The sequence below is a fragment of the Dendrobates tinctorius genome, unplaced genomic scaffold (assembly GCF_039654945.1).
Source record: "Dendrobates tinctorius isolate UK_male_01 unplaced genomic scaffold, ASM3965494v1 ptg000020l, whole genome shotgun sequence".
Taxonomy (NCBI): domain Eukaryota; kingdom Metazoa; phylum Chordata; class Amphibia; order Anura; family Dendrobatidae; genus Dendrobates; species Dendrobates tinctorius.
Genome location: NW_027361688.1, coordinates 16195152 through 16339330, shown reverse-complemented (window position 1 = coordinate 16339330; position 144179 = coordinate 16195152). Strand labels below are relative to the sequence as shown.

The window sequence follows — 144179 nt, the reverse complement described above, 5'->3', positions numbered from 1 at the left end:
CTTTGGTGCCTGCTCATCTTCTCCTCCATTCCCCCTGAAGTGGTTTGAGTAGTCATCACACTTTTAGGATTCTCTCTTGCTGGTGGCAAGAGTGGGCGGTCATGTGAGCACAAGAATGATATTTTTATACTTCTGGTCACATTCCGACTAGACGTGTCTACCATTGCTCAATTCATTTTTATTGAGCGAGGCCACACATATCTAGTTGGCATGTGACCGTGTGTATGAAAATTGCATACTTGCGGTTTTGTGACCTCCCACTCTCACCGCTAGCAGCAGAGAATCCTAACAGTGTGCAGTGCGCACTGTGAGAATTCAGAAGTCTGCAGTCACATAGAATGGCTGCAGACTCATCACAAACTTGGACAACTCCTTTAGGCTGAGTTCACACGTGGCGTTTTTTTCGCGTTTCCGCGGCGGTTTTAATGGCGCGATTTTGCCGCGAAAACAGGAAAAATAAGCATCCCATGCATTCCTATGGGATTCCGCAATGCTGTGCTAATGCTGCGGTTTTTACCGCGGTGGAATCGCTTCACGGTAAAAACCGCAGCATGCTCATTAATTTCGCAGAATCGCGGCGATCCCGCACCCATAGGAATGCATTGTTCTGCTTACTTTCCGCATGTGGCTGTGCACACCATGCGAAAAGTAAGCAGAACATTTGCGGATGGTACCCACGGTCCGGAGGAGAGGAGACTGTCCTCCGGGCTTTGGGTACCATATCCCTGTAAAAAATAGAATTTAAAATAAAAAATATTGTTATTCTCACCTTCCGGCATCCCGCGGAGCCTTCCCACCTCTCTCCACACTCCCGGTCTCAGTAAGCCTTTGCGAGTGATGACGTCCGTTCTCGCGGGATCGCAAAGTCTCGCGGTCATTTGCGCGACGTCATCGCGAATGACCGCGAGACGTCACGATCCTGCGAGAACGGATGTCATCGTGGTAATTCTCGCAAAGGATTACTGGGAGCGTGGAGAGAGGCGGGAAGGCTGCGTGGGACGTCGGAAGGTGAGAATAACAAATTTTTTTTTTTCCACTATTGAGGCCGCATAGGCGGCCTCAATAGTAAAAAGTTGGTCACACTCGTCAAACACTGTTTGACGAGTGTGACCAACCTGTCAATCAGTTCTCCAAGCGATGCTCCAGATCGCTTGGAAAACGCTAGCAATTCTGCAAGCTAATTACGCTTGCAAAATGCTAGTTTTTCTGCGGGAAAATCGCGGGAATTTAAAATGCGATTTTCCCGCGGAATGGAATTCTGGAATTCTCGCGGTAATTTCCGCGAGAGTTCCGTTACTTGTGAACCCAGCCTTAAAGGGAACCTGTCAGGTCCCCTATGCCCTCCAACCCACCAGCATTCACTTATTTATGAGTAAATTCTCTCCCTAACCATCCCTGCGTCTGCTGCCAACCCCCCACCTCGATCACCATACTGTGCCCTCAAATTCCCCCTCATTTGCTCAACATACTATGTCCACATACACTCCCCCACCTTGCTCCCCATACTGTGTCTGGATACATTCCCCCTCCCTCTCTCCCCATACTGTGTAGTCACATTTCTTCCCCAGTTCCGCTAATTACAATAATTCTTCATTGTATTCAGCTTCATTGGAGCATTTGCCACACCAAATGTATGCCGCCAATGCAGTGCTGAGGAGCGATGTGAGCAGTGTGATCACATGACCTGGCCATGCTCCTGATGTCGCCCTGACTCTGCAGTTGCAGGTGGTCAGGGCTTCAATTGTACTCTAGCCTCAAAGACGTGAGTACAATTGATCTCTGGGAGCCGGCACGCTGCACCTTCTCTGAGCTGGCGAGCAGCTTGACAGCCAGCTCATAGAATATCTGACTCCCACTATGGATGTAAGCAAAATGCAGCCACTGAGGAGACACCATGATGACGGCTTTATACCACTCTGACTTTCGGCATTGTGCTTGGTGATGTAAGGCTGCACGCAGCTACTCGGCCATGAAGCTCCCGGCGGGGGTGCAGTGTTTATGCTGATGTTATAACCAGAGGAGGTTATGGAATCTGCAGTTTTGGAGTCAGCAGAGCGTTGGTGACTTTTTTGCACTCTGCTTCTCAGCACTCGGCCTCCCGCTCTGTAATGTTACGGGGGTCTCCACTTCGTGGCTGCGTTGTTGTGATTCCTTCCACTTCTCAATAATATCATTCACAGGTGATGGGGGAAGATTTAGGAGGGAAGAAATGTCAGGAGCGGAGTTGTTATCCTCCTATTACAGAACTACACTGGTATCCATAATGAAGAACAAGTGACATCTCATCCCATCCTAGTTCCCTAAATAAACTTTGTCACCTCACGTAGTCTATTCCCACCGCTCGCATTCACTGAATTCCATCCTGGCTGCTAACTTTTTCTTATTTCCTTTGACGTCATCTCATGAAATACACGACTTTGCCAAGTGTTTATAAGCAATATTAACCAGTAAAATTCAATCAAACAAATCGGATTTTTCCTGTATTGATGAGTTTTCTCTTAAATCAATTATGAAATCCATTTTCAGCGCCTTGCAAAAGTAATCAACACCCTCCTCCTGAAATATGTTCAAATATATCTAGTATAAACATAAGTAATAATAAATTTTATTTCTATAGCGCCGACATATTCCGCAGCACTTCACATTTCAGAGGGGATTTGTACAGACAATAGACATTACAGCATAACAATAATCACATAAATCATAACAGATACCAAGAGGAATGAGGGCCCTGCTCGCCAGCTTACAGTCTATGAGGAAAAAAGGGAGACACGAAAGGTGGGTGGTAACAGTTGCCCTGATTGTATGGACCAGCCATAATGTTAAGTGTGTAACAGTACAGACGCAGAGGGCTAATGGATGCATAAAGCATGTGGGAACATGATGCGGGGAACCTGGTTATGGTAAAAACTTTAGGCTGTATCACACAGGGATAGATTAGGTTAATGTGTTGAGGCGGTAGGCCAGTCTGAATAAATGAGTTTTCAGGGCACGCTTAAAATTGTGGGGATTGAGGACTTCTCGTATTGACCTGGGAAGTGCATTACAAAGAATTGTCGCAGCATGTGTATAGTCTTGGAGACGGGAGTGGGAGGTTCTGATTATTGTGGATGCTAACCTCAGGTCATCAGCAGAACGGAGGGCGCGGTAGGGTGGTATACTGAAACAAGGGAGGAGATGTAGGGTGGTGCTGAGCCATGAAGAGCTTTGTGGGTGAGGGTAATAAGTTTGCACTGGATTCTGGAGTGGATGGGTAGCCAGTGTAATGACTGCCACAAGTTAGAGGCATCGGTGTAACGATTGGTGAGGAATATGATCCTGGCAGCAGCATTCAAGCCAGATTGGTAAGAGGGAGACCGATTAGAAGAGAGTTACAATAGTCGAGACGAGAATGAATAAGAGAAACAGAGTTTTTGCGGAGTCAAAAGTAAGAAAAGGTCGAATTCTAGAAATGTTTTTGAGGTGCAGATAACAAGAGCGAGCCAGTGATCGAATGTGGGGGGCAAAGGAAAGCTCGGAGTCAAGTATGACCCCAAGACAGCGGGCATGTTGCTGGGGAGTAATAGTGGAACCACACACAGAAATGGCAGTGTCGGGTATAGGTACATTAGTAGCAGGAGGAAACACAAGGAGTTCAGTCTTTGACAGGTTCAGTTTCAGATATAGTGAGGACATAATGTTAGACACAGCGTTTAGACAATCGCCGGTGTTTTCTAGAAAGGCTGGCGTGATGTCAGGAGAAGAAGCGTATAATTGGTTGTCGTCAGCATAGAGATGGTACTGGAAACCAAATCTACTGATTGTTTGACCAATAGGGGCAGTGTACAAAGAGAAGAGGAGGGGGCCTAGAACCAATCCTTGAGGAACCCCAACAGTAAGGGGAAGATGAGAGGAGGAGGAACTAGCAAAAGGTACAGTAAAGGAGCGGTCAGAGAGATAGGAGGAGAACCATGAGAGAACGGTGTCCTTGAGGCCAATGGAACGGAGCATAGTGAGGAGGAGCTGATGATCCACAGTGTCGAATGCTGCAGAGAGATCCAAGAGAATTAGCATGGAGTAATGACCATTTGATTTAGCTGTTAGTAGATCATTAGAGACTTTAGTGAGGGCAGTTTCAGTAGAGTGTAAAGAGCGGAAACCAGATTGGAGAGGGTCAAGAACAGAGTTATCAAAGAGATAGCGGATAAGACGGGAGTGGACCAGGCGTTCCAGGAGTTTAGAGATGAAGGGAAGATTAGAGACAGGTCTATAGTTAGCGGCACAGTTTTGGTCGAGGGATGGTTTTTTAAGTAGTGGATGTATGATGGCATGCTTAAATGAGGAGGGAAAAATACCAGAAGAGAGAGAGAGGTTAAATATTTTAGTTAGGTGAGGGGTGACAGCAGGGAAAAGGGACTGGAGGAGATGTGACGGAAATGGGTCACTGGTGCAAGTGGTTGGGCGAGAAGATGCAAGGAGCCTGCTTACTTCTTCTGTGACTGGTTCAAAATCAGGGAGTGAGCTAGATGCAGTGGGGGAGGGAGGACAGTGCGTGGTATGAGGTGATTGGGAGATAATTTCCTGTCGGATCTGGTCAATTTTTTCTTTGAAGTAATTGGCCAGATCGTCAGCTTGGAGCTCCGTGGTTGGGGCCTGCACTCTTGGGTTGAGTAGAGAATGAAAAGTGTCAAAGAGACGTTTCGGGTTATTGGACAGTGAGGTGATGAGGGTGTTGAAATAGGTTTGTTTGGAGAGGTGAAGGGCAGTGTTGTATGTTCTAAGCATAAACTTATAATGGATGAAATCTTCGTGTAGATTGGATTTTCTCCACAGACGTTCGGCGCACCTGGAGCACCGCTGCAGGTAACGTGTTTGCAGGGTGTGCCAGGGTTGTCGCTGTCTTTGTCGTGTTGTTCTATGTATAGGAGGTGCAAAATCATCCAGGGCACTTTGAAGTGTTTCATTGTAATGCTTCAATGCAGAATCAGGACATGAGAGGGAGGAGATAGGGGCCAATGAAGACTGCAAGTTCTTCAAAAGTTTCTGGGTGTTAATGGCCTGTATGTTTCTATAAGTATGGACAGTGGGGGAGACCTGAGCAGCCTGGCAGTTCTTGATAGAGAATGAAAGAAGATTGTGGTCAGAGAGCAGGAGAGGGGAGTTTGCAAAATCATCCACTGCACAAAGCCGAGAGAAGACCAAGTCGAGGGAGTTTCCGTCTTCATGCGTTGGAGAATTAGTAAGCTACGAAAGGCCAAACGAGGAGGTTAGAGATAAAAGGTGAGTAGCAGATGGGGAGAGGGGAAGAGCAATGGGGATGTTGAAATCTCCCATGATGAGGGCAGGGATGTCACAGGAGAGAAAATGTGGAAGCCAAGTAGCAAAATGATCCAGGAACTGATGGGAGGGGCCGGGAGGACGATACACCACCGCCACTCGCATGGAGAAGGGGGTGTAGAGTCTGACGGCATGGACCTCAAAAGAAGGGAAGACTAGTGAGGGTAGTTGAGGGATAACCTGAAAGGTACATTTTGGTGATAGGAGCAGACCAACGCCTCCACCTGCTCTATTGTCTGATCTTGGGGTATAAGAGAAGTGTAGCCCCCCGTATGAAAGAGCAGCAGCAGCGGTAGTATCTGACTGCTGGATCCAGGTTTCAGTAAGAGCCAGGAGGTTAAGAGAATTAGAAAGGAAAAAGTCATGAATGTCACATACGGTACAGAACAGTGGGCTTTTAAAGGCCAACCTAAAAGGGGACCTGTTACCTACCACAAATATGTATTCTTTTTCACATGGTGTAAATGCCGCTGTTCTCCTGAATCCGATGCTGTTTTTCTTTTGTTTCTGCGCCTGTCCATTCCTGAGATATGACACCTTTTGCCCTGCATGTAAATCTAGTCTTGATGGCCAAGTGGGAGTGTTCCTCATGAAAAGAATAGGCTAAGAACACGCCCACTTGGAAAAAAGGACTAGATTTATATACAGGGAAGAGATGGCTATATCTCAGGAATGGGAGAGGTGTAGGAAAAAAGAAAAACATCACCGGATTCAGGAGAACGGCGGCATTTACAACAAATACAAAAATTGCATATTTATAGGAAGTGAAAGATACTCTTTTAAGTCCTAATTTTCTGAATATGCTTCTTGCATTGAACAAGTAACCACAGATAAAAATCTACATTAATTGTAAATAGATTTATAAATTCTTTCATGTGAGTAGCGGTCATGACATTGATTGGGAGCTGAATTGAAGAAGCGGCGCCTCATAAAACACCCATAGATCCTCAGAGACTTTGGGACGCCTCCCCTAGTTCCATTAGTTATTTTGTCAGCTTTTGCCAGGTGATTATTTTAATGTAAAATAGTCCTACCTGTTACTTCAAGTGACTATTCAGAAGAAGCTTAAGGTTAATAAAAGGCTGGAAAAGTAAGTGGTGCTGATGAGAAACAGTGGGAGTATCAGTTTTTAACCAGCTTACATGACTGTGTATGACAAGATCATGTTAGAGAGGCAGAGTCTCTCAGTAGCAAAGATAGTCAGAGGTCACAAATCTGTGAGCAGCTGTATCTAAAAATTGTGGAATAATGTTAGAAAAATGTTTGACTAGATAACATTGCAAAGACTTTAAATATCCCACCAGCTACAGACCAACATAACATCAAAAGATTCAGAGATACTGGAGAAATCCATGGGCACAAGGGAAAAGGCCGACGGATGCCCCACAGGCTTCACTACATTATAGACATGATTCGGTTATTCAAGTCATTGCATGGGTGTTAGGCTTACCTGGTCATGCGGATTCTCCAAGCATTAGGTCCTGGTGGGAACAAGGACCCTGGGTGTTGATCCAACAAGCAGGAAGGCACATGGGTGACAAGGACTTGGCACTCACAGGAATCTCAGGAGCAGCATGATGGATGAAGTGGAACCCAACAGGGATGAATGCAAGCACAAACACATCAAACATAGGACTAGAATCTCAATTCTAATGCACAGGTGTGCGTCTTATTGGGCCTTAAATAGGTCTAGGCAGATCATGACGTTGATCCATACCAAGCAACTTGCAAAACTCAATGTGGAGCACAACATAGGGCAGCAGGCCCAGGGGAAAGAAGCGGAGCCTGGAACACCTGGGGCAAGTGAGTAACAAGAGGCTCAGGAATACTTTCAGAAATCATTGTCTTGAAAACAGATAAACCTCTATCGTATAAATGAAACACCACATATCTAAACACTCCTGAAACGCTGTCGCCTTCTTTGGGCCAGTGCTCATTTAAAATGGTCTGAGGCAAAATTCGAAACTGTTCTGTGGTCAGAGGAATCAAAATGTGAAATTATTTATGGAAACCACAGGCGCTGTGTCCTGCGGACTCAAGAGGAGAGGGACCGTCTAGCTTGTTCTCAGCGCACAGTTCTGCATCTCTGATGGTATGGGGCTGCACTAGTGCCTATTGCATGGGCAGTTTATGCATATAAGGCACCATCAATGCTGAACATTATATAGAGGTTTTAGAATAACATATGTTCCATCCTGACAATGTCTATTTCAGGGAAGACCTTGCATATTTCAGCAAGACAATGAGAACCATATACTGTATAAAGAATGGCTCTGCAGGAGAAGAACCCGGACTGTGGAGCAGCGTGAATCCTACATCAGAGAAGAATGGGACAATGCACCTCTACCAATGCTCCAGCAATTGTGTCCTCTCTTCCCAGGCGTTTACAGATTGTTATAACAGGATGAGGAGATGCTTCTGTTTCTGGTCATTATATAATGTGAATCCTACATTTTGCATCAGTTTTCCCTTCTGCAGGCTCTAGCTTATGCTTTTCAGTTGTCTCTGAGCTGGTGGGGTGAGATTAGCTGCTATGATGTCTCCCATACACAGCACACACAAACTGCCCTTCTATCTCATATTCAGAAGCAGCAGCAGCAGCAGCAGCATGGAGGACATTATATAGAAGTACTAAGCAGTGTAGCTGTGAATCTAGCCCAGGCTGAGATAAACACTTACTTCAAAGAATCAGCACCATTTATGGTATTCCCATATTAGGATGTTTCATACACCGGATATCTGATAGTTCATCGTGTCAATTGTGCCCAAACTTTTTGAAATTACTTAGTTCCACTCAACTTGCATCTCTTGGTGTTGTGAAGCTCCAAATTATCAGGAAGTCACACAACAGACATGAACTAACAGTACAATAAAGGATTTTTCCTTTGAATACACACTTAAGGACGAAAAAATCTCTTCTCTATCTTCCTGTTCTCATATGAATAATCCACTCCTTCTTCAAAACATTGACTTTTTTCAGAAGTAAGACTACTTGTAATGAGTCAGTCCTGCACTATGAGTCACAGATACAGCCTGCAGTGCCTTCCACTGTCAATCCACATCAGATTGTACGACAGCCTCCTGGTCTTTTATATCTGCATCTCCATCTAATCCAATATGCAGTATAAAATCGACAGACTAATATATGTGGTATATACCATATGTGGTATAGATGGAGCAGACAAGCCATGCCTCCTGCAAGTTGTTATGTGTGTTCCCTGTAAATGGCTGGTCTTATAGAGTATTCCTAGTATAAATGTAAGAGGGTGAAGAGGAAGAAGAGCCCAAAAGGGGTTACCTTTCATGCTCCTTGTCCGGAACCACCTAGCCAGACAGCGGGGTTGCCGGGGGGAAGACTTTCTGGCCTGGACCGACTGTACCATGTGACTGTGGGAGTAGTGCCGAAAGTGAAGGCGCAGTGGACAGGAAGCTGTGCTGGGTGAGGGCGTGAAAGCAGAGCACGGGGGACAGAGAGCAGGCTGCAGCACCGCACTCCCAGAGAAAGAACCCCACCGTCAAGGGACTGAGACTGAAGGGTGAGGAATTAAGAGTGCTGTATATGAGTACATGGACCCGGTAGCCTCCGTGACTAGAGGAGACTTCCCCCCTGAGAGTGCAGAGACAGTGACACGTGAGCACAGTACTGGGGACCGCAGTGACAAGCCGGAGCAGCTGAGTGTGGTAAAGAGACTTCCCAATGTGCACAGCATTGTTCCTGCGAAGAGACAGATGGGGTATCATACAGAGACTCAGAGCAGGGAAGACTCAGGTTCGCAGCGTCTTCCTGCTCCTTGCTTTAACCCCTGAGGTCCCAACTTCATTCAGAGTAGAGACTGCAAGTGCCGCTGTTGTCTGTGCCAACGTGGGAGAAGTAGACTCTTCAATCTCTCCCCGGACTGATAAGTTATAATTACCGGAGTTTAAACGTTTCAATGCCTGCATAACTGTTTTATTGCTTTCTACAGTTCCATTGTGCTGTTTTACTGTTTTATACTGTCACATTTATCCCCCTACTGCCCCTCCCTGCGTGGAGAGAAAATCTCTGTAAATAAACCTTTAACTCCTGGTCTGTCATAGATCCGTGGTGACTTCCTTGGTACCTGCAGTTTATTACATATGCTAGGTCTTGTGGGTTGTCCTTGGTAGTCAAAAGGTCTTGTAGGGTGCTCCTAGTACTCAGCAGGTCTTATGGGGTGTTCCTAGCAATCGACAGGTCTTGTATGGTTTTCCTAGTGTATGGCAGGACTTGTGTGGTGTTCCCTGTAGACAGCAGGTCTTGTGGGGTGTTCCCAATAAATGTCAAGCCTTATACAGTGTTCCCTGCATTCGGCAGGTCTTGTGGGGTGTTCACAGTAAATGGCCGGCCTTGTGGTGTGTTCCTAGCATACAGCAGGTCTTGTGGGGTGTTCACAGTAAATGGCCGGCCTTGCGGTGTGTTCCTAGCATACAGCAGGTCTTGTGGGGTGTTCACAGTAAATGGCCGGCCTTGTGGTGTGTTCCTAGCATACAGCAGGTCTTGTGGGGTGTTCTCGGTACACAACAGGTCTTCTAGGGCGTTCTTGGAATATGGCAGGTCTTGTGGGGTGTGTCCAGAATACAACAGGTCTTGTGGGGTGTTCCCGATACATGGCAGGTCTTGTGGGGTGTTCCCAGTAAATTGCAGGTCTTGTAGAGTGTTCTTAGTCTTGTGGAGTGTTCCCGGTACACGGCAGGTCTTGTAGGGTGTTCCTGGAATATGGTGGTCTTGTGGGGTTTGTCCAGAATACAGCAGGTCTTGTGGGGTGTTCCCTGTAAATGGCAAGTCTTGTAGAGTATTCCTAGTATATGTTAGGTCTTGTGGGGTGTTCTTGGTATTCAGAAGGTTTTGTAGGGTGCTCCTAGTACCCAGCAGGTCTTGTGGGTGTTCCCGGTACACAACAGGTCTTGTGGGTGTTCCCGGTACACAACAGGTCTTGTAGGGTATTCTATGAATATGGCAGGTCTTGTGGGGTGCCCCCAGTAAATGGCAAATCTGGAAGAGTGCTCCTAGTATTGTGAAGTGTTCCAGGGCCGGACTGGGACTAAAATTCAGCCCTGGCATTTGAAGTTACACAGGCCCACTAGTCACATGGTGACTATATAATATCTTTGTACACTTGTAGTTTACAAGAAGTGAGAGGAGATTAACACGACTATATAACATGTAGTCATAGCTGTGCCCAGTATTTCAGCTCAGTCCTATTTATTGCTTTTAGGTACAGTACTCCTCCCTAAGCTCTGTCCCCTTTTGTATGCATGATTACAGAATTCCTGGCAGAACTGCTCTCTATTGGGCAACCAGACCCCCTGGTCATAGCCGTCCCTATCATACCTCCCAACTTTTGAAGAAGGGAAAGATGGACAAAGACTGCGGCGCGCTCAGCGCGCCGCTGCAAATTTTGGCCACGCCCAGCCACACCCATTTCACAACTAGTCACACCCATGTGCACACCTAATCGCACCCATTTAGCACTGCTGATCACACTGACTGGTACTGAGGGCACAGTGGCTGGCATTATGGGCACACTGACTGGCACTAAGGAAGAGAGAAAACAGAGAGAGAGAGAAAAAAGAAAACAGAGAGAGCGAGAAAGAAAGGGGAAAGAAAGAAAGAACAGTGAGAGACAAAGAAAGAACAGAGAGAGACAGAGAAAGAACAGAGAGAGAAAGAAAGAGGGGAAAGAAAGAAAGAACAGAGAGAGACAGAGAAAGAACAGAGAGAGAAAGAAAGAAGTAAAGAAAAGAAAGAAAGAACAGAGAGAAAGAGAGGAAAGAAAAAGAAAGAAAGAGGGGAAGAAAGAACAGAGAGAAAAAAGAACAGGGAGAGAAAAAAGAACAGAGAGAGAAAGAAATAAAGAAAGATTCTACAAAGATACTATAGCAGCCCGGCTCCCATTGTAGTGCCCACCTGAGCCTCCCGGTGCAGGACCTATCATGATCCGCTCACATGGCCGGCATCCCCGATTCCAAGGCGATCCTGCTGTCTGTGCTGTCGGAGGAGGACACGGTGATGGATCTGAAGCATTCCTAGTTCCGTCACAATCTCCTCAAGAAATTATCTCATTTCCGGTCAGCTTCCAGCACATCACTTCAGGTGGAACGTCATGTGTGTGTTTTAAAATGCTCCTCGGGGCTCCGCCGTGTACTCCTGTGTCCGTGGGAAAAGCCCGCTTTGTATGCTTTGTACACACTTGGCTCCGCTCCGTACATCCCGTACACATATGGCTCCACTCCGTACACACACGGCTCCACTCTGTCCACCTCGTACACGCGTGGCTCCTCTCCGTACACCTCACACACACACGGCTCCTCTCCGTACACCTCATACACACGGCTCCTCTCCGTACACCTCATACACACGGCCCTCTCCGTACACCTCGTACACACGCGGCTCCTCTCCGTACACCTCATACACACGGCTCCTCTCCGTACACCTCATACACACGGCTCCTCTCCGTACACCTCACACACACATGGCTCCTCTCCGTACACCTCGTACACACGAGGCTCCTCTCCGTACACCTCATACACACGGCTCCTCTCCGTACACCTCGCACACACGCGGCTCCTCTCCGTACACCTCGCACACACGCGGCTCCTCTCCGTACACCTCGTACACACGCGGCTCCTCTCCGTACACCTCGTACACACGCGGCTCCTCTCCGTACACCTCGTACACACGCGGCTCCTCTCCGTACACCTCGTACACACGCGGCTCCTCTCCGTACACCTCGTACACACGCGGCTCCTCTCCGTACACCTCGTACACACGCGGCTCCGCTCCGTACACCTCATACACACGCGGCTCCTCTCCGTACACCTCGTACACACGCGGCTCCTCTCCGTACACCTCGTACACACGCGGCTCCTCTCCGTACACCTCGTACACACGGCTCCGCTCCGTACACTTCGTACACACACGGCTCCGCTCCGTACACCTCATACACACGCGGCTCCTCTCCGTACACCTCGTACACACGCGGCTCCTCTCCGTACACCTCGTACACACGGCTCCGCTCCGTACACCTCATACACACGCGGCTCCTCTCCGTACACCTCGTACACACGCGGCTCCTCTCCGTACACCTCGTACACACGCGGCTCCTCTCCGTACACTTCGTACACACACGGCTCCGCTCCGTACACCTCATACACACGCGGCTCCGCTCCGTACACCTCATACACACGCGGCTCCTCTCCGTACACCTCGTACACACGCGGCTCCTCTCCGTACACTTCGTACACACACGGCTCCGCTCCGTACACCTCATACACACGCGGCTCCTCTCCGTACACCTCGTACACACGCGGCTCCTCTCCGTACACCTCGTACACACGCGGCTCCTCTCCGTACACTTCGTACACACACGGCTCCGCTCCGTACACCTCATACACACGCGGCTCCGCTCCGTACACCTCATACACACGCGGCTCCTCTCCGTACACCTCGTACACACACGGCTCCTCTCCGTACACCTCGTACACGCGCGGCTCCTCTCCGTACACCTCGTACACGTGCGGCTCCTCTCCGTACACCTCGTACACGCGCGGCTCCTCTCCGTACACCTCATACACGCGCGGCTCCTCTCCGTACACCTCATACACACGCGGCTCCGCTCCGTACACCTCATACACACGCGGCTCCTCTCCGTACACCTCGTACACGCACGGCTCCTCTCCGTACACCTCGTACACGCGCGGCTCCTCTCCGTACACCTCGTACACGCGCGGCTCCTCTCCGTACACCTCGTACACGCGCGGCTCCTCTCCGTACACCTCGTACACGCGCGGCTCCTCTCCGTACACCTCGTACACGCGCGGCTCCTCTCCGTACACCTCGTACACGCGCGGCTCCTCTCCGTACACCTCGTACACGCGCGGCTCCTCTCCGTACACCTCGTACACGCGCGGCTCCTCTCCGTACACCTCGTACACACGGCTCCGCTCCGTACACCTCATACACACGGCTCCGCTCCGTACACATCGTACACACACGGCTCCGCTCCGTACACCTCGTACACGTGCGGCTCCTCTCCGTACACCTCGTACACGCGCGGCTCCTCTCCGTACACCTCGTACAAACGGCGCCGCACACCTCGTACACCCACGGCTCCGCTCCGTACACCTCATACACACACAGCTCTGCTACATCCACACTGTAAATCCTGACCCCACACATACTTACCTCAACTAGCACCATGACAACAGAAAAACAGAGTCTTGCAGACGGTAGAGGCAAGGCTGAGCGCACAGGACCTGTGATGAGGTCACAGGAGGGGCGGAGTCAGGGGTGACATGATCGGGGGTCTGGACAAAGGCTCCTGATCATGTGACCCCCTGACTCCTCCCCTCCTGTGACCTCATCACAGGTCCTGCGAACAGAGCGAGCAGGCAAGCGAGTGCGACGCTGTGAGTGGCGGGGGGAGGGGGGCGTGGCGGCTTATCTCCCTGCAGTGCTGGAGGAACTTGGAAACTATCACCCCCGTGCCCGCAGAGGGCCAGCGGCAGGAGCAACAGTGGCCGCAGCAGCTGGCAAGCGGCCAGATGATTGGGCGCTGCCGCCCGCGGCCCACATGACAGCGGCCCAGCGGGAAAATGCCCGGTTGGTTATATTGCCAATCCGGGCCTAGTGTTCCCAGGACGCAGTAGATCTTGTAGGATGTTCCCGGTACGCACCAGGTCTTGAAGGGTGTTCTTGGAATATGGCAGATCTTGTTGGGTGTTCCCAATACGTGACAGGTCCTGTGGGGTGTTATCAGTAAATGGTAGATCTTGTAGAGTGTTCCTAGACTTGTGGGGTGTTTCCGATACACGGCAGGTCTTGTAGGGTGTTCCTCGAATATGGCAGGTCTTGTTGGGTGTTCCTCGAATATGGCAGGTCTTGTAGGGTGTTCCTCGAATATGGCAGGTCTTGTAGGGTGTTCCTCGAATATGGCAGGTCTTGTTGGGTGTTCCTGATACATGACAGGTCCTGTGGGGTCTTACCAGTAAATGGCAGGTCTTGTAGTGTGTTCCTAGTCTTGTAGGGTGTTCCCGGTACACGGTAGGTCTTGCAGGGTGTTCCCGGTACGCAGCAGGACTTGTAGGGTGTGTCCAGAATACTGCAGATCTTATAGGGTGTTCTTGCTATACTGCAGAACTTGAGGGTGTTCCTGGTATATGGCAGGTCTTGTAGGGTGTTCTCACTTTGCAGTGGATAGTAGTCCAAAGAAATAGATCCAATGGGTATCCAAGGATCATTGATGCTTGCTGTGTATATTAGTGCATAGCTGCATACCGTTCAGAGTACCCATGATGACACTTGTCCACCACCAAAAGCACCTGAAAGGGCTCATGAACATCAGAACTAATGGAAGAAATAGAAGATGGCAGCCTGGTCTGACAAACAACACGTTCCTTAATATCATGTGGATCAGCAGGATGGGAAGAAGACAAACTGGCGGAGGCGGTGTGATGATATGATCAATGTTCTGCAGGTAAATCTTGGATCCTGACATTCATGTTAATATGACATGTTCCTGCTGCTTAAACATTGTACAGGCTATGTACCTCCATTCATGGTACTTTTATCCCCTAATAACAGATGGAATCTTTCACCAGGATAATGCGCCTGCCACACTGCAAACATTTTCCTGCAATGACCTGAGGATCATGTCGAAGATTTCAAGATCTCAATCCGATCGATTGTCTGTGTTACATGCTCTAAAAATAACTTTGATCATGGAGAATGAACCAAGGAACTTACAGGACTCAAAAGAGGACTTGTCAATTACTAAAAATATAGCATCAAATACTTTGTAATAATTCCTGAGCTCCCCTGATCCCGCCACTCTTTTACTTTTTGCTCTGTGTCACTCCATTGCAAAGATACTCACATTTGCTGCTTTTGGAGGGCAGTATGTGAAATCTCTGCTTGTAGTTCAACTCTGTTTCTTCACAGCCTTCTCTGGGGGGCGGTCACCTTCACCCTTTCCTTCCAGACATTGCCAATCACAGCTCAGCAGCTGATCTAGCAGAGAATGCGCTGAAGAAACGCCCAGTTGGTCTGTAAGCAGAAATGTCACATACTGCGCTCCAAAAAACAACAACCGTGACTATCTGCAACGGAGCGACGCAGCGCAAAACGGAAAAGAACAGCAGAATCAGGGCAGCTCAGAGATTTTTACAAGGTATTTAAATCATTTTTTTTCTGCAAATGACAAGTCCTCTTTAATGTCAACAAACTGGTTCATATTTGGATCCACATGCAAACTATGTGGACTTCAAGGTCAATGTGGTCTGTGTACAATATTGTGCTATCACTGCTTTAATATTTCTTTCTTTCTTCAGTTCTCTCCAACGCAAAATTCGAGATTTCCACATTTTTTTTCTCTTTGCGATGACATTGGACTGCATGACTCAAAAACTGAATAATAATGTTTTTTTTGTTCACCTGCTGACTCTCTCAGCTTGAGAATTATTGCTTTCAAGGACACAGTGAATGGCAGGTAATCATCCTGAGTGATAAGAACGACGCATTCACCTTCAGCAAAGAACAATGTTTTTTCAGAAGGTCGGCAAGGACATAGAGATTATTCTATTACATACTGAGTGCTGTTTGTGTCTTTCAAATGACGATAGATAACATGGATAAAAATGCTTGGGCATGGAATTTACAGAAAATATAGTGTGTTTGTATATGGTGGTATTACCCTTTATGGCGGCACACCATGTATCTTCTAGCAGGCTTGTGGTACCTCGCTTGGGTGAGGACTTAATACAATGTCATGGTGATGCGTAGTACATGTCAGCTCATTTTTGAAGACCGTACTTGGCTATCCTTTCATCCCCATAGACAAGGAATGGGGTGGCAGAGCTCAAACAAGACAATGCCACTCCAAGAAATCCCAACTGAATTGACGAAGAAATGAAAATGGATTACACAAACCCACTCATGGGTAAGGATTGACGGCCAGTATTGCTGCGGACATGGGTAGAACCGAGGGCAGGATTAAAGCCAAAGCCAATAAGGATCATTAGTTGAGTTGCTCTGCTATTCTATCTATAATGTACAGTTTCAACTTTCATCCTTGGGCCCAAATAAGTATTTGTCGGTTGTATATGTTTAGGGACGTTCCTTTCCATTTTCATTAAGATCAACTAAACTCTTTTTTTGCAATTTAATTATTGATCTGTCTGCAAAATTCTGAATCTTTATAGTATACTCCATTTCCCTATTTTGCTCTATTTTCTCCAAAACTCCATGCTGAAAGTTCTGTTTTACCTGCCTTGTTTAGGCACCTACTGTACCTAGTTTGAACTATAGCTATGTCAAAAATCCACACCAGTCCAGTGTGAACGACCCTGATCTCCTCCGCCATATGAGACTGTGAGAGTGTTTATAGATACTGTCTGAGCATAAGGAATTGTTGGTACAGCTTCATTTCAAATCAGCTACTTTAACTGCACAAACAAGGCAGTTAAAACAGCCCTTTCAGCATGGAATTTAGGAGAAAACAAAGCAAAATTAGGTAATGGAATATATTACTGTAACAGACTGGGTGGTGGAACCACTGTGCTGTGATCTGAGGAGAGCCTGGAGTGGCATGACTAGGTGCTTCGCCAAGTCCGACCTCGGATGCACAGCCGGTGGCAATACCGCGATCCAAGGAGCGACAAGGGAGACAGAACTCGGTGCTATACAGAGACTGACCTCGGTAGATGGCAACTGACCCTGAAGGGACAGAAGGCAGGAACGGTCAGGAATGGTAGATTTATCAAGTACTGGGTGGAACATTTGGTATAGTGACTGGCATGATGGGCACATAAGCAGTCAGGTACTGATGGGCACGACTGGTATCCTGGCAAGTGGGCATGGCTGATAGACAGGCAGGCGGGCACGGATGATAGGCGGGCTGATGTACAGGGCAGGTATACTGGGATATGAGCACTGGGTTGAAAGAACTAGCAAGTATGTTAGAAACAAACTACAACGTTGTTCAGGCACCTCCATGCAGGGGGAGGTGCCTTAAATAGTACTGGTCTCCCAGCCATTGGCTGGTGACACTTTAGGATGGTGCACACTTGGCCTCTTTAAGAAGGAGGGAAGTGCGAGAACCCTAAGCACAGTGCCCAGGGATCTGCTCGCTGGATATCTGCAGCAGGTTGAGGCTGGAGGAAGTGCGGGACCGTGAGAGCGAGTGAGTCGGCGTCTCTGCAGGGGAATGCCGGTGCTGCAATTCTAAAGATTCATAATTTTGCAAAAGCTGATCAAAAATTAAACAGGAGAAAAAAGTTAAATGAAAAGTATAAAACAACCTAAGCGATTGGATCATAGATGATCACGAGTGCGAGGCAGTGACTAATCATTAGAGATTATATATACTGTATAAATCCAGGTTCTGACCTCCAATTTCATGACTTGATAGAGTTTCCCTTTAAATAGTAACATATTGCTCCTTTCCAAGTCATTTTCATGCAGTGCTAAAAACGATCATCTCATGAGACGACTTACTGGCGACCCTAGTGACTTCTGGCATTACATCACGGCTTGATATGTGATGCAGAACTCTGCACTTCTGGGGCTTTGTAGGAGACACATCCTGCACTGATCCAGGCAGCCAAGAAGCAAATGGAATATCAAATTGATCATAACACAAATTGCAAAGAGCAGGAGGATGAGTAATGGATTTGTTTGATCCAGATGACTGCAGTATTGCTCTTCACGTATGATTAGAAAATTATAGCTTAAATGCAAGGAAATGGAAAGATGCGCTCTGTCTCCTGTCAAGGAATCTGTCAATGAAATGGTGGAATATGGTTCCCGTCATGTGATGTTTTGCCAACAGAGGCCGCCCGAAGAAAGCTTCCAATTAACACAAACAGGCGGTTTATCTACCACTTATTTTGTTTCTCTCCTCTGCCATCAGAAAATGAGGTGGGAAAATGGGACATCTACGTCAGGGGTGGACCTCAACAAGTAAGGTGGCTCATTTCCACATCCAAACCAGGTGGACTATGGTGAGCTATTAGGCTGAAAATGGCCTCATCTGTCTGTGTCCACCAGTCGATAAAATGCTGGAAGGAAAAAAGCGCAAGAGGGTCTTATCTGGGTAATAAGAGATTAACTCCAATTAGATTTACTCACCAGATAGAGCCCAAACACAGGCTCATAGACATATTAGCTGCTGCAGATCCATTGGTCCTTGTGTTGTCCTGATGAAGGAGCCATAGTGCTTAGAAAGGCGTTGAATAAAACCACATTTCATCTGATTTTCTATCTGGACTTTTATCCTTCAAGTGACGCGGAGATAATCCACTTTTTTTCCCATTTTTTTTTTACTTTGGTGTGTCCACCAGTGACATGCAAGATATGCCTAATGCCCCCCATATGCCCGGACCGAACCAAGGTGATGAACATACACTCAGCAGAATTCATTGACAAAGTCTCTTTTTGTCACAGGTTCCTGTTGGCTCTGCAAGGCCCCAACCCAGGACCGGGTAACTTCGCGTTTTAATGTCACTAAGACTTCTTCTTCAGGGGATGATACCTACAACTCCAAGAATTATCAGGTGAGTGCAAACTCATTTATACTCTGTGATCTCAATTGGATAAGACCCTATTGGCGCTTTCTTTTCCTACAGTATTGCCTATCTTGTACACTTTACAACTCAACCCACTGCAAAGTACTTCAGGCCTAGACTAAAACTTTCCTCTGGTCCCCACAGAACTGATCGGACCCAGTTTTATGGTCCCCACCAGTGCCATGTGCCAGTGGCATATCATCATTGGACACAGAGGAAGTTATGGTGCTACTATTGCCAAGTACAGAAGCTCGCCATGTAACCACCAAGGGCAATCAATGGGTGAGACATGCCATTGATGCAATGTAAGGGGGCCCATATCCACCGCCAAAGCAAGTGGAATTGTGCATTATGATGAGTTATTGGGTTTCAAAGGGCCCATATATTGTTCTTGTACAGGGGCCCTCTTCTGTCTGTGTCCATCAGTGGGGAAATCCATAATGTGCTGTAGAGCGAGGCCTGCATTGGCTTACAGACAAAAAGTGAAAGAGTATGGTTGGAAACACATAGCAATTATCAGACGAGGGTAAATAGAGGGGTGCAGAGTTTTTATAGAGAATAAGGGATTCTGATTGTAGAGACCTCATTAAAGCAACAGAACCTCAATCGTGTGAGCGGTGGCCTGGTTTAAAGGACAGAACCTCGATCGTGTGAGCGGTGGCCTGGTTAAAAGAACAGAACCTCGATCGTGTGAGCGGTGGCCTGGTTAAAAGAGCAGAACCTCGATCGTGTGAACGGTGGCCTGGTTAAAAGAACAGAACCTCGATCGTGTGAGCGGAGGCCTGGTTAAAACAGCAGAACCTCGATCGTGTAAGCGGAGGCCTGGTTAAAAGAACAGAACTTCGATCGTGTGAGCGGTGGCCTGGTTAAAAGAACAGAAATTCAATTGTGTGAGCGGAGGCCTGGTTACAAGAACAGAACCTCGATCGTGTGAGCCGTGGCCTGGTTAAAAGAACAGAACTTCGATCGTGTGAGCGGTGGCCTGGTTAAAAGAACAGAACCTCGATCGTGTGAGCGGTGGCCTGGTTAAAAGAACAGATCCTCGTTCATGTGAGCCGTGGCCTGGTTAAAAGAACAGAACCTCGATCGTATGAGCGGAGGCCTGGTTCAAAGAACAGAACTTCGATCGTGTGATCGGAGGCCTGGTTAAAAGAACAGAACTTCGATCGTGTGAGCGGTGGCCTGGTTAAAAGAACAGAACCTCGATCGTGTGAGCGGTGGCCTGGTTAAAAGAACAGATCCTCGTTCATGTGAGCCGTGGCCTGGTTAAAAGAACAGAACTTCGATCGTGTGAGCGGAGGCCTGGTTAAAAGAACAGGACCTCGATCGTGTGAGCGGAGGCCTGGTTAAAAGAACAGGACCTCGATCGTGTGAGCGGAGGCCTGGTTAAAAGAACAGAACTTTGATCGTGTGAGCGGAGGCCTAGTTAAAAGAACAGGACCTCGATCGTGTGAGCGGAGGCCTGGTTAAAAAAACAGAACCTCGATCGTATGAGCGGAGGCCTGGTTCAAAGAACAGAACTTCGATCGTGTGATCGGAGGCCTGGTTAAAAGAACAGAACTTCGATCGTGTGAGCGGTGGCCTGGTTAAAAGAACAGAACCTCGATCGTGTGAGCGGTGGCCTGGTTAAAAGAACAGATCCTCGTTCATGTGAGCCGTGGCCTGGTTAAAAGAACAGAACTTCGATCGTGTGAGCGGAGGCCTGGTTAAAAGAACAGGACCTCGATCGTGTGAGCGGAGGCCTGGTTAAAAGAACAGAACTTTGATCGTGTGAGCGGAGGCCTGGTTAAAAGAACAGAACTTCGATCGTGTGAGCGGAGGCCTAGTTAAAAGAACAGGACCTCGATCGTGTGAGCGGAGGCCTGGTTAAAAAAACAGAACTTCGATCGTGTGGGCGGAGGCCTGATTAAAAGAACAGGACCTCGATCGTGTGAGTGGAGGCCTGATTAAAAGAACAGGACCTCGATCGTGTGAGCGGTGGCCTGGTTAAAAGAACAGAACCTCGATCGTGTGAGCGGTGGCCTGGTTAAAAGAGCAGAACCTCGATCGTGTGAGCGGTGGCCTGGTTAAAAGAACAGAACCTCGATCGTATGAGCGGAGGCCTGGTTCAAAGAACAGAACTTCGATCGTGTGATCGGAGGCCTGGTTAAAAGAACAGAACTTCGATCGTGTGAGCGGTGGCCTGGTTAAAAGAACAGAACCTCGATCGTGTGAGCGGTGGCCTGGTTAAAAGAACAGAACCTCGATCGTATGAGCGGAGGCCTGGTTCAAAGAACAGAACTTCGATCGTGTGATCGGAGGCCTGGTTAAAAGAACAGAACTTCGATCGTGTGAGCGGTGGCCTGGTTAAAAGAACAGAACCTCGATCGTGTGAGCGGTGGCCTGGTTAAAAAAACAGAACTTCGATCGTGTGGGCGGAGGCCTGATTAAAAGAACAGGACCTCGATCGTGTGAGTGGAGGCCTGATTAAAAGAACAGGACCTCGATCGTGTGAGCGGTGGCCTGGTTAAAAGAACAGAACCTCGATCGTGTGAGCGGTGGCCTGGTTAAAAGAGCAGAACCTCGATCGTGTGAGCGGTGGCCTGGTTAAAAGAACAGAACCTCGATCGTATGAGCGGAGGCCTGGTTCAAAGAACAGAACTTCGATCGTGTGATCGGAGGCCTGGTTAAAAGAACAGAACTTCGATCGTGTGAGCGGTGGCCTGGTTAAAAGAACAGAACCTCGATCGTGTGAGCGGTGGCCTGGTTAAAAGAACAGATCCTCGTTCATGTGAGCCGTGGCCTGGTTAAAAGAACAGAACTTCGATCGTGTGAGCGGAGGCCTGGTTAAAAGAACAGGACCTCGATCGTGTGAGCGGAGGCCTGGTTAAAAGAACAGAACTTTGATCGTGTGAGCGGAGGCCTGGTTAAAAGAACAGAACTTCGATCGTGTGAGCGGAGGCCTGGTTAAAAGAACAGAACTTCGATCGTGTGAGCGGAGGCCTAGTTAAAAGAACAGGACCTCGATCGTGTGAGCGGTGGCCTGGTTAAAAGAACAGAACCTCGATCGTGTGAGCGGTGGCCTGGTTACAAGAACAGAACCTCGATCGTGTGAGCGGTGGCCTGGTTAAAAAAACAGAACCTCGATCGTGTGAGCCGTGGCCTGGTTACAAGAACAGAACTTCGATCGTGTGAGCGGAGGCCTAGTTAAAAGAACAGGACCTCGATCGTGTGAGCGGTGGCCTGGTTAAAAGAACAGAACCTCGATCGTGTGAGCGGTGGCCTGGTTACAAGAACAGAACCTCGATCGTGTGAGCGGTGGCCTGGTTAAAAGAACAGAACTTCGATCGTGTGAGCGGAGGCCTAGTTAAAAGAACAGGACCTCGATCGTGTGAGCGGTGGCCTGGTTAAAAGAACAGAACCTCGATCGTGTGAGCGGTGGCCTGGTTACAAGAACAGAACCTCGATCGTGTGAGCGGTGGCCTGGTTAAAAAAACAGAACCTCGATCGTGTGAGCCGTGGCCTGGTTACAAGAACAGAACCTCGATCGTGTGAGCGGAGGCCTGGTTAAAAGAACAGAACCTTGATCTTGTGAGCGGGGGCCTGGTTAAAAGAACAGATCCTCGTTCGTGTGAGCGGAGACCTGGTTAAAAGAACAGAACCTCGATCGTGTGAGCGGAGGCCTGGTTAAAAGAACAGAACTTCGATTGTGTGAGCGGAGGCCTGGTTAAAAGAACAGAACCTCGTTCGTGTGAGCGGAGGCCTGGTTAAAAGAACAGAACCTCGATCATGTGAGCGGAGGCCTGGGTAAAAGAACAGAACCTCGATCTTGTGAGCGGTGGCTTGGTTAAAAGAACAGAACTTTGATCGTGTGAGCAGAGGCCTGGTTAAAAGAACAGAACCTCGTTTGTGTGAGCCGTGGCCTGGTTAGAAGAACAGAACCTCGATCGTGTGAGCGGGGGCCTGGTTAGAAGAACAGAACCTCGATCGTATGAGCGGAGGCCTGGTTAAAAGAACAGAACCTCGATCGTGTGAGCGGTGGCCTGGTTAGAAGAACAGAACCTCGATCGTGTGAGCGGAGGCCTGGTTAAACGAACAGAACCTTGATCGTGTGAGCGGAGGCCTGGTTAAAAGAACAGAACCTCGTTTGTGTGAGCCGTGGCCTGGTTAGAAGAACAGAACCTCGATCGTGTGAGCGGAGGCCTGGTTAGAAGAACAGAACCTCGATCGTATGAGCGGAGGCCTGGTTAAAAGAACAGAACCTCGATCGTGTGAGCGGTGGCCTGGTTAGAAGAACAGAACCTCGATCGTGTGAGCGGAGGCCTGGTTAAAAGAACAGAACCTCGTTTGTGTGAGCCGTGGCCTGGTTAGAAGAACAGAACCTCGATCGTGTGAGCTGAGGCCTGGTTAAACGAACAGAACCTCATACAGTGGTTATGTGTATTAGGGAATGTTAGGGAAATCTAGTCAACAATTAACCTATCGATGTCGCACTTCATAGCGCGGTAGCGGGTTTATTATTTTATAGGACAGTGGTCCGAGCAAAAGAGGCAGAAGGTGACGTCTAGGCCAAGAGAGCTGGCAGGAATTGTTCTGTATTGTTTGCATTGTTAATGTACATTGCCATTCTCTTGATCTTACTGTAGCACGGAGTCTGCGCTCTCTGCGCCGCTGCCTCCCCGCTCCTGTTTACACAACCATGAAATCTAGTAATGGCAGACAATACCACACTGTCTGTCCGTACTTATTAAATTACATTCTAAAGACGGGAAGAGCAGCAAATCGCCGTATCATACAATATACAGAATACATGCAATCATCAAGAAGGGGAGTACAAGTATCCGCCATTTTTATCTATCTATTATCTATCACTATCTATGACATAATAAGGCTTTCTGTTATTTCCAGGGATTTATCCATGTGTTCCCATCTCCTGTTTACTGTTGTTATAACTAATATAGCCTCTGGCATTGGCCACGCAATGGGTTTAAAGGGTTTTCCTGTCGGCTGTTTGTCTCTTTGGCTCAGCATCAACAACAAATGCTGCAGCTTTACTTTGCGGAGTTGGCCTATTGAGACATCCAGTAGGAAAGAGCAGCCAGCTTTCCTTGGGGAGACACAAGCGGGAGAAATGAGGTAAAGGTTAAATTTACCCACCCATCTAGCAGAGCTGTAATAGAGGCAGAAATCAAGGGTGTAGCAATAATATGGGGTGTAGTATCACCACCTCTCCTTAGCTAGCAGCAGTAAAGTAACTGGTCAAGTTGAATAATGTTATATCTTGTGTTGACAGTGTCCAGCCTGTTATTGGCACTGTCCTGTTAAGTCACTGGCCTCCTTTTGTAAAATGCAGATGTCTGAATGAATATAACAGTATTTTTTACAGGGGATTTGTAAATATGTTATGCAGGTTTTATAGATTTCTACTGATCGTTCTTTCAGGAAATGCACATGTACATTAGCAGCAATAGACAGACTCCTCCTTTATCTTTTGTATCAAAACATCTAATGAGTGTGTGCAAAAGTCATTAAGGAGGCATGGGGGGGTGAGGTGAGCTGTGTTTTTTAATGCAAATTTTAAGCTGCGTTTTACAGTACCAGCGAAAGCTATGAGATTTCAGAAATCTCACGCACACACATTGTTCTTTTCTTTTCCTGATTGAATCGGAAAACTGCTGCGTTTTTGAAAACTGCAGCATGTCACTTCTTTCAGCAGCTTTGCAGTATATTTTCACCCGTAGAAAGCAATGAGTAAGTGCAAAAAGAACAGGAAAAATTCAGCAAAAAAAGTTGCCATCATTTTTTTTCTGCGTTCTTAGTGAAGAAAGCAGATACAGCAGAATGTGACTCCCATTTATTTTTATGATTTTCTCAAGTTTAAACCAAAGTGTCTTGGTCTCCTCAGCTGAACAATTTAATGGCCGACCAATGTGTGAAACTAAAAATTACCTGACCAATGTGTGAAATTGAACAATACCTGACCAATTCAGTAACCCTACCCAATGTGTGAAATTGCACAATACCTGACCAACCCAATGACCCTACCCAATGTGTGAAAAGGAACAATACCTGACTAACTCAATGACCCGGACCAATTCGTGAAATGGAACAATACCTGACCAACTCAATGACCCGGACCAATGTGTGAAATGGAGCAATACCTAACCAACTCAGTGACCCTACCCAATGTGTGAAATTGCACAATACCTGACCAACCCAATGACCCGAACCAATGTGTGAAATGGAGCAATACCTAACCAACTCAGTGACCCTACCCAATGTGTGAAATTGAACAATACCTGACCAACTCAATGACCCGAACCAATGTCTGAAATTGAACAATACCTGACCAACTCAATGACCCAAACCAATGTGTGAAATGGAGCAATACCTAACCAACTCAGTGACCCTACCCAATGTGTGAAATTGAACAATACCTGACCAACTCAATGACCCGAACCAATGTCTGAAATTGCACAATACCTGACCAACCCAATGACCCGAACCAATGTGTGAAATGGAGCAATACCTAACCAACTCAGTGACCCTACCCAATGTGTGAAATTGAACAATACCTGACCAACTCAGTGACCCTACCCAATGTCTGAAATTGAACAATACCTGACCAACTCAATGACCCGAACCAATGTGTGAAATGGAGCAATACCTAACCAACTCAATAACCCTACCCAATGTGTGAAATTGAACAAAACCTGACCAACCCAATGACCCGGACCAGTGTGTGAAATTGAACAATACCTGACCAACCCAATGACCCGGACCAATGTGTGAAATTGAACAAAACCTGACCAACTCAATAACCCTATCCAATGTGTGAAATTGCACAATACCTGACCAACCCAATGACCCTACCCAATGTGTGAAATTGCACAATACCTGACCAACCCAATGACCTGGACCAATGTGTGAAATGGAACAATACCTGACCAACTCAATAACCCTATCCAATGTGTGAAATTGCACAATACCTGACCAACCCAATGACCCGGACCAATGCGTGAAATTGCACAATACCTGACCAACTCAATAACCCTATCCAATGTGTGAAATTGAACAATACCTGACCAACCCAATGACCCGAACCAATGCGTGAAATGGAACAATACCTGACCAACTCAATGACCCGGACCAATGTGTGAAATTGCACAATACCTGACCAACCCAATGACCCGGACCAATGTGTGAAATTGAACAAAACCTGACCAACTCAATAACCCTATCCAATGTGTGAAATTGCACAATACCTGACCAACCCAATGACCCTACCCAATGTGTGAAATTGCACAATACCTGACCAACTCAATAACCCTATCCAATGTGTGAAATTGCACAATACCTGACCAACCCAATGACCCGGACCAATGCGTGAAATTGCACAATACCTGACCAACCCAATGACCCGAACCAATGCGTGAAATGGAACAATACCTGACCAACTCAATGACCCGGACCAATGTGTGAAATTGAACAATACCTGACCAATTCAATGACCCTGACCAATGCGTGAAAATAAACAATGTCTGCTCTATAAAATGCTCAGTCAATGTCTTAAGGCCCCGTCACACATAACGACCCTACAGCGATCCCGACAACGATACGACCTGATAAGGATCGTTGCTGCATCGCTATGTGGTCGCTGGTGAGATGTCAAACAGTCAGATCTTCCTAACGACGCAGCAACGATCCGGCGGCCCGTAGCGACCTTTGTAACGATGTCACGCCATGTGTCTCGCTTCTGAGTCGCTGACGAGGTCGTTGGTAAAAGGTGTCAAACATACCGATGCATGCTACCCAGCGGGACCTCAACGACCAAAAAAATGTCCAGGGCATTCCGACATGACCAGCGATCTCACAGCAGGGGCCTGGTCGCTGCTACCTGTCAAATGTAGCGAGATCGCTGCTGAGGTCGCTGTTGTGTCACAAAACTTGTCACTCAGCAGCGATCTCGCTGTGTGTGACGGGGGCTTTAGGTAAACTAATCCCCACCAATTCAACTCCCCTCGCTGTTACATTTGTAATTGTTTGTGTATTTTTTTCATGAACTTGTGAACTTTTTTTTGTTCAGAATAGTCACTATTTTTTCAGACATAACTTTTTTTTTTATCTCTAAAAAATTTGATTAAATTGCCCTTTTTCCTAAAATGGTTTTCTGGTTTCACATACTGTATGTCTTGCATCGGTGACCTAACACCTTGCATTGTTCATGCTTGTATGGTGGAAGCAAAGCTGAACTTTTAGATCCTGAAAAATGCATTAAAAAACACAACAAAACCTGTTTTCTTTGTAAGCAGCTTTTTTACTGCCCCCCCCCAAAAAATGCAGAAAAAGCGCAATGTGTGACCATAGCCTGATCAAAAATATAACATAACACATTATCATATAACACTGTTCACATTAACTCCTTCTTGCCGCAACGTCTTCATAGACCCCCCTACAGTGCCATCTCTGACATTTATGGTACGCCCACAGCATATGCCATGAATGCCTAATAGATGTGGGTTTCACTTATGGGGCCCACACAGTGGCCACGTCTCACGCCACTGTACATGCACAGCTTACTCCAATGAGTTCTGTAGCTGAAAACCACCCCATTTGTCATGTGCCATTTACAATTAGTGTCTCTTCTGTGACAAAGGACCTTAGGGCCCCCTCAGGCATCAGTGTCCGGGGGCATCCGCTACCTTTGCACCTTTCAAAGATGGACCCCTGTATGTATTGATGAAAGAAATGAATAAAAATGGTTGGGATGGAAATAAATACAGATGTTATTCAACAGATCTTGGCACTAGTTCACTTCCTAGGGAAAACTTAATGAAATGTTAACTTGGATGTTGAAGAAACTTCATATGGTAAAAAATAAAAAAAAAATGAATGGAAAATGGCTGCTCAAGAAGCCAAAGAGCGAAGCCAAAGTATATATCAGGACTGAAATGAGGGTCTGTGTGACAGGCCTGGCACACCTGGGGATAAAGCTTTTATTTCTCACAGCTGCTGAGAATGTGGATCCACGTTGGCGGAGAGAGGACCGGTCAGACCTGCTTTTAGTATTATTTAAAGGGGACTAGCGATGGGCGAACCAGAACAGTAACACCTGCATGTACAGACTTCTCCAGGAAGTCTGTGTTACTATTCGGGTTCGGCACCCCGAGCATCATGTGTTTCCCAAGATTATTACCGCCTGTCAGAGCGCTGCGATCAGAGCGCTGCGGTGAGCTGGTCACAGAGGAGTAGGCTGATTTGAGTACTACTCCCATCAGCTTACGCCTCTTGTCGCTGATAACAGCGAGAGCAGTTGCCACTGATGGGAGTATTCATCAGTTGATGCTTGCCTATAAATAAATAATAATAAAAAAAGACTTGGGGTCTCTTCTATTTTTGATAACCAGCCAGCCAATCTGACAGCTGCGGGCTGCAACCCTCAGCTGTCAGCTTTGTTACGGCTGGTTATCAAGAATAAAGGGATCCCCATGCCATTTTTTACAAATTATTTAAATAAATATTTAAAAAAAAATGCAGTGGTCTCCCCCCATTTTTGACAACCAGACAAGCTAAAGCAGACAGCTGGATCTGGTATTCTCAAGCTGTTAAGAGGCCATGGATATTGCCCCCACCCCAGCCTAAAAATTGCAGCCCACAGCCACCCAGATAAGGCGCGTCTATTAGATGTGCCAATTCTGGCATTTTGCCTGGTTCTTCCCACTTGCCCTGTAGCGGTGGCAAGTGGGGTTCATATTTGTGGGGTTGATGTCACCTTTGTATTGTCCGGTGACATCAAACCCATGGCTTAGTAATGGAGAGGCATCTATAGGTGTGCTAGAACTAGGGGGCGCAAAATGATCATTAAAATGGCCCACTATGAGACTTATTGCCTAAACTTCTCCATTTTGGAAGGCCTCTCAGCCATTCAGTCACCTGACACAATGTCCGCATCTCTGGCTCTTAGTTACTAGTCCTGATTAGTTATTTATCTTGTCTTTGTTGTCCATAGCAAGCAATGAGAAATCAGTTTTCATTTATCAACCTGCTCAGGTAAAATGATAGCTGCTCTGTGATTGGTTGCTACAAGCAACTCAGACGATTTTTCTTTAGACATTTTTGATAAATCTACCCCAGAATATGTGGATGAAAGAGGTCTCCATGGAGATGAAAGCCCCGATTCATTATGGCCAATGTTTTGCAAGTCGGTTTTGATGAACAGCGTGCGGCTCTTTTAGGTGTTGTGTGCCAGGGAAAGGAACATATAGGGACCGGGGTATTTTTATTTTACTAAGAAACTGCTTCCTAACCCCAGATGATGTGATTGTTGTGAGAAAGAAAGAGAGAAAGAAAGAAACGGAAAGTGAGAAAGAAAGAGAAAAAGGAACAAAGAAAGAAAAAGAGAAAAATGAAGGAAGAAAGAAAAAAGAAAGAGATAAAGAAAGAAAGGAATGAAAGAAAAAAGTGAGAAAGAAGGAAATAAAAAATAAAAGAATGAAAGAGAAAGAAAGATAGATAGAAAAAAGGAAGTAAGAGATAAAGAAAGAATGAACGAAAGGAAGAAAAAGGAAGATAGAGGGAGAAAGAATGAAAGAAAAAAATAATGGAATACCTAATAGCAATGAAGTAATATAGTTATATGTAATACATGCCAGGGTAATTGTAAAAAGCTTGAGAAGCAGATCTCACGCGTTTCGCTGCCTGCTGACAGCTTCATCAGGGGTCATTTCCCTATAAGGCAGCACTGTCCTACGACGTGTGGTGCTGCTAGATCCTCCAAAGTCATGGATAATCATAAAGCATCTCCTCTGTTGAGGAGCCTTTAAACCCTCCCTGCTACTCAGGCTTCTGAAGAGGTTGCAGCTTCCCCTGCATAGACCACAGTTGGAGATGAGATTGAAGCCAGTTTCTTTGATGCCTCTGTTACACTCCCTCTTCCCACCTCCCAAGTTGAAGGCTCTTTCATGGGAGAAGCAGGGCTGTTGGAAACAAATGTTGTAGCCACAGACATTCTTCCAGATCATCTAGAAGCAGAAGGCAATGGCACTGCTCTTGATCATCTCGGCATTCGGCATCTTAGTCAGTTCCTGCACATCGGGCAGGTCGAGCCAGTGTAGTAGGCAAGAGCCTTCACTTTCGGCCAGTCAGTCTTGCCACAAGGCCAGTCAAGCTCGTGTGCTCCTGAATTCCCTGTAATGGTCATCGCAAGTTCCATCATCAGGCGTTAAGTTTAATTTCATTGGGGTTACTAGATTCATGAAGGTAACTTAGAGAAGGCCATTATGGTTCTGCTGTCAAAACTAGACTAGGCAAACAACCACGGCCAAATCCGTTCAATCACCTGCAGTAGCGCTTCGAGTGGGCCTGCACAAAGAATCCTTCTGCTGTATTAGTCCATTAGGAGCACATCTGGTTGATGAGACAAAAGCAAAAAAAAATTGGCTGAGCAATATGTAGATATTTGGTCTTTGATCTTTGTCGACCAGCATGTTGATGAAGAGCGGAGTCCAACTTTGGATAGAACCTTTGATAAAAGGCCAAAAGTGGCTAAGAGCATGGGTAACTGGATTCAAGCTTTTACGGTGATGGGTTGCATTATGGTCACCCTGAGTGCTGTTATGAATTGTTTATTTATATGGGCTTGGTATCTAATGCGTATAAATGTCACGGGGGCATCACCTGGGCAAAGTATGACGTGAAGTTCCATAAGGCTTCTGGGATCGCAACCCGACAATGGTTGAGGTTTAAAGCCACGGACGTGTGCCTGCTGTTCCTTCCTTGTACTCTCAAGGAACTGAGGCAGTTCGCAGACCTGTGGGCATGCTGGCAATTTAACGAGAGCCACCGCAGGTTTTTACAGCATGTACAAGTACAAGCATGAGTGCCCTGTCGGTGGAGGCCAACACCCAACAATCAGTTGCAGCAAATCAGAAAAGATAGTAAACGGCCTGCAGGCCCCTCTTTGCAGTAAAAGACCCAATGAGTGTGGTTTCGTTGTTCCCATGGCTATACCCAATCTGGGTACAGTGCCAGAGTTGTGCATCGGTGTTACATTACGTTTTTCATCCATTTCTTTATACCAACGAGCCATTTTTTTTCAGTAAATTCAAAATCATTCCAGCGAGAATCCCACTATTATGAAGAATCGCTTAAGAAGTCTCCATTGGCTGGTTAGTAGGCCCCTTTTCATTTCCTCTTTTTCTAATGTGAGGGTGCCCTCGCTTGGTATCATTCCCGAAAAGAGCAGAATAAATCTTATCCCATCCGAAAGGCATTCCAGCTGATAAAACAGAAGACCTTGGGAGTTCGGTTCAGGGTTTAGGCTGGGGTTTTCTTTTCTTTTTCACGGTGCCTATCCTTATCTTGGAAAGATGTTACTAGGCTGGAACACTGCATTCGTTTAACCAAATCCTTGAATAGCGATCTTGAAGCGTGGTTGTGTTTTTGAGTGACTACAATGGTCATACTTTTGGCCAGTCAGCAGAGGTATTGAATAGCGAATTACCTCCGTTTACTGACTCCGCAGGTTCGGCCTGGTTTGGGGTTATCCATGGTCCCGAGTGGTAGACATTTGATCCTTCGGTGTTTGCAGTTTAATATCTGGTTCCGTGCTCGCCATGTACTAGGAGTTAAAAATGTTTGGGCTGATGTTCTTTAACGTTTTCATTGGCAGGAGTCTCGTCTGCTCATGTCGGAGGCGTCCAAAGAAGGCAGGATGTGTCCCACGCGCTGTGGGATATTCTGGTGATTGCATGATGGAGTTGGTCCATAGCTCGGTACACATGGAGGAATTACGGCAAGGCGTGAATCGAGTGGCGTGAGTTAGCCGAGGAGAGGTTTTGGCTATTGGAGCATTACTGAATTATGAGTTATTTGCTTCAACTTTGGTCAAAAGGTATTCATCGTTCAGCAAGCCATTAAGGGCTGTGAATAAGAAAAAAACATCAGATTTGTTTATAATAAAGAACTTTACTTAAATGTCCATTTTTATCATGTTGAAACACACAGTATTGGACACAAACTTTTCCTTTTCAAAGTCCATAGCACAGCATGTTCTGATGTCGCTGTTCTCTGCCCTGAGCTATCCCTTTTGTCTCTGGCATCTCTGGCCCCTGGGATACTCTGTCCGGATCTGCAGCTTCCATGAGTCCCGTCCCAACTCCCTTATACGATTCCCCGACCGACTTCCTCTCCTAGAAGACATTGAGGCATGCTTCTCAGTGCCTCAGCTGGAACATAGGCTCCAGGCATTCCAGGATTGTCCGCTCTGAGTTTATGGCTGACATGCTCTTCATGTCCTCAGACCTCCAACTTCTGCTCTCTCTCCTTCTAATCTCTTACTTTTCCTCCACTAACCAGGTGTTCCTCTTGTTAGCTGGCCCTGCCCCTCCCACACTTGGGTTGTTCCTGAACACATCAACTGTTTCTATCCTAAACCTGTCTACTTCCTGACCTTATTGTTCCCACCACTGCACTATACCCAATCCTATCTTATAGCTAAATCTTAACCTATGTCCTATGTACTAATTTTATCCTTTCCCTACAGCTAAGACATTTATCCGAACACATTGAGTCATCCACATATTATCGCAATCAACCGTGCACCTTGGTGCCTATAAGGTTCTATGCAACATAAAAACCTTTTTGTATACATAGGTTATAACCGTTTTTCTAACCAAGGGAGAAGCACATGACCGTCCTGGTTACAGGATTACAGACATGACAAAAGTATTCATCATTCAGCAATGACCTAAATGAGGAGGTCGGAGTGTCTTTTGCGGGTTATATTTGCCCTGAGCTTTTGAACTAATTGCTTTGATTTCAGGTTCTCGGCATCCGACGGTGTGCTTACTGGGGCATTCATTCATTTTGGGGAGTGCAGAGAACCGCATGAAGCCAGGGTGAAAGAACTTGGGCTTCCGGGATATTGAAGTGATGCAGAGAGTGATCCGTGGTCTGCATGGTCACAGGTGTTGCCAGAGGTGATGGAGTTGAGCAGGAATGCTTGTACATGCAGGAGGGAATGATTTATGCTTCCTAAAAATAGCGGAACTGATGACACTTATAGGTGCCAATTTGGACTGTATTATAGGTTTTTCTCAGAGGTAATATTAGTATGGTCCGAGATAATCTCGAGGAATACATGGCAGGGCATCAGGGACACCGTCCCTGCCAGGAAAGCCCATAGAGCTTGTATGATCCAAGTCAGTTGTAGAGGTACGCCATAGGCATAGGCTTGGACATATTCTATCAGGCCTCCAGGACGGGGTTGAGCAGGCTTTGTTGTTGTCCTCCATACGATGATGATGATGAAGATGAAACAGTTAAAGAAGATGTCCATTACTAGGACGACCCTTTCTTGTACTAAATGTTTGGCCCGATAAAATAAAAAAAACCTATACTCACTTCCCGTGCCGGCGCTGTTCCTGTGGTGTTGGCACTTACCCAGCGCTCTCGTGCGGTGTCGTGACACGTGATACCCGGCGCCCAATCAGCGCTCGCATCTCTGCCCCCACCAATATACCGATAGAAAATGAAGAGGAAGTCAGGGATCAGCTGCAGCCTGGACTTCCTCTTCATGTTAAATCTGTACATAGGCGGGGACAATGACTCCAGCGCTGATTGGGCGCCGGGCTCACGTGTCACAACACCACACGAGTGGAGAGCGAGTACCGACACTACTGAAGCGGCGCCAAGTCCGTTCCTCTATTACTAAGAAATAAGCATTTGCATTGATATGCAAATGAAGTTGAAGAGCTATGGTCAATCTGAAGCCTATGTCACTCCAGCTCTATTCTTTACCTAGCACTGTCTCTTTATCCTGGACTGACAGCCTCTATTCTGTGTGAGTTCAGGCAAAGGAGCCGTCAGTCAATTGCCAGGAGGTGGCACAGGGCAGGGAATAGAGCTGGAGTGACATAGGTTTCAGAACTCTTCAGCCTCATTTGCACATCAACTCAAATACTGATTTCTCAGTAGCCAGAGGAACCAACTGGCCATGTAACGGTACTGCTGGACTTGTGTTGGAAAGAACAACATGCACATATAAATAAAAAAAAATAGTTTGGGGTGTGAAATCATGCTGACAGATTCCTTTTCATGGATATATTGAGAAGACAGGAGCCCACAAAGCAAAGGCAAAACTACAGGAGGATCTAGGTTGTTCGGAACCTGGGGCAAAAAGTCAGTTTTGTGGCCCTTCCTATACATAGCTTAAGAGGTTTGAGTAGTCATGTGACTGCTGATATGCAATCTGCATACTTTCCCGTGTCGTCTACCTGCTAGTCCTAATTCTTTCAATGTTTAGTGAAATACTACAGCCCCTATTTCATTGAGAGTAGCAGGAAGGAAAGCTAGTTGCAGAGCCGAATCCTGACTGTGAGTATATTACACATTATTAGTAATGGGCATTCATCCATATTGTCCCCATACACTTCCCCTCCTACTGACCCCTCACATAATCCCGTTTACTGTCACCTCATACATTCCCCCACCAAACCCCATACTGTCTCCTCAGGCATTTCCTCATCCCCTCCCCACACATTTTTCCACCCCTACCCATACTGTCTCCTCACACATTCAAGCCCCCATGTTCTCCATACTGCCTTCTCACACATATTCCCCTCCCCACATGTTCCCCTCTCCATACTGTCTCCCTACACACCTATATTGAAATCGGATGAATCCCACCCCTGATGGCTGTCCACTTGCCCGTGCCCACCCCAAATACGCCCCTGTATATGCATAGTTGAAACAGATCCAAATTTGTCGGGACTGTCCAGAATTTTTCTAATCAACTCTGGAAAATTCCAATCCAGATTTACGTGTCCCAAGGGCTGGTCTTGTAGCAACTATTTTACCAAGTGAAATGTTGGGATGTGCAGTGACATCCAGGCCTGACTTAATCGAAGGGCTCGGAAGCTCCTCTGTCACGTAATGAGACATCAGTATTATAAATGGCCCATGGTAGGTGGGGACCATGTTACATCTTCTCCATCAGGGCCAGCGAGCTGCACACATAGCAAAAAGCAAAAGAAGCCTCCACAAGGCATGGCGCTTGATTGCTCTCCTTTTGTTATTCTTCATAGGCAGGAAAGAGAATGTGACCCTCAGGACTGTATCCTGACCATTGTTTGGTAATGCAGTGCCTGGGTGGGGGGGATTTCATGATTAAAGAGGGTCTGTCAACGCTGCTGTGAACAGTAAATCCTTGCATTCCCTACCCATCTAGTAACTTTTATTCATACATTTCCAGGAGTAACAGAGTCATATAAAATGATTCTCAAGAAGTGTTGATCCATATTCTAGAGGAATTCACACAAGCTGTAAAATTGCCAGCAGTGTATACATACAAGTTTAAGGTGGCCTTTAAGACGGGGTGTGACCATATTAGCATAGGACAAGTTATGGGTACTAGTATACTGTGGATGGGTGATTGGAAGAAGAGATGATAATTGTCTAAACACTGGGGACCAGCGGCAGAGAACACCACCGATCCCGAGAATCAGAAAGCACAAAATCTCCTGTGTGAATGGGGCAGTAGTGAGCATGTGCGACCACCATTCCCTCGGACGGTGACGGAACAAGTGGTCGCACATGCTCACTACTACTTCATTCACACAGAGGACTCTGAGATCACAATTTTTGTGATTGGACTCTGTATATAGGTGATATACCTTGTCTATGAGACATCCACTTTAAACCTTCCTGAAGTAAGATATAGATGACCAGCACCAAAATAGTATTCAAGGAAAAAACTTTCCCTTTTAAAAGGGACTTTTCACTGGATTTTTTTTTACTTTCAAATTGATTGATACCTTCAGTTCCTGCTTCCCCAATTTGCACATTCTTTAAGTGTTTTTACTGTTAAAAGGGACACTTCAATCGATTTTTAAAAAAAATTTAAACAGAGTACCTCCTCCAATTGCCGCAACTTCTCCGATTCTGGAACAGTTTCTCTTTTTTGATTGCGCCCCTCCGTTCCAAAGTTATGGCCCCTTGATTTAAATGTTCAAATTTTCACTTCAACCAACTTTTCTGTGGGCGTGGCTATGTTTTGATTGGAAAGTGAGTGTTAGAGGAGAAAAAGAAAACGCCCACAGAGATGTTCTTGAAGGGAAAATTTGAATATTTATTTCCGGGAGACATAACTTTGGAACAGAATGGCACAGAAGAAAAAGAAAAATGGTTTCAGAATCTGTGAAACAGCGGGAATTGTAGGAGGTACTCAGTTTAAAGTTTAATAATGAAGTGAAGGTTTCCCTTTTAACAATGTTTTGCCATGTTGATCTTCTATTCTTTGTTATTTCTACTCTCATCTTCTTATGTTTTTTATATTTTTAATCTTTTTTATGAGAATTTTTAGCTCTCTCAGAGATAATGTGACCGGGAAAAAGATCCCAAGTGTATCATCTCCTCACATCTTAGTAATGGCTGATTCTCTCTTCATTAGCGTTCTCATCACATACATGTGTGCTCTGTTCACCGACGGGAGAAGATTGCCTGTCTTGTGTGTTACCGATGGGGATGGATGTCTCCTTGTAGAGGATGACTTGTGTGATCCGTTAGTTGTGGCAGTAAAATGCTTTTTACAGGAAAAGCCTCAATTGTAAAAATAACCGCAACCCTATTATAGAATAATGAATAATGGATGGTGGCATCTGGTTTGGTTGCAACGGGCATCAGTATGTTCTGTCTGATTGAGGTACCTTAATCTAATACTGGTACCACTGGAAGCTGTCAAGTTCTAGAAAATGCATAATTTCCATCTGCATCCCCAAGCTCTTGGAATAAGCGAAAAATTTCACTCCTCCTTTAAGGTCTATGGGCTAGTCCCAGCAAAATCAAGACTGCCAAATATGTAAAAGTCAGAAATTAACATGATAAAAATGAAGCCGGCCATCTATCATACGTTCTTAATTCATCCTGTCATTTGCCAAAAGTATGCCATTTTTTTAAAAAATCTGGTGGTAATGCCGCTGTTCTCCTGAATCCGGCGATGTTTTTCTTTTCTTCCTGCTCCTCTCCTTTCCTGAGATATGGCCCGTTCTTCCCTGTATACAAATCTAGTCTTGTTAGCCAAGAAGGTGTGGTCCTCTGCAGAATTTTATCATTGAATGCCATGTTTATTTAGGGGATTTGGAGATCAGATATGATAAACACATAGATAATAGATAAATAGATAATATATAGATAGATGATAGACAGATAATATTTAGATAACAGATAGATAATAGATTAATAGATGATAGATGATTGATAGATAATAGATAGATAATATATAGATGATAAATAGATAGATAATAGATAGATAATAGATATATAGATAGATAACAGATAATAGATAGATACAGTAGATAGATAATAGATAGATGATAGATGATTGATAGATTTTTGATAGATGATTGATAGATGATAGATAAATAGATAATATATAGATAGATGATAGATAATAGATAGATAGATAATAGATAAATAGATAATATATAGATAGATGAAAGATAGATAGATAATAGATAGATAATAGATAATAAATAGATTAATAGGTAGATGATAAATAGATAGATAATAGATAGATAATAGATATATAGATAGATAGATGATAAATAAATAGATAGATGATAGATAATAGATAGATGATAGATAAATAGATAATATTTAGATAGATGATAGATTATAGATAGATAATAGATAAATAGATAATATATAGATAGATGATAGATAGATAATAGATAATAAATAGATTAATAGATAATAGATGATAGATAGATGATAGATAATAGATAGATAATAGATAGATAATCGATAGATGATAGACAATAGATAGATAGATAATAGATAATAGATTAATAGATAGATAGATGATAAATAGATAATAGATGGATAGATAATAGATATGAAGCAATTCCTGTGCTATGTATGATGACCTCCTCTCTGTTCAGTACGGTGACTTTCCCTGGCTGTGCACCATGTGTCACTTTCCTCCCTCGGTGATTAAGGTCTTGCAATTTGTTAGATTCACTTAATATATGACCCAATCAATTCTGCAGGGAGCGATCACACTGCAGCCGCACAACCCCAGAGTCTGTGGCGCAGTCATTCCAAGGACATCTGTGGCCGGAGGCTCCTGCCCTGTGCGATCAACTGATGTTTTGCTGGGATTTATTTCACAAAAATAACCTAATGGCAGAGGGTCGTCCGTCCATCACTTATTATGTGGCCACTCTGTAACAGATGTGTGGAGATGACTGAGTGTGAGTGTGCACTCTGGTTTATAAACAGGTATTGGTTAATGATGCTGAACGGAAATATCTATCTATTAGGATAGGTTCACATTTGCGCATGGAGGAGATGTGGAGGGATGCGGACTTCCTCCCGTGAAGCTCCGCCCACTGCCGCAGCTCCTCCGGTCAGGTCCGCCTGCGTCCGCAGGCGCCCTGCGTACCTATCTTTAACATTGGGTACGCAGGCCGTGCGGATGTATGCGGATGCCTCCGCATGTGTCGTTCTGAAGATGCAGCCACCGCATCAAAAATTCCAACTTGTTGCGTTCGATGCGGGTCACCGCATTGTCAGAACGACACATGCGGAGGCATCCGCATACCGTACATCCGCACGGCCTGTGTACCCAATGCTAAGGATAGGGTATGCAGGCTGCATGCGGATGTAGGCGGAGCTGACCAGAGGAGGTGCGGCAGTGGGCGGAGCTTCACGGAGGAAGTCCGCATCCCTCCGCAGCTTTGCCATCCGCAAATGTGAAGCCGACCTTATCTATCTATCTATGATATATCTGAGAAAGGCTCACCACTGTAGTTTGACATGGGTCACCAAACTATTTTGAAGTTCTGCCTTTTTTAATACACTGCTCAAAAAAATAAAGGGAACACTTAAACAAAAGAATATAACTCCAAGTAAATCAAACTTCTGTGAAATCAAACCGTCCACTTAGGAAGCAACACTGATTGACAATCAATTTCACATGCTGTTGTGCAAATGGAGTAGACAACAGATGGAAATTATTGGCAATTATCAAGACACCCTCAATAAAGGAGTGGTTCTGCAGGTGGGGACCACAGACCACATCTCAGTACCAATGCTTTCTGGCTGATGGTTTTGTCACATTTGAATGTTGGTTGTGCTTTCACACTCGTGGTAGCATGAGACAGACTCTACAACCCACACAAGTGGCTCAGGTAGTGCAGCTCACCCAGGATGGCACATCAATGCAAGCTGTGGCAAGAAGGTTTGCTGTGTCTGTCAACGTAGTGTCCAGAGGCAGGAGGCGCTACCAGGAGACCGGGCAGTACACCAGGAGATGTGGAGGGGGCCGTACGAGGGCATCAACCCAGCAGTAGGACCGCTACCTCTGCTTTTGCGCAAAGAGGAACAGGAGGAGCACTGCCAGAGCCCTGCAAAATGACCTCCAGCAGGCCACAAATGTGCATGTATCTGCAGAAACAGTTAGAAACCGACTCCATGAGGATGGTCTGAGGGCCCGACGTCCACAGATGGGGGTTGTGCTCACAGCCCAACACCGTGCAGAATGCTTGGCATTTGCCACAGAATACCAGGATTGGCAAATTTGCCACTGGCGCCCTGTGCTCTTCACAGATGAAAGCAGGCTCACACTGAGTGCATGTGACAGACGTGACAGAGTCTGGAGACGCCATGAAGAGTGATCTGCTGCCTGCAACATCCTTCAGCATGACCGGTTTCCCAGTGGGTCAGTAATGGTGTGGGGTGGCATTTCTTTGGAGGGCCGCACAGTGTTGGGCTGTGAGCACATCTGTGGACGTCGGGCACTCAGACCAGCCTCATGAAGTCGGTTTCTAACCAATTGTGCAGACACATGCACATTTGTGGCCTGCTGGAGGTCATTTTGCAGAGCTCTGGCAGTGCTGCTCTTGTTCCTCCTTGCACAAAGGCTGAGGTAGCGGTCCTGCTGCTGGGTTGTTGCCCTCCTATGGCCCCCTCCATGTCTCCTGTTGTACTGGCCTGTCTCCTGGTAGCACCTCCAGCGCCACTACGCTGACAGACACAGCAAACCTTCTTGTCACAGCTCGCATTGATGTGCCATCCTGGATGAGCTGCACTACCTCCTTTATTGAGGGTGTCCTAATTGTCCTAAAGCCAAATTGGATATAATTCCACACCAAACATAAAAAAGAGGGTGGACAAAAGTATTGGCACTGTTCGAAAAATCATGTGATGCTTCTCTAATTTGTGTAATTAACAGCACCTGTAACTTACCTGTGGCACCTAACAGGTGTTGGCAATAACTAAATCACACTTGCAGCCAGTTGACATGAATTAAAGTTGACTCAACCTCTGTCCTGTGTCCTTGTTTGTGCCACATTGAGCATGGAGAAAAGAAAGAAGACCAAAGAACTGTCTGAGGACTTGAGAAACCAAATTGTGAGGAAGCATGAGCAATCTCAAGGCTACAAGTCCATCTCCAAAGACCTGAATGTTCCTGTGTCTACCGTGCGCAGTGTCATCAAGAAGTTTAAAGCCCATGGCACTGTGGCTAACCTCCCTAGACATGGACGGAAAAGAAAAATTGACGAGAGATTTCAACGCAAGATTGTGCGGATGTTGGATAAAGAACCTCGACTAACATCCAAACAAGTTCAAGCTGCCCTGCAGTCCGAGGGTACAACAGTGTCAACCCGTACAATCCGTCGGCGTCTGAATGAAAAGGGACTGTATGGTAGGAGACCCAGGAAAACCCCACTTCTTACCCCGAGACATAAAAAGCCAGGCTGGAGTTTGCCAAAACTTACCTGAAAAAGTCTAAAACGTTTTGGAAGAATGTTCTCTGGTCAGATGAGACAAAAGTAGAGCTTTTTGGGCAAAGGCATCAACATAGAGTTTACAGGAGAAAAAAAGAGGTATTCAAAGAACAGAACACGGTCCCTACAGTCAAACATGGCGGAGGTTCCCTGATGTTTTGGGGTTACTTTGCTGCCTCTGGCACTGGACTGCTTGACCGTGTGCATGGCATTATGAAGTCAGAAGACTACCAACAAATTTTGCAGCATAATGTAGGGCCCAGTGTGAGAAAGCTGGGTCTCCCTCAGAGGTCATAGGTCTTCCAGCAGGACAATGACCCAAAACACACTTCAAAAAGCACTAGAAAATGGTTTGAGAGAAAGCACTGGAGACTTCTAAGGTGGCCAGCAATGAGTCCAGACCTGAATCCCATAGAACACCTGTGGAGAGATCTAAAAATGGCAGTTTGGAGAAGGCACCCTTCTAATATCAGGGACCTGGAGCCGTTTGCCAAAGAAGAATGGTCTAAAATTCCAGCAGAGCATTGTAAGAAACTCATTGATGGTTACCCGAAGCGGTTGGTCGCAGTTATTTTGGCTAAAGGTTGTGCAACCAAGTATTAGGCTGAGGGTGCCAATACTTTTGTCTGGCCTATTTTTGGAGTTTTGTGTGAAATGATCAATGTTTTGCTTTTTGCTTCATTCTCTTTTGTGTTTTTTCATTTAAGACAAATTAAATGAAGATAATAATACCAAAGAATTTGTGTTTGCAATCATTTTCAGGAAGAAACTGAGTGTTTGACAGAATTGCAGGGGTGTCAATACTTTTGGCCACAACTATAGATAGATAATAGATAGATAGATAATAGAATTAATTTCACATATTGGAACCAACAATTACCTCAAAGGGCTGATACATATTCAACTTTTGTACACTCATATGGTGTGCTGCCTCCAGTGTTTTTTTTTTATCTATCTATTATCTATTACCTATCTATGTATCCATCTATCTATTTTCTATTGTCTATCTATTATCTATATATCTATTATCTATCTATCATCTATCTATCTATTTATCTATGCTGCTGTTTCTAGCATCTCACATGAGCTTTATTGTCAGGACACAGGATAACCTGAAAAGTCGATTCCGGTAAAACTTGATCATTTTCATGTCATTCTCATAGAATCGGGGCTGCTGCTGAGTTTCTGCTACAATGTGCCATCAGACAATCACCCAGCACACAAGTCAGCAGCTCACATTGGTAGCCTTAGTGTGATTTGCCGCCGGCAATGTTACTTCTACCGTCAATGTCATGGTAAAAGCAGTTCTCCTGAGATGTCAAGAGCAATTCATCATTTGTCCTATAAGATGCATTATCCATTGTTCCGGCCTCTCAGGACTCCTAGATGCTTCTACACAATCTCTATTTCCAGAGCGTCTTATAAATGTCCTATAAATGGCAAAAGTACAAATGATATTTCATCTCTTGGCTGAAGAGACAAATGGGATTGTATTATACATGGGACAGTCCTGTGGCTGATACCTAGAGGAAAGGTCCACAGAGCATAACTGACAGCATGTCCTGTGCTCTGGAGGAGAATGACAATCAGGTTAGTATTTATTTCCTCTCTTTCTTCTTCCTCTATCTATTTCTCTCTCTTTCTCTTCTCCCTCTCTCCATTACCGTCTTCCTTTTTCTCTCCATCTGCCTCTCTCTATTGTAACAAGGTAGTACGGGGTGGTAGTCGTGTGCGAGTTCACAAAGCAACAGTCAGTGAGCACCCCAGCACCTTGCACATGAAGAGATGAGTACTCACTGTGTCTGCTGGAATTCTAGTCCCATGAAGCACCACAGAGTCACAGTCTTTGTTCCAACGGTTAAACTTTACTAAATGCAAGATATCCATCACATCTAGGGGTACTGTTCACACAGGTCAACAGTTCCTATGCTTTCCCTGCCGTCTCTATGGACCATTCGGGTCCCATCTGTTCATTAGGCGTCCTCAGCTCCCGTCCTGGTCTCAGACCCCAAATTCTTTCTGGGGACGATCCCGTTGAGCCAATGCCCATTCCCGCTGCTCTCCAGGCTTGGAGCAATTGTATCCCCCACGACCGGGGAACTCTTTGTGCACACTGATGTACAGGTCCTGCCCTGGGCAAGACTGCCCAGGCTTCTGCCACTATCCAGGAAATGCTTCCCCTATACCTCTGTGGCTCTGTACTATCACACCCTAACTCCTTCCAGCTTTTTAACCCTATGTTGATCATACCTTGCTAACACTCCTTTCTATCCCTAAGCTTATGCAAGACACATAACTAATACATGTACATTACAATACACACTGTAGAAAACATTGAATAACCATCAGGGCGCCGCATGTGGCACAGGTGAAGTGTGTTCAGGAGAGGGAAGACAATTGAGAGTCCCTGTCACCTCCTTACACTATTATTTTGTTACTCTTTTTATCTTCCTCTGTATATTACTCTTTTCCTCTCTATATTCCTCTATTACTCTCTTCATCTCTCTTCTCCCTCTCTTCCTTTATTACCCTTTTCCTCTCTTTCTCTCTCTTCGGCTATGTGCACATGGTGCGGATTCTTCCACGGATTTTTCCGGGCGGATTTCACTAAATCCGCAGGTCAAATGACCTGCATTTTTCCTGCAGATTTAGTGCATTTTTTGTGCGGTTTTCCACCTGCGGATTTGTAGAATGGAGCAGGTGGAAAACTGCAGCAAAACCGCACAAAAGAAGTGACATGCTGCTTTTTTTATTCCGCACGGAAAAATTCGCAGCATTTGCACAGCGTTTTTTTTTTTTTTTTACATAGCCAATAATGGTACTGTCATCACCTGCAGTTCTGCTGCGGATCCGCAGCAGAATCCGCACCGTGTGCACAGACCCTTCTCCCTCTTTCTATTACTCTCTTCCTATTTATCTCTCTCTCTTCTCCCTTTCTCTGTTACTCTCTTCCTCTCCCTCTCTCTTCTCCCTCTCTCTCTTCCTCTATTACCCTTTTCTTCTCTTTCTCTCTCTTCTCCCTCTATTACTCTCTTCCTCTTTATCGCTTTCTTTCTCTCTTCTCCCTTTCTCTATTACTCTCTTCGTCTCTACCTTCCTCTCTGTTCTTCTCTCTCTCTTTTCCTCTATTACTCTCTTCCTCTTTCTCTTCTTCCCCTCTCTCTTCCTCTATTATCCTTTTCCTCTCTCTCTTCTCCCTCTATTACTCTCTTCCTCTTTATCTCTCTCTCTTCTCCCTTTCTCTGTTACTCTCTTCCTCTATTACTCTCTTGTCTCTCTCTCTTCCTCTTTGTTCTCCTCTCTCTTCTTCTATTACTCTATCTCTCTTCTCCCTCTTCCTCTAGTACTCTCTTCCTCTTCTTCCTCTCTCTTCCTCTATTACTCTCTTCTCTCTCTCGCTTCCTCTATTACCCTTTTCCTCTCTTTCTTCTCCCTCTGTTACCTTCTTCCTCTTTATCTCTCTCTTTCTATTACTCTTTGTCTCTCTCCTTCTCTCTCTCTTCCTCTATTACTCTCTTCCTCTCTCTTCTCTCTTTCTATTACTCTCTTCCTCTTTATCTCTCTCTTTCTCTCTTCTCCCTTTCTCCATTACTCTCTTCGTCTCTATCTTCCTCTCTGTTCTCCTCTCTCTTCTTCTATTACTCTCTGTTTCTCTTCTCCCTATCTTCCTCTATTACTCTCTTCCTCTCTCTCTCTCCTTTCTCTTTCTCTTCCTCTATTACCCTTTTCCTCTCTTTACTCTCTCTTCTCCCTCTGTTACCTTCTTCCTCTTTATCTCTCTCTTTCTATTACTCTTTGTCTCTCTTCCTCTGTTCTCCTTCTCTCTCTCTCTTCCTCTCTCTCTTCTCTCTCTATTACTCTCTTCCTCTTTATCTCTCTCTCTTCTCCCTTTCTCTATTACTCTTCGTCTCTATCTTCCTCTCTGTTCTCCTTCTCTCTCTCTTCTTCTATTACTCTCTATTTCTCTTCTCCCTCTCTTCCTCTATTACCCTTTTCCTTTCTTTCTCTCTCTTCTCCCTCTGTTACCTTCTTCCCCTTTCTCTCTTTCTATTACTTTTTGTCTCTCTCTTCCTCTGTTACTCTCTTCCTCTCTCTTCTTTCTCTTTCTCTTCCTCTATTACCCTTTTCTTCTCTTTCTCTCTCTTCTCCCTCTATTACTCTCTTCCTCTTTCTCTCTCTTTCTCTCTTCTCCCTTTCTCTTTTACTCTCTTCCTCTCTGTTCTCCTTCTCTCCCTCTTCCTCTATTACTCTCTTCCTCTCTCTCTTCTTTCTCTTTCTCTTCCTCTATTACCCTTTTCCTCTCTTTACTCTCTCTTCTCCCTCTGTTACCTTCTTCCTCTTTTTCTCTCTCTTTCTATTACTCTTTGTCTCTCTTCCTCTCTGTTCTCCCTCTCTCTCTCTTCCTCTATTACTCTCTCTCTCATCTCTCTAGTATTTCTTTTTGTCTGTCCATGTCTTTTTCCTTTCCTCCTTCACACGTTGTGCACAGAGTCTAGAGCAGATGCATCAGTCCCAGGATCCGCCACTTGTCAGCTGGGTTCTTTTTCCCTGCAGGCAGGTCCTTGTTCTTGGCTCTCTGTGCCCCTGTGTCCTGCACTGTCGGTCCATTCATTCCTATGGAGCACATCGCGGATCGTGTGCATGGTATGGACGGTATTAGCAGGGAGGAGGCAGAGGAGAGGGCTGGCAGTGAGCTCCACCAGAGGTGGCCACTTCTTCTGTGACACTCCCCCTGGACGTCAGTGTGCTCCTGGGGAGGACGAGAGACTGGAGCTGCTCCCCAACCTCAGTGACAGCCAGTCTGGTGCCACAGCCAAGGATCTGCCAGAAGGAGGAGACCCAGAGACTCACAAGCAACAGATTGCAAGGAGACATGCTGCCGCTGCTGCCCAATTAGAAGACCCAACGGGGTGACCCTGATTGCAGCCATGTCTATCCCAGCCAGATGTGATGCAAGCTTCATGGTGAAGAGAGGATGCACCACTGCCCAGGAGCTGCCAATCATCCTGGAATTATAGGTGTATAGACCCAGCAAGGAGCCACTTACTGGGGTGCGGCTGTGCAAGGTCCAGGGTGCTGAGCAGGACACCAACCCCTTCAGAGACCCCAAAACCTGGAGACATGACTGTGGTATCTGGAGAGAATGTGGATGAGACCCTGGTGTCCCTCAGCGCCCTGGGACAAGAGGGTTATGACCCTGAAAGGGCCACCCAGGACTGTTGTGAGAGGGTGGTCATCAATATCTCAGGACTCCGCTTTGAGACCCAGCTGAGAACTCTTGCCCAGTTCCCCCAAACCTTACTAGGGGACCCCAGGAAGAGAATGCGCTTCTTTGACCCTCTAAGGAACGAATACTTCTTTGATCGTAACCGACCTTGCTTCGATGCGATCCTGTATTACTACCAGTCGGGAGGAAGGCTTCGCAGACCTGTCAATGTTCCAGTTGACATCTTCTTGGAGGAGATAAAGTTTTATGAATTGGGAGAGGAGGTGATAGAGATCTTTCGGGATGATGAAGGCTTCATCAAGGAAGAAGAGCGACCACTGCCCGACAATGACTTTCAGAAACAGGTTTGGCTCCTCTTTGAGTATCCAGAGAGTTCAGGACCTGCTAGAGGGATCGCAATTGTCTCAGTCCTCATCATTCTTATCTCCATAGTCATCTTCTGCCTGGAGACACTTCCAGAGTTCAGGGAAGACGCAAGGACTGCAGGTGAGCATCTCTTGGTCAATGGGACCCATGCCAAGAAGGACAGTCCTTTCACTGACCCTTTCTTCCTCATTGAGACTTTATGCATCATCTGGTTCTCCTTTGAACTCTTGGTGAGGTTCTTTGCTTGTCCCAGCAAGCCAGCTTTCTTCAAGAACATGATGAATGTCATAGACATAGTGGCCATCATTCCTTATTTCATCACCTTAGGGACCGAGTTGGCAGAGCAGCAAGGTAGCAATGGGCAGCAGGCAATGTCCTTGGCTATTTTGAGGGTCATCCGCTTGGTGAGAGTTTTCAGGATCTTCAAGCTCTCCAGACATTCTAAAGGTCTCCAGATCTTAGGGAAGACATTGCAAGCTAGCATGAGAGAACTAGGTCTCCTCATCTTCTTCCTCTTCATCGGTGTCATCCTGTTTTCTAGTGCAGTGTATTTTGCAGAAACTGATGACCCTGAGTCTTTATTCACCAGCATTCCTGATGCTTTCTGGTGGGCAGTAGTGTCTATGACAACTGTTGGGTATGGAGATATGTACCCACTTACCATTGGTGGTAAAATAGTAGGTTCTCTGTGTGCTATAGCTGGAGTATTAACCATAGCCCTTCCAGTTCCTGTGATTGTCTCCAATTTCAACTACTTCTATCACAGAGAGACTGACCATGAAGAACAATCCCAGTATACCCATGTCACCTGTGGACAGCAACCTTCTTCTTATGGAGACCTGAAAAAGAGCGAGAGCAAACAGTCTTTTAACAAATCGGATTATATGGAATCTGAAGATCTGGAGGATGCTAAATATCCTCATTATACCCCCAACCAACATTATGGAGAACCCAAAAAGTTAACAGAGGTGTGACCTCTTGGTAAGTTCTTCAAAACTGTCAATCAATGCTGGTCCCATGGTTCAATGACCTCATCACCAGTAGTCCTTGGTGTGTAGACAAGGGCCACACCACTCACTGTGGATAGTCAAAGACTAGACTGTAGATGTTTGAGAATGAGAGTCCATAGCTGTGAGGTTGTCTTGTGTCTTTAGAAATATGGATCTTGTGGTTTCAGAAGAAACATACCATCAACCTAGAAGGGAATTGTCCTATTGTATCAATTGAACTGTTACCCAGTTGTCGTAGAGTCGTCGTCACCCTCATCATGCTTGGTGGATACGTCTGAGGACACTTTATTTTTTTTTGATGTTTCCTAAGGATTATTGATTTTTCTTCATGCCATGCCATCCTACAAGAATGGCACACTACTAGCACAGCATAAATGTGGCACAGGCTGCTATGGATAGATTTTTGTATCAGTGCCATGAACTCTGCACAACACAGTGTTCTTTGGGGAGGACTTTTTTGAGGAGTCACCAGGGTAGAAGACCAGCTGTTCTGGAGGAGAGCTGACAAAAAAAACACAATATTTGATATTTTTTTGACCTAACCCTGCTTCAAAATTCATCATTGGGTCATCCTTATTATTTCAAATTTTGCACAAAAATGGAAAATATGACAATAGGTGATGCACTTTAAGATCATCCTGAAGCCAATTAAAAGGGGACTTGGACCGTTCTCTTTTTTTTGGTTCGTCCTTCCCCTTTCGGGTGTACAAACATCTGCATTTTTTTGCACAGATCTTAATTTGTTTACATCATGGCTTTTTTTTTGTTGTTGTTGTTAAAACCCTTTTTTGCTGCTAGGGATTCCTGCACAACTCTCCTGTTTGGAAAGGGTTCTTTTTTTTTTTGTGTTGCTATTTTTTTTTCTTTTCTTTCGTTAACCAAATATCTCCTTATCTGTAAGTGCCTTCATGTGTAAGGTAAAAGAAAAAAAAAAATGAAACAAAACAAAATTGGGTTCTGTACATATTTTATTTTGACATGCGTTAAGAGAGTGGATGGTTGAGACAAATTTTTAATGTGTCGGTGGGGGGAGAGGTCAATCATGGGGTCAGGATTAACAAATATTGTGCTACAAAGAGGGGTGGGGGGGATATATTGCATGAATGTTAAAGTAGCCAGATAGGCACTAAAATATATAATATTTTTACTAAGATGTCTTCATTGTCTCCATTTCCTTGACCCATTGTCCATCAATTGCTGTGACCTGTCACTGTGATGATGACCCATCTAAAGCCATCAGGAGATTGTTTGATATGTATAGAAATCGATTTGTGCTCATTACGAGATTATTATAGCACTTATATGTGGACTAGAAAATTTAGAGGGGAACTGTCACATGCAATAAATATGTATTTTTTTTGCATAGTGTAAATGCTACCGTTCTCCTGAATCTGGCAATGTTTTTCTTTTGTTCCTGCGCCTCTCCATTCCTGAGATATGGCCTCCTCTTCCTTGCATACAAATGTAATCTTTTTAGCACACTGGGTGTGGCCAACAATGAGTTGATAGCCACGCCCACTCAGTTAAAAAGGCTACATTTATATACAGGAAAGAAGGGCCAATATCTCAGGATCAGAGAGGCCCAGGAACAAAAGAAAAACATTGCCGGATTCAGGAGAACAGCGGCATTTACACCAGGCAAAAAAAATACAAATTCATGACAAGCGGAGTCCCCCTTTAAAGTTGAATCTGCCGAGCAGATTCCCTCAAATTTGGCTGGGAAATTGAATTTGCATTTAAAAAATTAATTCTAAATTGAATCTGAACTGAAGGAGTTAAATTCTGAATCTTATACTCAGCTTTCCTATACTTCTCCCACCACTGGTCCTCCTTCTTTTATCCTGTTTTCGTTCCAAGCCTGTGGCACTACCATTTTTTGTTAGGCCTTATGCTGTGACGTTGGGCGCAACGCACATTATTCTGCGCCATGCTGGACGTGGTGGGTTGCTCTCAACATAAAGACAAGGACCTAGTAAGGAATGGTAGAACTGGAGTCCCGGAATGAGAAAAAAACAGAGAGGAATTATTTAAGGCCAGCATTTTCCTAAATTTGCGCAAAATGAATTTTCAAAATTTTTTAAAATTTTCAAATCTGAATTTTTTGGGGGAAATTGATTTATTTAGAATTGATTTGCTCGTTTCATTTTATGAGTTGTCCATGAAGCGGGGATGTCACAAGCGGGGGTGTAACAATATGACGTGCAGGGGGTCTATGCCCCCATATTTTTTATCGGAGCTTACAATCTTTGATTAGTCTTCTGCTCTTCGATTGAATTCTCACGTTGTATTGTCATTCAATTGCTGGATTATCAGATTTTCTGGATTAGTGGAATTTTACCCCCATATTATATTACATATATCTATGAATGATCCTAGCTTCATACGTTTTAGTAGTAATTCATAGCTGTCAGGTGAAGGTATATGACTGATAGGAAGGATCTGTTTGAATCCTCAGTGGATTCCGCCAATTTCTATACCCGGCAGAACAAAGACTAAAAGTGGAAACAGTGCCACCTGCAGGCAATAAAATGACTACGTGAATACTGCATGGAGACGAAAGTAATTAGGGGATAGGTAAGATTACAGGGTGTGTATACTTTTGCAATTGCTTTAGTTGTACCAACGAATTGCTATATACACAAAACGCTAGGCGCTTTTTAATCTGGAGTGTTTGCAAAGCCGCCTTCTATTCTGTTTTAGATGCATTAGAGCAATAAAAAAAAACAATTGCAAAAGTATTCACACCCCAAATGTATATATATATTTTTTCTGTTCCCGAATGGGAAAGGAAATTGGAGCATAATTTTTGGGGTTCTAGTGTACATACTGTATACTAGATCCGGACCATACTGTTGCCTTGGTGGTTAATAATTGTCATACCAGAACCTATAGAGGGCATACCAATAAGGAGTCAGAACTACAGTCGCACCTGAATCCTTGTGTCCCTTGGAGTGCAATGACCCCTCCTGCTACAAACCAGTAGTACTAAAATGGATCTGTCACCAGATTTCACATTTTACGCTGCATTCATTGTTGACTAGATATGTTGGACCTGATGAGACTGATGTACTTATTTTTAAGAATACATGCCACGCTGGCTGTGTATTTCTTTTACAGTTCTGCTCATGATATTTAAATTGAGCATTTTATGAGTCCACATCTAGCCAGACTCATAAAATGCTTATTTTATGATTAAGATTATGTAACCATTTTTAAATTGAATTTCAAAGTAAGTAGACCTGCCTCATCAGGTCCATGAGCTCTTTATACTAGATTATGACGTTTTTACTGTGAAATTTGGTTGACAGATCTTCTTTAAATGACGTAATAGTGGGGAAGTCTTGGTACAGGGTTCCCATAGAAGGGACTACACAGACTTTTTTTTTGGGTGAAGGTTTCCATCCATAGGAATATAATGAGTAGTATATATTTTTTCTGATATTTTGCACCGAGTCTCTCATGATAATTGCATGTAAATGTGACATAATAGCATCTACAGGTATAAAAAGATAAGGTCAAAAATAAAAAAAAAATCCCTGTCTAATTCCCACCTTAAAGGGAATCTGTCACCAGGATTTCTTACCCCAGACAATGTATGTGAACCTGTAGCTCTTTCAAAGACAATTACAGCAATACCGCTACATGGCCAATCTGTTTTTTTGTTACTGAAAAATCAGTGTTTGTTTTGATATGCAAATGAGGCTGAAGGGCTACAGTAGATCTGAAGCCTCCGTCACTCCAGCTCTATTCCTCACCTAATACTGTCTCTCCTCCTTCACCGACGACTCCTTTGCCGGAAGTATCACATCATAGAAGCTGTTGATCGATCAGGCGGAGGCGGCGCTGGTTAGTGAATAGAGCTGGAGTGACAGAGGTTTCAGATCTACCGTAGCTCATCGGCATATATTTACATAGCATTTCAAATGCTGATTTCTCAGGAATGGAGGAACGGACTGGCAATGTAAACGTAATGTTGGACATGTCTTTTATAGAGCTTTATGCATATATATATAGTTGGGGGGAGGGGGTAAATGTTACTGACAGATTCCCTTTAAAATTTCCCTATTGTTTGGTAAATTGTTTTTTTTCTGTTAGGTGAATGTAGATATTGTGTGCCCAGTGCCAGGCTGGGGCGCATAAAGCCCTCAAGTAGTAGTAGTAGGTGAGCTTTAGATGAGGATATTTTTGATGGATCTCATAGGTCTTTTTGTTGTTCCTTTCCATTAAAATTTGGGTCCATGGGAAAGAGGATCCTCTAATAGGACGGTCTGGCTTACTCAGTGATGAAATCCATCAAGAAAAAAACTTAAGACCACTCCTATTGATAGTGAATGGAGCAGTGGTTATGCATGCTCACTACTACTGCTCCATTCACTTTACAGCTGGTCTTTTTGATTGGTGGGGACCCCATCCCCGGTGATCATACTGCGGACAGATGATTTCAAGGAGAAATCCACCCCCAAAAATATATTACCTCCAGCGATTATGGGGCGGTCAGACCAAACACTAAAGTCGAGCAAAAAAATTTAAAGGACCCTGGCCCAGCGTCCACAACGGTAGACCAAGGCAGTGCAAATGTTTTAGGCCTGCACTCGAATGCTCATCCTAGGCTCCTCTTTTGATTGATGTCACTGAGACCTAGTGGCTAGACAGGGCCAGGGTTCTGCAAATGTTTTTTAATCAACGCTGAGTCTCACCAATAGAACATTTGTTACAAATTCAGTGGTGAGCTGTTGTTTTTGGCGAGAGCACCTCTTTAAGAAGGATCCGTCACCAGATCAAAAATGACAAGTTTCTACTCTTATTTTATTCCTGCTTCTTCCCTGAGAAATACCGTTTTTGTTTTGTTTAAATCCGTCGTACAGTTCCAGAGATATGGGCCTTTTTTTACTTAGTGCTCATTTTTATGGTCTTTACAAAGGGGGCGTGGCTCACCCTACGTAAACACACCCCAGAGGATCCTGTAAGACACGCCCCCTTGATAAAGACCTTAGATATTAGAACTAAATAAAAAGTCCCATATCTCTGGAACCGTATGTCGGATTTAAACAAAACAAAAACTGTATTTCTCAGCGGAGAATCGGGAATAAAATAAGAGCGAAAACGGGTCACTTTTGACTTGTAGACATGTTCCCTTAGGCTAGTTTCACACTAGCGTATTTTACATGCAGCGCACGGCGCCACTAAGCCCCGCCCCCTGCCCACCCCGTCCGGTCATCTCCTCCTACTATTGCACACGGCTGCATGCGATCTGCGTACCCTATCTTTAGCATAGGGTGCGCTGGCCGTGCGCTAGTAGGATTTTTGCGTGCGCTGCGCACTTTTGAAGGTGCGCCGGTGTGCGCCGAACGCACCTTGTTGCATTTTGGCGCGCTCGGCGCGCCTTCAAGAGTGCGCGGCGCACGCAAAAATCCTACTACCACTCGGTGCTAAAGATAGGGTACGCAGATCGCATGCAGCCGTGTTCGATAGTAGGAGGAGATGACTTGACGGGACGGGCAGGGGGCGGGGCTTAGCGGCGCCGTGCGCTGCATGTAAAATACGCTAGTGTGAAACTAGCCTAAGAGAATTATTTTGCTTGGGACCTAAGTATTGCATCCCTACACCTCTGACATTGACACATGGTTCGGAGATAGCACAGTTTCGGGGGTCTGTGAGTCGAAAGTCTCTCTGACGCCAGGAACAATGGCTTCTGTTGCCCATTGATTTTACCGGCGCCTTATCTCATCTTTGTAGATCGGATCCATTGTAATAAATACGTCTCCCGTGTCAGAGACTCGGCGCCGTAGAAACCCATGAGAATTTTAGGGGTTTGGGTACGAAGAGCTGTACTTTTTCCTTTCCTCTGATATATATCATTAATTAATTAAAGTGACGGCGTCATATTTAATTCACTTACATGTCTGTAAGATGTCAGAACAGCTGGCGGCAACACGAATGTCACCTTGAAAAATAATTGTCCTACCGACTTGTGGATTCCCATAATTGATTTATAAAGGCGTACAAGGTAGTAAAATCATGCTAAAAGCCACCATTTTTTTTTTAAACCCCAGCTTACCAGTTACCATGGCAACCTCCATGTAGTAAAGCGACTGCCGTGCTTAAATGTGTGTGAAGGTTAAATTCTTCAATGATGACTTGTGAAGTGTTGACGGCGCAAGGTGAAATATCAGCACTTCCTATTAAGGGATCCAGTGTGGTATAGCAAAAATATTATGTATACAGGCACCAAGACGGGATTTGGTCCTAACTGGGAGCAACCCCTTTAATTCAGACCCCAGACTTTAATAGGTGGCCCCTTAAACAAGATATATCACCGGTAATAAAGGCATCATTGCTGCATGCCTTTGGACCACCGGGACCCCAAACGATCACAAAAAAGTGGGTCCCAAAATCCCTTGTGTGAATGGAACATTGCTGAGCATGTGTGACCTCTGCTCCACTCCAGTCACTATCAACAGGAGCGGCAGTCACACATGCTCATTATGGTTCGGCTTTAGGCCCCTATTTGTCGGGATCAGAGGGATTCTCAGCTGGGCGACCCCTAGCGATCACATGTTTATCATAACTCCTAATAATAAGTGATAAGCCTTGTTTAGAGGACCACCCCTTTAAGCTGGTCATACCTGTCCTGATTGGCAGGACTAGTGAGCGTCTAAAATGTATGGGGGCTTCCTTATTCTCAAGAAGGATAAGGTAGTTGGGTTGTTTTTCAATTTAAAATCCACCATTTGGTTTAGTGATAATATTTATGATCTTTTACTCACAGGATCCTCGGGGGCGTGTCTTTAGAATGCTATTCATTATTACCCTGTGAGCCATGCCTCCTTGGTAAAAACCATAACTGATTTGATAGATATTGCCATATTTCATGTTAATTTTTACGCTATTTTGCTCGCAGGATCCTCGGGGGCATGTCCTTAGAATGCTATTCATTATTACCCTGTGAGCCACGCCTCCTTGGTAAAGACCTTAACTGGTTTGATAGATATTGCCATATTTCATGTTAATTTTTACGCTATTTTGCTCTCAGGATCCTTGGGGGCAGGTTTTTTGGATGCAATTCATTATTACCCTGTGAGCCACGCCTCCTTGGTAAAGACCATAAACATTTGCGCAAAATAAAAAGATCCATATCTCTGGAACAATATGGCGGATTTGAAAAAAAAAACAACTCAGGAGAACAGCAGGAATACAAGAAAAGCAAAAATAATCCATTTTTGACCTGGCGATCGGTTGATTTTAAATCACACAGTAAAAACTTTTGTTGACAAAGTTCCCAGGAGGTCCTACAAGAAAATCTGCGTCTTCATTATCTTCACAAACATTTCATTTTTTACCATTTTTTAGTTCATTTTTACCCTTGTTTCCTCTGGGAAACCTTCACTAGCTGCTGTTGATGGATCTTCGTCTTACTAGGAAACAGTCAGCAAACTGCTGCCATTGGATTTTGTGTTTCATCTGTGTGTTTAGTACATTGAATGGGTTATTGGTCTGGATTTTTATAGTAAACTCCTTTACAAGTAGCTGATTAATCCTGTACCCCTTATAACCATTAGGTCTGCTCATTAGGGGACCATGCCCCTTATATTCAATGCCTATTGACACTTTTCTGGAATTTCTATAGACATCCCAAGTCCTGCAGGGCTCTCTACCCAGGCTACAACCCAAGACCCCCTGGTGGAGTGGAGCCCTCTGGTGTTATCTGATATTCTCAAGTCAGGGTCAAATGAGAACCCCTACAATCCAAATAGTAATACGTGAATACACAAGGCAGTGCACACAAGTCACACCTAGAATAAAACAAAACAAATTAACAGATCCATCAACAGAAGCTATCCTGCTTGTTGACAGTTTCCAGATGTCACAGAAAATAAAAAAAAAAATACGTAAAAGAAAATATAAGATGCATCACTAATATAATCAAGTAAGAAGTGTATTATGAGGTTCTGCAGCAGCTGAGGTGTATTATGAGGTTCTGTAGCAGCTGAGGTGTATTATGAGGTTCTGCAGCAGCTGAGGTGTATTATGATGTTCTGCAGCAGCTGAGGTGTATTATGAGGTTCTGCAGCAGCTGAGGTGTATTATGATGTTCTGCAGCAGCTGAGGTGTATTATGATGTTCTGTAGCAGCTGAGGTATATTATGATGTTCTGCAGCAGCTGAGGTGTATTATGATGTTCTGCAGCAGCTGAGCTGTATTATGATGTTCTGTAGCAGCTGAGGTATATTATGATGTTCTGCAGCAGCTGAGGTGTATTATGAGGTTCTGTAGCAGCTGAGGTATATTATGATGTTCTGCAGCAGCTGAGGTGTATTATGATGTTCTGTAGCAGCTGAGGTATATTATGATGTTCTGCAGCAGCTGAGGTGTATTATGAGATGCAGTAGCTGAGGTGTATTATGATGCTCTGCAGCAGCTGAGGTGTATTATGATGTTCTGTAGCAGCTGAGGTGTATTATGATGTTCTGTAGCAGCTGAGGTGTATTATGATGTTCTGCAGCAGCTGAGGTGTATTATGATGTTCTGCAGCAGCTGAGGTGTATTATGAGATGCAGTAGCTGAGGTGTATTATGATGTTCTGCAGCAGCTGAGGTGTATTATGATGTTCTGTAGCAGCTGAGGTGTATTATGATGTTCTGCAGCAGCTGAGGTGTATTATGATGCTCTGCAGCAGCTGAGGTATATTATGATGTTCTGCAGCAGCTGAGGTGTATTATGATGTTCTGTAACAGCTGAGGTGTATTATGATGTTCTGCAGCAGCTGAGGTGTGTATTATGATGTTCTGCAGCAGCTGAGGTGTATTATGATGTTCTGTAGCAGCTGAGGTGTATTATGATGTTCTGCAGCAGCTGAGGTGTATTATGATGTTCTGTAGCAGCTGAGGTGTATTATGATGTTCTGCAACAGCTGAGGTGTATTATGATGTTCTGCAGCAGCTGAGGTGTATTATGATGTTCTGCAGCAGCTGAGGTGTATTATGATGCTCTGCAGCAGCTGAGGTGTATTATGATGCTCTGCAGCAGCTGAGGTGTGTATTATGATGTTCTGCAGCAGCTGAGGTGTATTATGATGTTCTGCAGCAGCTGAGGTATATTATGATGTTCTGCAGCAGCTGAGGTGTATTATGATGTTCTGTAGCAGCTGAGGTATATTATGATGTTCTGCAGCAGCTGAGGTGTATTATGGTGTTCTGTAGCAGCTGAGGTATATTATGATGTTCTGCAGCAGCTGAGGTATATTATGATGCTCTGCAGCAGCTGAGGTATATTATGATGTTCTGCAGCAGCTGAGGTGTATTATGATGTTCTGTAGCAGCTGAGGTGTATTATGATGTTCTGCAGCAGCTGAGGTGTGTATTATGATGTTCTGCAGCAGCTGAGGTGTATTATGATGTTCTGTAGCAGCTGAGGTGTATTATGATGTTCTGCAGCAGCTGAGGTGTGTATTATGATGTTCTGCAGCAGCTGAGGTGTGTATTATGATGTTCTGCAGCAGCTGAGGTGTATTATAATGTTCTGCAGCGGCTGAGGTGTATTATGATGTTCTGCAGCAGCTGAGGTGTATTATGATGTTCTGCAGCAGCTGAGGTGTATTATGAGGTTCTGCAGCAGCTGAGGTGTATAATGATGTTCTGTAGCAGCTGAGGTATATTATGATGTTCTGCAGCAGCTGAGGTGTATTATGGTGTTCTGTAGCAGCTGAGGTATATTATGATGTTCTGCAGCAGCTGAGGTATATTATGATGCTCTGCAGCAGCTGAGGTATATTATGATGTTCTGCAGCAGCTGAGGTGTATTATGATGTTCTGCAGCAGCTGAGGTGTATTATGATGTTCTGCAGCAGCTGAGGTGTGTATTATGATGTTCTGCAGCAGCTGAGGTGTATTATGATGTTCTGCAGCAGCTGAGGTGTATTATGAGGTTCTGCAGCAGCTGAGGTGTATTATGATGTTCTGTAGCAGCTGAGGTATATTATGATGTTCTGCAGCAGCTGAGGTGTATTATGGTGTTCTGTAGCAGCTGAGGTATATTATGATGCTCTGCAGCAGCTGAGGTGTATTATGATGTTCTGCAGCAGCTGAGGTGTATTATGATGTTCTGTAGCAGCTGAGGTGTATTATGATGTTCTGCAGCAGCTGAGGTGTGTATTATGATGTTCTGCAGCAGCTGAGGTGTATTATGATGTTCTGTAGCAGCTGAGGTGTATTATGATGTTCTGCAGCAGCTGAGGTGTGTATTATGATGTTCTGCAGCAGCTGAGGTGTGTATTATGATGTTCTGCAGCAGCTGAGGTGTATTATGATGTTCTGCAGCAGCTGAGGTGTATTATGATGTTCTGCAGCAGCTGAGGTGTGTATTATGATGTTCTGCAGCAGCTGAGGTGTATTATGAGGTTCTGCAGCAGCTGAGGTGTATTATGATGTTCTGCAGCAGCTGAGGTGTATTATGATGTTCTGCAGCAGCTGAGGTGTGTATTATGATGTTCTGCAGCAGCTGAGGTGTATTATGAGGTTCTGCAGCAGCTGAGGTGTATAATGATGTTCTGCAGCAGCTGAGGTATATTATCATGTTCTGCCACAGCTGAGGTGTTTATTATGAGTTTCTGTAGCAGCTGAGGTGTATTATGAGGTTCTGCAGCAGCTGAGGTGTATTATGAGGTTCTGCAGCAGCTGAGGTGTTTATTATGAGTTTCTGTAGCAGCTGAGGTATATTATGAGGTTCTGCAGCAGCTGAGGTGTATTATGAGGTTCTGCAGCAGCTGAGGTGTATTATGAGGTTCTGCAGCAGCTGAGGTGTATTATGAGGTTCTGTAGCAGCTGAGGTATATTATGAGGTTCTGCAGCAGCTGAGGTGTATTATGATGTTCTGCAGCAGCTGAGGTGTATTATGATGTTCTGCAGCAGCTGAGGTGTATTATGATGTTCTGCAGCAGCTGAGGTGTATAATGATGTTCTGCAGCAGCTGAGGTATATTATCATGTTCTGCCACAGCTGAGGTGTTTATTATGAGTTTCTGTAGCAGCTGAGGTGTATTATGAGGTTCTGCAGCAGCTGAGGTGTATTATGAGGTTCTGCAGCAGCTGAGGTGTATAATGATGTTCTGCAGCAGCTGAGGTGTATTGTGAGGTTCTGCAGCAGCTGAGGTGTATTGTGAGGTTCTGTAGCAGCTGAGGTGTATTATGATGTTCTGCAGCAGCTGAGGTGTATTATGAGGTTCTGCAGCAGCTGAGGTGTTTATTATGAGTTTCTGTAGCAGCTGAGGTGTATTATGAGGTTCTTCAGCAGCTGAGGTGTATTATGAGGTTCTGTAGCAGCTGAGGTATATTATGATGTTCTGCAGCAGCTCAGGTGTATTATGATGTTCTGCAGCAGCTGAGGTGTATTATGAGGTTCTGCAGCAGCTGAGGTGTATTATGATGTTCTGCAGCAGCTGAGGTGTATTATGAGGTTCTGCAGCAGCTGAGGTGTTTATTATGAGTTTCTGTAGCAGCTGAGGTGTATTATGAGGTTCTGCAGCAGCTGAGGTGTATTATGATGTTCTGCAGCAGCTGAGGTGTTTATTATGAGTTTCTGTAGCAGCTGAGGTGTATTATGAGGTTCTGCAGCAGCTGAGGTGTTTATTATGAGTTTCTGTAGCAGCTGAGGTGTATTATGAGGTTCTGCAGCAGCTGAGGTGTTTATTATGAGTTTCTGTAGCAGCTGAGGTGTATTATGAGGTTCTGCAGCAGCTGAGGTGTATTATGATGTTCTGCAGCAGCTGAGGTGTATTATGAGGTTCTGCAGCAGCTGAGGTGTTTATTATGAGTTTCTGTAGCAGCTGAGGTGTATTATGAGGTTCTGCAGCAGCTGAGGTGTATTATGAGGTTCTGCAGCAGCTGAGGTGTATTGTGAGGTTCTGTAGCAGCTGAGGTGTATTATGATGTTCTGCAGCAGCTGAGGTATATTATGAGGTTCTGCAGCAGCTGAGGTGTATTATGAGGTTCTGCAGCATCTAAAATAAAGTCCTGCATAACATACACTGTAGCCGCTGAAGAACCTCTTTTTTTTTTAAGAGAAAGGGAACACCATATGTCGGCTAATCACTGACACAGGGGAAGTTCCAGTATTAGTGATGTGTGACAGCCGCGTCTGCAGGGAGAGATAAGCAGCGTTTCTGTGGCGCCGCTCATCGTCTTCCAATCACCACTGCCTGCCATCAGATTGTGAGGCTTTTCCATCTATCACTTCCTCTGACTTTCTTCTGTGCATTTACATCTACATTTCTAAATGGATCCGGCCGGCGGCGTTCCTGGTCGGAGTCTGCGCCGCTCGCTTTATTTGTAATTGAACCTCATGCAAATGAGAGAAGCGACAGACGTCTCGTAATGTAAATGGCGAATGTTACACCAAATAATTGATTTGTAGAAAGGCCTTCAGTAAAGTGGTTTTTCCATCTCAAGTCTATGCCCGTCTTTCGGAGGCATCCGTTTTAGGCCTCTCTGGAGACCACTGTTTCCATAACAACCAATCTAGACAGCTATGTTTGCCTCCTGACATTGACTATGAGGAGAATAAAAAAAATCTAATGCAAAATATCCTCGTCTGCGGCCTCCAGATTACAACAGCTTCCGCGTGCCACTTAGGTTCCTGTTTATAGAGGTGTCAGGGAACATACAGATCCCCTCCGCATCCCTAAATTTGATGCTACTAACATACTGTACGATTACTAAGGAAAAGAGGTCAAATATAGGCAATGGAAGAAACCCTCAAACCATCTAAAGATGAGCAAAAAGATTGGCAGGAATCTGCTCCATGTTGCTTCTCCATGACAATCGGAACAAGGTCCTACGTACTTGGCCGACACTCACATGGCCACTTCCTGGGTGCCTTTGGGGTTTTCAAGACCCAGGAGATGTACTAGCCAAGGTAGTTCGCAAGAGTACAGATGTGGACACCGGATGTGGGTCACGCACACTTCCTCATCTGGCTCTTGAATGGCATTAGACCCACTGAGTAGACTTCATGCGCCGTCATGACTTCGTGGAGGTCTTGTAAAGGCCAGAAGTGCTCCGGTTGCCCCTGTTTGAATACTAAGCAAGTGTAGTTCACAGAAAAATTGATGTGGAAACCGGACCTGGCTCATACAAGCTTTCTCGGTCATTTCCAAAAATCGCGTTAGACCTTGTGCTTAAACTTCACGCGGCATCATGGCTTTGCGTGGTATTTCTAAATGCCAGAGGCATCTAGAATACCACCATTCTAGTACTGGCTAACCAAGTGTAGTTCACAGAAAAATTGATGTGGAAACCGGACCTGGCTCATACAAGCTTTCTCGGTCATTTCCAAAAATCGCGTTAGACCTTGTGCTTAAACTTCACGCGGCATCATGGCTTTGCGGGGTATTTCTAAATGCCAGAGGCATCTAGAATACCACCCTTCTACTACTGGCCAAAGGAGGTCAGAAGTGACTCCACAAAAAGGTCATAAAAACATTCCCGGCAAGGACTCGAATCAGGTGAAACCTAGTGACGAGAGTTCACACGGCGTCATGGCTTCGCATGGGCCTTCTAAACACCAGACACACCAAGAATATCAATGTTTAAGTAGCGGCCAAGGAAGGAGTGCAAAGTTGGACACCAGAAAAGGGTCATACTAACATCCTCAGCTGGAAGTTTTATGAAACCTAGTGACTACAGTTCATATGGTGCCATAACTTCACGGGGGACCTGTTAAACACCAAGGATGCCACCATTCAACTAACGATCTAGGAAAGAGTACACGCTTGGATGCCGGACAACAGGGTCAGACAAACTTCTTTGGTTGGCACTTGAATGCTGGTATCATGTGCGCCTCTGACGTCTACAAGGCCCCGGAGATGTCATGATGTGGAGGTGTGATGCACATCATGATATCTCGTGATACCTAATAACTAGACCTCATATGGCGTCATGACACTTTGTGGGGGCTTTGTAAATGCCCAGTATGCCATTCAAGTACTAGCCAAGTAAGTAATCAGGAGTACAGACTTGGACACCAGACCAGGGTCCTGCAAATATTTTTACTCATAAGAGGTCAGGTTTTTGTTTTGCACCTGTCACCCCAAATTAAATGGCAATATGTGAAGGCATTTTTGGGTACTCTGAAGCAAATACTACAAGTAAAGGTGCTAACACAGTTTAGCTAGCTTATGGCTTAATTAACACACCCATATGCATGCACTATCAGTCCATAGGAGAGTGCATAGGTCTACAATGGGAGAGGGGAATACGGCAAGTTAGACATTACTGGTAGTGGTTTATTTCCCATCGAAAAAGAAAGTCTATGGTGTTAAAATACAACATTCACCGCCCTTCCTTCCCCCAATGTCATCTCTCTATACATTTGCATTATCTTAGAGATCTATACAGAAAAATTCCATTAATCCGACATCTGATAATCCAGAAATAGACCTGGCATTACACTAGTTTTTACTATAAAATAAATATAGACTCTCGACAAACCTTAAGCAGATGGCTGGGCAAAAGTAACACTGGTAATTCGGAGATACCTTCTTGATCATCTACCAATACAATATTGATCCAGAACTGGCAAAAAAGAAGTGGGTTGTCAAAAGTAAAAATGGGGGTAAAAACATATTAAATAACTCTGAACATGAGGGGTCATCTTTGAAAAAGTTGCACAGACTGTGGGTTGGGACCGTCAAGCCTCTTACCTTACTAGTTGTACGTAGGGAAGTACAGTGTTGGATGTTTTTACCACCACTTCTCAAAAATTCCCATATGGTTTTGGTCTTGTTTTGACATTTTCTCCACCCCACACAAAAAGAAAACAAATTATAATCAACAATTAATACATGCTCTTGAGTCTGCTTCTATACTCCTACTGTATTATGTCCAGTTGCTGCAAAAAGTTAAGTTCTTCATTGAGCTGTGACCCGTTTTTCCCAGAGACCATCGAGTACATGACTCTGTAAGGAGTCCACTTAAACAACCTTGGTCACATCTACATGAAGTTCTCATTTGGTCTTCAAGAAGAATGACATGGGGTAAAGAAAATCTGTAAGAAGAAAATAAGCAAACACCCCAAAGTTCTACCGAGCCAAACTAGATCACTATATGGTTCTTCAGTGACCTAAGTTGGGAGGCCCAGGTCTTGTAGCCATAATAAAGACCCTACAAATCAGCCACACTACAGCAGATTTGTTATTCAAGACTGTGAGATAATGACAGCCATATTGGTTGGTTCCAATCCCATACCATGCTGTGGTATCGATACAATGCATTTTTCATGGCTCCGTAGACTGAACCTCCCAATCATTTGGACATGCTGAGCTATGGTCACCAGGCATTTTTTATGGCTCCTTAGTCTGAGCCTCCCAATCCCTTGTCATGCTGAGCTATGGTCTCTAGACATTTCTTATGGCTTCTTATACTGAGCCTCCCAATCCTTTGTCACTAGCTTTCAAAACTTTTTCAGAAGAAAAGCACTCAATAAATAAATTCACTTCCACAATGTTTCATCCCATTTTAAAGAAACCTGAAGGAAATCCAAGAAATTGGAGACCAATGCTTTTCTTTGGCGGTAGAACTTGTTAATCTCAACTTTCTGCCTTGTCATCTCTGTAGCCTGAGAAAGAACAATCCTTCTGCCACCCTGAAATCATGTGAAAGTTCTGGTGAGCTACAATGAAGAGCAAGTAAAGTTCTCAAGATGTTTTTTTCCCATAGATAGGCAAGGAAAATATTGAGTTCTTCTCCTGGAATGTTGTCTTTGGTTTCTATGTCATATAGAGTGTGGGATTCCTATAGCTATATCGATGAAGAACCCAATAAATGGTCTTCTCCACTTGTCTTACATTTGAACCTTATATTAATTATCAGTGGAGAATGAGTCGATCTGTTAAGGACCATGTTGAGTAGTATTTGTGTCTCAGCGGCCTTGTTCCATCAAGAGGAAAGTTCACAGGTCAACCTATAAAAAATGCTCGAACGGAAAAAGATGCAGTTTGAGCGCAATAGAGGATTGCTAAAGAATGTTTCCACATAATTTCAACTGAATGAGGTCCAATACCGAGTGTGACCTACAAAACAAAAGAACATACTCTGCTTGGAGATTGCTCGATTCATTCGACCAAGAATGTTACAGCTGTGGATTATCATGCCTCATTACAGTCGCATTGAAATATCCATTTAAAAAAAAATAAAAAATCCAACAGCTGACGGCACTGGGAGTGGAAGGAAATGAGATGTCCTTTATCGTTCCTACTTAAGGACTTAAAATGAGGAGGCAGAGAAGATTGCTTATCCAGGAGGCGTCATCATGACGATGTTCCAAACAGAAGAAATCGAAATGTGCTGGAAGATTCAAAGGAAAGCGGAGACGGTCACAGGTATGTCTTTACATTACTATCCTTGGACAGTGTAAACCCATGATACCCTAACCCTGGCCAACAGTTAACATACTTGACTCACCTATTCACGTGCAAGCTTGACTCTGCCAGACATACGTTTCTATCAGTAGTCGGAGAGGAATAAGCTACTTCCAGACCTTTTAGCAATTATATATCAGACTGATACAGAGGATCAGGCATGTTTAAATCCAACATGTCTGATCCCCTGACATCTTTCATCAAGGACAGCCCCACAAAGGTAAGAGGGATGGGCAAACCTACCGAAATCAGTGACCAAGTCCTACCTACATCTAATATGTACGGGCAGCATTTATCCTAAAAAGTAAATTCATAATGTTTTGAGAGCAATGTTAAGACTGGCCTCACCGAAGACAGGTAGACCCAACGATGAACCCAAGTTCTGAAATGATGATGGGCTCCATGTTCCAACAGGATCTCAGAGGTCCAGCAAAAGTTTATGATGCAGATGGCAAACATAATCCTTATTTTTGGATGGTGAAGCCTCATTTGAAGAATATTTAAGAAGTTTTTTTTTTCTACCCCATCAAAGAGCAGCATGATGTAACGGCAGAGATCCTGATTCCAGCGATATGTCACTCACTCGGCTGCTTCCTGCTGCTTTGGTAAAATCACAGTTTTCTCTGCTGCAGATCTAGAAGCTCTCTAAATGCTGAGCTCTGTATAACCCCGCCCACATCACTGATTGGCAGATTTCTTTGTACACTGTACATAGGGAGAAAAAGCTACCAATCAGCAGTGGGGGAGGAGTTACACAGTGCTCATGAATATGCAGGACTATTTGGCAGCAACCTTGATTTTATCAAAACCAAAAAAAGCAACCCAGTAAGTGACACATCACTGGAATCAGGGAGAAAAGTGATAGGAGAATGTGCCTCTAGATGCCAGGGCTTCACGTCACAACAAAGAAAAGTTGGAGCAATTCTGCTTTTTGGAAGGTCCGAGGGTATGTACCAACTTTTCAGGGAGTCTTGGTGGTGTCTCCATATTTACCAAGAGTCTCCCGGACCTTCTGTGAAAATTGGCAAGTTCGGGGTAGAGTATCAAAGTAGAGAACTTTTCATAATGGGTGGAGTAATGTAAACAGATTAAAATTTAGGACATTTTTGCCAGTTTTTTTTAAAAGACTCTTATTTTAATTACTTTTTTTTACTTATTTTATTTGTTTTTTTTGCTCTGCTTTTGTGACAATTTAACTGTCTTCTTTTATCATTTTTCATATTGTTTTTTTTTTCCCCGAATCATTAGTTTGTAATATTATTTAGAAAAACTACATATTTTTTCCTAATGCAAAAGTGTATATTCACATCTACTTGGATATGTGAATTTTTCTACATGGATTATGCACAGAAAGGCCACTAGAGTTTACAGCGGCAGACAAATGGATGACTTTTTTTTTTTAACAAATCTCATCCAAATGTTGCAAAAAATATCTGTAAGATAAGGATTTGTATTTGGGACCTCATTTCTGATCCCCCCTAAGGCTATGTGCACACCTTGAGTAAATTGATGCAGATATTTCTGCATCTCTTGGCAGGAAAAATGCAGCGGAAAAAATGTGCATTTTTTGGCCACATTTTTGATGAGTTTTTGCTCAGCGCTTTTTGACTGATTTGAGTGAGATCAATGGTGAAAAACGCTGGCAAAAATACACAGAGAACTGACATGCTGCAGATTATTTTCTGCACCAAATCTACAAGACAAAAATACTCCCCGTGTACATGACACTTCAGGTTTCTCATTCACTTTTCTGGCATCAGGATTGCTTCAAGTTTTGCTAGCAAATCTGCACAGCAAAAACGCACCGAATCTGCAATCTGTGCACAAGCCCTAATTATCTGTAAATAGGTGCAGAGAACGCCCTTCTATCTGGAAGACCTAGCGTGTCCATACATGGCACAGAAATCCTTTTAATTGGAAACTGTGCAATCCTAAATTCCTCTAGTTACACTGCAGGGAATTAAACCTTTTCTGCTAGATTTTCTAATAGCCAATTGCAGGAAGAATACCTTAAGAGCTGAGAGGAGGAGCAGCATGAGAACTGAGAGAAGAAGCAGCATGGGAACTGAAAGGAGAAGCAGCATGAGAGCTGAGAGGAGGAGCAGCATGAGAACTGAGAGGAGAAGCAGCATGAGAGCTGAAAGGAGGAGCAGCATGAGAACTGAGAGGAGGAGCAGCATAACTGAGAGGAGGAGCAGCATGAGAGCTGAGAGGAGGAGCAGCATGAGAACTGAGAGGAGGAGCAGCATAACTGAGAGGAGGAGCAGCATGAGAACTGAGAAGAGGAACACCATGAGAGGTGAGAGGAGGAACATCATGAAAGCTGAGAGGAACAAAATGAGAGTGAAGAGGGGGAACATGATAAGAGCTGAGAGAAGGAGCACCATGAGAGTTGTTAGAAGGGACACTAAAAGAGTTGAGAGGAGGACCACCATAGGAGCTGAGTGAGGAGCACCATGACAGCTGAGATGAGGACCACCATGAGAGCTGAGAGGAGAAGCAACATGAGAGCTGAGAGGAGAAACACCATGAGAGCTGAGAGGAGAAGCACCATGAGAGCGGGGAAGAAGAGCACCATGAGAACTGAGAGGAGGAACACCATGACAGCTGAGAGGAGAAACACCATGAGAGCTGAGCAGAAAAGCACCATGAGAACTGAGAGGAGAAACACCATGAGGGCAAAGAGGAGGAACATGAGAAGAGCTGTGAGTAGGAGCACCATGAGAGCTGAGAGGAGGAACACCATGAAAGCTGGGAGGAGGAGCACCATGAGAGCTGAGAGGAGGAGCGTCATGAAATCTGAGAGGAGGAGCACCATGAGAGCTGAGAGGAGAAGCACCATGAGAGCTGGAAAGAAGAGCACCATGAGAACTGAGAGGAGGAGCATCATGAAATCTGAGAGGAGGAACACCTTGAGAACTGAGAGGAGGAGGAACACCATGAGAGCTGAGAGGAGGAATACCGTATGATCAGCATATACTCTTAAAAAAAAGGATTATCCAAAGTGGGCAGACATTTAATTATCAGGAACACCTGGTCCTTAAAAAGATAATAAAACATAAAAAATAATGTAAAAATTGAGTCTAACCATCTAAAAGTAATCCACATCAAAGTAAGGTCTACTAAATATGAAGGCAGTGTTCTTCTAGCTGATAACACTGTATATTATAGTGTGGCTCTGGATTGTATAATGTGCCTGAATGTCAGGCTGTGTGTATACAGTATATTCCCAGCAGAACGGGCGCCAGGATGATTCTCAGTATTTTCTCCTGCAGCTGTCTAGCCCAATCCTCAGCACACATAATTGCCTTGTAACTCCCAGAGGAAGCAGACAAGCTTTACGTGTGTGCCAAATGTCAAAGAAATAATGTAAAATATAATAATAGAAAAATAAATATAATTAGTAAAGCAATAGCATTAAACACAATGATAACAAATCACACAGAAAACAGGAAAAAAAATTCTTTAAAAATGCATTATCCAGATTTTTCTAAAGGGTTATTAGCGAAGCAGAGAAGACGACGGGGTAATAGACTAATTACATTCATTATTCCTATTCTTGTAATAAATTTCAAGGATCCAACGGAGCCAAACTAAAACATGGAGGACTGGTGCGTATCTTAATTTTGAATTTGTACAGTTGACCCTACAATGGATTGGGTGGGCTGTCAAGGAGAGATCTGCTGCATGTTAGTGGCTCTCTTCTGGCTCATAGGGGGGTCCGGAGCAGGCAGGGAACCCCCTTCTAAAATATGATGTGTGACATCTTTATGTGCGCTGTCCCTGTACTATAACATCACTGTGTGCATTGTTTCTATGTTGTGCTATCATTATGTGCATTATCCCATGCTATGTCCGCTCTGTGTGCATTATTTCTACGCTGTGTCATGCTAATTACTAATCACTGTGTGCACTGTCATGATTTGCCATCTTTATGTGCATTATCCCTGAAGGACATCACTATGCATAATCTCTGTGCTCACTGTGCATTGTTTGCTTTCGATGCTGGGACATCATTGTGTGTATTTTTCATGCACTGTGACATCATTATATGTTTTATTCCTGAATATGACATCACTGTTTGCATTATTCCTTTACTATGACTTCACTGCGTGCATAAACCAGCTGTGACATCACTGTGCATAATTCCCACACCATGACATCACGGCATCACTGTGTGCATTTTTCCTGTATGCTACGACATCACTGTGTTCATTTTCCTGGATGCTATGACATCATAATGTGCATTTTCCTGGATGCTATGACATCACTGTGTGCATTTTTCCTGTATGCTGCGACATTAATGTGTTCCTTTTTTTCCTGTATGCTACAACATCACTATGTGCATTTTCTGTATGCTATGACATCACTGTGTGCATTTTCCGGAAAGCTATGACATCACTGTGTGCATTTTCCTGTATGCTATGACATCACTGTGTGCATTTTCTGTTTGCCGATACACTACTATGTGTGTTATATGTCACATCACTATCAAACATTTCACTGCCTGTTTTTAAGCAATGTTTTACCTCAAAGAAAGAAACAACTGCGGTTCCCGGCTGTCCTGTCTGTATACTCTCTTTTGCTTCCTCCTCTGCCCAGGAGCTGTGATATGATCAGACCATGTTCCTGTACGGTCAGACACAGCCATTACGCAGTACACAGCAGGGACACATTTATAAGATTATCTCAGCACAGGAACATTTTATTTAAACACATCCAATTGTGAAAATTATAATTTTTCTTAAATATATTGATTAAAATGTTGATTCAAATTAACTTTGCTCGCGGGAAAACTCCTTTCTTTAAGCAATAGCCACAGATTGGAGACAAAAATGATCATACCTTATAAAAAAAAAAAAAACGGGGATTTTTTTTTTTTTTAATAATTGCCAAAAATGCCCAGAAACCGGTATCAGTAAAATCCATTTTTGGATGCCAGTGCTCTTTAACTTTCCAACAGCAAACACCCACATTGAGAAAAGACCGACTGTTGTGTAACTGGGAGTGAAAATATTGTGGGTAACGCAGCTGCTCCAACGCAAGCGGAGACTCGATAATCAGCGGGAAAGAAAACAGATTGGAGTTTTGTTGTGGATACCACTCGACGAATGTATTATATCTACCTCCCCAAGAACGGAGAACTTTAAGCCACGCGGTTGTCGGCCAGGACAGTGACAAACACTGGCAGGAGGACAGAGATAATAGCGCGGGATGAACTGTCCTTGGCGAAACTGTCCAGTGAAAGGATCCTGTGTAATTAGAGGAAGCGGAGACCCTTCTCTGTATCTGAACCAATGCATTTCGCAACTCGACTTACACAATGCAGATTAAGGGACTCGAAATGGCCAAGTTAAAATTATAGATCATAGGCGTGGAGGAATAAAAATCTCAATCTCATATTAGTACGCATATAAGACTAACATTTCCTGTTTTCGGGAGGTTATTGTTGCGGTCATGGCTGGGCCGAGCAGACCGTTATGTCCAGCCGTGGCGCACGTGGATATGTGGACCCACTGTGCCACTGGACCGGGCCTGCCCAGGAAGGGGCAAAACTAAACTGCTACCCTGGGTGTTCACTGGAGCCTCTAGTGGTGAGGTCAGGCTTGTGCAGCAGGTAACCACCAGGTACCACTCCTGGGCAGAACGTGGTACTGCAGTTGGTGATGTGGCGCCCCTGAGGCTCAGTCGCCACAGAGGTACTGCACCTTCTCCTAAGGTGTAGTGCCCCACCATCCAGGTAAGGTGGGAACTCCTTTCCACGCTCCAACACTCGCACCCCACACAACAGGGTATTTCTGCACAACCACATTGCGGCTCAGTGCTTAGAGAGTAGCAGAGCACCTCTGGTTGTTCCCTGCTTGGAATACTGGATGTGCTGGGAGGTGGGTGGAGTTGAGATATATAAAAGAGTGGGAAAGTGTAGGATTACGGGTTCAGTCTGACAGAAGGTCAGTCGGGTAGGAAGTCTGTCAGACAGGAGTGAGGATCCCTGGAAGAAGGGATGGAGGAAGGAGTGCTGCAGCTGCCTCAGTGGTCTGAGCCAGCTGGTATGGGAAAGGGAAAGAAGGAAAAAGACGTAGAACTGCAACCTAAGCTTCCATAAGAGAGAGAAAGATCACTACGGAACGAAGGAGTAGGAGAACAGAGAGGACGTGGGTTGGAAGAGGAACCCTGCCTATAGGTTCTCAGCGCAAGGCCGGGGCCCGGTCCCCGAGGTTGTATGGACGCTTATGGTTCTGCAGCAGACACCGGTGGAGTAGTAGGCTGTAAATGCACTACTCCCATCTAAGACTTGGGGCACAACAGCAACACGGATAGAGAACCGGGACTCAGGAGAAGGGAGTCCCTGAAGCAGGCTACAGCTGTCTGCCATACGAGTAGAGTTCTTGGGAACATCTGACAGGAGGAACTCCAGGGTACCACAGTACTGGAGATCTTCACACTTTAAGGCGCAATAGAGGAGTCGTTCAGGAAAGGTACATGTTGGCGGAGTGTTGGAGAGGAGGTTCCCATCTGGCCTGGGGGGTTGGCTGAGTCTCTGACCCGGAGGACACGGCCTGGAGGCAGACACCCTTGTGTACCGCAGACTGTGAGTAAAGCTTTGGAACTGCAAGCCTTGGTGTCCTCCATTCATTCTTGCGCCAACCTGCTCAGCACCGCTACATTTGGGTACCATTCTTTACACTGCCTGCGCCTTTCCACAACCATTACAACTACACTGCCCTGGGACATACGCCCTGCCTGTGGAGGGCTATACCATCACTGCTGCACCATACCATCTGTCCCAGAGGATCTGTCTGCAGCGTCGGCTTAACACCTCCCTTGCCGAGCACCACAGGTGGCGTCACAAACTATTCCATTCTATTAACTACATTCCCCCGTTACTTGGGCGCCCAGGGCCACGGACCGGGTCACCGCCGCTGTGACACCTTCCCCTGACACTGGCCTGGTACCGAGTACCCCACTGCCCTGGAAGGGCGACCCAACTTGGTGTCACGAACAGGATGAAGAGACCCGACGCCAACGGGTTCTGTGTGCCTGAGATTTGTTGGACTTTGAACTTTTGAAAATGTGTAGAAGGCCCAATTTAATAGACTGTGACATTAATATTAAAAATGCCCGCTGGCGCGGAGAAGAAGGGCGTGAAGAGATAGGAGGTCCTAGGAAAAGACCGCGAAGAGTCTTGGGCCTCCCCTGCCTGAATTACTACGGGACAGCAACATGGCCCACCCCTGAGGGGTTCGTATACTGGCTTGGTATGGAGACGCTGGAAGAAGACGCTGCCCCCGGAAGGAGGGGCAGAAGAAGTCAGCGGCGGGAAAGGGGCCGAGGCAGGAAGAAGAACGTGAGAACGCCATTTTGGAGAGTGAGGGAAAGAGGCCTGTGGAGCGCGTGGAGGTTGAGATGGGTCTCCCCGGCACCATGGCTGAAGGCTCCGACCCTGTCTCTGAGATTAGCCGCCAGCAGCTAGAAGATGACATCGCCCAGCTGATGTGCCGTCTGCGACTGAGGCAGGAGGCCTTATGGAGGTTGAGCATGCCGCATGCCTAGGAGGGGCCTACACCACCGGCGCCTCTGGCCCTGGTACCTGCCACCGCTGCACCGGACTGTCCCCAGGTAACGCCGGTGTACACCTCCATGCTGTCCATCAAGTTGGTCACGGCCTGCCCGGAGGAGTCACCGGAGACCCTGGGAGCCGAGGCCGCGCTCTCGCCTGGACCTGACGCGGCTGCGCAGGTCCCATCGGAGGCCCCTGCGGACCCGAAGCCATCATCCGTTCCACCACCGCCAGCACTCGGACCTGCCATTCCGGTGGATATCCCTGCAGCGGCCCACCGTCTCAGGCCTGTACCGGAGCCGGATCACCACCAGGAGGTCCCAGGTATGACTGCAGCCCCCGCACCTGGGAAGGCTCTGGGGTGTACGCCCGTAGTAGCGGCAGGACAGGTCGTGCTGGACCTTGTCTGGGACCGGGATGCTAGTCCCAAGGGGGAGACATCTGAACCCCTCACGGTGGTGCTGCGGGCCCCAGTGGGTGAGAGCAGGTCCCGGGAGGAGGAAGAGAAGACAGAGGCCTATTGTCGAGCTACCATCCGGCAACTGGCAGCTGAGCACCGGGAGAGGGAGCAGCGCCGGCTAGCGGTATTAGGCCCAGATCTGGATGGGAAGGAGAAGGCCTGCGCGGGTCGCTACAGTCCCCGGGACTCGGCTTGATGGGGACAGGTTTCTTAATGTGAACAGGGAACGGGGGGTTTGGATTCATTGCAGACCCCCAGAGGATCTCTGATTTGTTCTTCAGTTGGAGGGACGTAGAGTCTCACCTCCGGAAGGGACACCCAGCGCTTGACCTGCAGCCAGGGGAATATGTTACCTACACCTGGCATGAAGGACTAAGCGGCTGGTACGTGTTAAACATCAGGCGTATACCAGAAGATCTACTGTCCACTTACCTGAAGGAGAAAGCATGTGTGTCTTCCCCGGTACCTGTTGCTGCCCCTGTTGTACCTCAGGCAGCAATGGATCAGAAAGCCATCAAACCACCAGGAGGGGGTAACCCAGAGCATCTCCCCTGGAAGCAGCCTAAGCCAAAGGTACAGAAAACAACAGGCTTCACCCCACTAGAGGAGGAGTATTTGAGGACTGTAAATGCCTTCTTTGCATCTGGTAGCGGTACCCAATCAGCTTCCAGAACCCCAGGAGGGGGCCAGCATTAGTGAATTTACAGTAACTCTCGTGACCCAGGAGGGTTTGTTTAGCACCGTTGTGCCTTTTTGTTTGCTCATCATGGTTTAATTTTTGGTTTTCCCAGAGTTGCCCTGTTTTGATTGGCAGCGTTTTCTGCATTTGGAACTGAGGAGATCATGGACGCTGTATGATCCAAAACTTTTACTGTAAATAGTTGCACCTCTTTAGGTGCCCTCTCTTGGTTTTACATAAGGACACTTTGCGAAGATGATGTCAAGATTTTACATAAGGACACTTTGCGAAGATGATGTCTACCTCAAAGGACACTGCAAGAGATCCCGGCTGGGAGCGGTATCCAGCACTTACAAGAATAATTGTTGAAAGTTTTAATGCAAAGTATTTTTGAAAATGATGTATCTTATGAGAATATTAGCAACTAGGAAATGGCTTTTATATAGAGTGAGAAATGTTTTGATATGAGAGATTTAAATGAAGAGTTGAAAATGTGAATGGTGAACCAGGTATCACAGGTGTCACTTGAAAGAGAATAGAGAATGTACACTAGAAAGAGAAGAGGAAAATGTGTACTAGAGAAGGAAAGCTGAATAATACTGGAGTGATAGTGAGTCACAGATAATAGCACTTAGAATTGTGTAAAGTATGCAAAATTGCACTTTTTGACTTGAAGTTTAGATAGTTAATTAAGAATTGTTTGTAACGTTCAAGAAACAATGCCTCCTATATTAGGAAGTTTAGTATAAAAAATGTTTATGCAGCATTATAAAATTTTGTATGGTCCTGTACTGTCAACTTTGTTGTCTTGCAGCCCGCGGATGTGCTGTGTTTAATGGGGGGGTATGTGGCGCCCCTGAGGCTCAGTCGCCACAGAGGTACTGCACCTTCTCCTAAGGTGTAGTGCCCCACCATCCAGGTAAGGTGGGAGCTCCTTTCCATGCTCCAACACTCGCACCCCACACAGCAGGGTAGTTCTGCACAACCACATTGCGGCTCAGTGCTTAGAGAGTAGCAGAGCACCTCTTGTGGTTCCCTGCTTGGAACACTGGATGTGCTGGGAGGTGGGTGGAGTTGAGATATATAAAAGAGTGAGAAAGTGTAGGATTACAGGTTCAGTCTGGCAGAAGGTCAGGCGGGTAAGAAGTCACTCAGTCAGGAGTGAGGATCCCTGGAAGAAGGGATGGAGGAAGGAGTGCTGCAGCTGCCTCAGTGATCTGAGCCAGCTGGCACGGGAAAGGGAAAGAAGGAGAAAGACGTAGAACTGCAACCTAAGCTTCCATAAGAGAGAGAAAGATCAGTACGGAACGAAGGCGTAAGGAGAACAGAGAGGACGTGGGTTGGAAGAGGAACCCTGCCTATAGGTTCTCAGCGCAAGGCCGGGGCCTGGTCCGCGAGGTTGTATGGACACTTATGGTTCTGCAGCAGACACCGGTGGAGTAGTAGGCTGTAAATGCACTACTCCCATCTAAGACTTGGGGCACAACAGCAATACGGATAGAGAGCCGGGACTCAGGAGAAGGGAGTCCCTGAAGCAGGCTACAGCTGTCTGCCATACGAGTAGAGTTCTTGGGAACATCTGACAGGAGGAACTCCAGGGTACCACGTTACTGGAGATCTTCACACTTTAAGGCGCAATAGAGGAGTCGTTCAGGAAAGGTACATGTTGGCGGAGTGTTGGAGAGGAGCTTCCCATCTGGCCTGGGGGGTTGGCTGAGTCTCTGACCCGGAGGACACGGCCTGGAGGCAGGCACCCTTGTGTACCGCAGATTGTGTGTAAAGCTTTGGAACTGCAAGTCTCGGTGTCCTCCATTCATTCTTGCGCCAACCTGCTCATCACCGCTACATTTGGATACCATTCTTTACACTGCCTGCGCCTTTCCACAACTATTGCAGCTACACTGCCCTGGGACATCAGCCCTGCCTGTGGAGGGCTACACCATCACTGCTGCACCATACCATCTGTCCCAGAGGATCTGTCTGCAGCGTCGGCTTAACACCTCCCTTGCCGAGCACCACAGGGCAGAGTAGGTGAAGTGACACGTAGATGATGTAGTGTCAGGCGCAAGGGATGTAGCAGTGCTGGGCAGGTTGGCGCCGGAATAAGTGGAGGACACCAGTGCATGTAGTTCCAAAGCTTTACTCACAGTCTGTAGTACACACAGGTGCCTGCCTCCGTGCTGTGTCCTCCGGGTCAGAAACCCAGTCAACCTCCAGGCAAGATGGAATGCTCCCTTCCAACACTCCGCCAACATGTGCCTTTCTGAACGTCTCCTCTTATAGCGCCTTTAAGTGAAGTACTCCTAGTACTGAGTTACACTGGAGTTCCTCCTGACAGATGTTCCCAAGAACTTTACTTGTACGGCAGACAGCTGTAGCCTGCTTCGGGGACTCCTCACTCCTGAGTCCCGGCTCTCTATCCAAGTTGCTGTTGTGCCCTCAAGTCTTAGATGGGAGTAGTGCATTTACAGCTCACTACTCCACCGGTGTCTGCTGTAGGACCATTAGTGTCCATACAACCTCGGGGACCGGGCCCGGCCTTGCGCTTAGAACTTCTAGGCAGGGTTCTTCCTCTAACCCACGTCCTCTGAACCCTTTTACTCCTACGTTCCGTACTAGTCTCTCCTTCTTATGGAAGATCAGGTTTCTGTTCAATGTCTTTCTCCTTCTTTCCTTTCCCATGCCAGCAGACCCAGGTCACTGTGATCTGCTGCAGCACCTCCTTCCTCCATCCCTCTCCCAGGGATATTCTCTCCTCACTCCTCTCCACTCACCGACTGATTGCCTGAAATCCTAAACCTTCCCGCTCTTTTATGTATTCTAACTCCACCCGCCTCCCAGCACATTTCGTGTTCCAAGCAAGGAGCCACCAAAGGTGCTCTGCTACTCTCCAAGCAGGGAGCCGCAATGTGGCTTTGCTGAACTACTGTGTTGTGTGGGTTGCAAGTGTTGGAGCGTGGTCAGGAGCCTCCAACCTACCTGGATGGTGGGGCACTACACCTCAGGAGGAAGTGCAGTACCTCTGTGGCAACTGAATCCTCAGGGGCGCCACATATACATGAACACTTTTCTGTTCTTTAACTCCCCTTTATTGCCGCTACCGTATATCATGCACATAATTCTGCACTGCCTATATGAGAGGTCCCCTAGCTTGATGTTAGGCCACATCGGTTATTGAAAGGGGAAAATATTATTAAAGTGGCTCAGTGATACAGACAGTGGCTTAATTTTTTTTTTCTATAAGTGATATAAATTTGACAATTTTGAACGGGACAGGAAAATGAATGACCTATCCTTAGACTCCTGGTACCCCTGGTGGGCAGATGATTGAAAGGGCATTGTCTTCCCTCCTGCTTACCAGGGATAAGCTTTGTGCTAGTAGTAGTGTGAATGGAACTGAGCTACTTTTAGCTGTCACACCAGGGACAGTCATTATTAGAAGACTGGACTAGCCTGGGTAACAATGAAAGGGAAACAGTCCCTGGTGGAGCAGGACCTCCACTCGGATACCTGATTATTCAGAATAAGCTTTCATGAGTATAGTACATGAGGAATAACACTATTTCAAGCCATTATATGACAACATTTTTTTCACCAATTTACAACTCTGCAGGCTCACTCTCTCTAATTTCCAGTTGTCCCTGAGCTAGTGTGTGGAAACTACATGCTATGGAGTCTCCCATACACAACACTCAGAGACATCATGGATTCCTCCTACTTTCCTTGTCCATATTTGGTACATGTTTAATAACACCAGCATCATAGAGAACACTAATCAGCAGTACTGAGCAGTGTAGCTGTGAATTCAGCTCTGGGAGTGAGATAAACTTATATTAGATAGACTTCAATAGGCAGCTGTAATCTGCTCCATCAGTGAACAGGCAGTCTGTATGGTTTTAACTAAAATTAACTTTGAATTGATGAGTTCAGGATGCGGTGAGAGGAGAAGTGGCTCATAAGTGGAGAGAGAATCATATTTCTTTGGAAGGACACATTCCAAACTTTCTTATATATTCGCTTGTACTATTGATTTATGCCAAGTTTGTTGAAATGACAAGTATACCATCCCTGGTACCTCTAGACATGATAGTATTTACAGCTGGTAATTTTTGGTTATTTTCAAGATACTTTTACTAATTTTATCTTATACTTGTTTTTTTTTTTGTTTTTTTTTGCTGTTAACCCATTTTGCATGATATTTCAAATCTGATTTTTAACTCATGGAAAACGGTAATGAGTTTTTTGGACGGGTTTGTAGCCGAGAAGCAGTAGCAGGATCAGGAGCGGAGTGAAGGAGGGGGGGTAAGAGAATTAGGGTGAAAGGGAGCGAGATTACTCATTCCTATCTCTGCAGTGTAAGGGTGCTGCCTGTGAAGACATCTGGATTTCGCATTCGCTGAAAATCATTTCCCGAAAGTTGGATTTAAACCACTTTTTTTTTGTTTCAAGGCTGCTTAACATCAGCTGGTAATGACTTCACCCTGTTAAAAAGAAAAAAAAAAAGTCAGGTTCATACTTCATCAAAACCCTCTTGAGCAGATGGTAGGAGACAGGCCTGATGGTGTCTATTGTTCCAGCTGTTCGGGCCATTTATTATATTTTTCCGCTTCACACTTTTGTAATGAAGCCGTTTCGAGAGGTTTTATTCCACCGCTGATACTTTTAAAACTTGTCATTTTGAGCAAAGTAAAGAAAAGGAAAAAAAAAAAAATTAACATTTGAGGTCCAATAATTCCATCAGGATTCTTTTTTAACTCCCTTTTCTTGAATGTCATTTTGAGCGCCAAATTCTTCGAAATGGTTTATGGATTTTGTGCAAAATCAAAAATGCTCTTATTTTTTCATATTTTTGCACTTTTTTTAAAAGATCTGTTAATATCGTGCACACAACTCTGATAAAAAAGTCTAAGCTAGCAAAAAAAAAAATACTTCGGGCTCGAGGGGGGAGGGATGTCACGGGGTGTACATTTTGCGGAAGAATTTTGAAGTCGAAAATAGTAAATTATATGAACCCCATATTAGAGATCCGTGCCAAATAGATCTATTATAGGGGAGAATTTCCTGACATATTCAGGCATGTCCTGGTCTGAAAAGGGATGGGGTTTACTAAAATCTCACTCAAGTCAAGTGGGCGGGACTTGATCATGCCAAATTGACCCATACAGATGTTGTTAAGCATGCACACATGTGAAAAGGATTTAGACAGATCAATCATCGGATTCAGTAGAAAGACTCCATTTTATCCAAAATCAGTGCCACTCTTGTCTATGGTTTACATCTGGAATTGCAGCTCAACGCCAACTGTGTGGGATAATGTGACAAACCAGGCACAGCCCACCAGGGGGTGCCAGTGAGCACTCTTGCGCGATATTTTCTTTAAGACTAGAAAACAGGGTCTACTCAATATTTCAAAACAGCCCCACTTTAGTCTATAGGCTGTGTCTGGTATTGCAGCTTAGTGCCATTGACAATTTCAAATCTGTGCTCTACCCTGGACATAATGGGAGTAAATTCAGAACTGAAAAATGTAAGCTGCATTTTTTTTTTTACTAGGAACAGTCCAGACATATCTGATACATTGAGGAGGTAGAGCTTGCCAAAAAGCACTTAAAGGGAATCTGTCATAAGGTTCTAATCTGAGAACTGCATATTATAGGGTCAGAGGCCCTGATTCCAGAAATGTATCACTTACTAGGCTACTACCACAGTTTTATCAGCAGGAGATTATCACTAGAGGACTAGTAAACCTGCTACCATTTAGTCCTCCATATTCATGACCTCTGTATAACCCCACCGACACTATTGATTGTCAGCTTTCTGCCTATGCAAAGTGTACACAGAAAACTGCCAATCAGTGGTGTGGGCGGGGTTATACAGAACTCAGCATTCAGAGAACTGTTTGATTTTGTAGCTAAGATTTTATCAACACTGAAGCAAGCAGACCAATAAGTGACGCATCGCTGCAATCAGGGTCTCTGCCAGTATATTATGTTGCCTTCAGAAGGGAAAGCGAGAAGCTAGTGACATAATAGAGGACATTATACAGAAGTACTGAGCAGTGTACCTGCGATTCCAGCTCTGGGGTGAGATAAACACGTACTAGAAAGACTTCAATCGGAAGCTATAATCTGCTCTCAGTTTTTTTTTTTTTTTATCCATATCCATCAATAATGATTATTTAATGGATTTGTTATTTATAGGCGATGGTGAAGTAGAGCAGAATACGTCAATACATAGAAGCCGGGAATCTTATCAGCTCTAGACATAGCTAGATATTCTAGAAATTAATTGTCAAGTTGTTTCTCTTTGAAACAATAGGAAAAAAAATCTTAAATACGGCATTTCGGTCTCTTTATTTTTATGGTAATTACTAATTATAAATATTCATAGAATTCTAGAATTCTTAGAATTGAGAAATCCCTATGAAGAATTTCTTGAGTATTGTTTTCTCCTATTTCTGAGAAGCTTGTAGCTTTCTTTTTTTTTTACAGCTATCATGTCAGGAAGAATGAAATGTACCCAATTACAGCAATTCCATAAGTATGAAAAAAAATTCCGATATAATATGCAGAATTGTGATCCTACCATAGGACATGCCTGCAACCATATTGGCCATTGGGGGAAGATCCTGGGTTCAGTGTGGCTCCTGTGTTCTAACATGAAAGTAAGGTTGATAATTAGACTTTCATTGCAAAATCATCAGTTTTACTCAAATTAGTTGATGCAAAAGTAAGTACACCCCCCACTCAAAACTACTACATTTAGTATTTTGGACGGCCTTCATGATTAAAGACAGCACCAAGTCTTCCAAGATGGCGACATATTGTAATATGTATCTTTTCCCATTCTTCAGTAATGAGTTCTTTCAGAGGCTGGATGCTGGATGGAGAGTGATGAACGCTTGTCTCTCCAGAATCCCCCATAGATGTTTGGTTGGGGGTCAGATGAGGAGACACCCTGTTCTTCAGAAATCCTACAGATTTAGGTTTTGGATCATTAAATATGCAAATTGCCTCTTCAGAGAGAAAAAGGATTAGAACTCTATCGCCACCTGTTGGACGCAGCAATCCTACAGGTCAATACTGACCCTTTAATGAGCCGTGCAACATGGCACATTGTCATGTTGGGGAAAGTGTTCATCTACCAAGTGATAGCAGCATGTTCTCTTTCACTATAAGAGCAGTACATCTGTGAATTCATTAGAAATATTAATTTTGAAAAATGCATGGCGCCTACAGTGAAACATGGTGGAGGCAGTGTCCTTATGTAGGGTTGCATGAGTACTCCTGGTGTCGGGGAGCTATATTTCAGTGATGATACCATGAATTCAGAGATGTACTGCTCTTTAGTTGAAGAAAAGATGCTCCCATCACTCCATGCCCTTGGTAGATGTACACTTTTCCAACATGACAATGATACAAAACACACATCTGTTTCATTTCTGAAGAAGAACAGGATGAAAATAACTCAGTGGCCAAGTGTCTCCTGATCCTACCCCAACCGAACACCCATGGGGAATTCTGAAGATTCCATCCAGCATCCAGGCTCTAGAAGATGTTGGAATATGTCACCAACTTGTTCATTCCATGCCTAGAAGACTTGGTGCTCTGCTTAAAAATCATGGAGGCCACACAAAATATTAGATGTAGTAGTTTTGAGTAAAACTGAAGATTTTGCATTGAAGGTTATAAAATTAACCTTACTTACAAAATTTTGGAAAATGTTCTTGTGTTGAGTGACATATTGATTAAAATCTTACTTTTCAAAAGGGAATGTACACATTTATGCTGAGCACTATATATGACAGAAGAGAATTTTTTGGGTCTCTTTAGGCTTCGGGACCCAGATCAAGCCTCAATCTTTGCATCCTCCATAGTTACCCCCCCAGAACTCTCCCTATGCAATGTTAAATAAAATGTACTGCCTAAAAATTCTATGTACCTTACTATATTTGCCTGATTTCTACCCACCACTAATGTTCACTAGCCCGGGCTAGTTTGCAAGCTTTATCGTTGCCTCGTCAATGGTTTAGCTGCATTATCTTTCGGAGTCTAGGTCACATATGTCACAAACTGGCCCGTGGGCCAAATCTGGTCTGCCGGGTGAGTATATTTGACCCACGACACTGGGCTGGCCCCTTGAACATATGTATGCTTACAAAGGATGTCCAGTGACTATAAATTACCCTCCCCCCGATCCACAGGATAAGGGATAACTTAAATATGAGTGGAGTTCTGAATTTTGGAACCTGAAATGCTCAGCAGAACGGTGTACTTTTATCCTAGCTGGAATTGAGTGGCAGTGCACTTGCCCGACCTCCGCTCCATTCATCCTCTGGCAGTCCGATAGGTAATGAATGGGGCGGTGGTCAAGCAAGTGCACTGCCACTCTCCGTTCCAACTGGGGTAAAGCTATCGTTGCGGATCCCAGCAATTGGACCTGTGGATAGGCGAGAGGCTATTTTCACTGGCCAACCCCTTCAAATTCCTACTTTCTCCTTCCATTATGTTTTATGCTCTAACTCCTGTTTCCAGAATGGCTGCTGTCTATAAGCACAAGCACTGCAAAAAGTGCAATGGTGGGTGATTTTATAGGCCCTCCCGGTGCCTAAAGAGGCACCTTTGCCATATCAGAGGACAACTGAGGTTTTCTGTAACAGAGGAGTCCTTAATATTTAACCAATCACTTTTCTCATACAGGAGGGAACCTATTGACCCACATTGTACCAATGGAAATCAGCGTTAAGGGGTTTCTCCATATTAAAACCTACTACACGTCAGAATATTCCTCTAAGATAATCAGATCACAGTGATCGACTCATATGTATGGAGAAACCTGGTGGTAAGTGCTGAATTTCCCTACAGTGCCTCCACAGGAAAAATTAAGCATTACACTTTCAAAACAATTAAAAAACAAAGGGCATTTCTTCTGTTCTTGTTAACCTCTCTCCAATCTGGCCAAGAAATGAGGATCCTGAACAGATCATGACTTAGATGTCCCTAATAAGATATATGATAATTAGGTTTCAAAACTGGATAATCCTTTTAGTAATCTCTGATCCGAAGGCAGAAGCGGCCTGTAGATCTGTGGATTGCATCATATCTCCAACAGGGCCCAGTTAAAATGTACAATATTCTTCATGCATTTTCTTCGGGGCTCCAATAACTTTAGGAATTTGGCTGAGGATTTGTTATGACTCCCGCAGCCGATAAAGACTGCCAAACGCCGGATTTAATATGATCACTGTTAATATGCCACTGTTGTGGAGCATTTCATCATCTCTGTAAACTTTATCGCATTCTATTAACTGATACAAATGTACAATTTATAGATTACCCACTTTAATACTTTTCCAGTTGCCACTTTGGCCGTTGCCATATCCATTATCCAGATGCCAAAGCCTTACGTCTGGAGGCAACTGCCATCTCGGATTAGTCCATTGCCAGCCCCGTCTCCATGTGTCACGCACAGTGTGGAAAGACTAAGTGCAACACGAAGGGATGAGGGAAAGGGATCCCAACCCTAGGGAAGAGGAGAGTGGAGACCCCTAGGCAGATTTAAAGTCACCTTGTCTGCCCTAAGTGTCCCTATCGCCGAGCATGAACCTAATCCCTGTCTGACCCTGGCAATAAACCCCTTTTAGGGAAGGATGGGGTAATTACTAGTTAATTCCCACTACAACTAAAGACAGATGGGATAGACAAACGAGGGGAACAAGTATCTTGAGTTCTTGAGTAGACGCAGAGCGATCACACAGACTCCAACAGCACCAAAGAGGGAGATAGTTGGCTGCTATAGCTCCAAGCCTCAACAGAGGGAAAATGAAACATCACCGGCGATTCTCAGAATCAGACTGGGAGTCTATAAACACCCAGGTCCAGGTGTGTAAATTAGAGCCAGAGGAAGGTTGCCACTGGGTCCAAGAGTCAGAAGGACTAGGAAGGCATCTGCAAAGCCAACCGCAGAGACCTTCTGCAGCCAGATGTTGTGCGACTGTCTGCAGCCTCCGACACACACATGACTGTTATGAATGTGAAAAACGAGGAGGGAAAATAGACAAAAGCTAAGTCTCAGAAAACCAGAGAAGTTGGTAACTATGCAGATTGCAGATCCCTGATCTCAACCACACAACTAGCAGCAGTCGTGGAGCGCTCCTACCTTGGTCCTAGACGCCTCGTCACAACCGGAGAACCACATAAGCCTAAAGCAGGAAAAGAGGAAAACCAACTGCCCCAGAGCAGACCCCAAAGGAAAGACAGCCCCCCACATGTATTGACGGTGAAACAAGATGAAAATACAAACAAAGGCAGGAAAATAGGCTGAGCAAACGATGGGGCCCGGCTAACTAAAAAGGACAGAAAAGAAAAGACACTGTCTGCAATCTGCCCAAAAAAACCTACAAAAATATTGTCCAACACTTTTGATAGCAAAATTAACCCTGAAGTCACTAGACTTCTAAACCTATATCAGCACTCTGAAATATTCTGAGACAGAGCAAAAAAGAGGCCAATCTAATAAGGGACAAAAAGCAGATTGGCAAATACTGATTAATAGGAGTGGAATTTCAGCATAGCCCCAGCAGGGGCAGGCTGATTACACAAAAAACTGAATTGACCAACAAGCGCAAGTGTGAACAATAGCAAAAAACAAACTTAACTTGAGAAGACAGGAAGAGAGCTGAAGTCCAGGACCTGAGAAGCAGACTGAATCACCAGCACCCGGATAGAGGTCAAATGTTTTCTGTAAGTCTTCACAAGGTTGGCACACACTGTTGGTGGTATGTTGGCCCATTCCTCCATGCAGATCTCCTCTAGAGCAGTGATGTTTTGGGCCTGTCACTGGGCAACACAGACTTTCAAATCCCTCCAAAGGTTTTCTATGGGGTTGAGATATTCCCAGTTTACTCAATCACACCAGTTACAGATCCCACCAATTACAGACTGCCCATCCCACTAGTTACAATTTGCTCAATCTCACCATTTACAATTTGTCCGATCCCACCAGTCACAGATCCCACCAGTTACAGATCCCACCAGTTACAGATCCCACCAGTCACAGATCCCACCAGTTACAGATCTCACCAGTCACAGATCCCACCAGTCACAGATCCCACCAGTCACAGATCCCACCAGTTACAGATCCCACCAGTTACAGATCCCACCAGTCACAGATCCCACCAGTCACAGATCTCACCAGTCACAGATCCCACCAGTTACAGATCCCACCAGTTACAGATCCCACCAGTCACAGATCCCACCAGTTACAGATCCCACCAGTTACAGATCCCACCAGTCACAGATCCCACCAGTTACAGATCCCACCAGTTACAGTTTGCCTGATCCCACCAGTTTGCAACAATCAATGCATCTATGGGGAATTGATTTCTCTAGGCATTGCGTAAAACTCTATTTCACCTCTGGAGGCACTGCAGGAAAACTGAACTCTTGCCACCAGGTTTCAGTGAATGGTTTTCCTGGATGTGACCTCTGTCAGCACATTGATGATCTCTATAATCAGTCTGAGCTGCCAGTGGTCTAGGCTACGGAGAAACTTCGGCTCTTCTGCGTCTAACTTTATCCAGCACCGTCCAGTGAGGTCTCCGACTAGTAAATCAGAACCATATGGCGCTTATTCTTGGAAATCTCTCATCATCGAAACAGCAGACTCAGCTTTTTGATTTGTAGCCGTCAGAAACTTGTAAAGTCACATTTTTTTTCCCCTTGGAATGACTTTATGTATGTAAATGGGGGCAAGTAACCAGACATCATGGAATCACTCAGTAGCGACTGAAACCCAGCTCACAGACTGTAACATACACAAGCTGCTGCAGAATCTCTTTTATTTCACTTTTTTAATAGAGAAAGACTGACCTATTAAGGATCACTGATTTTCTGCAGGAGCTTGTCTGTTACGCAAGAGGTTCTGCAGCAGCTAGGAGAGTATATAATATATAGGGCTGCTGCAGAGAAAGATATGTGTGTGCATATAGCCTGACACCAACCATGAAATGACTGATGTGAACTCCATCCTTTTTTTCCTTTTATTTCTCAAAGAGGTTCTGCAGCAGCCGGGACATTGTATAATATATACAGATACTCGGACCTCTTTTTGAAGAGACACGGCTGCATACAGTATGTACTCAATACACACTGTCATGGGTGCTGCAGAACAAATTAGTACACTAGCTCCTGCAGAACCTCTTTGAAGAAAAAAAGATGGCGATCGTATCAGTCGCTACATGGTTGGCAGCGAAGAACCGATTGATATAGATGCTATCCTTTTAATTCAAAGAGGTTCTGCAGGAGCTGCAGGGTAAATGATGACTTTCTAACCATATAATACTCTTTAATTCGATAGTACAGACTAAATATACCCCCTAGCTGCTGCAGAACACCTTTTTATAAAAGAGAAGGAGCAGCCATTTATATCGGTCACAGGCATAAGCTTCTACTCTGAAAACAAAAGTTCTTCCAAAAGTTGGGTTTGATTTATGAGGTTCTGCACCAGCAGGGGAAATACAGTAGACTGGTTATAACCCAAACTGCTGAAGAACCTCTTTTTTGGGGTTTAAAAGGTAGTTTGGCAGACATGGAGCAATTTATATAAATATGCTTTCCTTAATATAGAGGTTCTGCAGGAGCCAGAACATGGATTATGAGGTTCTGCAGCAGCTGGAGTGCGGATTATGAGGTTATGCAGCAGCTGGAGTGAGGATTATGAGGTTCTGCAGCAGCTGGAGTAAGGATTATGAGGTTATGCAGCAGCTGGAGTGAGGATTATGAGGTTCTGCAGCAGCTGGAGTAAGGATTATGAAGGCCTGCAGCAGCTGGAGTGAGGATTATGAGGTTCTGCAGCAGCTGGAGTGAGGATTATGAGGTTCTGCAGCAGCTGGAGTAAGGATTATGAAGTCCTGCAGCAGCTGGAGTGAGGATTATGAGGTTCTGCAGCTGCTGGAGTGAGGATTATGAGGCTCTGCAGCAGCTGGAGTGAGGGTTATGAGGTTCTGCAGCAGCTGGAGTGAGGGTTATGAGGTTCTGCAGCAGCTCGAGTGAGGGTTATGACGTTCTGCAGCAGCTGGAGTAAGGATTACGAGGTTCTGCAGCAGCTGGAGTAAGGATTACGAGGTTCTGCAGTAGCTGGAGTGAGGGTTCTGAGGTTCTGCAGCAGCTGGAGTGAGGGTTCTGAGGTTCTGCAGCAGCTGGAGTGAGGGTTCTGAGGTTCTGCAGCAGCTGGAGTGAGGATTATGAGGTTCTGCAGCAGCTGGAGTGAGGATTACGAGGTTCTGCAGCAGCTGGAGTGAGGGTTATGACGTTCTGCAGCAGCTGGAGTGAGGGTTCTGAGGTTCTGCAGCAGCTGGAGTGAGGATTATGAGGTTCTGCAGCAGCTGGAGTGAGGATTATGAGGTTCTGCAGCAGCTGGAGTAAGAATTATGAAGTCCTGCAGCAGCTGGAGTGAGGATTATGAGGTTCTGCAGCAGCTGGAGTGAGGATTATGAGGTTCTGCAGCAGCTGGAGTAAGAATTATGAAGTCCTGCAGCAGCTGGAGTGAGGATTATGAGGTTAAGCAGTAGCTGGAGTGAGGATTATGAGGTTCTGCAGCAGCTGGAGTGAGGGTTATGAGGTTCTGCAGCAGCTGGAGTGAGGATTATGAGGTTCTGCAGCAGCTGGAGTGAGGATTATGAGGTTCTGCAGCAGCTGGAGTGAGGATTATGAGGTTCTGCAGCAGCAAGGGCAGGTGTAGTAGACAGGTGCAAGGACTTTCATGTCAACATCTAAGTCTAGAGTATCTTTTCTGCATGTGATGTGCTTCCAAATGCAATCTATTGCTCAGAGGGAAAAGTGAAAAGAAATCCAGAAAAATCCCGGCTTCCTATAAATATTGCTTTATGTCCCATATCTCCAGGTCTTAGAACCTCCATAAACATCAGATAAGTCCACGGTATATACGTATTTACCGTCTGTCACTTTAGGTTTACCGTCCCTTTAAATTCTGATATTTTTTATATTACTGTTTGAAACATTGTATCACAATCACATCCTGTAGATGCAACATGCAGCCACTAGAGGGAGCTCACAAACAAGTGAATTGTAGCATACTGGAATGTATAGGAAACATGGATAAGCCGCTTTCTTTGGAAATTCTCCATTTCTGGCTTTTGGGGGCATCTGATGTCACAAACATTGGTACAAAAAAAAATTCTATCCATATACGCTATCATAGATGGTCAATTTAGATCGTTCAGCGATCGATCATCAGGACTAATAATAGGATCAACGCTCTTCATTGACAGAAGGTGCAGGGAAAAAAAGAATTCTGCATGTTGGATTTCACCATGTCGACCCCTCGATCCCACAGGAGATTCCCCTCTCCCTATTGAAAACACATGCATGCTCGCCGACACAGCCTTAAATGGAGGAATCAAGAATATCAGTGTCTGACAGTTATTGAAGGCGCATAAGCCCTTTAAGGAAAGGGGGAGGTGTAGAAACAAGCAAATATGTAGTAGAAAAAACAAAAAAATAAACAAACGCAATACCACTGGTGACCACAGGGGTCACAGGTGAGTCTCCTATTCCAGCATTACTGAATCATATGGCTGCCAATTACTGATTACCTACATAAGTATTGATGTGCTGAGCCCGGACAACAACCGCGCCTGTGCTGCCTGCGAAGAACGAGCAAAAATGGTAAATATCTGTAAAGAAAAAAAAAATTCTGAAAGAAAAAATATTAATTCATAATGTGCTAATCCGGCACATTATTAACAGCAAAGTAATTTGCAATTTTGCAAAGAAGCAGGATACTGAACAAAGCATGATATAATCCCCTATAATAGATGGTATAAGCCCTTCTATCGAGGTCCACTCTGTCCGTATTTACTCTCCCTCTAATCTCCAAGTGGCTGTCATATACCGACCACCGGGATCAGCCACTGCCTTCATTGACCAATTCTCCACCTGGCTCCTCCACTTTCCCTCTTCTGACATCCCCACCATCATCATGGGGGACTTCAACATCCCCATTGACACCCACCAGCCAGCAGCCTCCAAACTCCTGTCACTTACCTCATCCCTTGGACTTACTCAGTGGTCCTCCACAGCCACCCACACAGATGGACATACATTAGACCTCATCTTCACCCGCCTCTGTTCCCTATCTAATCTCACAACCTCTCCCTTCCCCCTATCTGACCACCATCTACTCACCTTCTCATCCTTGTCCTCCTCACCTGCCCCCCATGTCCAGCCACTACACATCCTCGCAGAAATCTCGCACACCTAAACATACACAGACTCTCAGACTCTCTTCTACCTCTGTCCTCCATATCTTCACTCCACAACACGGACAGTGCCACCGCTTTCTACAACGCCACCCTCACATCAGCCATAGACTCAGTCGCCCCTCTTCTGCATGGCAAAGTGCGACAAACCAATAGGCAACCCTGTCACAACAACCTCACCAAAAAACTTCGACAAGCATCCAGGGTCGCGGAGCGGTGCTGGAAGAAGACACGCCTGCCAGACGGCTTCACTGCTCTCAAACAAGCTACACTTGCCTTTAAATCAGCCCTCACCTCTGCTAAACAAACCTTTTTCCCAAACCTTGTATCTTCACTATCCCACAACCCAAAACAACTGTTCAGCACCTTCAACTCTCTCCTCCGCCCACCACTGCCACCTCCAACTCCCCTCATCTCTGCTGAGGACTTTGTCACCTACTTCAAAAACAAGATCGACCAAACAAGGCAAACCTTTACAGTTCCACCACCCCAACCGCTCCACATACCAGACCTCTGCCCTTCTCTAATAACCTCCCTCTCCCACATCACTGAAGGAGAGCTTACTCATCTCCTTTCCAAATCACACCTCACCACCTGTGCACTTGACCCCATCCCTTCCCACCTGCTCCCTAACCTCACTAACATGATCATTCCAGCCCTAACCCATCTCTTCAACCTATCCCTAACTTCTGGTACCTTCCCCTCTGCCTTCAAACATGCTACCATAACACCCATCCTCAAAAAAATCAAACCTTGACCCAACTGCTCTGCCCAGCTATCGCCCCATATCACTGCTCCCGTTTGCTTCCAAACACCTTGAACAGCATGTCCATGCTCAACTTTCCTCCCACCTCTCATCTAACTCCCTCCTTGACATCCTGCAATCTGGCTTCCGCCCCCACCACTCCACTGAAACTGCCCTGACCAAAATTACTGATGACTTACAGCCAAAGCTAACAGACAGTTCTCCATCCTTCTCCTTCTTGACCTGTCCTCTGCCTTTGACACAGTTGACCACTGCCTACTGCTACAGATTCTTTCTTCCCTTGGCATAAAAGACCTTGCCCTGTCCTGGATTGCCTCATAGCTTTCTGATCGCACATTCAGCGTTTCCTACTCCCACACTACCTCCTCATCCCGCCCTCTATCTGTTGGAGTCCCCCAAAGCTCTGTCCTGGGGCCCCTACTTTTTTCCATCTATACTCTTGGCCTATGACAACTCATAAAGTCCCATGGCTTCCAGTACCACCTGTATGCAGATGACACTCAGATCTACCTCTCTGGCCCAGATGTCACCTCTCTGCTGTCCAGAATCCCAGAGTGTCTATCAGCCATATCCTCCTTCACCTCTCGCTTCCTAAAACTCAATGTAGACAAAATTGAACTCATTATCTTTCCTCCATCTCACGTATCTCCCCTACCCGATCTATCTATTATGGTAAACGGCATCACGCTCTCTCCCGCACCTGAAATCCGCTGCCTCGGAGTAACTCTCGACTCTGCCCTGTCCTTCAAACCACACGTCCAAACTCTTGCCACCTCCTGTCGCCTCAAGCGCAAAAATATTTCCAGAATCCGTCCCTTCCTCAGTCCTCAATCTACTAAAACTCTAGTACATGCCCTCATCATCTTCCGCCTTGACTACTGCAACACTCTCCTCTGTGGCCTCCCTGCCAACTCTCTTGCACCACTCCAGTCTGTCCTCAATTCTGCTTCCCGACTAATCCACCTCTCTCCTCGCTACTCCCCTGTCTCTCCCCTCTGCAAATCCCTCCATTGGCTCCCAATTCCCCAACGAATCCAATTCAAACTACTAACACTGACCTACAAAGCCATCCACAACCTGTCCCCTCCCTATATCTCTGAACTAATCTCCCAATACCTTCCCTCACGTAATCTTCGATCCTCCCAAGACCTCCTACTCTCCTCCACACTTATTCGCTCCTCACACAACCGCCTCCAAGATTTCTCCCGAATATCCCCTATCCTCTGGAATGCCATGCCTCAACACGTCCGATTATCCACCACCCTTGGATCCTTCAAACGGAACCTGAAAACCCATCTTTTCAGGAAAGCTTACAGCCTGCAATAACCATTCTGCCGCCTCACCACCGCCTGAGCTGCCACCTCATCACCACCAGACCTTCTGTCTCTTCCTCACTAACCCGTAGAATGTAAGTCCGCAAGGACAGGGTCCTCTCCCCTCTGTACCAGTCCGTCATTGTAAATTTGTTTACTGTTAACGATATCTATAACTTTGTATGTAACCCCCCTTCCCATATACAGCACCATGGAATTAATGGCGCTATATAAATAAATAATAATATAATCCCCTATAATATAATGAATTATATAATCCTCAATATTATTATGATGAAATCCCTTACAGTCTTGTAAAAAAAATTGATGAAAAGAATATAATTAAAAGGGGACTGTCAGCTACCTTTATAATAATGACCTATCCTTAGGATTGGTAATCAATACAAGATCAGTCAGTGACCTGCCGCTCGACATCTAAGGCCACGTTCACACGTTCAGTATTTGTAGCAAATCTAGGAGTAGGTGAGAAATCCAGACGTGGTGACGGGTTTCTCTTATACTTCTCCTCTGATTGTTCCTCTCCTGGTTTTGGCTTATAAATACTGATGTAAAATACTGACAAAACACTGAACGTGTGAACATGGCCTCAAGCGATCATCTGCAATCACCTGCGATCACCTCCAGGTGTAAACATTGGACGGAGCCAGAATAGCACAGTGCCGTAGACTTTTTAGTGGCTGTTTTGGGTACTGCAACACCGCCCCTCTTCACTCTAGTAGTGGCTGTACTACTACTACTTCTAATCTTTATTTATATAGCGCCAACATATTCCGCAGCGCTTTACCGTTTACTGTCAGTTTTCTACACTGCACTTCTGGAGGCGATACTAGCTGAACATTTGAGGTGTTGGTTGTCGGACCCCTCTAGGATCTGATCGTAAATTATTTTTCCTTCTGATTTGGAGGGGTCACATAGGGGGGAAATTTGGGTATGAGGTGTAAGCCTCCACGATGGTGAAATGATGTCCTTTAAGTCTTCAGCGAGGTTAGAAAAAAGGGTCTGTTTTTTGTTTTACCTCCAAAACAGCGCCACTCTATAGGCCGCGTGTGGTACTGCAGCTCAGCTACATCGACCTAAAGGGGAACCAAATAAATAGTAATCTATATGGACGTCCAATAAACGCATGAGGACATGACTGCGCTCGGTGTGTTTCCACAGTCAGCGTCCATACTGCTCCATTATTTATGGCCGCAGTCCCGTCAGACTCCTTGGAGCGAGTCCCAGCTTTTATCTTTGAAGTCACTTATCCCTAACACCAGACTTTAAGCCGACTCTGTAACCTAGAGAAGACGTCCATCAATACGTAGCCGAAGATTAATGGACAGCGCTAAGTACTAACCATCAACGCTTGTATTAGTGTAGGGAGCATGGAGGAAATCCCTGCTGCATCACGGACTACTATGGATTTAAAAGGAAAGTGAAGTTTAAAGGGGACCTGACTCCACTTCCTTCTCCATGAAATACGCAATAAGCAGCTCTGCAGTACTACTCACGCCCAGCAGGTGGCAGCATTCAAACATTCATCAGTCACTTACCTGATCCATATGTGCCTGTGCCATATCTAATGATATATCTGGATAGAGGAGCTCAGCTTCAGTAAATTATATAAATCTGACTTTATGCAGCCACCACTAGAGGGAGCTCACTGTATATGGATTTACTCAGCCACCACTAGGGGGAGCTCACTATATATGGATTTACACAGCCACCACTAGGGGGAGCTCACTGTATATAGATTTATACAGCCACCACTAGGAGGAGCTCACTGTATATGGATTTATACAGCCAACACTAGGGGGAGCTCACTGTATATGGATATACACAGCCACCAATAGGGGGAGCTCTCTGTATATGGATTTACACAGCCACAACTAGAAGGAGCTCACTGTAAATGGATTTACACAGCCACCACTAGAAGGAGCTCACTGTATATGGATTTATACGGCCACCACTAGGGGGAGCTCACTGTATTTGGATTTATACAGCCACCACTAGGGGGAGCTCACTGTATATGGATTTATACAGCCACTAGAGTTGAGCGACTTTGGTCGGATCGGGTTTCATGAAACAAAATTTGTTTCAGATGAAACTCGTCTGACTAGGGCAAAAAAAAGTCGGAGTTTCTTCCGAAACCCGACCCCAATGCAAGTCAATGGGAAATAAAAGTCGGCATTGAGCGGACGAAACTCCGACTTTTTTTGCCCTAGCCGGACGAGTTTCATCTGAAACAAATTTTGTTTCATGAAACCCGATCCGACCAAAGTCGCTCAACTCTAACAGCCACCACTAGGAGGAGCTCACTGTATATGGATTTATACAGCCACCACTAGGTGGGGCTCACTGTATTTGGTTTCATAGAGCCACCACTACTAGGAGCTCACTGTATATGGATTTATACAGCCACCACTATAGGGTGCTCACTGTATATGGATTTATACAGCCACCACTAGGAGGAGCTCACTGTATATGGATTTATACAGCCACCATTAGGAGGAGCTCACTGTATTTGGATTTATACAGCCACCACTAGAGGGCGCTCCCTGTATTTGGATTTACACAGCAACCACTAGGAGGAGCTCACTGTATATGGATTTACACAGTCATCACTAGGGGGAGCTAACTGTCTATTGATTTACACAGCCACCACTAGGGGGAGCTCACTGTATATGGATTTATACAGCCACTACTAGGAGGAGCTAACTGCATATGGATTTACACAGCCACCACTAGGGGGAGCTAACTGTCTATTGATTTACACAGCCACCACTGTATATGGATTTGCACAGCCACTTCTAGGGGGAGCTCACTGTATATGGCATTACACAGTCACCACTAGGGGGAGCTCACTGTATATGGATTTACACAGCCACCACTAGGGGGAATTCACTGTATATGCATTTACACTGCCACCACTAGGGGGGGCTCACTGTATATGGATTTACACAGCCACCACTAGAAGGAGCTCACTGTATATGGATTTACACAGCCACCAATAGAAGGAGCTCACTGTATATGGATTTATACAGTCACCACTAGGGGGAGCTCACTGTATATGGATTTACACAGCCACTTCTAGGGGGAGCTCACTGTATATGGCATTACACAGTCACCAATAGGGTGTGCTCACTGTATATGGATTTACACAGCCACCACTAGGGAGAGCTCACTGTATTTGGATTTACACAGCCACCACTAGAAGGAGCTCGCTGTATATGGATTTACACAGCCACCACTAGGGGAGCTCACTGTATATGGATTTACACAACCACCACTAGGGGGAGATCACTGTATTTGGATTTACACAGCCACCAGTAGAAGGAGCTCGCTGTATATTGATTTACACAGCCACCACTAGGGGAGCTCACTGTATATGGATTTACACAGCCACCACTAGAGGGAGCTCACTGTATATGGATTTACACAGCCACTTCTAGGGGGAGCTCACTGTATATGGCATTACACAGTCACCACTAGGGGGAGCTCACTGTATATGGATTTACACAGCCACCACTAGGGGGAGCTCACTGTATTTGGATTAACACAGCCACCACTAGAGGGAGCTCACTGTATATGGATTTACACAGCCACCACTAGGGGGAGCTCACTGTATATGGATTTATACAGCCACCACTAGGAGGAGCTCACTTTATATGGATTTATACAGCCACCATTAGGAGGAGCTCACTGTATTTGGATTTATACAGCCACCACTAGAGGGCGCTCCCTGTATTTGGATTTACACAGCAACCACTAGGAGGAGCTCACTGTATGTGGATTTACACAGTCATCACTAGGGGGAGCTAACTGTCTATTGATTTACACAGCCACCACTAGGGGGAGCTCACTGTATATGGATTTAAACAGCCACTACTAGAAGGAGCTAACTGCATATGGATTTACACAGCCACCACTAGGGGGCGCTAACTGTCTATTGATTTACACAGCCACCACTAGGGGGAGCTCACTGTATATGGATTTGCACAGCCACTTCTAGGGGGAGCTCACTGTATATGGCATTACACAGTCACCACTAGGGGGAGCTCACTGTATATGGATTTACACAGCCACCACTAGGGGGAATTCACTGTATATGCATTTACACTGCCACCACTAGGGGGAGCTCACTGTATATGGATTTACACAGCCACCACTAGAAGGAGCTCACTGTATATGGATTTACACAGCCACCAATAGAAGGAGCTCACTGTATATGGATTTATACAGTCACCACTAGGGGGAGCTCACTGTATATGGATTTACACAGCCACTTCTAGGGGGAGCTCACTGTATATGGCATTACACAGTCACCACTAGGGTGTGCTCACTGTATATGGATTTACACAGCCACCACTAGGGAGAGCTCACTGTATTTGGATCTACACAGCCAACACTAGAAGGAGCTCGCTGTATATGGATTTACACAGCCACCACTAGGGGGAGCTCACTGTATATGGATTTACACAACCACCACTAGGGGGAGCTCACTGTATTTGGATTTACACAGCCACCAGTAGAAGGAGCTCACTGTATATTGATTTACACAGCCACCACTAGGGGAGCTCACTGTATATGGATTTACACAGCCACCACTAGGGGGAGCTCACTGTATATGGACTTACACAGCCACTTCTAGGGGGAGCTCACTGTATATGGCATTACACAGTCACCACTAGGGGGAGCTCACTGTATATGGATTTACACAGTCACCACTAGGGGGAGCTCACTGTATTTGGATTAACACAGCCACCACTAGGGGAGCTCACTGTATATGGATTTACACAGCCACCACTAGGGGGAGCTCACTGTATATGGACTTACACAGCCACTTCTAGGGGGAGCTCACTGTATATGGCATTACACAGTCACCACTAGGGGGAGCTCACTGTATATGGATTTACACAGTCACCACTAGGGGGAGCTCACTGTATTTGGATTAACACAGCCACCACTAGAGGGAGCGCACTGTATATGGATTTATACAGCCACCACTAGGAGGAGCTCACTTTATATGGATTTATACAGCCACCATTAGGAGGAGCTCACTGTATTTGGATTTATACAGCCACCACTAGAGGGCGCTCCCTGTATTTGGATTTACACAGCGACCACTAGGAGGAGCTCACTGTATATGGATTTACACAGTCATCACTAGGGGGAGCTAACTGTCTATTGATTTACACAGCCACCACTAGGGGGAGCTCACTGTATATGGATTTAAACAGCCACTACTAGGAGGAGCTAACTGCATATGGATTTACACAGCCACCACTAGGGGGAGCTAACTGTCTATTGATTTACACAGCCACCACTAGGGGGAGCTCACTGTATATGGATTTACACAGCTACTTCTAGGGGGAGCTCACTGTATATGGCATTACACAGTCACCACTAGGGGGAGCTCACTGTATATGGATTTATACAGCCACCACTAGGGGTAATTCACTGTATATGCATTTACACTGCCACCACTAGGGGGAGCTCACTGTATATGGATTTACACAGCCACCACTAGAAGGAGCTCACTGTATATGGATTTACACAGCCACCACTAGAAGGAGCTCACTGTATATGGATTTATACAGCCACCACTAGGGGGAGCTCACTGTATATGGATTTACACAGGCACTTCTAGGGGGAGCTCACTGTATATGGCATTACACAGTCACCACTAGGGTGTGCTCACTGTATATGGATTTACACAGCCACCACTAGGGGGAGCTCACTGTATTTGGATTTACACAGCCACCACTAGAAGGAGCTCGCTGTATATGGATTTACACAGCCACCACTAGGGGGAGCTCACTGTATATGGATTTACACAACCACCACTAGGGGGAGCTCACTGTATTTGGATTTACACAGCCACCACTAGAAGGAGCTCGCTGTATATTGATTTACACAGCCACCACTAGGGGAGCTCACTGTATATGGATTTACACAGCCACCACTAGGGGGAGCTCACTGTATATAGATTTATACAGCCACCACTAGGGGGAGCTCACTATATATGCATTTACACTGCCACCACTAGAAGGAGCTCACTGTATATGGATTTACACAGCCACCACTAGAAGGAGCTCACTGTATATGGATTTATACAGCCACCACTAGGGGGAGCTCATTGTATATGCATTTACACTGCCACCACTAGGGGGAGCTCACTGTATATGCATTTACACAGCCACCACTAGGGGGAGCTCACTGTATATGCATTTACATAGCCATCTCTAGGGGTAGCTATCTGTCTATTGATTTACACAGCCACCACTAGGGGGAGATCACTGTATATGGATTTACACAGCCACGACTAGGGGGAGCTCACTGTATATGGACTTACACAGCCACCACTAGGGGGAGCTCACTGTAAATGGATTTACACAGCCACCACTAGGAGGAGCTCACTGCATATGGAATTACACAGCCACCACTAGGAGGAGCTCGCTGGAAATGGATTTACACAGTCACCACTAGGAGGAGCTCACTGCATATGGATTTACACTGCCACCACTAGGAAGAGATAGCTGTATTTGCATTTACACAGCCACCACTAGGGGGAGCTCACTGTATATGGATTTACACAGCCACCACTAGGGGGAGCTCACTGTATATGGATTTACACAGCCACTTCTAGAGGGAGCTCACTGTATATGGCATTACGCAGTCACCACTAGGGGGAGCTCAGTGAGTATGGATTTACACAGCCACCACTAGGGGGAGCTCACTGTATATGGATTTACACAGCTACTTGTAGGGGGAACTCAATGTATATGACATTACGAAGTCACCACTAGGGGGAGCTCAGTGTGTATGGATTTACACAGCCACCACTAGAGGGAGCTCACTGTACATGGATTTACACAGCCACCAGTAGAAGGAGCTCACTGTGTATGGCATTACACAGCCACCACTAGGGGGAGCTCACTGTATATGGATTTACACAGCCACCACTAGGGGGAGCTCACTGTATATGGATTTACGCAGCCACCACTAGGAGGAGCTCACTGTATATGGATTTACACAGCCACCACTAGGGGGAGCTCACTGTATATGGATTTACACAGCCACCACTAGAAGGAGCTCACTGTATATGGCATTACACAGCCACCAGTAGACGGAGCTCACTGTATATGGATTTACACAGCCACCACTAGAAGGAGCTCGCTGTATATGGATTTACACAGCCACCACTAGAAGGAGCTCACTGTATATGGCATTACACAGCCACCACTAGGGGGAGCTCACTGTATATGGATTTACACAGCCACCAGTAGAAGGAGCTCACTGTATATGGATTTACACAGCCACCACTAGAAGGAGCTCACTGTATATGGCATTACACAGCCACCACTAGGGGGAGCTCACTGTATATGGATTTACACAGCCACTACTAGGTGGAGCTCACTGTATATGGATTTACACAACCACCACTAGGGGGAGCTCACTGTATATGGATTTACACAACCACCACTAGGGGGAGCTCACTGTATATAGATTTACACAGCCACCACTAGGGGACCTCACTGTTTTTTTGGATTTACACAGATGGTATTATAGGGGTTTTACTATCTGACATATATAGCACATCCACAGCCAATCTTTCGCTGCTAAGTCATTGAATATAGCTGCGCATGTGCAGCCGAAAATGTCAGAAATGCAAAACACCCCTTCATCCTCAGTGGGAGCCATATCAATCTGTCTGCAGAGAGCTCCCTCTAGTGGCAGTAGCAGAAAGCCACAATGTGAAAAAAGTCACAGTCATAAAATTGGTGACAGCAGTCTATGAATGAGGTCACCTTATGCAAATGGAAACGATTATGAATTTCCCTAAAAAAAAATTTTTGATCGAAATTTTTGGGATTCGATTTACAGCCTGGACTCTTTTGAGTGCCATCATTGCGACATGCGATCGGGCGTATCGCCGGAAGAGGATACTAAGGGCCTGTAGCGAAAAACAGCCGATCCGAAATTAAAAAATAATCCAAAAATGCATAAAATAAGGATATAAAGTGATAAAAGTAAAAAAAAAAATCAAAAAAAAAATCACCATAATCACTGCCATCATCCTCAACCTCAGCACTGGCTCAATGATGAAAGCGAAGAGCAGAGTGAAATACAGTAACATCTCCCTGAGTGGAATCAATATCTACATTATTAATTTAGGAAGCACTCGCATCTTCTTGAAGACACAGCAGAAAAAAAAAATCCTTATAATAAAGGATGAATAGTCGCCATGAATAATTAATAATGAGCATCTGACAATAAGGGTCTTAACTAGGTAAATGGATTGTTTTTGAGCCATAAGGTTCAATTCAGCTGCAAGTGCAGCACGGGGTGTGTACATACCATATATATATATTAAAACTATCACTCCAGTCGACGTCTCCTCTGACCCTTCTCCGTCTTCCTTCGAAACGAACTTTGCACACACTCATTAGATGCCTCAATACTAACAAACAGGGGAGGAGTCCGTCCATTGCTGCTAATGTATGTGTGCATTTCCTGAAACTACAGGAAGTTAGAGAATAGTAAACCCCCCAAACAGCCGCTGTGAGAATTGTGAGATTTCTATTTTTTTATTTTCAGCTAAGTTTGTGATATGGAAAAAAAAATAAATTAAAATAATAACATTTAACACAAAAAACCTGATTTAAATAGTCCATTTTCTGATGACATTCCCTGTAAGTACCATCGATTGTTCGTTTTTGGACTTTTGTTTTTCCTCTTGGAACTTTTTTATTTACCTGTTCATATAGCCATATGAGGGCTGCGCTTTCTTTTTTCTTTTTTTTCTCTAATATTCTGATGATAACTAAAATAAAATAATAGTAAGAATATGTCCGACATCGGCAGATATTCCCCAGTGACCGGACTGATATCAGGAACGTCAGAAACTGACAATAAGATCCAGAAATCAGCGGCCGCACAGATTGTGTCACCTGTTTATGGCAGAAGGAGGGAGTCACAGATCACTTCTACAGCTGACACAGGATTTACTACACAGAACATCGTCATACACCTCAGCTGCTGCAGAACCTCATCATACACCTCAGCTGCTGCATAGCCTCATAATACACCTCAGCTGCTGCAGAACCTCACAATACACCTCAGCTGCTGCAGAACCTCATAATACACCTCAGCTGCTGCATAGCCTCATAATACACCTCAGCTGCTGCAGAACCTCACAATACACCTCAGCTGCTGCAGAACATCATAATATACCTCAGCTGCTGCAGAACATCATCATAATACAAACCTCAGCTGCTGCAAAACATCATAATACAAAGCTGCTGCAGAGCATCATGCACACCTCAACTGCTGCAGAACCTCATAACACACCTCAGCTGCTGCAGAACCTCGTAATACACCTCAGCTGCTGCAGAACCTCACAATACACCTCAGCTGCTGCAGAACCTCATAATACATCTCAGCTGCTGCAGAACCTCATAATACTCCTCAGCTGCTGCAGAACATCATAATAAACCTCAGCTGCTGCAGAACCTCACAATATTCCTCAGCTGCTGCAGAACCTCATAATACTTCTCAGCTGCTGCAGAACCTCATAATACACCTCAGCTACTGCAGAACCTCATAATACTTCTCAGCTGCTGCAGAACCTCATAATACACCTCAGCTGCTGCAGAACCTCATAATACACCTCAGCTGCTGCAGAACATCATAATACACACCTCAGCTGCTGCAGAACCTCACACTACACCTCAGCTGCTGCAGAACCTCATAATACACCTCAGCTGCGGCAGAACCTCATAATACACATCAGCTGCTGTAGAACCTCATAATACACATCAGCTGCTGTAGAACCTCATAATACACCTCAGCTGCTGCAGAACCTCACAATACACCTCAGTTGCTGCAGAAGATCATAATACACCTCAGCTACTGCAGAACCTCATAATACACCTCAGCTACTACAGAACCTCATAATACACGTCAGCTGCTGCAGAACCTCATAATACACCTCAGCTGCGGCAGAACCTCATAATAAACACCTCAGCTGCTGTAGAACCTCATAATACACCTCAGTTTCTGCAGAAGATCATAATACACCTCAGCTGCTGCAGAACCTCATAATACACCTCAGTTTCTGCAGAAGATCATAATACACCTCAGCTGCTGCAGAACCTCACAATACACCTCAGCTATTGCAGAACCTCATAATACACCTCAGCTACTACAGAACCTCATAATACACCTCAGCTGCTGCAGAACCTCATAATACACCTCAGCTGCTGCAGAACCTCATAATGCATCTCAGCTGCTGCAGAACCTCACAATACACCTCAGCTGCTGCAGAACCTCATAATGCACCTCAGCTGCTGCAGAACCTCACAATACACCTCAACTGCTGTAGAACCTCACAATACATCTCAGCTGCTGCAGAACATCCTAACCCGATATCATAGTGACTCGGGGGCTTGGGGCATAGTCGCACACAGGCTCCTTTGCACTTTTCCGCCCTTCAGTGTCAGAGTGAAATCTAATTACTCGCAGCTATTAGGAGCCTCCCGATGCGCTCGGTGTCCGCACAGTCCTAGCACACACTGCTCGCCATCCGCTGCTGCGGAGGTCACCGGGAGGAACATGCCGCAGAGGGACATTAAGTCTTCTGACCATTGATGAGAGTTGTCAGTTGTCAAGCTAAACCCCCCAGGCCCATGTGCCCCCGTCCCATCAGAGGTGTCTGCACCACGGGCTGTGGCCATGTACATGCACCGCAGAGGACACAGGATGATGGCACCTACCAGAGTGTGAGGGACGCTGAGCCGCTCTGGAGCAATGCGGCGCGGTGTGTCAGGGTCTCGGAGGGGATTTTCTTGCCGGCTGTGAATATTTAGTGGGTGGAGTACTTCTCTTCGCAGCATTGGGGTCCTAAGGGTTAATCATTACATGACATGTGCTTCATCCGTAGTGTGAAGATCCCGCGGATCATTTCCTTCCGAAGAAAATTCTGCTCCGTCTTGGGGAAATGTCGTCCCATGGATAAGCCGGGAGAAGCGCTGCAGCGACGGAACGAGACAGAAGTGAACGGAATGTGTCCGCCTGTACTTTGTACATGATAACAAACTCCCATCTTCATTGTCCTGTGGGTTTGATTCAAAAATAAAATTATTTTGACGCTCGAAAGTTCTAAAAATAAAATATTCAGCTGCAAAGATTGAGCAAAGCAAGTTTTGAGTTTTTGCAAATCTTTGGGATTTACCCAATTTTTTTTATTTTTTTTGTCTAACTTTAGGTAAATCTGAAAGTGTTTCCAATCTTATAGGGTTAAAAAAAAGGCAAAAAAAATAAAATAAAAATCTTACTTGGAGCTACCCTATCCCACCGCTCAGCCCTTGTCCAGTCCAACTTTTTTCTGCCTGGTCATCAATCACATATTTGGCGCCCCAAGCACTGAATAGGTCCCGCAATGTCCTGACGTGTGCCAGAAGTGCCTGACCCCGGTGTGCCAAAGATGTCTAAGAGACCACTCCGGAGACCAGACACAAGAAGACGATTGTACTGGAAAGGGACCGTGCAGGGACGCAGGTGAAGGCCAGGTGAGTGTAATTTTCCAAACCAAATTCTAACAAATCTGCCAAATTCTAATTGATCCCTTGTAAAGTTTAAAGGGAATCTGTTAGCAGTTTTTTTTATTTGCTATCTAATCTAACAGGAGCAGAGACCCTGATTCCAGGGATGTGTCACTTAGTTTACTGGGTGCAACAGTTGTGATACAAACAGTGTTTTCTCTGCTGCAGATCTACCAGAGCTTGGAATGCATAACCCCGCCCACAACACTGAATGGCTGCTTTCTGTGTATGCTGTCATCAAACTGCCAATCAGAGCTGGGGGCGGGATCGGACTAAGGGGCACGAGATATCTAGTCCTGCAGTGATAATCTCTTGCTGATTAAACACTATTTGTATCGAAACTGAGCAGGTGACACATCACTGGAATCAGAGTCTCTGCCCCTACAATATGCTGCTCTCAAATTACATAGCAAAATTCCAGGAATACTGGATCTTAATATTCTTAATATTAACATCTTAATATTTGTGATTGTTGAGGTCTGGACCTGTTTAGCAAAACAAATGGTCAAGGTGCGTATTGGAGTACAGTAGCCATCAGTGGCTCTCTATTTTGGCCATTTTACATCCACATTTAGGGGATAAAAGCACTCTCTTTCCACCTCCCATATTTTCCCCAGAGTGAGGATGTGTAAAGTGCCCAAGTGAGGTAGTCATGGACGAGTTGTTGCTCCCTCTCGCTCTGGCGCTACCTACAATACGTGTCCCCATCCCGGTGCACTACTGTGTATGGGGTGCGTCACACTTGCTTCTGGCCTACAGGCCCCTATTGGCTCCAGGTTTTATTCTTCTGGCAGTGTCGGGTATTGACATGCGAGACTCGTCCGAGTTTCTTGCATGTGTGATCCCGGCCTCTCAGTTCCCCCTCTCCAAACTGGGATGTCCTTTACAGTTAACCCTACCTAGAATAGATTGCAGCCCCAGTGGGTGTTACCCGTGACAACATGCATTAACCTAGAATACATTTAACCATTTGCGATATGAAGGAGTGGAACATCACCTCCATCACTCCTACAGTTGCACATGCTCAGTCTACACTCCACACTCCTCCCCAATGCAGATGTGCTGCCGAGAGTTCACAGGGCTTCTCTTGACAACGTGTGTTGTCAGAATACTACTTTGAGGATAAGCCAGCAATGAAACCGCTAGGGGGATTTAAAGTTTCGCTTTACTCCTGAATTCAATGGGTGCTATATAAATAGTAACAAAAATATTCAACCTCTCTCATCTGATACCTTTGCCTCCTCATTTAAACACGCCAGCATACATCCATTACTTAAAAAAAGTCTCTCGACCAGATCTGTGCTGCTAACTATAGACCTGTCTCTAATGTTCCCTCTATCTGAAACTGAACCTGTTGAAAGCTGAACGCCTTGTGTTTCCTCCCTCTACTAACCTACTTTTGTCCGACATTGCCATTTCCGTGTGTGGTTCCACCCTTACTCCCCAGCAACATGCCCGCTGTCTTGGAGTCATACTTGATTCCGAGCTTTCATTCACCCCCCACATCCGATCACTGGCTCGCTCTTGTTATCTGCTCCTCAAAAACATTTCTAGAATTCAACCTTTTCTTACCTTTCACTCTGCAAAAACTCCTTATAATCGCTCTTATTCATTCTCATCTGGACTATTGTAACTCTCCACTAATCGGTCTCCCCCTTTCTAAACTCTCCCCTCTCCAAACCGTCCTGAATGCTGAAGCAAGGGTCATATTCCTCGCCAACCGTTACACCGATGCCTCCACCCTGTGCCAGTCATTGCACTGGTTACCCATCCACTACACTGATGCCTCCATCCTGTGCCAGTCATTGCACTGGTTACCCATCCACTACACTGATGCCTCCATCCTGTGCCAGTCATTGCTGTTATGAATGAGTCACCGTAGAAGGCAAAAGCAGAAATACAAGCTAAGTCCAGAAAACCAGAGAAGTTGGCAACTATCAGATTGCAGACCCCTGAACCTATCAACACAACTAGCAGTAGCCGTGGGGGGTTCCTACGATGCCCTAGACCCCTCGATCACAGCTGGAGAAATACATAGGCCTAAAGAAAGAAAGGGGAAATCTAAACTGCCCCAGAGCAGACCCCAAACAATAGGCAGCCCCCAACATATAATGACGGTGAAGCAAGATGAAAATACTAACACAGACAGAAAGATAGACTGAGCAAAGACGGGGCCCCAAAACTACCTAGATAGGAAAGGACAGGAAGGCTGCTGTCTGCAATCTGCCAAAACCCTATCAAAGACATAAGCCAACCAGCTGATATGAAAAAGGCCCTGAAGCAGCTAGGCTTCAAAAACTGAATCAGCACTCAGGTATTTTCAGAAGACAGAGCTAAATGAATTCAGCACACCCCAGCAGGGAATGGCAGAAATCCAGAAAAACAAAGCAAAAACAAAGTCAAAGCACAAAAGCAAAAGGCCGCGCAGCAAACTTAGCTTTGGAGGAGCAGGAATTCAGACTGGTCTCCAAGGATCCCACAGAGAAATCACCCGCAGGGCAGAAGGGCGTCGGCAGCATTATATCCAGTCCGTAACTCCACTCAGCCAGTCACAATCATCAGCCTCAGGTGTTTGACAATCAGGCTCACTACCTTTCTTTACCAGAAGAGGGAGTTCCTCGGGCCTCAGTAATGAAGGGGAAAATGAACTCAAAACAGTACCTCCCCCTTGAGGAGGGGTCACCGAACCCTCAACTACACCACCAGGGCGATCAGGGTGAGCCCGATGAAAGGCACGCACCAATCGTTTGGCATGAATATCAGAGGCGGAGACCCAGGAATTATCCTCCTGACCATAACCCTTCCACTTAACCAAATACTGGAGTCTCCGTCTAGCCAGACGGGAATCCAGTACTTTCTCTACCTCATACTCCATGTTACCTTCAACCAATACAGGGTCTGGAGGTGCAACCCCCGGAACAACAGGTTCAACAAACCTCTTCAACAAAGATTTATGGAACACATTATGGATTTTAAATGTGACAGGAAGAGCCAAACGAAAAGAGACCGGATTAATAATCTCCACAATCTTGTAAGGTCCAATAAATCTAGGCTTAAACTTAGGAGAAGCCACCTTCATAGCAATATTTTTTGATGATAACCACACCATATCACCAACCTTAAACTGTGGACCAATGGTCCTATGTCGGTTGGAAAACCGCTGGGCCTTCTCCTGGGAGAGAGATAACTTATCCACCACTTGGTCCCAGATCTGGTGCATTCTCTCCACCACAGTGTCAACACCTGGGCAGGCAGAGGGCTCCACCTGCCCTGAAGAAAATCGAGGATGAAACCCAAAGTTACAAAAAAAAGGCGACATCAAAGTGGCAGAACTAGCTCTATTATTCAAAGCAAATTCAGCCAAGGGCAAAAATGAAACCCAATCATCCTGATCAGCAGAAATAAAACATCTCAAATATGACTCCAAGGTCTGGTTTGTTCTCTCTGTCTGCCCATTGGTCTGAGGGTGAAAAGCAGAGGAGAAGGACAACTGAATTCCCAGCCTGGAACAGAAAGTTCTCCAAAATCTAGACACAAACTGCACTCCTCTGTCAGATACAATGTTCTCAGGAATCCCGTGCAAACGAACCACCTGTTGTAAAAACAGGGGCACCAACTCAGAGGAAGACGGCAACTTAGGGAGTGGTACAAGATGAACCATCTTAGAGAACCTATCACAAATCACCCAAATAACAGTCATCCTCTGAGAGACAGGCATATCAGAGATGAAATCCATTGAAATATGGGTCCATGGCCTCTTGGGGACAGGCAAAGGCATCAACAACCCACTAGAGCGAGAACACGATTTAGACCGGGAGCACGTCCCACAGGACTGCACAAAATTCCTGACATCACGAGACAAGGAGGGCCACCAAAAAAAACGACTCACCAGATCTCTAGTACCAAAAATACCTGGATGACCAGCCAAAGCAGAGCAATGAACTTCAGACATCACTCTCTTCTTCCACTGGTCAGGAACATACAACTTTCCACTGGGACAACTCTCAGGTTTGTCCTCCTGGAACTCTTCCAGAGCACGTCTCAAATCAGGCGAGATGGCAGAAAGAACTACCCATTCGCCTAAGATGGTAGCAGGCTTGGTCACCACAGGAGAATCAGCAAGGAAGCTCCTAGAGAGGGCGTCTGCCTTGACATTCTTTGTTCCAGGAAGAAGAGAAACCACAAAATCAAAACGTGTAAAAAACAAGGCCCACCTAGCCTGTCTAGGGTTCAAGCGCTTAGCCGACTCTAGGTAAATCAAATTCTTGTGGTCAGTGAGGACCACGACTTGATGCTTAGCTCCCTCCAACCAATGTCTCCACTCCTCAAATGCCCATTTCATGGCCAACAGTTCCCTATTCCCCACATCATAGTTACGTTCAGATGGAGAGAACTTTCGGGAAAAGAAAGCACAGGGATTCATTTTAGATGTTACAGGATCCTTTTGGGACAAAACAGCTCCTGCACCAATCTCAGAAGCATCCACCTCTACCTGGAATGGAAGTGAGACATCAGGTTGCCGCAAAACCAGGGCGGAGGTGAATCTTCGCTTCAACTCCTGATAGGAAGAAACAGCCTCCGGAGACCAATTTAACACATCAGCACCCTTTTTAGTCAAATCAGTCAATGGCTTGGCAATACTAGAAAATTTTGCTATAAATTTCCGATAAAAATTAGCAAAACCCAAAAACTTCTGGAGGGCCTTCAAAGAAGTGGGCTGAACCCAATCGTGAATGGCCTGTACCTTGGCCGGGTCCATTTCAATAGTTGACGGGGACAAAATAAATCCCAAAAAAGAAATCCTCTGTACTCCAAAAAGGCATTTAGATCCCTTGACATACAGGGAATTCTCCCTCAAGATCCGGAACACAGTCCGAATATGTTCCACATGAGAATCCCAATCCTTGGAGAAGATCAAAATATCATCCAGATAGATAATCAAAAATTTATCGACAAAATCTCAGAAAATATCGTTCATGAAGCACTGGAAGACAGAAGGGGCATTAGTGAGCCCAAAAGGCATCACCAGGTACTCAAAATGTCCCTCCGGAGTATTAAACGCCGTCTTCCATTCATCCCCATGCTTAATGCGAATAAGATTATACGCCCCCCTGAGGTCAAGCTTGGTAAACCAGCAAGCACCTTTAACTCTGGAGAATAGATCAGAAATCAGGGGTAACGGATACTGATATTTAACAGTAATTTTGTTGAGAGCACGATAATCAATACAAGGCCTTAAAGAACCATCCTTTTTGGCTACAAAAAAAAAACCGGCACCCAAGGGTGACGAGGATGGTCTAATATGACCCTTCTCCAATGCCTCCTTAATATAGGATCGCATAGCCTCGTGCTCGGGTACAGATAAATTGAAGAGCCGACCCTTGGGAAATTTACACCCCGGGCTCAGCTCAATTGTACAGTCATAACTCCTATGAGGAGGCAAAGACGCAGACTCATTCTCACTAAATACATCATAAAAGTCCGCCAAATAATCAGGAACATCATGCGACTGAGGCGAGGTGGAAAACACCGGAGCCTCACTAAAAGCACACCGACAACCCCAACTCACCACAGACACAGATTTCCAAACCAAAACTGGATTATGAATCTGTAACCAGGGAAACCCCAGAACAACAGTATCATGCAGATTATGCAACACCAGAAATCTGCAATTTTCATGATGGTCTGGGGCGACCCGCATTACCACCTGGGTCCAAAACTGGGGTTTATTTTTAGCCAAAGGAGTAGCATCAATTCCCCTCAAAGGGATAGGCGTCTGCAGATGTGTCATCGGAAATCCACAACGTTTAGCAAAATCCAAGTCCATTAGGTTTAGGGCTGCTCCCGAATCCACAAACGCCTTGGCGGAAAATGTGGACAGGGAGCAGATCAGAGTAATAGCAGAAGAAACTTAGGTTGAACACCCCCAACAGAAAACGTGTGTGCAAAGCGTTTCTCTCGTTTGGGACAGACAGAAATAATATGCGAGGCATCTCCACAGAAAAAACACAACTTATTACGCCTTCTGAACTCCTGACGCTGCTCTCTGGAAAAAACTCTATCACATTGCATAGGTTCAGACATTTGTTCAACAGGTGGCAACACCTCTCGTGCAGCTTTGCGTTCGCGCAAACGCCGATCAACCTGAATGGCTAATGACATAGAATCGTCAAGACCAGAGGGAACAGGAAATCCCACCATAGTATCTTTTACGGCTTCTGACAACCCCTTCCGAAAGAGAGCAGCCAAGGCATTATCATTCCAGGTAGTAAGTACTGCCCACTTTCGGAATTTTTGACAGTACAATTCTGCAGAATTACGACCCTGGCTCAATGCCAGCAGGGTCTTTTCAGCCTGATCAATGGCATTAGGTTCGTCATACAACAACCCCAAAGCTTGAAAGAATGCGTTCACATTAGTCAGAATAGGATCATCTGGTTTCAAAGAAAACGCCCAATCCTGGGGATCGCCGCGCAGCAAAGAGATGACAATTTTAACCTGCTGCGCGGAGCTCCCTGACGAGTTAGGCTTCAAGGCAAAAAATAATTTACAATTATTTTTGAAATTCAAAAATTTAGACCGATCCCCAAAAAATACATCAGGTGTAGGAATCTTTGGTTCAGCAGCATGTGAATGAGCAAGGTAGGCGGAAATTCCCCGCACTTCCGCAGCGAGCTGCTCCACACGATCAGACAATTGCTTTATCTCCATTGAGAGAAAAAAAAAATTCCCCCTACGGCCTCAGAGATATAGAGGAAAAAATATACACAGTTTTTGTTTTTTTTTTACACAATTCTTTCCTGCTATTGAGTACCCTAGAATCTGCGGTATGGCGGGTGAATCTGTTATGAATGAGTCACCGTAGGAGGCAAAAGCAGAAATACAAGCTAAGTCCAGAAAACCAGAGAAGTTGGCAACTATCAGATTGCAGACCCCTGAACCTATCAACACAACTAGCAGTAGCCGTGGGGGGTTCCTACGATGCCCTAGACCCCTCGATCACAGCCGGAGAAATACATAGGCCTAAAGAAAGAAAGGGGAAATATAAACTGCCCCAGAGCAGACCCCAAAGCAATAGGCAGCCCCCAACATATAATGACGGTGAAGCAAGATGAAAATACTAACACAGACAGAAAGATAGACTGAGCAAAGACGGGGCCCCAAAACTACCTAGATAGGAAAGGACAGGAAGGCTGCTGTCTGCAATCTGCCAAAACCCTATCAAAGACATAAGCCAACCAGCTGATATGAAAAAGGCCCTGAAGCAGCTAGGCTTCAAAAACTGAATCAGCACTCAGGTATTTTCAGAAGACAGAGCTAAATGAATTCAGCACACCCCAGCAGGGAATGGCAGAAATCCAGAAAAACAAAGCAAAAACAAAGTCAAAGCACAAAAGCAAAAGGCCAGCAGCAAACTTAGCTTTGAAGGAGCAGGAATTCAGACTGGTCTCCAAGGATTCCACAGAGAAATCACCCGTAGGGCAGAAGGGCGTCGGCAGCATTATATCCAGTCCGTAACTCCACTCAGCCAGTCACAATCATCAGCCTCAGGTGTTTGATAATCAGGTTCACTACCTTTCTTTACCAGAAGAGGGAGTTCCTCGGGCCTCAGTAATGAAGGGGAAAATGAACTCACAACACATTGCACTGGTTACCTGTCCACTACACTGATGCCTCCATCCTGTGTCGGTCATGGCACTGGTTACCCATCCACTACACTGATGCCTCCATTCTGTGCCAGTCATTGCACTGGTTACCTATCCACTACACTGATGCCTCCATCCTGTGTCGGTCATTGCACTGGTTACCCATCCACTAAACCGATGCCTCCATCCTGTGCCAGTCATTGCCCTGGTTACCCATCCGATGTAGAGTTTAATATAAAATATATTGAGTTCAATATTCCCTCAAGTCTTTTTTTATTTGAGACATCATAGGAGTTAGTTTCCTTCCACTAGCTCAGAAGCAATTGAAAACTGTAGAGGAAGCCTGCAGAGGAGAAACTGGTGTAAATGCAGGATACAAGTCATATAATGACCAGAAATAGTTTAATTCCTCATATATACACACACCACAGCTTATTCTGTGCAAGTATATGAAATTACATGTAAGCTATAACTCACAAAATTCTGACTACCTATGGCTGCCACTAGAGGGAGCTTAGATGGTTATTGAATACTGTTTATACAGAGAAATCAAGGAGAAAACTGTCTGCAGCAAAGGCCCTAAGCTGCCTCTAGTGGTGGCTACAGGTAGAATTTTTATAATTGATTTCTATATCTTTTTAGGGGTGCTATAACGCTATCAACTAGGATATTAATGTAGGATTCCAATAGAAATGTAATATTACTATGTGCAGTTGGGGCTGCAAAAAAAGCATCCGCAAAACCATACACAAAAAAAAATATGGCTGCTTTGAGACACCGCAAGAAGAATCTCCATTATGTTCTCCTGTTTAAAGGAAGGATGAACTTGGGAATAGAAGACACCGATGAGAAGATACCGCCTTCAAATATTATTATTTTTTATTACACATAAATAGTTTGAAAACGCCAGACAAATTTCATAATATAACTTTACAGAGTCCAATACAGAACACCAACCTGATTTTTCTTTACACAGTTATATGAAAAAAAAAATTATCAGCTATATAGAATTCTGCCTCTCACAGAACTGTAGGTTTTTCTTTAAGAAGCCTCCTACCTGTATTAATTGCACCTGTTTGAACTTGTTACCTGTATAAAAGACACCTGTCCACACACTTAATCACACTGCAACCTCTCCACCATGGCCAAGACCAAAGAGCTGTCTAAGGACACCGGGGACAAAACTGTAGACCTGCACAAGGCTGGGATGGGCTACAGGACAATAGGCGAGCAGCTTGGTGAGAAGGCAACGACTGTTGGCACAATTATTAGAAAATGGAAGAAACACCAGATGAGTGTCAGTCTTCCTCGGTCTGGGGCTCCATGCAAGATCTCACCTTGTGGGGTAAGGATGATTTTGAGAAAGGTCAGGAGTCAGCCCAGAATTACATGTGAGGACCTGGTCAATTACCTGAAGAGAGCTGGGACCAAAATCTCAAATATTACCTTTAGTAACACACTATGCTGTCATGGATTAAAATCCTGAAGTGCACCCAAGGTCCCTCTGCTCACACCAGCACATGTCCAGGGCCGCTTGAAGTCCACCAGTGACCATCTGAATGATCCAGAGGAGGCATGGGAGAAGGTCATGTGGTCAGACGAGACCAAAGCAGAACTTTTTGGTATCAACTCCACTCAATGTGTTTGGAGGAACAAGAAGTATAAGTACAGCCCCAAGAACAACCAACCCCACCGTGAAGCATGGTGGGGGGAAACATCATACTTTGAGAGTGCTCTTCTGCAAAGGGGACAGGACGACTGCACCGTATTGAAGGGAGGATAGATGGGTTCATGTATTGCAAGATTTTGGCTAACAATCTCCTTCCCTCAGTAAGAGCACTGAAGATGGGTCGTGACTGGGTCTTCCCGAAACCTTTTCCCCATTATATATATATATATATATATATAGACACTATCCACAATATAGCAGTAAGGCTACATGCAATATACTTTGCATAAATTAGAAAAATATACATCTTTCTCCACTTATGAGCCACATCTTTCTCAACTGCTTCCACTAATCACTAGAGGGAGCTTATTGAATACTATTTATACAGAGAAATCAATGAAAAAAAAACTGCAGCAAAGTCCTCAGCTCCCTCTAGTGGTGGCAACAGGTAGTCATATTTTTTTTCTTTTAATTCTATATTTATGCAGGGGAAACTGACTAATTTCACGGTAAATCTTAACAGAGACAAATACAACGCTCCCACCTGCTTTTAGTGGGAGCTCATTGCACCCTAAACAATAATACATGTCTTCAATAATCTCCTAATCTCCTCCTAGATGTAGCCGAGTACGTCTAGAATTTTATTGTCAAGTGATGGAAAACAGGGAATTTCAACCCTGAAAATAAATTAAAAAAATAATTACAAAACTCCAACTTTCTTTTTCTGCTCTATGAAAACATTTTGCAGCTACCACTAGGAGGAGCTCACTGCACTCTAAATAATAATAAATGTCTTCAATGAGCTCATAAGCTCCCTCTAGTGGCAGCCGCAGGAAACCAAGAATATTATTGCATAACTCCATGATCAACAGTGAATTTGGACCATGAAAATGAAAAATTATCAGATCCAACTTCTGTACAGACATATACTGAAAATAATGAGCGCGGAATGTTGAGTGATAAAAAATTAGAACAGAAAATTCCATGTTTTAAGCATTGGAAGCCATAGAGGCCCCTCCGATGTATGAAGACGTGCATTGGTTCCTATTGTTCTGCTGACGGAGCCACGGACATAACAAAACAGGCTGGATTCTCAGCTCCCCAGAGATCGAGGCTCCTCCGTGGCTTTGTCTTTATTACATCTGTGGTTATGTTGTTGCTCATCACACAAGGGAACAGCAGGTGTCTAATTTCCAGATTATCTGCTGATGCCTCAATGTTTTGTGTATTTCTGAAAATAACTGCAAATATGACCTGATCTATCTTACTGCGCCGGCTAATTTACTGATAGCCAACTTTTTTTTTACTATTATTTGCAGCAGAAATTAACTGGTTTACAAATACGCCAGGATTTAGAATTTCTGAATTTGAGAATATTGTATTTAGGCGATAATCTGTCATGAGTGTGTCCCATCCCCTGTGAGCTCTGGGGGTTAGAAGATCACTACGTATTGTGAATCGGAGATCTTCTTCCATTTAGCCTGTGTGTTTGTGTCCTAATGGATTTGGTTTCCTTTGGGGCTGAAGAGGTTAACAACCCTTTCTATGCTGGTTAGAAACTTTCAGCTCTATTTCAGCTGAATCTGATCTGGTCATACCCTCTCTCTATAAAACCTGGCCAGACTTTCTCTTCCTTACCAGTGAAAGCTTTGCTTCCTAGCTCCTGGGAGATGCTGTGCTGAATTGGCGCTAGTTGTTGCCACTGGAGATTGTTATGTGCTGTTTTTGGGTGTATGCTTTCCTCACTGTCCTATTCCCATTTGGTTAGTACTTTCCTATCCTTCTCTATATGCCTCTTTACCTTTGGTGAGTGTTTGTTGCTTTTGGTTATCCCTGTTTTGTCTTTGTGCCTTGTTTACCTTACATTTCTGTCTCATGCCTCATGGGTTGTTGAAGAGGATAGATCAGAGTTTAAACATGAGCATAGTAAGGTCGGAGACTCAGGCTTCTCTACCTTCAAGAGTACCCCTGGGAAAGACATCGTTAGGATCCCAGTTCCAGAGACAGTTTGTGGCCCCCCTTACTTACCGATGACCGTCTCAGCATGACATAATCTTTCTCATTATGAAGACTACTAACTATTAAAGGGGGTCTTGGAAACCAGGCAATGCCCCCTGGGAAAGAAGGTATGCAAATAATTTCCACTCAAGAAGAAAGAAAGCTGTCCCTCAAGTGCCACCTATTGTGGGAAGCTGCTGTATCAGCTATTGACGGACCTTTTTAGGAACTACGGATGTCCCAGATGCCGTACTTCTATGGGATCTCTTCCTTTGGTCTAGGGGGACTGTAAGCAACCGGGGACTGTAAGCAACCTAGCGATCAGCGAATCGTTCCATAAGAAATCAATTATGTTATGAATTTCAGCAAAATTGGGAATTGTGGCAGGTACAGAATTTTTGGGCCAAGTTTCCAACAAAATATCGGCCAGCAAGTGACAGTCAATCACTGGTTTATGGGTCTAAAGAACAAAGATCGTCTCAGAGATCAGGAGAGTGGCAGTGGTGGAATATAAGTATTATATTTGTATCCCCTTCCATCCTCTTGGTTTAAATATTCCCGACATCCCTGATGAGGATAATGGTTGGATCCCTGGTGGTCTAGAGAAGTGAAAGGTAGTATGGTTACATAACTGGTGGTCTAGAGCAGCGACGAGGATATTGGTTACATCCCTGGTAGTCTAGGGATATGAAGAGGTTGTTATGGTAACATCTCTAGCGGTCTATAGCAGGCAGTGAAGGGCTTTATGGTTACATCCCTGGTTACCTAGGAAAAGAAGGGAATTATGGTTATATCCCCGGAGGTCTAGAGTAGTGAAGGTGTTTATGGTTACATCCCTGGTGGTCTACGGTAGTGAAAGTTTTTATGGTTACATCCCTGGTGGTCTAGTGACATGAAGGGGATTATACCTACATCTCTGGTGGTCTATGACAGGGAAGAGGATATTGGTTACATCCCTGGTGGTCTAGGGACGTGAAAGGGATTATGGTTACATCTGTGGTGGTCTATGGTAGTAAAGGTGTTTATGTTTACATCCCTGGTGGTCTAGGGTAATGAAGGTGTTTATGGTTACATCCTTGGTGGTTTACTGACATGAAGGGGATTATACTTACATCTATAGTGGCCTATTTTTTTTTTATTTTTTACATCCTGGTGGTCTAATGACATGAAGTGGATTGTGGCTACATCCCTGGTAGTCTAGGGTATAAAAGTGTTTATGTTTAGATCCCTGGTGGTCTAGTGACATGAAGGGGATTGTGGCTACATCCCTGGTGGTCTAGGGTATAAAGGTGTTCATGTTTACATCACTGGTGGTCTATGACAGTGAAGTGGTCAGTGGTAACATCCTTGGTCATCTAGGGCAGTAAAGGGACAAATGATAATGTTCCTGATGGACAAGGAGAATGAAGGGTTACTGGTAAAATCTATTGTGCTCTAAGGGAGTAAAAGAGTTAATATAAATATCCCTGGTGGTCTAGGGCTGTATTATGTTTGATTATCACACCCCTGGTGGTCTATGGCAGTAAAAGAGTTTGTGGCAACATTCCTTCTGGTACCGGGGAGTAATGGAGATCATCCCTTGTGATCTAAAAGATTAAAGGCATTATTGGAAACATCCTCAGCACGACAGTGACAGCGTTTATGGTTACATTCCTGATTACATATGGAAATATTAGGGTTAATGATAGCATCCTGGTGGTCTATGGCAGTGATGGAGCCAGTGGTAAAATTCCTAGTATTGGGGAGTAGTAGGAATATTGGCAATATCCCTGAAGGTCTAGGGTAGGAAAAACAGCTATTGTTGCATCCCTGGTGGTCCAGGACAATGAAGGGGTAAATCATGGCATCCCTGGTGGTCTGCGGCAGTGAGAGAGTTTTTGGTCAGGTGGTAGCATCCCTTAATTAAGGTTCAATGTAGAAAAGAAATGATCTATGGCAGCAACTTTGGTGATCAAGACATGTGAAAAGGGTTCATGATAGCATCCCTGGTGGTCTAGGGGAAGAAAAAAATATTGAGGGCATTCCTGGCAGTATATGGCACTAATTGGGTTAACGGTAAGATTACTGAAGGTCCAGGGCAGTGAAACAGTTTATGTAACATCCCTCATGGTCATAAGCGATAAAGGGACTAATATTACCATCCCTGGTGGTCTAGGGCAGTCATATTCTTACTGGTGTAGGGCAGTAATAGGATTAGTGGTAACATTCCTGGTCGATAGTAACATCCATCGTAGTGGTCAAGGGCAGTAATGATCATATCCCTGGTGGTCTAGGGCAGTCATATTTCATTTCTTGAATTTTGGCTGGTTTTTTTTCTGCAGGATTTTTTCTGTTTGTCTCCTTGTTTTCTCTCTTCGGACTTCAAGGTTAAAAAAAAAAAAAGTGAAGACTTGTTAGATATTTGCCAGCCTCTCATATATTTCCCAAGATCTAAAATCAGCTGAAAAGTCTGACACCCAAATGCCTCAGTGCATGCTAAAGAGCTTTTACTGCTGAGCACGGTAAACCTAATGCACCTGTCCTGTTCGTTAAGGAACTCACATGGGATAATTAAGATGCCTGCATAAGTCAGTATGTTTCCGGCTATATAATGCATGCATTTTAAAATCTGTTCCTGGCTTCCCTGCTAAATATTTTAACCCTGTGCTTATCTGATACAATTAGATGTTGTAGCCTTTAAGCTTTTTATCTCTGGCCGACCCGGGATGTTACTATGACGGACCCAATATAGTGCAGAAAACATTATGGATACTGTTTGGGCAGCTCCATTAAAAGGTATCTGTCAGCAGGTTTTTTTTGCTATGTAATATAACAGCAGTAGAGATCCTGATTCCAGCAATGTCTCACTTACTGGGCTGCTTGCTAAAATCCCTGTTTTCTCAGCTGCAGATCTAGCAGTGGTCAGAATCCTGAGCAGTGTATAACCCCGCCCACACTCCTGATTGGTAGCTTCCTGTGTACAAGTATCCAATCAGTGGTAGGGGCGTGGTTATACAGATTAGCTGGACTATCTGTCATGTGACACCTAGTCCTGCAGTGATAATCTCCTGCTGATAAAACACTGATTGTATTGAAACTACAACAAGCTCCTGAGCAAGTGACACATCCCTGGAATCAGGGTCTCGGCCTCTATATTATGGCGCTCAACGTGCTGCTTGATTCCCTTTAAGACTTCAGTTAGAAATTTATTGTCCCCTTATATAGCCCTTACAATGCAGAAGTGAGAGGCGCATTGGAGCCCCTTAATTGTCTATTTTGCATTCACACTAAAGGGCACCTCGTTGGGAACAAGGTTTGCTCACGACATACGGGATCTTTCGTTTCAGTTTACGGTGCAACTACTGGGTCAATAGTTAAAGGTGAATTCTGACCCATAACTTGGCCCCCTGACAATAGTACCCAATGTATCACCCTAATGACAGCTTTTCACTCCACATACAGGATGGAAGACCTGGTTTACGTCACCTGTCACATTTCATAGAAGGAGATTCTATAGACCTAAACTGAGGACCATGTCCAGGAGCGACCACCTCGCCATTCACTCTGTGCCCCAATACCGCCATTCTCCAGCCAGATGAAAGGCCCAAAGATGTGCCTGCTGGGACATCGTCCACTTTCCTGTGGACTTACCCTTTAAATCTTTAGATATAACTCTCCTGAAATATTACAGTAACGATAAGCATGTCCACTACAACCAAGCAGAAATTATGTAACGCTCATCAATTTAATGCATAAGTAATGGATTTTGAGGTATGGGATACTTATTAAATAGTTAATTTATGCACCAGTGCAAGTTTCCAGATGAATTATTAGTCTCAATGTGGAATCAATGTCATCGTCCTGGGGGAGAGAATGATGAAGGAAGCCGTAAATTTAGCAGAGCACTTATTAAGGACCATCTCTGCAACCACTTATTTAGGACAAGAGGCCAGTGACCATTAGGACCCTATTATTACAATCAGTCTCCGAAGGGAGGACTCTTCAGATAATAATCGTTATTCTGTAAATTCATCCATATCGAGAGATACTAAATGCGTTAAGGCTCTAAGTAGAATTTAATGCGGTCCACAATGTGCATACCGTTTTATTGGTCAATTGTTTGGGGAAGGTCCCTAGTTCAGAAGCTCCAAAAAGTCATGGTTGAAGAGGCGTGGTGTGAGCCTGGACCTCAACTCCATCCAAGACTGGATATAGCGTGTCAGGCCTCTTCCAAACACCAGCGTGGGACCTCACAAATCCTTTCCTGGACAATGGAGCAAAAAATTCCCACAGCTACCTCCAAAATCTGGTAGAAAGTCTTCCTACAAGAGTGGAAGCTTTTAGAGCTGCAAAGGGACAAACGCCATATTAATGCCTATGGATGTAGAACAGGAGGTCAGATAAGCTCTTGTAGGTGTAATGTGAGGGGGGCACATACTTTATCCACATTTTATTTAGTGGTATAGATTCTAAATCGGAGCCCAAAAGCTTCAAATGACTTCTTCCCAAAGCTGTGCATCTAACCACTGAACCATCTGAAGACCAAACAGAACCTTCACATTGTAAGTGAAATGGAGGTTAGAAGTTCATCGTTCAAGACCCTATGACCACTTAACCACTTATGTTACTCAGGACTATACAACAAGGAGCAACACTATGAAATTAACAATGTCCAACTTATGGTCTATTTCAATGTTGTAACCAAGTAAGTAAACTCAACGTAAGGAATCGTGAAGACAAATTACCACCCGTCTAGGTAGCTTCTGCAACAGCCTACTTCTTGGGAAGAACACTGGCTCCAGTTGAAGAGATCCAGAGATTTAATAGTGGCCAATTCTCTATGGGAATCAGGTATGCACAGTAGCTAACCTCCGGAAGGAGTAATCCTATCTCATCATCAGAGTTCTTGACGTAAATGAGCTGTCTACAGATGGGTGGCTGGTTTGGCTCCTACAAGTTAATTTCCGTCCTTAAACCTATGAGAACATTTTTCATTTTTACATATGGAAGTTAAGATACAGCTGTATAGGCACTTGTATCCAAAGAAATTTTTTTTTTGCCATTTTTGTAAAAGTCAGATGTTACTAAGAGGAGAAGTATTGCGAAGAAGCTTAGACTGGGGTCATGTCAATGCCCTTAGTTGACTTCTTCCAAGTGCATCGACAGTCACCCCAGTACACAATTTTCTTCTGGTTGGAATATTGGAATTCTACAAAAAAGCATCTATACTGTACCACCTGAAACGTGCAGACAGTTTCCCTTTTAGGAGCTAACTTTCATACATTATTGCCTTTAAGTCTCTATACACCTGCTGGATCTATTCAATAAGAACCTAGAAGACATTTCGATGAGTGATGAAAGTGGTGATGAGTGGTATCTTCAAGGTCTCTCTACACAAGAGCAGATGTTTTTCAGTCTTTTTGTGCTGAGGAGTCATGATAATTTGGTACAGTGCGTTGTGTCTACCAATCCATTTTACGCATTTCTACACACAATATGTTTATTTATGCTTGGCCATGGCCATCGATCTCGGTATTTACTACAGAAGTCCTAAAGAGTCGCTCATTATAAGGAAGATTATCATCGCGGGCAAACAAGCAAGGAAGGAAGAGGTGATGTAATCTCCTGGGTCCGTCATCCTGCCCAAGACCTTTTAAGAGAATGGAAGAACGTGCTGGCTGAGCATGCTTTGTTTCATGAGTAATTTCTCCACATATTTTCAACGAGTCTTTTATTGATTGGAACTGCATTAGATACAGAAGTAATTTCATCACAAATACAAAGCGCAGTAACAGGGGGTTGGAGATGTTACCACAACACGAAGCTCGAGCAAATCATAGGCTCCGGGTGGTGTCTTGTCTTCGATAACGAGCAGCACCATCGAACGCAATTCCAAGAATGATAAACCTGGATCAAAAAAGTCTTCTTTTGGGGAACCCTTTTATCTCGAGGAGGGGCACCCTAATTAGATGAAAAGCAAAGTCTCATACCAGAACTTTACAATGTCCCTCAAAATGAAAAATTGATGGAAACGGGTCCATACTTTGACTTTGACAGCAATGGATACCTTATTAGGCTTTGTTTCTGGTATTGAAGGTTGAGTGGAGGGGGTTGGCCTTGCGAGTAGGATTCATTTGCTTCCCCCACATTGTCCACAATTAACTATAAGGATTCGCTGAAAGAATACATTGATCACATCGATCAGATGTAACCTTGAAGTAAACCTAAAATAGCACGTGTTTGATTTCTCTACAGTGCCTCCGAAGGTAAAACTGGGTACTAGACAGTACCCTTTCAAATCAATGGACTTCCTGTATAATATACAGTATATATGTTAGGTCCTCCAGAAATAGTTTTGTAGACCTGATCCACTCAACATTCTCATCTACAGTATTTGGCTAAAAAGCTAACATGCACATGATTGTTTCATCCAGCCCATAACATATGTGTACACAGGTAATAAGACCATCAGATAGTCAGCTGGTCTGGCTAAATTCGACCAACTGTCATGCGTCTGGGTTCGAACCCTTGAGCCTGTGATTTGCGGTCGACTTTTCTATCTGTTGAGGCATAGCAGTTACCCCTTTTCTCCGAGTCTTTATTGTCTGATATCCTTGCTTTAGTCTTCCTAGGTTAACAGGTGTTTTAATTTAGTCATTTGTCTGTACTATCACCTTTCAGGTGCGGTTTTATATACTAATTTTTTTATGTCCAGCCATACAGCCGTTATTTATGCCAGTCAGTAAAAGACCAGATAGGGGTTCTTTTTCTGCTGATTAGTGACATACTCTCTAGCAGTGAGTACCTTATTTTATATTTTATATTTTTTTTATTTTGTGGTTTAACTCACTCTGGGATCTCTTTCTATCTTAGCACTCCTTCCCTGCTGTAGGTAATTTGCACTCTGCTCTGCCCTCTGGTTCCTTAGGAGGAATATGAAGAGCTCGATGGCCTTTCAGGCAGCATATGTCGGAGCTGCCATTGTTTAGTCTGCTATTAGGGCTTTTTTCAGCCCACGTACGAACCACTAGGGACTGTGGGTTCAGAATCTTTATTTTGTGCAAGCACCACTGCTAGTGCTTTACCTATTTTCCCGTGTGAGTTGTTACACAATTATAACACCAGCTTTCATCTAATGTGTAAGGAGGGCTATCAGAGCCAAAGTTTTATAGTACCCTTCATTCTAAATCCAAGACGTGTGACAATTCCCTCTACTGACAAGCTGATTGAAATTCCATAGGTAGATCTACATCTGCCATTTTTGGTAGGTAACACCCAACAGCCTACCAATATGAATTGCAAATTAATTATATCTGCTCTTCTCTAGGCTTCAATATAGCAAGACTTATGCGATCATATGGACTTTATGACTCCATTATTTTGCAAGTTTGCTAAGTTTCATTCTGGTCTGGAAGAAGTACGGTTCTGTGTGGACTGTCAATGGTGGAACACCTGCACGGTCCGAGATTCGTACTCTATGCTGAGGATAGAACAGCTAGATACTTTTCTTCTCTCAATTTGGTCAGTGGCTACTGGCAGGTCCCCATGGCTGAGCGAGATCAGTCGAAGATGGTTTTCATCCTTTCTATTGGAGTGTCCAAGTTCAATTGGATGAATCGTTTAGCCTAACTAATGCCCCTGGGACGTTTCAGTGATTGATCTTTGAGACTTGAACTTTGAGGAAACCCTGATATATCTGGATGACATTATAGTATATGTGGCGCCCCCAGGAGTATGGCCGCCACAGTGGCTTTGCCTTCCTCCAGGGAGGGTAATGCCAGGCTTGGAAGCAGTGAAGGGTTTCTCTCGCAGTTAACCTAAGTGCAACACAGTTCTACTCCAGGCCAGCAGGGGGGACTCTGAACCGGAATTGAAGGGAGGAGTGCTCTCTGAGGGCCAAGAGGAAGGAGTGGTCAGTTAGTGTGAGGAGGTCCACGTGTGCAGACGTGTGGAGAGAAGCTGGAGGTTGAGCTGAGGAAGGAGAGCTCCCTCACAGTGAGAGCACATGAACTGGAGCCTGGTCTCCACGGTTGTACGGATACTAACGGTCCTGCAACAGACACCAGAGGAGTAGGAGGCTGTAAATGCCCTACTCCCATCTAAGACTCGGAGGCACAACAGCACGGAGTGAGCCAAGAGAGGAATAGCGGCTACAGCTGTCTGCCATACGAGGAGTGCTAGTAGAAGAGAATTAGGAGGAACTTCAGTGTAACTCAGTACTAGGAGTACTTCACTCAAATAAGCGCTAAGAAGGAGACTGCACAGCCCATCTGCTGAGAGAGAATCCCTGAGCTGCTTCTAGGCTAGCCTGCTTCAGTACCATCTGTAATCAGGACCCTGGACTGCATTTATCAAGTAAAGGTACAGAAATTGCACCCCGCTGTGTCTTTGTCTGCTTCCTACCCTTCCGGCACTGCTACATCCCCATGCCAACCACATCTACACTGCCCTGGGACTACAGCTTCACCTGTGGGGAGCTTTTACATCTTTGCTGCACCATACCATCAGTCCCAGTGGATCTGCATGCAGCGTCGGCGTAACATCTCACTTGCCGAACACCACAGGTGGCGTCACAAACTATTCCATTAACTATATTCCACCATTCAACTTCCCCTATTAATTGGGCACCCAGGGCCACGGACTGGGTCACCGCTGCTGTGACACATCCTGACGACACCGGCCCGGTACCCAGTACCCCTCGGCCCTGGGAGGGCGACCCATATACTCCACCATGTTTGAGGAGCATCATGCTAGACTCAGGCAGGTGCTTGAATGACTTCAGAGACATGGACTGAAGATAAAATCCCGAAAGTGCCAACTGTTCCAGAAAGAAATATTATAGGGCATCTGGTCTCCAGTGAAGGTGTGTTTCCAACAAAGAAGAAATTGGTTGCCTTGCAGAAGTGGCCTACACCCATAACATTAAGGCAGTTTAGAGCATTCCTAGGTCTCTCAGAGCATTATAGAAAATTCATCAAGGATTTTGTGAAGACTGCAGCACCACTGCATTAACTGCTAAGAGGAGCGACAGGAGGTCCTAAGAGCTGGCCGATCTAGTGGTGGCCTAGGTAAGAAGAAGCCTTCCAGGCACTAAAGCTTGCATTGATGAACGTTCCTGTCTTGGCCAACACAGACTTTTCTCAGCCATCTGTGTTATGCATGGATGGGGTTTCTCTAAGGTCTTGGGGACGTGGTGGTCCAGGTCCAGGAAGGACAGGAACGAGTGATTGCCTATGCCAGTCAAGCCGATTCCTACGGCATATGGACAGAAATCCTTAGAAAACGCAAAACTAGGAGCATTGGAACAATGGTGGATCGCAAGCATGCCAAGAAAAAACCCATGCTGAAGATCTATTCATACCCATGATAGACCCATGCACTTCTTATATGCTGCAAATGGGTCGCCCTCCCAGGGCTGTGGGGTGCTCGATACCGGGCCGGTTTCAGTGGGATGTGTCACAGCGGCGGTGACCCGAACCGTGGCCCTGGGCACCCAAGTAATAGAAAGATGTGAGTTAAATGAATAGTTCGTGACGCCACCTGTGGTGTTCGGCAAGGGAGGTGTTAAGCTGACGCTGCAGACAGATCCTCCGGGACAGATGGTGTGGTGCAGCAATGATGGTATAGCCCTCCACAGGCAGGGCTGTTGTCCCAGGGCAGTGTAGATGTGGAAACACTTAGGTGATGTAGTGTCTGGCGCAGGGGATGCAGCAGTGCCAGGCGGATGGACGCAGGAAGGAATGGAGGACACCAGGGCATGTAGTTCCAAAGCTTTACTCACAGTCTGTAGTGCCCGCTTCTGTGCCGTGTCCTCCGGGCCAGAGACTCAGTCAACCCCCAGGCAAGATGGAGTGCTCCCTTCCACACTCCGCCAACTTATGTGCCTTTCTTGCATGTCTCTTCTATAGCGCCTTAAGTGTGAAGATCTCCTAGTACTGTGTTACACTGGAGTTCCTCCTGACAGATGTTCCCAGGAACTCTACTTGCACGGCAGACAGCTGTAGCCTGCTTCGGGGACTCTCTACTCCTAAGTCCCAGCTCTCTATCCGTGTTGCTGTTGTGCCCTCAAGTCTTAGATGGCAGTAGTGCATTTACAGCCCACTACTCCACCGGTGTCTGCTGCAGAACCATTAGAGTCCATACAACCTCGGGAACCGGGCCCCGGCCTTGCGCTTAGAACTTCTAGGTGCTCTACTATACAGTTATGTTTCAGAAGGTCACCGTCCAGAAGTGGTTAATTTTCTGGAAAATCTGTCACCAGTTTCCCAATTGTCTGATTCTTCAGGGTTTTTTTTTAAAGGGCTCCTCATTTATTCAAAAATGACTTGATTGGCCATAAAGCAATAGACCACCATGACACCTCCACTCCAGTTCCATACAGGATGAGTGAAGTGGAAACATGCATGGTCCATTCAGGTCCATGTTTTTGAGGATCCCAGATGTCAGACCCCAGAGCAATCAATTAAGTTTCCCTTATCATACTGATTAACTTAGTACAACCCCTTTAACCATTAAGCCACCCTGCATTATTTAGCTGTGAATGGTAGTGTTATTTAGAGATCTAATTTCAGCATTTGTGCTTTTAAAGTGAATATTATTACGGTATTATATATAGGACGGTATGGCGGTGTAAACTCATGGATAATAAAAAGCACATAATTGATTTGTATTTTGAAATTATTCAGTGTATGCCGTCCTTGAAATTTGAAAAAACTGGATATTTTGAGCCGAATGAATCAACGAAGCTATAAAAAGCAAATCTGTTCCCAAAAATAATGATTTTGTCATGAACAGATTGCAGCGGAAATACCGTACACATTCCACAAATGAACTTACTACATTCGTCACGTTACACAGTCAATTAATTAGGTGAATTAGAGTCCTGGCGCTGGAATAAGTGTGCCAAAATTTCCACAAACACTTCTCACTATTAAACTAGTTATACGTTCTGTTACCATGGAAACGATTAATATCACAGCAAAAGGCTTGAGTGACGGGGACCAGCAACATCGCTAAGAGAATTATTTATTAGTGTTCATGTGCGGAGGATTTATGCTTTGAGTCTTGTCTTAGGGTGCAAGCTACTTCTTCTTATGAATGCTCGTTTGCTGACTATCGACCTGTGTATATGCGCCTTAAAGGGGGTTATTATCATCTTCAAAAATGGATATTTTCGGATAGAGCTTGTAAAAACAAGCACTTTTGCAATTTACTGCTAATTAAACTTTGCAGCCGTTCTTGAGATATTCACACTTTTCTTTTATGTACAGCTCATTGCCTAGGAAACCGACCACCGCTTGCTGTTGAATTTGTAAACACTGCGCCAAAGATGAACGGAATTAGAAGGTAACAGAGAGCTCCAGTGATCTTGGCCAGCTTGAGAGCAGCACCGACAAGCTCTATAGAAAGGATCATGTAAGAAATGTGCATGTTCTACTGTTTAGCAGCGGTGGTCGGTCTCCAAGGCAACGTGCTATAAACAAAAGAAAAGAGTTAATATCTCAAGAACGGATGGCATTTTTAATAAACAGTAAATTACAAAATTGCTTAGATTTTCAAGCCCTATCCAACAATATTAAGATGGAAAAAAAAACCCTTTCTATACCCAAAGCAAGGAATCCAGAATGATTACTCCACTTAGTCTATTACATACTCCTCTTTTCTTCTAGCTCGATGGTACATGATCAGTGGCGGCTGAATGACAGAAGAAGAGAAAGGAGAAGGAGGAGAAGAAGAAGAAGGAGGAGAAGATGAAGAAGGAGGAGAAGATGAAGAAGGAGGAGGAGAAGAAGGAGGAGGAGGAGAAGATGAAGAAGGAGGAGGAGAAGAAGAAGAAGGAGGAGAAGATGAAGAAGGAGGAGGAGAAGAAGGAGGAGAAGAAGAAGGAGGAGGAGGAGAAGAAGAAGAACAAGAAGAAGGAGGAGAAGAAAAAGAAGAAGAAGAGGGAGGAGAAGAAGAAGGAGAAGATGAAGAAGAAGGCGGAGAAGAAGAAGAAGAAGAAGAAGAGGAAGGAGAATAAGAAGGAGGAGAAGAAGAAGGATAGGAAGAAGAAGGAGGAGAAGAAGAAGGAGAAGGATAAGAAGGAGGAGGAGGAGGAGAAGAAGAAGGCGGAGAAGAACAAGAAGAAGAAGAAGGAGAAGAAGGAGATCAAGAAGAAGAAGGAGAAGACGGAGAAGGAGAAGAAGAAGAAGGAGGAGAAGAAGAAGGAGGAGGAGGAGAAGAAGAAGAAGGAGGAGGAAGAGGAGGAGAAGAAGAAAAAGGAGAAGAAGACATACTCCACTTTTCTTCTAGATTGAGTACTCCACTTAATCTATCACATACTCCACTTTTCTTCTAGCTTGATGGCACATGATCAGTGGCGGCTGAATGACAGAAGAAGAAGAAGAAGGAAGAGAAGAAGAATAAGAAGACGACAGGTAAGTGTCGGGTTTTTTTTGTTTGTTTGTTTTTTTCAGGTAAGACCACAAAGTTCAAAAGTGATGGCAAAACAGGCAGCTAGTGTCGTATTTCCCTACAGCGTCTCCACAGGAGAAATTAAGTATTACAGTTTTAAATTCAAATCAATGTGTAATGCACAGACATGATGAATCCTAAAGAGCAAAGGGACCTTCTGTACTAAAAGAAGGTCCTGAACGAGGACTCACTAAAAATTTCTTATAAGGTTATTAGCCTATTGGTTTTCTAAATCGGACCCATGTATTTAAATCTCTATCCATCCGGACCAATCATATTTCTCATGTGTTGTCTCAGCTCTTTCTGATTGGCCAAAAGGGCTCGATCATTAAATTAGGCGATATTTAAAGGGTGCTTTAAAAATTTCCCAATTTTTTTTTCGCCTATATTATTTTTGTAAGCGTGAAAAACCGGCCTTGTGGAAGGACATGATGAATGCGTCTTACGGTCCCAGCACTGCAGGTGTAGAGCGTCAGGACAAACAGGGCCACCCGTACGGTGTAAACAGCGTCTCGACACGCCCGATGATGAAGCACCTCTCTAAGGATGGTGGTTGGTAAAAACACATTATAGGACGCTCCGCATGATTAATGCTCGGAATCCGGCCGAGCCATACGTTCTTAAACGCCTCCATTTCCCGTAGTCATCCTCGGGGCCCGATTTAGGATGGAAGAAGGGTAATTAAAAATGTCAAATCCCCGCGTAAGCCGTCAATGTCTTATTTTGCCATATCATTGCTTTCTGCAACGACTTGGCTTGACGGCAAGGGTTAAATGCAGCATTGCAGAAGAGACGCCATCGCAAAAAGGCGATCCAACTGCCTAGGAAACCCCACAGCTCTTCGGAGAAAATGAATGATGTCATTACTCAGAGAAAATGATCCCACAACCTTGTTGCTATATATAGGCCGTGCGTCTTCTCCCTTGGGGATCCGCGAGCTATTTTTAAAAAGACCTTACGGAGGGTCGGACTACGACAAATCGTACGCCACCAGGGGGGTGGATGGGCATAGAAAACAACCAGGATTTCCCTGTTTAGCTTGCTAGTCCTAGAGATTAATATTTAGTCATTTTTCCAGCCCCATATATCGCCTATGTCCAATAAACCCAATGTATACAGTGACTACATACATAGCACTATCATTTCCCATCCCCTGCCCTCACTGCAATCCCAGAATTGGAACAACCTCTCCTTTGCCGCAAGAATCCAACCTGCACATTAGCTCATTTGTTGTGGCTGCAAGTCACAGGCTTGGGCTGAAAGATTGCAGTACTCAGTAACCCATTACGTGCCAAAATGCTGGCATCCCGTAGCGATCCTATACATATTTAACGGGAAGGTAGCCAAAAATAAAATAGTTCATTATGTATGAGTCATAAAACGATGGTGTAATAACATTCTGCATTGTAGACTTGTAAGAACATAACGTTGGGGGTCTGGAAGAAGCTGAGACCACCACTAACTCTCAAGGTTTTTATCTTTCATTTAAAGCCAAGGACACGTCTTATTACACCCAAGTATTTTCTAAAAAGATTGCCCAAGGATGAGGTCTACTGAAAGTCCCAAGACACCCAACAATAATTCACCAACCCCAGGAATCCATAGTCTCCCTTGCCGAAGCTTAGGGAGAGCCTGTCAAGCTTCAGTTCTCTAGCTGCCCCCCCCAAAAAAAAGGATAACAAGCCTTCTAAAAAACCTCAAAGCCAAGAAGACCAGCAAGGAGTCAGGGTCTGATGATCCAAACAAACCGAATTTTAAGGAGAACCTGTCTTGCTCCTGGTTTTCATTTGCATAAGATGAGGAAGAGCACCTAACAAACTTTTGGAAATCCTCCAAGTTTGAAAGATTGGTAAAGCTTAGAGGTCCATAGACTTCCTTTCCGAAGCTTAGAGAAAGCCAATTTTGCACATGTTTTCTACCTGCATCAAAACGAGAAAAGAACTCAAAAACCTTCACAAAACTTAGAAGGCATAAGTCCTGCCAGGGGACAGGGATTGAATGTCTGATGGTCTCCTCTCCCTTCAGCAAATTTTAAGGAGAACCTGTCGTGCTCCTGGCTTCCATCTACACAAGACGGTGAAGAACACAGAACAAACCTTCCCCAAACTTCCAAGTTAGACACTTTGAAAAGGTTCATGGATCAGTAGACTTCCTTGCGAATCTTAGAGACCATTTTTCACCTGTTTTCTATCTGCACCAAAGGGAGAATGGCACCTAAAAGACTGCCACAAAATTTACAAGCCAGAAATCCAGGCAGGGGTCAGAGATTGATGGTTTGCCTTTATCGAAGTTTAAGGAGTCTATCTTGCCCCTGGCTTCCCCTTGCACGAGAAGGACCCTAAATAAACCTTCCCCAAGTCTGCGAGCCAGAAAGCCTGGTGAGGTTTGGAGATGGATAGCTTAGTAAGAGCCCATCTTGCTCCTGGTTTTTTACAAGCTCCAAAAGGAGAAACATTCCTAACAAAGATTCTCTAAACTTCAAAGCCAGAAGGCCTCTCAAAGGCCTGAGATTGAAAGTCTCCCTTCTCCAAATTTAAAGGGAATCCGTTTCCTTGGAAAACACTACATACCTGCAGATATAGGGTTGGTCTGTAGGTAACTAGTGTTATAGGGCTGCCCGTCCACCTTACTGAAGGTGCGGCTACTGGGAGGAAATTTACTTATTTCTTCCTGAGAGCCGCCGACTTTCAGGGATAAGGCGTGTACTGTGACTGTGCGCTGCAACTGTAAGCACACCCCAGCACTTTGATCAACAGCTCGGTCTGCCTAAGTATGCTGCAGAGCCGGCTGTCAATAACAGTGCTGGGAATTGCTTACAGCTTACTGTGTAAATAGTGGTGACTGTAGCCATTCTGTGTGTAGGAGTGGTGGAGATGTGTGGCGCCCCTGAGGCTCAGTCGCCACAGAGGTACTGCACCTTCTCCTAAGGTGTGGTGCCCCACCATCCAGGTAAGTTGGAGGCTCCTGACCACGCTCCAACACTCGCACCCCACACAATAGAGTAGTTCAGCAAAACCACATTGCGGCTCCTTGCCTAGAGAGAGGCAGAGCACCTTTGGTGGTTCCCTGCTTGGAACACTAGACGTGCTGGGAGGTGGGTGGAGTTTAGAACACATAAAAGAGCGGGATGGTTTAGGATTACAGGTCAGTCAGTAGGTCAGTCGTGGAGAGAGTAGGAGAGAGGAAGCCACTCGGGGAGGAGAGGAGATCCCTGGAAGAGGGATGGAGGAAGGAGTGCTGCAGCTGCCTCAGTGATCTGAGCCAGCTGGCACGGGAAAGGAAAGAAGGAGAAAGACATTGAACTGAAGCCTGAGCTTCCATAGGAGAGAAAGACAAGTACGGAACATAGGAATAAAAAGGAACACAGAGGACGTGGGTTAGAGGAAGAACCCTGCCTAGAAGTTCTAAGTGCAAGGCCGGGGCCCGGTCCCCGAGGTTGTATGGACTCTAATGGTTCTGCAGCAGACACCGGTGGAGTAGTGGGCTGTAAATGCACTACTCCCATCTAAGACTTGAGGGCACAACAGCAACACGGATAGAGAGCCGGGACTTAGGAGTAGAGAGTCCCCGAAGCAGGCTACAGCTGTCTGCCGTACAAGTAGAGTTCTTGGGAACATCTGTCCGGAGGAACTCCAGTGTAACTCAGTACTAGGAGATCTTCACACTTAAAGGCGCTATAGAGGAGACGTTCAGAAAAGGCACATAAGTTGGCGGAGCGTGGAAGGGAGCATTCCATCTTGCCTGGAGGTTGACTGAGTCCCTGACCTGGAGGACACGGCACAGAAGCGGGCACTACAGACTGTGAGTAAAGCTTTGGAACTACATGCCCTGGTGTCCTCCATTCCTTCCTGCGTCCGTCCGCCTGGCACTGCTACATCCCCTGCGCCAAACACTACACCATCTAAGTGTCTCCACATCTACTCTGCCCTGGGACAACAGCCCTGCCTGTGGAGGGTTATAACATCATTGCTGCACCACACCATCTGTCCCAGAGGATCTGTCTGCAGCGTCGGCTTAACACCTCCCTTGCCGAGCACCACAGGTGGCGTCACGAACTATTCATCTAACTACATTCCACCATTCACAACATATTCCTATTACTTGGGCGCTCAGGGCCACGGTCCGGGTCACCGCTGCTGTGACACGTCCCGCTGATACCGGCCCGGTACCGAGTACCCCACAGGCCTGGGAGGGTGACCTAGATGATGTTTTAGTCTCTGATACCCCAAGTGGTTAAATGTTATTTTATAGTAATGTAGTTTAGCCTAGACAGGGTTAACTGTAATGGCAGGCCAAGATTAGGCAGGGGGAACTGAGAGTTAGTGCCATGTTCAGGAAGTGTCAAGTTCAGTTAGAGAAAGTGTGGATAAGTGGCAGGAGTGGTCATAGACAGTAGGCTGCTAAAGACAACGTGATTGTGTTACTCAGGGCAGTGGAACCCTTCCTTGCTGGTCCGTCCGTCGGCCTGGGAACCTCGATTTGGATGCCGTGGGCCGTTGGGCGCACTGTTGTGAGTTCATTTTCCCCTCCGTCACTGAGGCCTGGTGAACTCCCTATTCTAGTGAAGGAAGGTAGTGAGCCTGATTATCAGACACCTGGGACTAATGAAGACGATTGGCTGAGTGGAGTCACTGACTGGATTTAAGGCAGCCTACGCCCTTTCTGCCCTGCGGATGATTTCTCTGTGGACTCTTGGACACCAGTCTGATTCCTGCTCTCCTAAAGCTAAGTTTTCTGTTTTGCCTTTTTGCATCTAAGATTTGTTTTTGTTTTTCTTGCTTTTTGGATTCTGCCACTCCCTGCTGGAGTGTGCAGTGTTCCGTGAGCTCTGTCTTCTGAAGGTACCTGAGTGCTGACTTAGTTTTTGAAGCTTAGTTGCTTCAGGGCCATTTTTATATCAGCTTGTTGGCTTTTGTCTCTGATAGGGTTTTGGCAGATTGCAGACAGCAGCCTTCCTATCCGTTCCTATCTAGGTAGTTTTGGGCCCCGTCTTTGCTCAGTCTGTCTTTCTGTCTGTGTAAGTGTTTTCATCTTGCTTCACCGTCATTATATGTGGGGGGCTGCCTATTGCTTTGGGGTCTGCTCTGGGGCAGTTAGATTTCCCCTTTCCTTCTTTAGGCCTATGTATCTCTCCGGCTGTGATCGAGGGGTCTAGGTCATCGTAGGAACCCCCCACAGCTACTGCTAGTTGTGTTGATAGGTTCAGGGGTCTGCAATCTGATAGTTGCCAACTTCTCTGGTTTTCAGGACTTAGCTAGCATTTCTGTTTTTGCCTCCTACGGTGACTCAATCATAACAGAATCACCCGCCCAACCGCAGATCCTGGGGTACTCAATAGCAGGAAAGAATTGTGTTTAAAAAAAAAAAAAAAAAAAAAAGTGTGTGCATATTCTTTCCTCTATATCTCTGAGGCCGTAGGGGGGATTTTTTTTCTCTCAATGGAGATAAAGCAAGTGTCTGATCGTGTGGAGCAGCTCGCTGCTGATGTGCGAGGAATTTCCGCCTATCTAGCTCGTTCACATGCTGTTGAACCAAAGATCCCCACACCTGATGTATTTTTTGGGGATCGATCTAAATTTTTGAGTTTCAAAAATAATTGTAAATTATTTTTTGTTTTGAAACCTAACTCGTCAGGGAGCCCCGCGCAGCAGGTTAAAATTGTCATCTCTTTGCTGCGCGGCGATCCCCAGAATTGGGCATTTTCTTTGAAACCCTATTCTGACTAATGTGAACGCATTTTTTCAAGCCTTGGGGTTGCTGTAAGACGAACCTAATGCTATTGATCAGGCTGAAAAGACCCTGTTAGCATTGAACCAGGGACGAGAATCTGCAGAGTTGTACTGTCAAAAGTTCCGAAAGTGGGCGGTCCTTACTACCTGGAATGATAGTTCCTTGGCTGCTCTCTTTCGGAAGGGTTTGTCAGAAACCGTAAAAGATACTATGGTGGGATTTCCTGTTCCCTCTGGTCTGGACGATTCTATGTCTTTAGCCATTCAGGTTGATCGGCGTTTACGTGAACGCAGGATTACACAAGAGGTGTTGGCACCGGTTGAACAGACTTCTGAACCTATGCAATGTGATAGAGTTTTGTCTAAGGCGCAACGTCAGGAATTCAGAAGGCGTAATAAGCTGTGTTTTTTCTGTGGAGATGCCTCACAAGTTATTTCTGTTTGTCCTAAACGTGAGAAACGCTTTGCACACACGTTTTCTGTTGGTGGGGTTCAGCCTAAGTTTCTTTTGGCGATTACTCTGATCTGTTCCCTGTCCACATTTTCCGCCAAGGCTTTTGTGGATTCGGAAGCAGCGCTAAACCTAATGGACTTGGATTTTGCTAAACGTTGTGGATTTCCGTTGACACCTCTGCAGACGCCTGTCCCTTTGAGGGGGATTGATGCTACCCCTCTGGCTAAAAATAAACCTCAGTTTTGGACCCAGTTGGTCATGCGGGTCGCCCCAGACCACCAAGAAAATTGCAGATTTTTGGTGTTGCATGGTCTGCATGATGCCGTTGTTCTGGGGTTTCCCTGGTTGCAGATTCATAATCCAGTTTTGGATTGGAAGTCTGTGTCTGTGGTGAGTTGGGGTTGCCGGTGTACCTTTAGTGAGGCTCCGTTTTTTTCCACCTCTCCTCAGTCGCATGAGGTTCCTGACTATTTGGCGGACTACTATGATGTATTTAGTGAGAATGAGTCTGCGTCCTTGCCTCCTCATAGGAGTTATGACTGTGCAATTGAACTAAACCCGGGGTGTAAATTTCCTAAGGGTCGGCTCTTCAATTTATCTGTACCCGAGCACGAGGCTATGCGGTCCTATATTAAGGAGGCGTTGGAGAAGGGTCATATTAGACCATCCTCTTCACCCTTAGGTGCCGGTTTTTTTTTTGTGGCCAAGAAGGATGGTTCTTTAAGGCCTTGTATTGATTATCGTGCCCTCAATAAAATTACTATTAAATATCAGTATCCGTTACCCCTGATTTCGGATCTATTCTCTAGAGTCAGAGGTGCTTGCTGGTTTCCCAAGCTTGACCTCAGGGGGGCGTATAATCTTATCCGCATTAAGCAGGGGGATGAATGGAAGACGGCGTTTAATACTCCGGAGGGACATTTTGAGTACCTGGTGATGCCTTTTGGGCTCACTAATGCCCCTTCTGTCTTCCAGTGCTTCATGAACGATATTTTCCGAGACTTTGTCGATAAATTTTTGATTATCTATCTGGATGATATTTTGATCTTCTCCAAGGATTGGGATTCTCATGTGGAACATGTTCGGACTGTGTTCCGGATCTTGAGAGAGAATTCTCTGTATGTCAAAGGATCAAAATGCCTTTTTGGAGTACAGAGAATTTCTTTTTTGGGATTTATTTTGTCTCCGTCAACTATTGAAATGGACCCGGCCAAGGTACAGGCCATTTATGATTGGGTTCAGCCCACTTCTTTGAAGGCCCTCCAGAAGTTTTTGGGTTTTGCTAATTTTTATCAGAAATTAATAGCAAAATTTTCTAGTATTGCCAAACCATTGACTGACCTGACCAGGAAGGGTGCAGATGTGTTGAATTGGTCTCCGGAGGCGGTTGCTTCCTTTCAGGAGCTGAAGCGTAGATTTACCTCCGCCCCGGTTCTGCGGCAACCTGATGTCTCACTCCCGTTCCAGGTAGAGGTGGATGCTTCTGAGATTGGTGCAGGAGCGGTGTTGTCCCAAAAGGATCCTGTAACATCTAAAATGAATCCCTGTGCTTTCTTTTCCCGTAAGTTCTCTTCATCTGAACATAACTATGATGTGGGGAATCGGGAACTGTTGGCCATGAAATGGGCATTTGAGGAGTGGAGACATTGGTTGGAGGGAGCCAAACATCAAGTTGTGGTCCTCACTGACCACAAAAATTTGATTTACCTAGAGTCGGCTAAACGCTTGAACCCTAGACAGGCTAGGTGGGCCTTGTTTTTTACACGTTTTGATTTTGTGGTCTCTTTCCTTCCTGGAACTAAGAATGTCAAGGCAGATGCCCTCTCTAGGAGTTTCTTTGCTGATTCTCCTGTGGTGACCAAGCCTGCCACCATCTTAGGCGAAGGGGTAGTTCTTTCTGCCATCTCGCCCGATTTGAGACTTGCTCTGCAAGAGTTCCAGGAGGACTAACCTGAGCGTTGCCCCAGTGGAAAGTTGAATGTTCCTGACCAGTGGAAGAAGAGAGTGATGTCTGAAGTTCATTGCTCTGCATTGGCTGGTCATCCAGGTATTTTTGGTACTAGAGATCTGGTGAGTCGCTCTTTTTGGTGGCCCACCTTGTCTCATGATGTCAGGAATTTTGTGCAGTTCTGTGGGACTTGCTCCCGGTCTAAATCTTGTTCTCGCTCTAGTGGGTTGTTGATGCCTTTGCCGGTCCCCAGGAGGCCATGGACCCATATTTCAATGGATTTCATCTCTGATATGCCGGTCTCTCAAAGAATGACTGTTATTTGGGTGATTTGTGATAGGTTCTCTAAGATGGTTCATCTTGTACCACTCCCTAAGTTGCCATCTTCCTCTGAGTTGGTGCCTCTGTTTTTGCAACAGGTGGTTCGCTTGCACGGGATTCCTGAGAACATTGTATCTGACAGAGGAGTTCAATTTGTGTCTAAATTTTGGAGGATGTTCTGTTCCAAGTTGGGAATTCAGTTGTCCTTCTCCTCTGCTTTTCACCCTCAGACCAATGGGCAAACAGAAAGAACAAACCAGACCTTGGAGTCGTATTTGAGATGTTTTATTTCCGCTGATCAGGATGATTGGGTTTCATTTTTGCCCTTGGCCGAATTTGCTTTAAATAATAGAGCTAGTTCTGCCACTTTGATGTCACCTTTTTTTTGTAACTTTGGTTTTCACCCTCGATTTTCTTCAGGGCAGGTGGAGCCTTCTGCCTGCCCAGGTGTTGACACTGTGGTGGAGAGAATGCACCAGATCTGGGACCAAGTGGTGGATAAGTTATCTCTCTCCCAGGAAAAGGCCCAGCGGTTTTCCAATCGACATAGGACCGTTGGTCCCCAGTTTAAGGTTGGTGATATGGTTTGGTTATCATCAAAAAATATTGCTATGAAGGTGGCTTCTCCTAAGTTTAAGCCTAGATTTATTGGACCTTACAAGATTTTGGAGATTATTAATCCGGTCTCTTTTCGTTTGGCTCTTCCTGTCACATTTAAGATCCATAATGTGTTCCATAAGTCCTTGTTGAAGAGGTTTGTTGAGCCAGTTGTGCCTGAGGTGGCACCTCCGGACCCTGTATTGGTTGAAGGTAACTTGGAATATGAGGTAGAGAAAATTCTGGATTCCCGTCTGGCTAGACGGAGACTCCAGTATTTGGTTAAGTGGAAGGGTTATGGTCAGGAGGATAATTCCTGTGTCTCTGCCTCTGATATCCATGCCAAAAGATTGGTGCGTGCCTTTCATCGGGCTCACCCTGATCGCCCTGGTAGCGTTATTGAGGGTTCGGTGACCCCTCCTCAAGGGGGAGGTACTGTTGTGAGTTCATTTTCCCCTCCGTCACTGAGGCCTGGTGAACTCCCTATTCTAGTGAAGGAAGGTAGTGAGCCTGATTATCAGACACCTGGGACTAATGAAGACGATTGGCTGAGTGGAGTCACTGACTGGATATAAGGCAGCCTACGCCCTTTCTGCCCTGCGGGTGATTTCTCTGTGGACTCTTGGACACCAGTCTGATTCCTGCTCTCCTAAAGCTAAGTTTTCTGTTTTGCCTTTTTGCATCTAAGATTTGTTTTGTTTTTCTTGCTTTTTGGATTCTGCCACTCCCTGCTGGAGTGTGCAGTGTTCCGTGAGCTCTGTCTTCTGAAGGTACCTGAGTGCTGACTTAGTTTTTGAAGCTTAGTTGCTTCAGGACCATTTTTATATCAGCTTGTTGGCTTTTGTCTCTGATAGGGTTTTGGCAGATTGCAGACAGCAGCCTTCCTATCCGTTCCTATCTAGGTAGTTTTTGGGCCCCGTCTTTGCTCAGCCTGTCTTTCTGTCTGTGTAAGTGTTTTCATCTTGCTTCACCGTCATTATATGTGGGGGGCTGCCTATTGCTTTGGGGTCTGCTCTGGGGCAGTTAGATTTCCCCTTTCCTTCTTTAGGCCTATGTATCTCTCCGGCTGTGATCGAGGGGTCTAGGTCATCGTAGGAACCCCCCACGGCTACTGCTAGTTGTGTTGATAGGTTCAGGGGTCTGCAATCTGATAGTTGCCAACTTCTCTGGTTTTCAGGACTTAGCTAGCATTTCTGTTTTTGCCTCCTACGGTAACTCAATCATAACAGCGCACTAAGCCGGCAAAGGTGCAGGAAAAGATGGACTGAAACTATCAGAGGCGGGAGGTGATGGAATCTAGGTGCACTGCCTGTGGTGGAGAAAAATTCCTAGTGCTAGAGGAGTTAGCCAGAAGGATGTTCTACCCATACTGTGAACCAGGGATGAAGGTATGTCCCATTCCTGTGGGAAAGACTGTAACCCTTTGGGTCCTATCCTATATGCTTCATTGCAATGACGGTAAGCTGCCATGTAAAATTTTGACTGTTTTAACAAATACAGTGTGCCCTGGATTGTTTGATATGAAGGTTCTGGAAGATGAAAGCCCGGAGCCAGAGGAGACCTTAGGGCCACAAGTAAGTGTTATGCACTCCACTAGTAAGTATGATGCACCCCACACACAGCAGCACACGGGGACTAGGACACGTTTCATTTGTAGGGTCAGCAGCTCTCCCACAACGACTACCAAGCTCAGGCACCTTTCAAGTGCTTGACCCATGACTGAAAGCTGGTGGCTCACTGGAGGATATAAGTTTATTTTCTCTCTATAGCCACACTTTCAGAATGGCGGCTAGACAGCATTATAATGACATTTACCAGCAGCTTAATTCTGTATTGTTAGGTAAATCAAGATTTCCAAGGTAACAGGTTCCCGTTAAAGAGATCCTGTTCACTCCTGACTTTCATCTGCATCGGAAGGAGCAGGACACTCAATAAAAGTTCCTCAAGCTTCTAGGTCAGAAGGTCCTGCAAAGGTAAGACATCAATAACTTCCCTTTACCAAAACTTATGGACACCCTTCTTTACTCCTGACATCCTTCTGCACCAAAAAGAGAACGGCACCCACCCGAACCTCCAAGCAAGAAGGCCCTGCAAGAAGGTTCCTGACATCCAACTTCATCAAGAGAAGGGTTCCCAACAAACAATTTCAAAATCCCTGAGCCAAAAGACCCTAAAAGGGTAAAGGTTCAATAGTCTCCTGTCACTGACGGAATGCCTGTCTTGTTCCTGACTTTCGCCTGCACTAATAGAGGAAGGGTAACCAGACAACCATTCCAAAACCACTAAGCCCATAGGTCATGTAGGGATTAGGGAGAGACTAACTCTCTTGCGGAAGTTAGGAAAAGCCTATCCTTGGCACCAAAAGGAGAAGGGCACTCAACAAACCATCCTCAACCTTTCAAACCAGAAGTCCCTCGAGTTTAAGGAGAGCCTGGCTTTGTTAAAGGGTCATGTGTTACCTTATAGACTACCTCCAATAGGTGGCGCTAGAGAGACATCATGCTGGGACTATGACTGAAAAGAAGTGCTTGGAATTCCGACAGGTAGGAGGCAGTTCTCAGGGCTTTGGACTAATGGTGTGACTGCTGGACCAGGGTCCTGCAAACCTTTTTGATATTCTCAGGAGTCATGCTGAAATCATCACTTTTGCAGTTCAATAATTTTACAAAGGGCTCTCTATCCTCATCTACTGGCCAGAAGTGGTACTTCTCATGTACGCCACAGTATAAGTTATTCATCTGTTTCCATGGGGCCTTGCATATAGCCGTAACAAAAATATGGCGGTATAAGGAGATATGCTTTATGCTGAGTCTGCATTAAAGAAGAATCTCAGTATGCTTCACCAGATTTCAGGGTCTATGGGACAAAAATCACCGGGAATTATATTATTGATATATCTGTCTATATACATCTCATCTCTATTATCAATCTATCTATCTATCTATCTATCTATCTATCTATCTATCTATCTATTATCTATCTATCTATTATCTATCATCTATCTATTATCTATATCTATCTATTATCTATCTATCTATTATCTATCTTCTATTATCTATCTATCAATTATCTATCTCTTATCTATCTATCTATCTACTGTATTATCTATCTAGTATCTATTTATCTATTATCTATTTCTATCTATATGTCTATTATCTATCTATCTATCTATCTATCTATTATCTATCTATCTATTATCTATCTATTATTTATCTATCCATTATCTGTCTATTATCTTTCTATTATGTATCATCTATCTATTATCTATCTATTATCTACAGTGGGGTAAAAAAGTATTTAGTCAGTCAGCAATAGTGCAAGTTCCACCACTTAAAAAGATGAGAGGCGTCTGTAATTTACATCATAGGTAGACCTCAACTATGGGAGACAAACTGAGAAAAAAAAATCCAGAAAATCACATTGTCTGCTTTTTTTTCATTTTATTTGCATATTATGGTGGAAAATAAGTATTTGGTCAGAAACAAAATTTCATCTCAATACTTTGTGATATATCCTTTGTTGGCAATGACAGAGGTCAAACGTTTTCTGTAAGTCTTCACAAGGTTGCCACACACTGTTGTTGGTATGTTGGCCCATTCCTCCATGCAGATCTCCTCTAGAGCAGTGATGTTTTTGGCTTTTCGCTTGGCAACACGGACTTTCAACTCCCTCCAAAGGTTTTCTATAGGGTTGAGATCTGGAGACTGGCTAGGCCACTCCAGGACCTTGAAATGCTTCTTACGAAGCCACTCCTTCATTGCCCTGGCAGTGTGCTGTGGATCATTGTCATGTTGAAAGACCCAGCCATGTTTCATCTTCAATGCCCTTGCTGATGGAAGGAGGTTTGCACTCAAAATCTCACGATACATGGCCCCATTCATTCTTTCATGTACCCGGATCAGTCGTCCTGGCCCCTTTGCAGAGAAACAGCCCCAAAGCATGATGTTTCCACCACCATGCTTTACAGTAGGTATGGTGTTTGATGGATGCAACTCAGTATTCTTTTTCCTCCAAACAACTCCAAGTTGTGTTTCTACCAAACAGTTCCAGTTTGGTTTCATCAGACCATAGGACATTCTCCCAAAACTCCTCTGGATCATCCAAATGCTCTCTAGCAAATTTCAGACGGGCCCGGACATGTACAGGCTTAAGCAGTGGGACACGTCTGGCACTGCAGGATCTGAGTCCATGGTGGCGTAGTGTGTTACTTATGGTAGGCCTTGTTACATTGGTCCCAGCTCTCTGCAGTTTATTCACTAGGTCCCCCCGCGTGGTTCTGGGATTTTTGCTCACCGTTCTTGTGATCATTCTGACCCCACGGGGTGGGATTTTGCGTGGAGCACCAGATCAAGGGAGATTATCAGTGGTCTTGTATGTCTTCCATTTTCTAATTATTGCTCCCACAGTTGATTTCTTCACTCCAAGCTGGTTGGCTATTGCAGATTCAGTCTTCCCAGCCTGGTGCAGGGCTACAATTTTGTTTCTGGTGTCCTTTGACAGCTTTTTGGTCTTCACCATAGTGGAGTTTGGAGTCAGACTGTTTGAGGGTGTGCACAGGTGTCTTTTTATACTGATAACAAGTTTAAACAGGTGCCATTACTACAGGTAATGAGTGGAGGAAAGAGGAGACTCTTAAAGAAGAAGTTACAGGTCTGTGAGAGCCAGAAATCTTGATTGCTTGTTTCTGACCAAATACTTATTTTCCACCATAATATGCAAATAAAATGAAAAAAAAACAGACAATGTGATTTTCTGGATTTTTTTTTCTCAGTTTGTTTCCCATAGTTGAGGTCTACCTATGATGTAAATTACAGACGCCTCTCATCTTTTTAAGTGGTGGAACTTGCACTATTGCTGACTGACTAAATACTTTTTTTCCCCACTGTATCTATTATATCTATCTCTCTATCTATTATCTATCTATTTATCTATCATCTATCTACTGTATTATCTATCTATCTATTATCTATCTATATATCTATTATCTATTTATCTATCTATCTATTATCTATCTATTATCTATCTATCTATCTATCTATCTATTATCTATCTATCTATCTGTGGCGCCCCTGAGGCTTCAGTTGCCACAGAGGTACTGCATCTTCTCCTAAGGTGTAGTGCCCCACCATCCAGGTAGGGTGGGAACTCCTGTCCACGCTCCACACCTGCATTCCACACACAGGATAGTTCAATGGGGCCGCCTAACAGCTTCAGGCTGGGGGGTTGGCAGAGCACCCCTCGTGGAACACTGCTTCGTAACACGAGATGTGCTGGGAGGCGGGTGGAGAGAGATGATACAAAAGAGAGGGAAGAGTGAGAGTTAGTAGTTAGTTGGTTGGAGGAGAAAGAAGAGAGAAGATGGGTGTCTGAGGGACGCGCTGCAGCAGGTCCCAGTGATCTGGGCTGCTGGCACGAGAAAGACCAGAGAAAGAGACAGATAAGATTGATAACCTAACCTTCCATAAGAGAGAGAGAACAGATCGGAACGAAGGAGAACAGAAGGACGGTGGGAAGCAGGATAAGAAAGAGAGAGAACCCTTCCAGTCCAGAGAGCGCAAAGGCTGGGGCCCGGTCCCCGAGGTTGATTGGATCTTTATGTCCGGCAACAGACACCGGAGGAGTAGTGAGCCACTAACGCCGTACTCCCATCATAGACTTGGGACACAACAGCAGCTGAATAGAGAGCCGGGACGCAGTGAGGAGTCCCTGAAGCAGGCTACAGCTGTCTGTCATACAAATAGAGACTAGGAACACTGTTGTGAGTTCGTTTTCCCCTTCATTACTGAGGCCCGAGGAACTCCCTCTTCTAGTAAAGAAAGGTAGTGAGCCTGATTATCAAACACCTGAGGCTGATGATGATGACTGGCTGAGTGGAGTTACTGACTGGATATAAGGCTGCCGACGCCCTTCTGCCCTGCGGGTGATTTCTCTGTGGGATCCTTGGAGACCAGTCTGAATTTCTGCTCCTCTAAAGCTAAGTTTGCTGCTCGGCCTTTTGCTTTGGTGCTTTGACTTTGTTTTGCTTTGTTTTTCTTGATTTCTGCCTATTAACAAAATCATATACATTAAAAGGGCCACATACCCATATTTTTTGAAAAAATAACCCAGAAAAGGGACTGCAGCATTATTTTGTTAATATAATATATAGGTAAAAAAAGGGCCTTGTTGACATTGTGAGGGTACGGTCCCTATCATTTAATCAAACATCAATATATAAATAAATCCACTAATATCAAAATTGGCTAGGATTGTGGACAATATTATCCTTATTATAACAGTGGGCCACCCTCAGAAAGTCAACACACTTGCCTCCATATATAGACTCATATACCACATAACTAGATCTCTAATGGCAGAAAAAGAGGCATAATTCATCCAATGCTAGATAAATCCACAGCATTCACCCCCATACTCCGCTATATAAATATATTAGTGGAGCAGCAAACACATTAATAATAACCGCCAATGAGAAATTATAGATAAATAGAGACGTATGGATACCTATAATGTGCTAAGTATGATCCAGCCGCTGTCCCCTGCGCCCCGACGCGCGTTTCGCCCTATTGCTTCTTCCAGGGGCGTGGCTTTACAGGCGTCAGTAAAGGGTTTAAATGTGTGTTGAAATCCAATAAAAAAGCCCCAACCCCATCATGTGACCTGGAGGGGAGTAACTCACGTCACGTTACTGACATGCCATTGCCATGGTTACACGTTACACGGAAGAAAACATACCACGTCTTCATTAAAGGCAGGACATTGTCGGCGCATGCGCCCATCACATACCTCCTGAATTCAAGCGTGCTTCCCTCACTTCACCTCGGTAAACAGCGTCATAAATAATGCGCTATCACCATCTGTGGCGACGAAGGAAGCACCAGGGGCACAGACGGGAGCACGCATGCGCACTGCCTACCATTAAGGATTCAAAACCCTCTATAATACGTCAAACAAAAAATAATAAAGTGAACTAAATAAATCAATGTATTACCCACAACTATATGTAGATATACCAATCTAGATAATAAAGTGACTTAGTGCAATTAAGTGCGCTGTGCATATTACTGAATACTGAATAGACAGGAAAATACCTACACTGTGCTAAACACAAATACAATGAAATATATATGAAAATATTTCTATAACTATAAACTTCAAGTAAAAAATCATTTCAATAAACACATAGTGTAATGAAGTGAGTTCAGATACTAATAAATAAATCATATATAATATGATATTTTTCTTTTTTTCTCTTCTTTTTTTCTTTTTTTCTTATTCCATTTTTCCTTATAGAGGCTTGATTGAAGATATATAAATCCACCAGGCAATGGGAACAATCCACAACCTCCGAGTCCATGATGAGACAAACGTAAGGGACCAAACACCCGAAAACTGACTATATGGGAAAACTAAATAAAAAATAATATAAATAAAACAAAAAACACCAAAAATATCAATAATAAATATAAACCCAACCCATAAAAAATACCTCTCTCAATATGCACTTCTACAAAAAAGCAGAAAAACCTAATGTTTCATTTAGACCATTGGGACTTAAGGTCCCCAACCGAAAGATCCACCTACTCTCCACCTGGGCCAAAATCCTAGCCAAATCCCCCCCTCTGAATCCCAAAGAAACCTGATCAATGGCTTTAATCACTAAACCCCTGGCACTGGAATTATGAAACATTTTAAAATGCCTAGGTAAAGATTTCAAAGACAAAAGATCCTCATTATTTTTGGCTTTTTCTATATCTCGGACATGCTCTCGAGTTCTTACCTTTAATTCCCTAGTGGTCAAACCGATGTATACTTTTCCACATGGGCATTTAGCATGGTAAATCACCCCTTGAGAATTGCAGCTAAGATGTTTTCGTATCTCGTATTGTCGTGATCCATCAAAATTAGAAAAAGTAGTAGATTTGATATGATTCAGGCACCCTTTACAAAGACCACACGGGAAAAAACCGGGCGTTCCAAGGCCAGACCCCTTTTTTTTCGGTTCAAAATGGCTATGAACCAGCATATCCTTTAGATTAGATGTTCTTCTAGCTGCAAAAGAAGGTTGACTCGGTAAAACTTGATTTAAAGTTGGGTCAACTAGCAGAACTTTCCAATGCTTACATATAATGTCCTTCAATTCATTCCATTTGTTGCTATATGTAGAGATAAAACGGACCTGATCCTGATCATTTGATTTCTTAGGGCGAGACGGACCATATAACAATTTATCCCGAGAGGCCTTTTGAGCTCTATAATAGCCTCTCTTTATCATTTTTTTGTTGTAACCCCTTTCCATAAATCTCCTTGAAAGGTCTACAGCTTGCTCTTCAAAGTTTTCTTTAGTTGAACAGATCCTTTTCGCCCGTAAGAATTGCCCAACGGGAATACCTCGAATTGTGGAGACTGGATGGAAGGAGTCAGCTGATAATAAAGCATTCGTTGCTGTTGCTTTACGGAACATATCGGTATTCAAAAAGCCATTTCCTTTAATTGCCATTTTAATATCCAGGAAATCCATTTCCCTACCATATTTAAATGTGAGTTTTATATTTAAATTATTCTCATTAAGATGTCTCATTAAATTATGAAGATCTTGTACAGATCCATCCCAAAAAAAGAGAATATCATCGATGTACCTCATCCAGTTATGGACATGGTCCATTTCCTGGATGAGGTCACCATGAAAGACATCTCTTTCCCAGGCACCCAGAAACAGGTTGGCATACGATGGGGCACAAGAGGCCCCCATCGCAGTACCTTGTAACTGGAGAAAATTTTTTTTATTGAAGGTGAAAATGTTATGCGTCAACACAAATTCCAAGAGAATCAGGATCAATTCAACAAGAGAACCATCCAAAGTGCTGGAACTCAAAAAGAATCGAACCGCCTTCAAGCCATCATGATGTTGAATCGAAGTATATAGGGACTCCACGTCAGCAGTCACAATAAGTGTATGCTCATCAAAATGCAGTTGATCTAATCTCTGAAGTGCTGACGTGGTGTCCCTAATATACGAAGGTAAGTCTTTGACCAAAGGTTTTAAAAAATAATCCACTATGTCTCCTATTAATTCACAGGGACCATCATTTCCTGAAACGATTGGACGACCAGGTGGATCCAATGGATTTTTGTGAATCTTTGGAATCAGATAAAAAGTGGGGAGCCTCGGATGATGATTTTTAATGCGATCCAGTAATTTTTTGGAAATCAATCCTTGCAAAAAAGCCTTGTCCAGAATGTCCACTAGAAGGGTTTGAAAAGATGATGAAGGATTAAACTGTAATTTGCGATAACATTTGTCATCATTCAGCAATTTATTTGCTTGTCTCTCATATTGATGAATAGGCCAAATTACAAGGTTTCCACCTTTATCCGCCGATTTAAAAACGACGTCATTCCATGATTTTAACTCTTCAAGAGCCATCCTTTCATCTTTTGAGATATTAGAAGAACCACCTCGCTGACGAGATAGATTCTCTATATCATGTGAAACTAATTTGGTAAATATGTCAATGGCCGGACAAAGACCGAGAGATGGAAAAGTTTTACATTCAATAAACATATTTTTAGGGACCATACTTACCCCTGATGTCGTATTGTTTTCTTCCTCCAACGAAATTAGAGCCTCCAATGCTTCTTCCTCAGCTTGTGTTGTAGTTAAAGTCCCTTTATCTCTTACTGTATGAAGTTTTTTGAGGATCAGCTTCCTTTCGTTATTTATACATTCCTATATTTGTGCATTAAATCTCTCTTGAGATTAAAGATTTAATGCACAAATATAGGAATGTTTTGCAGAAAAAGACAAGATTGTGGTGGAATAGGTCCTCACTTGAAAATTATTTGGACAAAAAGATAATTCCAAGGGGATTGAGAGTACAACTTTATCCGACATATGAATTGGGAGAGCAGGATTTGGTTAAAAAGTGGATGTCGGCGGCGTCCAGATGTTCATTTGAATTTATACAAATTTTAATAGATAATAATACTTTGTCATTGTTATCTGTGGATAAAGAATTGGAGAATCTATCGAAGTCTCTGAA

The 144179-nt window shown here is 44.8% G+C and overlaps 1 protein-coding gene and 1 long non-coding RNA gene across 2 annotated transcripts; both read left to right on the top strand.

The window, feature by feature from the left end:
- The first annotated feature begins 45404 nt into the window (after positions 1–45404).
- On the top strand, positions 45405–48311 carry LOC141083489 (shaker-related potassium channel tsha2-like). The gene has a single exon (XM_073567778.1). The coding sequence runs from the start codon at positions 45786–45788 to the stop codon at positions 47229–47231; it is 1446 nt and encodes a 481-aa protein (XP_073423879.1). The 5' UTR covers positions 45405–45785; the 3' UTR covers positions 47232–48311.
- Positions 48312–62977: 14666 nt separating this feature from the next.
- LOC141083491 (uncharacterized) lies at positions 62978–100943 on the top strand. Its single transcript, XR_012230732.1, has 2 exons — positions 62978–63638; positions 100685–100943. It is a non-coding gene; the product is annotated as an uncharacterized lncRNA (long non-coding RNA).
- The last annotated feature ends 43236 nt before the right edge of the window (positions 100944–144179 follow it).

Excerpts from the sequence above, each read along its gene's own strand:
- LOC141083489 (XM_073567778.1), top strand. The coding sequence starts at position 45,786 with ATGACTGTGGTATCTGGAGAGAATGTGGATGAGACCCTGGTGTCCCTC.